General features: G+C 34.8%; 8 protein-coding genes across 12 annotated transcripts; 5 read left to right on the top strand and 3 right to left on the bottom strand.

The window, feature by feature from the left end:
- Nucleotides 1-13,527: 13,527 nt before the first annotated feature.
- LOC126718493 (probable nucleoredoxin 1) lies at nucleotides 13,528-17,360 on the top strand. The gene is made up of 4 exons (XM_050420718.1): nucleotides 13,528-13,756; nucleotides 15,135-15,614; nucleotides 15,707-16,186; nucleotides 16,405-17,360. The coding sequence occupies exons 1-4, from the start codon at nucleotides 13,637-13,639 to the stop codon at nucleotides 17,065-17,067; spliced, it is 1,743 nt and encodes a 580-aa protein (XP_050276675.1). The 5' UTR covers nucleotides 13,528-13,636; the 3' UTR covers nucleotides 17,068-17,360.
- Nucleotides 13,550-37,807, top strand: LOC126718494 (probable nucleoredoxin 1). The gene is made up of 5 exons (XM_050420719.1): nucleotides 13,550-13,649; nucleotides 32,669-32,769; nucleotides 35,615-36,094; nucleotides 36,187-36,666; nucleotides 36,885-37,807. The coding sequence occupies exons 1-5, from the start codon at nucleotides 13,637-13,639 to the stop codon at nucleotides 37,545-37,547; spliced, it is 1,737 nt and encodes a 578-aa protein (XP_050276676.1). The 5' UTR covers nucleotides 13,550-13,636; the 3' UTR covers nucleotides 37,548-37,807.
- A 4,747-nt stretch (nucleotides 37,808-42,554) lies between these two features.
- Nucleotides 42,555-44,206, bottom strand: LOC126719828 (uncharacterized). Its single transcript, XM_050422338.1, has 4 exons — nucleotides 43,631-44,206; nucleotides 43,156-43,517; nucleotides 42,845-43,041; nucleotides 42,555-42,787 (listed from the first exon to the last, which is right to left on the bottom strand). Exons 1-4 carry the CDS (start codon nucleotides 44,204-44,206, stop codon nucleotides 42,555-42,557), a joined length of 1,368 nt encoding a protein of 455 aa, XP_050278295.1.
- Nucleotides 44,207-65,014: 20,808 nt separating this feature from the next.
- On the top strand, nucleotides 65,015-94,290 carry LOC126718492 (probable nucleoredoxin 1). 2 transcript variants are annotated; one of them, XM_050420717.1, is made up of 4 exons: nucleotides 65,015-65,269; nucleotides 92,103-92,582; nucleotides 92,675-93,154; nucleotides 93,374-94,290. In XM_050420717.1, the coding sequence occupies exons 1-4, from the start codon at nucleotides 65,150-65,152 to the stop codon at nucleotides 94,034-94,036; spliced, it is 1,743 nt and encodes a 580-aa protein (XP_050276674.1). In that variant the 5' UTR covers nucleotides 65,015-65,149; the 3' UTR covers nucleotides 94,037-94,290. The 2 variants fall into 2 exon arrangements, with proteins under 2 accessions (XP_050276674.1, XP_050276673.1); XM_050420716.1 differs by lacking the exon at nucleotides 65,015-65,269 and adding an exon at nucleotides 90,703-90,936.
- A 9,225-nt stretch (nucleotides 94,291-103,515) lies between these two features.
- LOC126718490 (probable nucleoredoxin 1) lies at nucleotides 103,516-106,875 on the top strand. Its single transcript, XM_050420713.1, has 4 exons — nucleotides 103,516-103,709; nucleotides 104,960-105,439; nucleotides 105,540-106,013; nucleotides 106,161-106,875. The coding sequence occupies exons 1-4, from the start codon at nucleotides 103,614-103,616 to the stop codon at nucleotides 106,629-106,631; spliced, it is 1,521 nt and encodes a 506-aa protein (XP_050276670.1). The 5' UTR covers nucleotides 103,516-103,613; the 3' UTR covers nucleotides 106,632-106,875.
- Nucleotides 106,876-106,923: 48 nt separating this feature from the next.
- Nucleotides 106,924-109,184, bottom strand: LOC126718491 (uncharacterized). 2 transcript variants are annotated; one of them, XR_007652937.1, is made up of 2 exons: nucleotides 107,920-109,184; nucleotides 106,924-107,591 (listed from the first exon to the last, which is right to left on the bottom strand). XR_007652937.1 is itself a non-coding variant. In XM_050420715.1 (2 exons), exons 1-2 carry the CDS (start codon nucleotides 108,928-108,930, stop codon nucleotides 107,066-107,068), a joined length of 603 nt encoding a protein of 200 aa, XP_050276672.1. In that variant the 5' UTR covers nucleotides 108,931-109,169; the 3' UTR covers nucleotides 106,924-107,065. The 2 variants fall into 2 exon arrangements, 1 of the variants encoding a protein (XP_050276672.1); XM_050420715.1 differs by having other exon boundaries at nucleotides 108,854-109,169.
- A 7,065-nt stretch (nucleotides 109,185-116,249) lies between these two features.
- On the top strand, nucleotides 116,250-119,426 carry LOC126718489 (uncharacterized). 2 transcript variants are annotated; one of them, XM_050420712.1, is made up of 6 exons: nucleotides 116,250-116,495; nucleotides 116,972-117,112; nucleotides 117,200-117,364; nucleotides 117,788-117,910; nucleotides 118,155-118,298; nucleotides 118,844-119,426. In XM_050420712.1, the coding sequence occupies exons 2-6, from the start codon at nucleotides 116,978-116,980 to the stop codon at nucleotides 119,294-119,296; spliced, it is 1,020 nt and encodes a 339-aa protein (XP_050276669.1). In that variant the 5' UTR covers nucleotides 116,250-116,495; nucleotides 116,972-116,977; the 3' UTR covers nucleotides 119,297-119,426. The 2 variants fall into 2 exon arrangements, with proteins under 2 accessions (XP_050276669.1, XP_050276668.1); XM_050420711.1 differs by having other exon boundaries at nucleotides 116,252-116,452.
- An 894-nt stretch (nucleotides 119,427-120,320) lies between these two features.
- Nucleotides 120,321-139,738, bottom strand: LOC126718488 (pantothenate kinase 1). Of its 2 annotated transcripts, none has more exons than XM_050420710.1 (10): nucleotides 139,514-139,738; nucleotides 125,940-126,146; nucleotides 125,112-125,158; nucleotides 124,736-124,852; nucleotides 124,241-124,360; nucleotides 123,895-123,989; nucleotides 123,625-123,718; nucleotides 122,737-122,868; nucleotides 121,132-121,244; nucleotides 120,321-120,867 (listed from the first exon to the last, which is right to left on the bottom strand). In XM_050420710.1, the coding sequence occupies exons 1-10, from the start codon at nucleotides 139,590-139,592 to the stop codon at nucleotides 120,645-120,647; spliced, it is 1,227 nt and encodes a 408-aa protein (XP_050276667.1). In that variant the 5' UTR covers nucleotides 139,593-139,738; the 3' UTR covers nucleotides 120,321-120,644. The 2 variants fall into 2 exon arrangements, with proteins under 2 accessions (XP_050276667.1, XP_050276666.1); XM_050420709.1 differs by lacking the exon at nucleotides 139,514-139,738 and adding an exon at nucleotides 126,546-126,824.
- Between the last annotated feature and the right edge of the window lie 4,441 nt (nucleotides 139,739-144,179).

Genomic DNA, 144,179 nt, shown 5'->3' with positions numbered 1-144,179 from the left:
CCTGGCCCACGAATTACTGGGCCCCACAATAACCCCTCAAAACCCTGCTGTCCAACCTCTTGGTTGGAGAGGAGAGTTTTGGTAATACCAAGCTTTTATTATAGCTCGTTTAACTCAGCCCTTTATTAATGTTGGCGTCTCTTCGTCTGCCTAGGAAATGTACCGGTCTACGAGACATTCCTCTGAATTCACTCACAACGCGTTCATGCCGTTTGGCTATCCAAAACGTGCCTTTAATAGTTTCCGTTTACGAGATCATTCGAATTTAATGGTTATTGATGGTGTGGGGAAGTGGAGCGGGCATATTCTCGTTTACAGATTTTCTTGGAGATCTGAACATATTAAATACCTTCCGTTTCGCCCCTCATATAAAAAAGAAAAAGCAAGAGGTTATTTTCTCCTGTACAAGAACCCTTTTAATCCCCCTGAAATCTGAAACCCTTAGACTCCTCCAGAGTCTACTTTTACCCGCTGGTTATACTTTAATTTGTAATTCGTTCAAAATAGAAGCAAGTAATGAAGGACCCATTCCCTTCTCAGAAATTCCATGTTCTTATGAAGCTAAAGATGGCTCGGTCGGGGCAGGGATGGTAGAGACTCAAGATACTTCTCACCCTCCTTTCAGCCAAAATCCGAAGCAGGGGCTCGTCGCGTCAGGCTTTTGGCGCGACTGAGCTGGGGTCACCCATTATCAGTACCAGCCGCTCTCTTACGAGTATAGCTAACATGGCACCAGCGTGTTAGGAGCCAGGACTGATGCAGGGATAAAGCGTCCCTGCTTCTTCCTCTCTTCCTCCACTGATACCTCCTTTTGCCTCTCTTTCTTCTTCTTTCCACCGCCAGATCCATCCTGGCGCTTTTCCTTCTTCCTCTTCTTCTCCTCCTTCTTTCTCTTCATCTCCTCCATCTTCTTCTGAAGAAGGTCCTCCTCTCAATATGGGCGCTACTGGGGCAGAGTTTGAAAGGACTTCAGAGACGAGTTTAAGAAGACATTTGACCGTTTATTTGTTATATTGTTGTTGTTTTCCTTTTATTATTTTTGTAATCCACTTTCTGTATAGGCTTGTTTAAGCCCCTCTTTGTATGTTGTAATACCTCTTTATATTAATAAAAGTTGTTATTGCTTCATTTCATATATTCTATCTCTTTATTTCTGAAATGGTTACGCCGTGAATAGACATACTATCTTGTGAATTCTTTTTATTTTTACACTTTGACTGATGTCTAAGACCGAAATCCTAGTTAATAAAAAGATCTTACTCTGTGTTTATAGACACTATCCGACTTAATACTACTGAATCGAATTAGTGATACTTAGGGTTGAAACCCCTATTAAGAAGAAAAAGAAAGGAACATTATGGTGAGCTTATTGAGGCGGCCTAGCACAATACTGCCGACCTTAGAGCACAACACTTAGGGCCAAAATCCCTTATCAAAGAAAAAGGCGCTATTATGAACTTACGAGTGCTGTTCGGCACAATAATACAGACTTGAACTAATGACACTTAGGGTCAAAATTCTTGCTAAGGAAAAGATATTATCACGACTTTAATAGAATTTTTTGGCACAACAATGCCGACCTGCGAAAACAACACTTACCCCAAAATAGCCGAGATGACAACTGAATGCTCGGTGCGGTGTAGGAAGTAATCATCCGAAGACATACAACCCACACAATGAACAGCCTCTCCAGGTTGCTGAGTAGTAGGGCGTTTCACCATCTTCTTACAACTTTAATGGTTTTAACCTTTTATGGTATTTGAGCCGAGGATTGAGTAACTTAGAATTTTTATTAAGTAGCCAACCTTAAGAAACTCAGTTTCTCATCTAAGTAGTTGGTTTCCCCATAGGTTTGAGTCTGAGAACCACACAATACCTTGGTTCTGTCCAAAACTCAGTTTTCTCATCTAAGTAGTTGGTTTCCCCATAGGTTTGAGTCCGAGGACCATACAATACCTTGGTTCTGTCCAAAACTCAGTTTTCTCATCTAAGTAGTTGGTTTCCCCATAGGTTTGAGTCCGAGGACCATACAATACCTTGGTTAGGTTCTGTCCAAAACTCAGTTTTCTCATCTAAGTAGTTGGTTTCCCCATAGGTTTGAGTCCGAGGACTATACAATACCTTGGTTCTGTCCAAAACTCAGTTTTCTCATCTAAGTAGTTGGTTTCCCCATAGGTTTGAGTCCGAGGACCATACAATACCTTGGTTCTGTCCAAAACTCAGTTTTCTCATCTAAGTAGTTGGTTTCCCCACAGGTTTGAGTCCGAGGACCATACAATACCTTGGTTCTGTCCAAAACTCAGTTTTTTCATCTAAGTAGTTGGTTTCCCCATAGGTTTGAGTCCAAGGACCATACAATACCTTGGTTCTGTCCAAAACTCAGTTTTTGGCGTGGGACCTTGGTTTTAGGGGAATTAGCCCCTCGGCCAAGCCCCTAGAACCATCCATGCGATTGACGCTACCAAGCGTAGCCCCTAGTCAAGAATCATAGCCCCTAGCGGAACTTTACACTAGAACTCTATAACCAGCTGTTAGAAATGACAAGGGAACTCTCTCGACTTACCGCTTATGCCAACACACAAGCCTTCCCCACAAACGGCGCCAATTGTAAGGGCACGATTCGTAACGAACCGTAACAATGTTGGGCTCGCGCGTAAAAAGGCCCAAACAATATCATTTGTAGAGCGTGGGTTTGAAAGGCTAGGCCTTGGTCACCAGGCAGTGGGTTTCTCGTAGTGTTCATACACGATTAAGTCGTTTTCGCCCTAGGAGTATTTCTCCTAGAGGCGGGCTGGGAGGCTCTGGTTTTTGGCCATTTATGAATTGCTTACTTTTCCTTTTATACTAGCCTGTGTTTTTTATCCTTCGTCCACGTGTAGGATCGACATTCCAAAACTGATACTTGTTCCATTAGCCCATACCCAGAGTGGTTGGGGGTGGTTGTAAAAGTTGGAGAGTATGGCTCTGTCAGGTGCAGAGTATTGAATGGCAGTAAGGGCGGTTTTCCCTGGTCGTTACACTTTCCAGCATACCCCTTTCTATTGGCACAGATATTTTAGATTTTTTCCCAAGTTGTTTCTATACCATTTTTGCCCTTTCTTCTTGTGAGATCTCAGACATGCCGAGGATTGAATCGTCCTCGGCTGTGTCCCAAGGCTATTTCGTACTTGTATTGCCGAGCCTGGGCCATCACCTTCCTCAGCTTGGGCCTTTGGACCCCAACGAATAAATGGGCCTGGCCCACGAATTACTGGGCCCCACAGTTAAATATTACTAGTTGCAGATCCGTGCGTAGTAGGTAATAATATTTTTAAGATGGTCTCATTAAATTTATTTTTTGCAATTTGGACTAATTTAATAAATAATAATGTATTTTATAATCATAATTTCATTTGTTTTAAGGACAATCACAATTCACAAATGTAATATATATAATTTCTATTGTACCAAAAAGTAATAAAATTTTTCTCAAGAATTCAAAAGATAAGTAAGTGAAAATATAAATTTTTTATTAAAAGTTATTTATAACATTTTATGTATCATTAAAAGTATATAAAATTTGGAAAACTGATGAGCATATACTAGAAGTTGAAACACAAACTGAGGAAATGGCAATTGACTGGCCTAGGAAGGTGAAGCATGCTCTCCATGTGAATTATGATAAATGAAAGCATTACCAATGACACTAATAAAAAAATTGATGAATAGAAAATTTAATAAGAAATAGACCAAATGAAATGGTATTGGTCACCAGCCACACAACTCTTTTTGACTCTTGAAACACAGTGCTGCAGTATAAAAAATATAAATATAAATAAATAAATAAATAAAAGTCTAGACACAATGTGGCTCACAAAGTAAAAAATTTGATGCGGAACACTTCTCAACCACGTCGCCGCTACAGTCCGAGAGTTTCTTTAAAAGATCAGCCGTATAGACGAGAGTAAGAGATGTTAGAGATTTTGAAGAACATGTGCAGCCTAAAATGTTGATCGACGGTGGATATGGGGCCAAGTATTCAGATTTTTTTTTTCTTTCTAGTTTCTAGGCTGATTTGTGTTGTTGTTTGGGCGTTGGGCTTATCTGTATTTGTTTGAGCAATTTTTTGTCCAACCTTAAGCGGGCCAAGATTTTGGAGGCTCAAATTTTATTTTTAATAGGCTTAATTTGTGTTGTTGTTTGGGCTTTGGGCTTATCTGCATTTGTTTGAGCAATTTTTTTGTCCAACCTTAAGCGGGCCAAGGTTTTGGAGGCTCAAATTTTATTTTTAATGGGCTTAAATTTTTATTTAACGTGTTCATGTATTTTTTTTTAGAGTGCTCAAAGCCTCAAACAACCCACGATGATAATAATAATAATAATAATAATAATATTATTATTATTATTATTATTATTATTATTATTATCTTGTAGGTCATGCACACTCTGACTAACACGAAGTGTTGCCCTTGGTTGCCACATTTATATTGAGCCAGTATTTCGACCCATTCTAATCTATTTAGTTCAGGTCAATTCATTTTGTTTCATTTGGTCCATTTCGATCTATTTCCGTGTATTCGATCCATTTTATCCAGTTCAATCCATTTTGGTCCATTTCATTCCATTCTATCCACTTCTGTCAATTTTGAAGTTATATAATTTTGAGATTGGTCATGTTAAGGGGTGCCTTAAGGTAATTGTTAATAAATCATTTTAAGAAATTTTTGTCATCACTTTTATGAGAAATATAAAAAGTTGTAAAAAAATTATTTCTTTTTCATTTTTCCATAAAAAGTTTCTAAAATTATATCCTAAATCAATATCCTTAGGACATCTATTAACTTTTTTTCCTTTTAAAACTACCATTTAACTAAAAGGGTAAATTACAACTTACTTACTTGTGATTTGGTTAAAATTTAAGTTACTTATCTGTAGATTGAAATTTAAGACTTTACCCACATAAGATTTAACCAAAATTTAAGTTGCATACATGTGGTTTGAAATCCCATGATGCAAGTGTTCCATTGGATTCTTTTTTACTTTTTTTTTTTTTTGAGATTTTCAACTTATGGCGTCTGCTCCGATGATATTCTTTATTATCAAACTAAGACACCAATTAGTTTTTGATGTAAGTGGGAATTGAACCACAGATATCTTATTCAATTATCAAAGACATTGCTAGTTGAGCTAATTGGAGTCTACTTTTTAATTTTATTTGATTTTATATTTTTATGTTTTTTGTGTTTTAAAAAAAAAAGAGACATAAAAGTGGAACAAAATTATATATTTAACCATGTTTTTAATAGAGATAAGTTATGAAAATTTAATTGAGCTAACCTAGGTAGGTAAAATATCAATTTCAAATTATAAGTAAACAACTTAAATTTCAGTCAAATCATTGAATAAGTTATAATTTGCCTTAGAGCACGCTAGTCGTACAGATCCATGTGTAATAACCAATGAAATAAAATCTGTCATCCTCATCCCACTATCAATGACATCAATAATTCCCACGTTTTTCCTACGCAACTACAAACCCATGTGTAATAACCAAGGAAATAAAATCTGTGTCATCCTCATCCCACTATCAATGACATCAATAATTCCCACGTTTTTCCTGCACACAACTAGTACGAAAATGAAATGAAATATAGGCCTATGTTAATGCAATTTGAAAGCTTTAATGTACCCCCACCCCAGATATGGTTGCTTTTGTAGACAACAATGTGAATGGTTTGTAGTTTGTACTTAAGGCCCAATACTCTGCCTATGTTGGTTGGTTAGTTTATGAATGAATGACCTTTTAACCAAAAAAAAAAAAAGAAAGAAATGAAATATAGGCTTCTTTTCCTTATTGACTAAGAAAATTCCAAAAAGTCTTTGCCTTTTCTTTTTCTTTTTCTTTTTTTCACAAACCAAAATTTTTTGCTTCTGGAACTTACTTGAGGCAAAAAGTTAAAGATGCAGGCGTTTCGGTCAATATTGGCTTGTACGACTTTGTACTAATATTATAACGAATTGAAAAAAAAAAAAAAAAAACCCAAGTAGTGTCGTGTGAGAGAGGAAAATTATGGAAACTGACGGCGAAGATGGATTGTGTGACCTTGGGCAAAGGCTTCTTTTTTATTAGATTCAGTAGCAGTGATGATTTTGATGCAGTACTTCAGGGAGGCCCATGGTTTTTAGGAGAGCATTTTCTTGCAATCAAGCCTTGGGAACCTTACCTCATTGCGTCAGAGGCTAAGCTTACATCGGTGGCTATGTGGGTAAGGTTTCCTGAATTACCAATTGAATTCTATGATGCTGCTGTATTGAGAGAAATTGAGAGTGTCATTGGTCCTGTTTTACGGATTGATTCTTACACAGCTTCGGAAACTAGAGGAGGCTACGCAAGGCTTTGTGTTCAGATTGACTTGGACAAGTCACTCATTAGCTCTATTCGAGTGGGAAGATTAGTCCAAAGGGTGTTGTACGAAGGTATATCATCCTTGTGTTTCTGTTGCAGCAAGCTTGGGCATAAACAGGAAAATTGCGGTCTGAAAGTGAAGGAACCAAGCAGAGATAACGAGGCTAGACCTCATCGAAAGCTAACGAAATAAGTGAGGTGGTTCAGTCTGAGCCCAACTATGGGCCTTGGATGGTTGTCATGAGAAAAAAAGGGGTTGGCTAGGATGGGAAAGGCTAGTGGGCCAGCTAAATTAAACACCTCATCCCAGGACAGATTCAAGGGCAATCCGGACCTTTCACAAACTTCAGGCCATGTGGAAGCAAGTGAAAATCTTGGTAAGTCAGATCACAGTGATTCGCTTGACTCAGGAAGTGAGACAACACGTGAAGAGGCAGCCTAAATCCCGCAGAGTAATCTTGAGATGAGAAAAGACTGTGTTATGGAAGATTACATTGAAAACTCAAGAGCTGAATATCAGCAGGATCCGAGGCACATCTCAGGGAACAAGAGGAAAGCTCTAGCCAAAAATAAAAGCAAAGGGAGTGAAGGTTTGGGGATTAGGAACTCAAAAGGCTCAAAAAGTCTTAAGAGGCTTTATCACAGTGCTGAAGGGAAGAGGGGGCTGATTTTGATTTCAAAAGATTTGGAGAGTGAGAAGCTCGTGGAGAATGGAGAGGATGTTCATAGGGTTGCCCTCACTTCCAAGGACCGGATGGGCCATCTGGTACAAGAACCAAGTGGTGGCAATACTAGACGAGATAATAGCTCAGATAAGAGTGGTACCGACAGAAACTCCGGGATGGTTCGAGGAGGAGCTGGGTCAGGCTTGGAAACATATATTTCCCATAACTCCAGAGAGTATTAGACTGGGGAATCTTCCTTTGGAACACAAGGCATGGACTCTCACGCCCAATCCGTGGTGGAAATTTCTCACGGATGTTCCAGGAATCTCGTGGGAAGTGGCGGAGGATTTGAGCAGGCAATGGAGGCCATCCGTAGTGCCCCATTGGGACGAATCCGGGTGGATCATTCAAGAGAGGAAGTTGGTGGATTTCAGAGGGATGGCCACAACTCATATGGGGAACCACCCAACTCTGAAACTGATCCAAATAATGGCTCCGGTGCAGGAATGCGACGTGCTTCTGAGTTGCAGAGAGGACATCCTAGGCATACTGAAACACATGTTAATTTGGAAGCCAGATTGGGGGGCGTCCAAAGACCTGTTGAGGAGAATGGGGTGGAGTATGGTGGAAGCGGAGAAAATGAATACTAATCCACCAGAGATCGAAGTGCCCTTAAGTCAATTTGTTAAAATGAATGTGTTACTCTGGAATTGCAGAAGAGCTTTGAATCCAGATTTCAAGAGGCGAATTTTTGAAATGGCAATCAACCATAGACCTTCCATTTTTGTAGTGACAGAAACGAGAGTGGGAGGAGACAGAGCAGCTAAAATTATTGAAGGGCTGCCTTTTGATGGGTTTATTACCACAGACACAATTGGCTATGCTGGGGGATTGTGGATTCTCTAGAAATCAGAAGAGGTGAAGATTCTTCCTTTATCCTCCACAGAACAGGAGATACACGCTACAGTTAAGGTGTGTTCCTCCAATTTTACCTGGCTTATGTTTGCTATTTATGCTAGTCCTAGGTTGGCTGAAAGAAGAATTCTTTGGAATAATTTAATTATAGTTGCTCATCTCCATAATTTACCTTGGCTCATGTTGGGAGATTTTAACGACGTGCTGTGTGGGGATGATAAGTTTGGTGGTAACCATGTTAATTTGAACAGAGCCTTAGAGTTGAAAAATTGCTTAGATGAGTGTGCTGGATTTGGGCTTTACGGGTCTAAAGTACACGTGGACCAACCATAGACCCATTTCTAATATGATATAAGAAAAAATAGATCGATGTTTTGCTAATCCAATGTGGTGCACGATTTTTCCCAAAGCCTTAGTGACTCACCTCCCAAGGACATTCTCGGATCACTGTCCTGTGCTAATTGAGCTTTGTAGAGCTAGTGTTAACCAGCAAAATAAACCTTTTTGATTTCAAACCATGTGGCTATTACACCAAGATTTTCCAAGAGTTGTTCAGCAAGCTTGGTCCGAAGATAGAGCTTTGCAGGATGCAACTGTAGATTTTGTGGCCAGAGCTAAAAAATGGAATTGTGATGTGTTTGGGAATCTATTCGCTAAGAAGAAGAGAGTCTTAGCTAGGCTTCATAGTGCCCAAAAATCTCTAGCTAACAATCCCAACGAGTTTCTTTTGAAGTTGGAGCAATGGTTGATTTCAGAATACTCTTTAATCCTTATGTAAGAGGAAGAGTATTGGGCACTCAAATCCAGGTTAAATTCTGCCACTTTTGGAGACCGCAACACGTCATTTTTTCATGTCTCTACGTTGGTTAGGAGACATAGAAACAAAATTAGATGCATTATGGACAGAGAGGGAAATTAGCTGATTGATGAAAGTGATATAAAGAATCACATTCAAGAGGGCTTCAAGAAGCTGTATATGACTGATCTGGAAGCGATCCCCATAAACTCGGATGTTTCAGGATTTTCTTGTTGTTTTTTGAATGAGGAGAATAGAACTAGAATTGATGGGGATGTGATTGAGGGGGAGATCCAAGCCGGTCTTTGGGCTCTTAAGCCATTTAATGCTCCAGGGCCGGATGATTTGCATGCGGGCTTCGATTAACATTTTTGGATGGAGGTTAAAAATTCGGTGTATAAAGAGGTTAAAGAAATTTTTTATAAGGGCTGTGTGCGGAATTATCTTAATGAGACTTTGATTTCCTTGATTCCTAAGTGCCAAAATCCTGAGTCTTTAAGTAACTATAGGCCTATAAGCTTATGCAACTTGGTCTATAAAGTTGTTTCAAAGATCTTAGTGGCTCGGATTAGGCCGTTACTTGGAAATTTAATCTCGCCTGTATTGACAGCCTTTGTTCCTGGTAGAAGAGGCACAGACAATGTGATGATTGCTCAAGAATTGTTTCATACTTTGGACAAGCTTTATGGCTATTAAGTTGGACTTGGAAAAGGCTTATGACAGATTAGAGTGGAGTTTCATTTATAGAATTCTCCAAGCCTTTCATTTTCCCCCAAAAATTTCTAAACTCATCATGAGTTGTGTCACATCCACAAGTACCTCTATTCTATTCAATAGGGGTGCTTTAGAGGGTTTTGAACCATCTAGGGGTATTAGACAGGGGGATCCTTTATCCCCATACCTTTTTATTCTATGTATGGAGTATTTGGGGTATCTTATTGAACAGAAGTGTGTGAATGGAGGTTGGACTCCCTTAAAAGCTTCAAAAGGCAACTTAGGTCTTACCCATCCTCTATTTGCGGATGACATTATCCTTTTGAGCAAAGCTGATGTGAGTGGATGTGAAGCTATATTAGAAGTACTTGACAAGTTTTGAAGAGAATCTGGCCAAAAGATTATTCATGACAAATCTAGAATTTATAGGAACATTAGTAAATTAATGACTTTTATTTTTAGAAACAGGACAATATTTTGGAACATCTCAAAATGGAATAGAGGACAAAAAAAGTGGGACGAAGGGAGTATTATTATTTTTTTTATAAAGTTTATTCAGCATAGGGACATCTATTTATCTTAACTTTACTAGTTGGAGTAATTTAAAAAACTGCAACTTGAGACCAAAATTTAATTGTCAATATGCCAAAGTTGAAAGTGAAGAACCAACAAGGAGTTACCTAATCACTTCATCTTCTTATTGTACAACTTGTGTGGTGACTAACACCTGCTATAACTTGAGTTAGCAAGAACTCTATGTGAGCTTTCAAATAGCCATCCTTATGACAAACAGGAAAAGTGAATTTCATAATCATAATACAGATCCAAAAGCCAAACAAGCAGATGATAAGAAAAAATTATCAAAGCATTCGTTTTGAAGTGCTTTGTTGCAATTTCTATCCAGTACAATGTAAGTTATAAGGTATGTTGTGTTACAGCTCTGTTAATTTGCATATGTATGTTGTACTGTGTGATGTCAATATTATATAAAAGATTATATTGTTTGTGGAAAATTTTGTTATTTTAGAACTTAATAATGCAAAGCATAAGTTTTAAGTTTTTGAGGTGTTTTGCTCTCCAATTAAGCTATTATATTAGGATTTGTGCACTGGCCATTTTTTTTTTTTTTTTTTATTAACAGTTATAGGTTCTTAAATCTAATTCTCTATATTAATTTGTCGGACTATTCATTGATGTTATTGCTTAATTCTAGCTCACCATAAGTAGGAGTCAACCTCATGACAATTTGTCATGTAAGCATTTATCCTTCTAGCTCTCTCTTGCATTCAATGCTTTTTTTGGGATATAAGCATCCAACCTAAACCCAAAGCTGTTTTATCCTTGTTATTGAAAAATTATCAATTATCTAATTATAGTTGATAATTAGAATGACATCCATGTAAAAAGACAACATTTGGAATGCATATACACATACAATTGAAGTCCATGTAACAAGACCAAGCTCTAAAACAGAGTTGAAACATTGATATGCACCCACAACCATTTACATTATTACTCAACTTTCAGATAATAAGAAACCTCTCAAAGGTTCATTATATGATTATATCCTTTTTTTTAGCATGTTGCTGTCTACTAGATTTTTTATTTTTATTTTTATTTTTATTTAATAAACTCATTATATATGATTTGGAATTTGCTAATATTGTTAGGTTGAACTAGATGAGCCAAAGTTCTTGAATATTAATAGTTATATAAATAAATATCTAAGGCTCTATGCTAAGAGATTTTCTCTTATGAACATCTCCTTTTTTTTCAAGCTCTAATAGTTATATCATATAAATGCAGATATTTTTGTTGCCAATGGAGTTGCAAAAGGGATAATGAGAAATTCCTACAAGTTAGAAGTTGCCCTGTTGAGAACTTAAGAATGAATAATCCAGAAATGCATATGCTTATGATTGTCTCTTTTTCAATTGTTGCCATGATGATATTCAAATATAGATGTGAACAAGACACATTGTAGTGGATTTCTTTTTAAATAAATTTTGGTAAAAATACTATCGTATGTAATGTTGGTATTACTTAATGTGATAATGGAATCATCAAATGTGAGAAAAAAAAAAAAAAGAACTATTGAATGTGACAAAAGTACGGTCACATGTAATGTTGGTACTGTCCAATGTGACAATGGAACTGTTAAATGTGAGTAAAAATTAAAGTACTACCGAATATGAGAAAAGTACGGTCAAATAAGATGTTAGTACTGCCCAATGTGACAATGGAACTATTAAATGTAAAAAATAAAAAATAAAGGAACCACCAAATATTGTGATGGTGTTGGTAGTCTTTTTTCTCTCTTCTAGATCTAGTTTTTTGGGGTGGTTTAATGTTTTACGCTCTGTTTGTTTCATTGGAAAATCTTCTGTAAAGATAGTTTTCCACATTTTTCAGTGTTTGGTAGCACACAAAAAACTGGTCAATGGAAAATTATCTTTAGTCAACGGAAAATCTTAATAAAAATAAGACTTATTTTCTATAGGTTGTTTTCCAAATATTTTTTTTTGGAAAACAAGCTCTCTCTCATGGTAAGCTCTCTCACTTTTTCTTTCTTCCCTTTACTTTTTCTCTCCTCACATCTTCCCTGTCATTAATTTCGGTCTCTCCTCTTCCATAGATCTCTCTCTCTCTCTCTCTCTCTCTCTCTCTCTTCCCCTTTATAACACAGTTCTTTGATTTTTTTTTTCCACTCACTGATTTGTCAATAGCTCCGACTTGCAAAGGAGAACAAATTTGCAGTGGTAATTATTTCATTCATCTCTACCAAAATCTCAATTCTTTGCTTTGAATTTCAAGCTTGATTTTCTTTTTTCTCTAAGAAATTTTCAGTTTGATGGATTCCAGGCAGAAGTTTCTTATTTTTCGCACATAAAAGTGCAAAAGAAAATTAATAATAATAATAATAATAATAATAATAATAAATAAGAAGAAGAAAGAATGAATGAAGTAAAATACGAAAATTTTAAACATGGTGCCTATATGGCTCTAAATTGCTTTTACATAAGACAATCTTTACTGTAAATTAATAATATTTTTATATAATGAATGATAATTGTTTAGTAAAATTGATTTTGTTAGTAGATATATTATGCAGATATTATGTAGTGATGATATATTATGCAGATACATTATGTAAATACACAATTTAGAGTAATATTGAAGACTTGTGGTTGACCATAGTAGACAATTAGTGTACTAGCAAAAAGAGTAGAAAATTAAAAGTTATTGTTATTTGTACTTATTAAAGATGTATTTCCCTATCAATTATATATATATATATATATATAGACAAATGGTTGATGTATATATATGTGTGTGTGTGTGTACGTACATACGTTATTGTTCATATATATGAGCAAGATGAGTGGTAGAGATCATGAAAATTTGACAACTAATTTTAATTGTATCTATTATCAAAATTTTAGTATGAAAACCAAATTCATTCTTGGTTTTTTATTTATTTATATTGATTATATTAGTTGGTTTACATAATACACATGTTTTAAATTATATAATAAATATATAAAAAAATTTATACTAAACACTAGAAAACATTCTTAAGCTCATTTTCAAGGTCGTTACCAAACACCGAAAAATGAGATAATTTTCTAAAAAATACTCTTTAGAAAATGAACTATTTTCCAGAAAACGTTAATACTGAAACAAACAAAGCATTATGCTCATTTAGGCTTCTTTGCCTTGGTGACTAAGAAAGTTCCATAGGTCTTTGCCTTATCTTTATCTTCTTTTTATTTTTTTCATAAACCAAAGAGAAATGCTATGTCTATAACATTTCTACAACATTTTTACAACAAATCCTAAGTGGCAAGTTGTTACTGGTTGTTTTTGTTGGGGCAAAAAAGTAATCTTAGTGTTAGTTTTAAATTTGAACCAATAATAACTAACCACCCATGATTTGTTGTAAAAATGTTGTAGACGTAGCATCTCTCTAAACCAAAATACATTTTTGCTTCTGGAACTGACCTGAGCGTTCTATAAAAACGAATATTCTTACATATAGTCCCTCACGCAAAGAATTCGAATAAGCAAAGCATAAGACAAATACCATAGTTTATATAGCTCTCTGCATCTTTCACTTCAGTTTCACGCACTTTCCACAAGAACTGATCAGTGAGAGAGAAAATGGCAGGTGGTGGTGAAGAAAACGTTACCGAGATTGTGATCAACGACGAAGCTCACGACTTTCGCTCGATACTCTCTTCTTCTGAGAGAGACTTTCTTGTCCGCAACAATGGCGATCAGGTACTTTTTGATTCTGTCAACTTTTTTTTTTTTCATTAAATGATTATTGATGGGTGTCTTTTTTTTTTTTTTTTTTAACACCTCTCTGATTTTCTAAGCAAATTGGTTGATGGTGGCATGTGATGTGGCATCTTGGGTTTATTTATCCAACAATGAAAACTGGTTGATGGGACTTTTCTTGTGATTTTCTCGGGAAAATATGATCTGTGAGAGAGGAAGAGAGAAGAGTTTATGTTGGCTTTGATTGCTGGTTTTATTTCCTATGTAATAAGTAATTTAGCTTATAATCAGTTCATGATTTTGATGCGATTCCCTGGTACTTGTCATTTATAATTTAGCGAGCATTGATTTCATACTCTCTTTTTTTCACTTCAAAAAAAAAAAAAAAAAAAAAAAATTGGAATAGTCATTACTATTCCAATTTTTTTTTTTTTTTTTTTTTTGTTAAGAAAAAAATGGGTAGAGGGGGGCGATCAGTGTGGCTTCCCTACTTGGACGTAACCATAGTAGCAACCTATCCGCTCCTGGGTGAGACCTCATACTCCCGGTCCGTGAAAAACTCAATTATTATTCTTTTGGACCGTTTGGGATGGAGATGGGATATAAGGAGCACCAACACACAGCTAGTTACTTAGTTCTTTTATATGCCCTGCAGTGTTTTTAATTAAAAATAGAGTTTATGAGCAAGAACATAACCATGGCTGATTCATGAAATTCTTTTGTGAAGATCTTGGGCTGTATAGTAGACCCCTGTATTTTATAATACTTGCTAAGTTTATTTTTTTGTTCTTTTTACTTGCAAGTAACTTGTATATTTTGGATAAACTAAGGCTGCTAAATAAAATTAAGATTGTGTTTAGGTGAATTTTTTTCCATTAGTAAAGCAATTCAGCTAACAAGTGGAATTGTTTCAGAAAAAATTGTGGTGTTTTTATTTCTTTGGTATATGTCAGTACATCCACATCATATTTCTCAGTTTAGTAGTTCCTGTAGGTCTCTGGTCCCATTGATACATAACTTCATAAAACAATGATGTCTGAAAAAACCTATTAAAAGTTCGATAAGTTTCTATGGAAAGCAAATTTAACAAATGATGAAGCTTTTTAATTGCCAATAGTTTAATTGGGGAGGGGGGTGGGGGAGTTTAAGAAGAAGAGTTGTTAGCTTATTTATCAAAACCAATGATGAACTCAATGGAGCGTAAGTGCTGGATGAACGGTGTTAGAATGATTAATTTGTTAAAATTAATTTAAATATTATGAAACTTGCCTTTTTGATTGTATGTAGTGTTCCATGGACCGTAGTCTAGTATTGTACTAGTACGAATGTTATGGAACGAGTTAAGAGTGAATCATTTCTTGAATTGTGAATTTTGCAGGTTAAAATTGAGAGCTTGAACAGGAAGAAGTTGGCATTGTATTTTTCAGCATCATGGTGTGGCCCCTGTCGCCGATTTACCCCAATTTTAATTGAGGTGTACAATGAACTCTCTTCAAAAGGTGATTTTGAGGTCATTTTTGTCTCGGGTGATGAAGATGAGGAGTCCTTCAAAGGGTACTTCTCCAAGATGCCATGGCTTGCAATCCCATTTTCAGATTCAGAGACACGTGATCGCTTGGATGAATTGTTTCAGGTTAGAGGCATACCTCACTGTGTAATCCTTGATGAAGATGGGAAAGTTTTGAGTGACAATGGAGTTGAGATCATTCAGGAGTATGGAATTGAAGTGTATCCTTTCACACAACAAAAGATCAAAGATTTGAAAGATCAAGAGGAAGCAGCCAGGAAGAATCAGTCCTTGAGATCTATCTTGGTATCCCGCTCACGTGACTTTGTCATTTCATCTGATGGAAAGAAGGTAAATTTTCATGATGTTGCTCATTATTTTGTTCTTTAACATGAAATATAGTAATCCTCTCCCCTAATCTGTATTTATTCTTGATGTACAAGGTGCCTGTCTCTGAACTTGAAGGAAAGACAGTAGGTCTGTATTTCTCATTGTTCTCGTACAAGGCTTGTGATGATTTTACTCCAAAACTTGATGAGGTTTATGAAAAATTGAAAGCAAAGGGAGAGAACTTTGAGATTGTGTTGATACCACTTGAAGAGGATGAGGAATCATTCAATCAAGGCTTCAAAAGCTTGCATTGGTTTGCACTACCTGTCAAGGACAAGAGCTGTCAAAAGCTGGCTCGGTACTTTGAGCTCGCAACCCTCCCCACTTTGGTTATTATAGGGCCAGATGGGAAGACTCTTCAATCCAATGTTGCTGAAGCAATTGACGAACATGGGGTTCTGGCATACCCGTTCACGCCAGAAAGGTTCACAGAGCTTGCTGAGGTGGAGAAGGCAAAACAGGAAGCTCAAACCCTGGAGTCAATTTTGGTTTCAGGAGATCAAGATTTTGTCATTGGAAAAGATGGAGTCAAGGTAACCTAAGATTTATTCAATGTTGCAAACTTTATAATAGCTTATGGATTATGTCAGATAATTTGGTCCAACTGTTGTGATGACAAATGAATTCGTACCTCCCACTAACAGTGGACATATTTGTATTTAGTTCTTGGTTTATATGCAATATTCTATGTGCTATGTAGAGAAGTTTGCATCCTGTTAAAATGAATTTGATCACTTGTTTACCTTTCCAGATTCCAGTAACAGATTTAGTGGGAAAAAACATCCTACTTTACTTCTCAGCACATTGGTGCCCTCCATGTCGCGCCTTTCTACCAAAACTTATGGATGCATACCACAAGATCAAGGCAAAGGATGATGCCTTTGAAGTGATTTTCATCTCTAGTGACAGGGACCAAGCCTCTTTTGATGAATTCTTTTCAGGAATGCCTTGGCTAGCGCTTCCCTTTGGTGATCCTAGGAAGGCATCCTTGAGTCGTACTTTCAAGGTCCATGGCATTCCCCTGCTTGTAGCCGTTGGACCAAGTGGCAAGACTGTCACGAAAGAAGCTCGAGATATTATAATGATTCATGGGGCTGATGCTTATCCTTTTACTGATGAGCGGTTGAAGGAGATTGAGGCACAAATTGAGGAGTTGGCAAAGGGGTGGCCTGAGAAGTTGAAACACAAACTTCATGAGGAGCACGAGCTTGTGCTTGCTCGTCGTAGGATTTATACATGTGATGGGTGTGGTGAGGAGGGAAATGTCTGGTCATATTACTGTGATGAGTGTGACTTTGATCTTCATCCAAAGTGTGCCTTGAAAGAAGAAAAAGGAGCCAATGATGATTCCAAGGAGGAAGAAAATCCCCACGAAGGATGGAACTGCGATGGAGAAACCTGCTTCAAAGTTTAATAATACCGTATCTTAAATTTGAGATCATTTGATCTTTAGTGTCCTTTCCTTTTCCTGAGTTATTTGCTTGTGAATTGTGGTGTAAGTCTTAAGTCTTAAGTTTTTAAGTGTGCTATGTGGTTATAATGGCCTCTCATGTTGAATATAGGGCCAGCCTAAAAGTTATTATGCATACTGATGCAAGTGCTAATGGTTTAAGTTATTAGACTATTCGCAAATCCACGTGTTGCTTGGAAATAAATGAATGTGTAATTATTTTGTAATGTAATATAATGTATCATTTATTTTCTAAAGTTTCTTGAAGATTTTTTTTTTCTCCTTAAAAATTGAACTATTTCTTAAACTATTTTCTATCTCTATCTCTAGTCTCTACTAATATATCATTCTACTATTTTTAGTTTTTTTTTTCGGTTTTTTTGTTTTGGTTTTTTTTTTCTTATAGAAATTTGGGTGTGTATGATTGATATAATTCTTTTTTGAAGTGGTCTATATTCTTCAATCTTTTGTTATAGTGTGTTATGTTTTCCTCTCTTTTTTCTTATTTTTTTTTGGATACAACTAAACTTTTTTTTTTTTAGTTTCAAATTAATTAATGAAATTTCTCATTATTTTAAGGAGATTATCATGATAATCAAACTTCATCATTCCCTTTGACATGAAATATTCAACTGCTACAATTGTATAATTGTAGCTATGCAGCCTAAGAAAAAGAATCCTAAATGTGTGCATTTATATTTTTCAATCAAGTCATTTTAGACATTCAATCAAATCAATTACTTCAAAAAAATGGGGAGTATAATTGTAGCTATGTAGCCTAAGAAAAAGATTCCTAAATGTGTGCATTTTAATTGGCTAATCTTTTGACAAAATGCACTTTATTTGTAATTAGATAGATCTAAAATGGTGTAGTACTTCAAGAAACAAGAGTTCAAGTCAAGTGTTAAAGTCATAAAGATTTGACCAAGAAACAAGTAAAGAAGAGTTGTTCATTAAAGTTCGATAGCAATCTCGACAGAAAAACTTCTATCAAGATTTATTGTTGAAGCTTGACAGAAGCTCAACAGAAGCTGTTTTTGTTGAGATTTACGAAATCAAAATTTCCAAATCTGATTTTCGGCCCATGCTGAAATATTTGTGTAGGGTTTTTTTTCTCACAATCCTAGACATATATAAGGCTTATTTTAAAGGCCGTTGCGCATGCAGAAAGTGGCCTAATTCATTATTCTCTCTGAAGAAGCTACTGTGTCTTTACGCCAAGGGTTTTATGACCAAGGAGCTTCCTAATCTTCATTGTTGATGAATTGAAGAACTTTGCAGCCAACAACCTCTTCAACTTGCTGAAGTTAGTCATCTATTGGGATCTGTGCATCATTAGTTAGTCACGTACTGGGATTCGTGCATTGAACAGAAAGATTGCCGCTACAATACAAGTCCAATTGGGTATTGAGGTAAGGGTTCAACTGTAGGTTGGTATTTCGGGATAGTCCAAAGGGTTTGGTAAGATTCCTTATACTTGTAACCACTTGTGGTTGATAATAGTGGATTTTTTGGAGTGGTGACCTTAAAATCATCCGGTGGGGTTTTGCCTAGGTGGTTTTCCTCATTCGTAAACAAATCACCTGTGTCAATTTTATTTTCCGCTGCATTTAGATAATTTGGTGATTTGTTTGAGCTGCCATGCTATTGCATGAAATTTGATCTAATTAATTAACTTGGGTAATTAATTAATTAATTAATTGCTAGGGGTCAATTCATTTTAACCCAACAAGTGGTATCAGAGCAAGCACACTCTAATTAGGTCTTAATCTTTGTTGTGTGATCCATTAACCCCTGTTTGTCATGGATAGAGGATAGTCTCTTATTATACCTCATTTATTTAATGGCACAAACGATGTATACTGGAAAGTACGCATGAGAGCTTTCTTGCAGTCTTTAGAGAAGAAGGTCTGGCAAGTTGTGGAGATTGGCTGGGTGAAGCCAAAGGAAGCGTCGACTGATTGGATGAGGCCAAGATCAAAGCGGCAAACTTTAACAGCAGAGCATTAAATGCCTTTCAGTGCAGTGACCAATGAGAAGTTTAAGAAAATATCTTCAACTGAAACTGCAAACGATGCATGGACCATCCTCTAGACAACCTATGAAGGGACTAAGGCTATCAAGGATTCAAAACTCCAAAGGCTTATGACTATCTTTGAGGAGATAAAGACGAAGGAGGATGAGATGTTCGATGAGTTCTATGCTAAGCTGAAGCACATAGTAAACTCAGCATTCAATCGTGGTGATCATATTCCTGAGCCCAAAATTGTGAGAAAGGTGCTCAGATCTCTCCCTGAGAGATTTCATGGCAAGATAACAGCTATTGAAGAATTAAAGGACATTGACACCATTCTTTTGATGGAGTTGATTGGTAACTTGCAAACCTATGAATTGGGCTTGACTAGACTTGGGAAAGGAACCAAAAGTAAGAGTATGGCACTGAAGGCCAAAAGTAATGAGACTGATGAGTCTTCAGATGATGAAGATTCCAAGATGAAGTCCTACATCACTAGGCAATTCAAGAAGTTCATGAAGAATGCCAATGTGAAAGGTTTTCATAAGGACCGTAAGCAATCCAGTTCTTCACAATTCAAAAGTCAAGACAGAGGGAAGAAGGATACTAAGGATGGCGGTCAGTATACTGTTCCCTCCGGACCAAAATGCTTCGGATGTCACGATTTTGGACACATGAAACAAGAATGTCCAACATATCTCAAGTCGATTGGGAAAAGCAAGGCTCTTATTGCTACTTTGACTAATACTGAGCTTGAGACTGAGTCAGATGACAATGATAACAAGGGAATCTTGAGTGCTTTCATTGCCACAGTGAATCCTATTAAGCGGATCATAAAAGCCATGGATGAAGAAGAGGACTTGGTGGAATCTAAGTTTAGGAAAATGGATGAACAAGATGATATCCATACAGCCTATGCAAAATTGTACTAGGTTTTTGAAAAGCATAATAAATTGTATAGGCTGGCCACCAAGGTTGATGAAGCCAATCAAACCATTAGAGCACTGAGTTCAAGAACAACTTCTTGGCTGAATGAACCAAGAAGCTTCAAGCATAATTATTCCAAGTTCAAGCTCAATTGGAGAGGACTTCCAGTGCAAAGCTGGAAGAAATGCTAAACCTCCAGAGATCAATTTTTGACAGAATCGACTTAGGGTATGAACTCTCTAACTCTTCTCATATTCCCTCTTCTAGTAGGACTGTTTTTGTCTCACCTGCTAATAATGAAAATCTTTAGAAAATGAAACTGAAACTGAGATAGCTAGTGAGAACAATCTAGACAAAGGCAAATATATTCTAGGAGCACCCCCTAAGATAGAGAAGAAAGAAACTAGAAACACTAAGAGCAATAAGGTTAAAAATAAGAAGTCCCAATGAAAGAAGCCTCATTTCTGTCATCATTGTGGAGCTTTAGGACACACTCGTCCAAATTGCTATAAGTGGTTAGCCACTCAATAGAGCAATAATGTGTTATCATCTGGTGGTCAAGGTCAAATTCCACCATTTTTGGGTCTTCTTGGAGATCTTCTCAAGGCCCTCATGTTCCTTTCGAACTTGAACTATTTCAATTCTTTCCCTTCACCTCCGGATCAGAGGTTCAACTAATGGAAAGGATCTTCCTCAAATTCCAAAGTGTGGAAAGAAAAAGGCTCAAAGTGATTCAGTCACTTTTTTTTTCTCTCTCTCTCTCCCTTTATGTTTTTGCATTACTTAATTGTTTTGCTTTCTTGTTTTTGAGTCAGTCTAGTTCTATGCTTTGTGTGTTTCTACATGTTTTTGTTTGTTTGTTTTTAGTTTTTTTATTTTGTTTTTCATAAAAATAAAAAAAAATTGAAAAAATCAGAAAAATACAAAAATAATGTGTGTTTGTGTATATTGGTACTTGTGTACACTAGATGGATATTGAAGCAAAGTTTTCTAAACTTTGTATCTCTTGTAGTTTAGATAAACATCTCAATGCACAACTAAGCAAGTGAGCATTTTTTGCTCATGTTTGTGATGAGTACAATTAAGATTGTCTCTTATATCTCATACTTATATTACTCTTTTTGACGGGAAGGACTAGAAAATTCTAAGAGAAAGACATAAATAACCATCTCACCACTAAAACCCACCAATCATTTATAACATCTGTGTGCTTTGGCACAGCAAAATTGGGATGTTAAACATACATAATTGGGTATTTTATTTTCTCTCTCTTATATGCCCATGCATGCTATGCTCAAAAAGAAAAATAAGGAAAGAATAAAAGCAAAAAGACCAAAATGCTTTTAATATGGTTGCAAGCGTGTTTCTAGGAGATGTGGGAGTTATAGGATGTACCTCGAAGGTGATAGTCCTCATCAAGCAGTTATGATTGTGTGTGAGTGTATTTGATTTTCTCATATCTCAAATCTTCATAATATGAGACACTTATGCACTCTTGCTATGTTTCACACACAACACAAACTCTTTGCTACTTTTGATACATGTGTAGGTTAATGTGATTTGGTCATCACAAGGAATACATGTGTTAATATATGCTCACTAAATTGTCTTAACTTATTTTTGAAATATAAAATTGGTTAGACTTGTTTAGTGTGTGTGTTTTTGGACCTATGGATGCTATGCTTATATGTTGAGAGATGTTTTGAGAGCTTAATATGTGACTTGGATGTTTGTTTGAGTAGCTTGTATGTTGCATTGATCTCTATGTGTTTTTCCCTTCTTGAAAAACCTTATTTCTTCAAGTTCGACAGCTTCTCAACAGATTCCTTTCTATCGAGCTTTCTTCTTCAGGCCTCGACAGTTTCTCGACAGATTCTCGGTCCATCGAGATTTTTGGGTTTCTTCTTGATAGCTTCTCGACAGCTTCTTCGATCCATCGAGTCAAATTTCTTGTGCTCTTTGTCTGCTTGATAGATTCTCGACAAATCCTCGATCCATCGAGACCATCCTTTAGCCGTTGACAGATTCTCAATAGATCCTCGATAGATTCTCTTCTGTCGAGATTTAGTGCCTGACAAATTCTTGATAGAAATCTTGATCCATCAAGCTGCGTTTTCTATTTAAGGATGAGACGCGGTTTCAGATTTCATTCTCTCCTTTCTTTCTCGATAGATCTCTTTCTTTCTCAACCCAAACTTCTTTCACTCAAATCACTTTACCCACTCAAGATTCGGCTTTGTTCAAGCCTCAATCTCTTGATATGTGTTCTCACTCACTTCTTTTCATGCATTTAATGCATTTTTGACCTAAGTTTTTGGGGGGTTTTTGAAAATTTATGGGTTTGTGAGATTTTTGTGAAATATATAGGTTGGGTTTTGTGAATTTGATCTTATATGACCATGCATTGCATCCTCATTGCATTATAACTATATTCCATGCATTTTAGATGTGTGTGATTGTTTATTGTTGTTGAGTGTTGTTAGGTTTGGATTGGGTTTTACCCATGATGCTTTTAATTTATGCACGTCACATGTTCATGCATTCTTCATGCATACATTCTTTATTTTATTTCCTATTCTAAGCATGTGTTGTGTTTCCTTTTGCTCTCTCTCTCTCTCTCTCTCTCGGATAGACTGCGTTATGGCACCCAAACAACGCAAATCTACTCTGGCTCGGAACCCCCTTCAAGGTTCCAAGTCATCATCTTCTGTTCCATCTCACATCTAGTTTCGTGATGAGAAGGCCAAGAAGGACTTCTCTAAGAACTTCTAGGCCCGTGGCGTTCATCCGAAATGCCAGGTCATTCTGTCGAATTTTGTCGACACTTCTCTCCCCGAAGTCGTTCGGACTCGGGATTGGGCTTCTCTACTTGAGAAACCCTCGAGATGTCCCGTCATGTTTATACAAGAGTTTTACTCCAACATACATGGCATCGATACCTCTATGCCTCTGTTTGTTATTACATTCAGAGGTACACGTATTGTAGTTACTCTGAATCTTATATTCGAGGTACTACATGTCCCTAGGGTAATGCATCTTGACTACCTAACTATGATCGTCTTTGGACTGTGTCCAAAGACTAAAGGAGAGGGAAGGAGAGAGAAGATTTTGTGTTGACCCTATTTGCTGGTTTTATTTTCCTATGTAATAAGTAAATTTAGCTTATAATCAGTTCATGATTTTGATGCAATTCCTTGGTACTTATCATTTATAATTTAACGAGCACTAATTTCATACTCTCTATTTTTTTTTTTTCACTTTTATTTCAAAAAAAAATTATTGGAATAGTATTGGAGAAATTTGGATATTTTATTATTTACTTATTTCTTTTATATACCCTACAGAGCTTAATTATTATTATTATTTTTTTTTTAAGTTTGTGAGCAAGAACTTAACCATGGTTGATCCATGAAATTCTTTTGTGAAGATCTTGGGCTGCATAGTAGACCCCTGTATTTTATAATACTTACTAAGTTTTTTTTTTTTTTTTTTTTTTTTTTTTTTTTTTGAGATAGAAAATGGCAGGTGGTGGCGAAGAAAACGTTATCGAGATTGTGATCAACGACGAAGCTCACGACTTTAGCTCATTACTCTCTCCTTCTGAGAGAGACTTTCTTGTCTACAACAATGGCGATCAGGTACTATTTTATTCTGTCAACTTTTTTTCATTGAGTGATTATTGATGGGTGTCCTTTAAAAAAAAAAAAAAATTTTATTTTTACACCTCTCTGTTTGGCTAAGCAAACTTGTTAGGTTCTAAGGATTTAGGATCTAAATGTTTTAAAACTTCAATATGTAATGTTGGCAAACCATGATCAAAACCTAGAATCTATATTTACGCTGCTCAAAGTATGTTTATTGTGAAGTTGGAATCGAGTAATTGCAAAAAATTACTATTCACTTTCTGCAAGGTTCGATCGATCGAAAATTAGACTTGATCTATCGAAGCTTGTGCAGTTTGTTTTTTCTGTAGAATTTCCAACTCAGCCCAAGCCCATATGACGTGTAGGGTTTTATGTTTTGCCTTAAGTATAAAAGAAAAAACCCTAACCACATTTTTAGGTGGTTGTTTTATACTATGTGTGTGAATCTCTTGTGAGATCTAGATGTGTATGCCTTCATACACACTTAGGGCTATCAAGATCAAGATTGATGTCGAAAGCTTGGTGATCGCTTCAATTGCTGCATAATGAGCTTAAAGAAATACACAAGTAGGAGTACTTCTGGTTGCTGTGAATCCAAGAAAGAAGTAGTTTGTGAACTTGAAGCTATCACATGGTCGTGGTAATAAGTTTTCTACTCAAGGTAGCAATAGGATGTTAGTGGTCTAAGTCGCTATTGTAAAATTTCAATTCTTTCATAGTGGATTTGTTTTACCTTAAGGATAGGTAGGTTAAATCTTTTCTAGGTTTTTTACCAGTTTGGTTTTCCTGGGTTATCATATCGTTGTGTTCTTTATTTTCCGTATTGTTTACATTATATGATTTACTTGTGTTAACATAGATTTGAATAATTTACCTAAGTAATCACTTGGCTAAATAACTAGGTTAATCAACTTGTGTTTTAACGGGTCTAAAAACGTACAAGTGGTATCAGAGCGGGTTAGCTCTAGTATTAAGATCCTTTGATCTAAGAGTTGATTCTTGACCCATGTTGTTATGGAACACGGTCACTCTCTTGTGATCCCACCTCATTTTGATGGGAACAAATATGCCTACTGGAAAGTAAGGATGAAAACATTCTTGAAATCTATTGATGAGAGAGTTTGGAATGTTAAGCACGGATGAGAGAAGCCCATTACTCCAGTTAGTGAGTGGCAAACTTTTGAGAAAGAAGCAGCCGCTTTAAATAGCAAAGCTATGAATGCTGTTTATAATGCTGTTTCTATGGAGGAATTCAAGAGAATCTCTAATGTTGAGGTTGTTCATACTGCTTGGAATATTCTCTAGACTCTGTATGAAGGCACAAAGGCAGTTAAGATTAACAAACTGCAGCAGTTAACTATTAGGTTTGAAAGTATTAGAATGTTTGATGATGAATATTTTAATAAATTCTATGCTAAACTGAATGATATTATTAACTCTGCTTATAATTTGGATGAAATCTATGATCAACCTAAGGTTGTTAGGAAGATACTTAGATCTTTGATTAAGGACTTCAGACCCAAAGTGACTGTCATAACTGAAAGCAAGGATGTGGACTCTATCCCCGTTGATGAACTTGTTGGATCTCTCCAGACCTATGAGTTAGACCTACCCAAGACAAACAAATCCAAATCAATAGCTCTTAAATCAGTTGATGATGTTGATGGGAATGGATTTGATGGGAATTGATTTGATGATGAACTCTCTGCTACGAAGATTGCATATCTTGCCAAGAACTTTAGAAATTTTCTTAGGAAAAACAACAAAAGGGCAAGAGGGAAAAACAATGCTGAACCTAGAAATTTTAGGAGGAATGATCCCACTAAATTAAACAATATTGAAAAACTTAAAGAGAAAGTAGGTTAAACCTCTAATAATTCTATGGGTCAACAATGTTTTAGTTGTCAAGGGTATGGTCATGTGAAATCAGAATGTCCTACATTCTTGAGACTAAAGGGTAAAACTATGGCTGTAACCCTTAGTGATGATGAAGTTTCTGATTATGAGTCTGGTAGTGATGAGGATGGAAAGTTCATTGCTTTCACAGCTACTGCTATAGTTGATGAAAGTGTTGTGGTTGATGAGAACCCTTCTGATGGGGAACTTTCTGAGAATGCTAATTCGCAAGAAGCCTATAATAAGCTTTGCAAGGTTGCTGCAAAGGATGCTATGGATGTTGATTTAGGTTTACAGAAAATTGCTTCTCTTGAACTTGATAAGAAAATTTTGTTCTTGAAATTGTTTGATGCTAATGAATTGCTTGATAAGGTGAAGACTGAAAACATGTTGTTGCTTGATAAAGTTAAGAATTTGGAACTTGAACTATCTGTTGTGAGAGAACAAATAAATAGGATTGTTAGTTCTAAACTTGAACACATGTTGAGTATTCAGAAGTCTCCCTTAGGCAAAACTAGTCTAGGTTTTGAAGATAACATCTACGTTCCTAAGACTTATTCCATAAATTTTGTTTCTTCTTCTGAGCCCCCTGTGAGTGAGATTGTCAAACCAGTAGAAGTTACACCTCCTAGGAAGAGGGTTGATCTTAAAGAGTCTAAGTCTAAGAATTTCACCCTTCCTAAGGATAAGTTTCATGATAGACCTACATGAGTTTATCATTTTTGTGGAAAGTCTGGGCACATTCGTCCAAACTGTTTCAAGTTGCAAGCTGCTAAGCGAGCAAATAAGCCAAAAGTACCTGTGCCTCAAGCACAAGATCCCATGGTACTTATTGGTGAGTTGGTAAAGGTTTTAAACCTTTATTCCAATCTTGAAGTTGCTCATCATTCCAATATGAATAATAACTCCAATGCAAATGTTGCATCTAAAAAGTTTTGGATGCAAAAGGCTCGATCTAATTGAGTCTTTCTGACATGGTCCTTGTACTTCATCTCTCTATTCTTTGTGACCATTCTTCTTTGTTGTTTTTGTTTTTCTTGTTTCTAGGATTTGCATTGCATAACATTGATGCATTTCATGCTAGGTTGTTTTTGTTATTATTTTCAAAAATAAAAAATAAAAAATAAAAAAAAGGAAAAGGAAAGAAAAATGTGTTTTGAATTATTTTTCTTGGATTTGAAATCAAGGTTGGCCATATTATCTTTACATAACATGCTTATGTACCTTGTTTAGCTTGGATAAGCTTATTTTATTGCACTTTACTAGTTTGAGTTTTGTAATGCATGTTGTATGGGAGTCGTTTATAGTTTTTGATCACATGATCTTGATCTTGATCTTGAAGTCACATGCTTTTGATTATAAGAACTAAAAAATCCTAAGAGAAATGCATAAATAACCATCTCACCATTGTTTACTAGCCAATCATGAACACCTTAGTACATATCATATGATTTTGTTCTCGAGAAAGTGTAGCACATGCATAAAAAAGAACATAAGGTGTAGCCTCGTCTTATATTAAAATTCAAATCAAATAAAATTGGTGTGTCTATCTTAATAAGTTTCAAATCAAATAAAATTGGTGTGTACATTATGAGGCAAATCAAAAAACTTACATGATTGCAAGCTTGTTTTCTAGGAGATGTGAGAGTTATATGATGTAACTCTTTAGGTGATAGTCATTTTCAAACTTATGTGATGAATTTTGTAGAAATTGTGATTGATCACTATTTACTTATCACCTCACATGTATCACAAGTTACTCTAGTTGCACACACTACACAGGTTATTCTTCGCTAAACTTAGTACATGATATTGTGTGTGATTTTGTTATGGTCATCCAAGATTAAAAGTTCCTTGATTTTAATACAAAATGTGTTAAAGTTTGAGATTTTAGGACAAATTGATTGAAAATCTTATTTTTGGAAGGTCTGGGTTAAATTCAAGGGTTTTTGAAAAACTTTTCATCTCGTACTCATGCATTATATTCATAAAATATTGTTCTTTGAGAAGTTTCTGCATTAAAATGCTATGTTTTTCAAAAAATTGTTTTTTCTAGATTTTCGATCAATCGAACCTGTTGCTTGACCGATCGAAATTGCAATAAAAAACTTGGTTTAAATCTGCCTGGCTCGATCGCTTCTCGATTGATGTTGGATCGATCAAATGTGATTTTCAATCGATCGAATCTAATTTTCGACCAATTGAAAATCATTCAGAGAGTTTTTAAAAATAAGCTTTCTCACGTGTTCTTCACTATTTCAAACTTTTCAAAAAGCTATTCTCTCTCTCTCTCTCTCTCAGATCGATCCAGATTCAAGTCCACTTTTTGTCATTTTCCTCCCAAATTTTTCTCAAGGTTTTTGTCCTATAGTGCCGGTAAGACCTTTATACCCTTTCCTTTTTAGTTTATTCACTCTTTTCATGCATTTTTAGGGAAATTTTCGGACCTATAGGAATTTGGGTTTTTGATTTTTGAGTTGGTTTCTGTCCAAATTAATTCATGGGTTTTTGTCTCTAGATGCTATTAACTTGATTCTCATGCTTTAATTTGATTAAAATTGTGTTTTGGGACAAATTTGAAATTCTAGGGCTTGAAAATATACAAATTTGGGGATTCTATCCAATTGAACTTAATTTGGTAAAATTAACTTATAAAATTGATTGATTATGTCATTATATGATGATTTTTATCTCATGTAATGATTAATTACTCAATTTGGTTAAATTTGTGAAAGTGGGTTTTCAAAATTTGGGGTTATTGTTATAAACTCTATGTTCAAGTCAATTCTTGGTTTTTAATGTATAATTGGACTATTCTCACTACATTAGAGCATGCATCATGTGTTTATTATGTTCATGCATCATATAGAGTGATATTTTCAATTGTTGTTTTTCTCTCTAACCTTGTTTGATGCAGTTTACCTTTGGGTTTTCTTTGTTTTTTTTTTTTCTTTCGTCTCTTTTCTGTCTATCCTTTCCAACCTTAGCATCATGGTTAGGAAGACTAGAGCCCATAGGACATCCTCCTCCTTTTCTACTCCAGCCTTTAACAGTGATAGGTTTCGAACTAAGAAAAACCAAGAAACTTATGAGAAGCTGAACATCTTTAGATCTGTTTGGGCTAAGAGGAAGGTAGTGTTAGATGAGCTTGATCCGGAAATTAGGAGAAACTTTGAGCGTAGGGGTTGGCTTACTTTGTTAGATATTTCTCATCCTCCTCTGGCTACCTTGATTAGAGAGTTCTACTCGAACCTCTCTGTCCACTTCAATGATTCCAACACTCAATTTATGAAGAGTTGGATACGGGGTGAGGAGTACATCATTACTCCTTTGGTAGTGGCCTCTGCTCTTAGGGTGCCTAAGGTACAACATCCTGTGTACCCTTATGATAAGACCCTTTGTCTTGATGACATTATGTCATATCTTACCGGTACTTCCATTCAGTGGGGTACTGATCCTCAGATTACCTTTCATGAGTTGACCAAGATTCATTACTTGTTTTTTTGGATTTCTTGTCATTCCATCTGACCCATCTCTCACTTGCACACCATTCCTATTGAGAGATGTGCATTTTTGTATGCCCTTGTCACTGATGCTTCTATTTCTTTTCCCTCTCTATTTATTAGCTCTTTAGTTGAGGTTTATAGGAGTAGCTCGAGAGCTCATGGTCTTTTCTTCCTTGTTTTCATACATCAAATTTTGTTACATCTAGGTTTAGACGAGTTTCTTGCATCTAAGCTTGTACACATTATCTCCCATAGGTGCCACCTTCCTTTGGTAGAGAGCTGCTCGGATGAGAGCTAGCTCTAAACGCCCACGTGTAGAGTCTTCTTTGGGTGTTGCACCTCCTCCTCCTCCTTTTTCAAGTGATCTCACAGCTGAGGAGTATGTTAATCCGACGGCCGCTATTAATCCTCCACCTTCGACTTCGGGTGAGTCTAGCATTCGGAGTATGTTAGACACTGTCATGACCGTTCAGGCGACTCATGGTCAGCTTTTGGTGAATGTACTCACGGAGCTTCAGGCCCTATGTGCGGATTTGGCGAGCATTAGACGGTCACCTTCACCACCTCCTTTTGATGATGAGTCTTGATTGCCCTTTGGCAATTTGTCACAAAAAGGGGGAGTACATATGGATGGAGATAGGGGGAGATTTTGAGATTTTGGAGCTTTGAAGCTTTAGATTGTATCTATGTGCTTCATCTTGTATTTATTTTTTGGCTCATGATGTATTTATCTTGATGTATTTATTTTTATGTGATGTATATGTTAGGGGGAGAAATTATGCCTTTATTTCTGTTTCTTATTTCACATTGTGCTACATTGACTATTGATTTATATTATGAGGTTATTCAAGATATATGTTTTTTATTTTATGTTTGAAAATTCAAATAGTGTGTAAAATACCAATGAACGTTTAGACCCCCAAATATAAAATTACCAACACAAGCTTATAATCAAACAATATATGTGCGAAAAATGAACTATAAGCTATAACTAAATTGGTAACACACTCTAAACCATAATTAATAACCAACACAGCAGTAATTAAAAGGTAAAGAGAGAGGGAAGAAAGATGCAAATACAAAGATAACACGGCGATGTGTTATCGAAGAGGAAACTGAAGTACTTGGCGTAAAACCTCTCCATCATCTTCCAAGCGATCAATAATCCACTAGAGAATGAAGTTGGGATACATGAATAGCAGAAGACCCTACAAACCTAATCTACCCGGTGCACCTAAGCCCCCCAAGCTTCTTGCTCCAACAGGGTTACACCGCCGAACCTTGTCTTCTCTAGCTTATCGGATCCTGCAATCGCCCATTGCATCAACCAAAATGAATTGGTCCCTTCTGAACTGCTTCAAAAGCACCAAAATGCCTCCTCACAGATATAGGTATGGTGAGATAAGGATTTGGCTAAATGTACCTCTCAAGGATATGTCAATGGAGAGGGTGAGAGTAGAGGAATTTGGAGAATCAAAGGATGAAGATTGTGGATAAGTCAATCTTGTTTTTCTCTAGGGTTTCTCTCTCAAAATTCTCTCTGAAAACTCTCTACATTTCGTGGGTATAAGGGTATTTATAGTAGGGTGTATGAGGAATGCAAAAAGTCAGGTTTCTAACAAACAGGCATTCTAGCAACTTGACCTCGTGGCTAGAACGAGTCACGAGTTTGAGTTGCGAGCTAACTGCCTAGCCAAACTGGAAGTTTTGTCTTATAATGCTCTAGTTGTCGTGACCCTTCAGCTCCTCCTGCATACTCTACACGTGTGCCATTCTAGCGAGACTCCCTTGAATTGCACACTTCTGAGATTTCTTCACACTCTCTCACACACTACCCTTATATAATTCCTACCTAAATACAAGGTATCTAATTGCTAAATTACAAGCAAATTTGGTATGGAATAAAGCCAATACATGATTAAATAAATTCAACCTTACAATGTTGTGTGAAATCAAGAATTTATTTTGTTTTACTTGTATTTTCCACACATACATTTATGTGTTTGTTTAGTGTTTCAAGAATATACAAGTTGATTCAATCGTGCTGCTGTCTATACTTGCAACTGATAGATAGTAGTTAGGTTGAATTGTTTTTGGTTGGGCAATTTTATTGTAATGGGCTATTTTGGTAACTTTGAGCATTTTGTTTTATTATGTGTTTTGTCACAGATTGCCAAAGGGAGAGTTTGTTAGGTTCTAAGGATATAGGATCTAAATGTTTTAGAACTTCAATATGTAATATTGGCAAACCATGATCAAAACCTAGAGTTTAGATTTAGGCTGCTCAAAGTATGTTTATTATGAACTTGGAATCGAGTTGGTGCAAAAAATTACTATTCACTTACTGCAAGGTTTGATCGATCGAAAATTTGACTCGATCGATCGAAGCTCGTGCAGATTGTTTTTTCTGTAGAATTTCCAACTTAGCCCAAGACCATATGACGTGTAGAGTTTTATGTTTTGCCTTAAGTATAAAAGGAAAAACCCTAGCCACGTTTTTAGGTGGTTGTTTTATGCTGTGTATGTGAATCTCTTGTGAGATCTAGAGGTGTTTGCCTTCATACATACTTAGGGTTATCAAGATTAAGATTGATGTCGAGAGCTTGGTGATCGCTTTAGTTGCTACATAATGAGCTTAAAGAAATTCACAAGTGGGAGTATTTGTGGTTGCTGTGAATCCAAGAAAGAAGTAGTCTGTGGACTCAGAACTGTCACGTGGTCGTGATAATAAGTTTTCTACACGAGGTAGCAATAGGATATTAGTGGTCTAAGTCGCTATTGTAAAAATTCAATTCTTTCATAGTGAATCTGTTTTATCTTGAGGATGGGTAGGCTAAATCATCCCCAGATTTTTTACCAGTTTGGTTTTCCTAGGTTATCATATCGTTGTATTCTTTATTTTCTGCATTGTGTACATGATATGATTTACTTGTGTTAACCTAGATTTGAATAATTTACCTAAGCAATCACTTGACTAAATAACTAGGTTAATCAACTTGTGTTTTAAGGGGTCTAAAAACATACAAAACTGTTTGATTCGCTTGTGATGTGGACATTTGGGTTCATTCATCCAACAAAGAGAATTGGTTGATGGGACTTTTCTTGTGATTTTCTGGGGAAAATATGATCAGTGAGAGAGGGAAGGAGAGAGAAGAGTTTATGTTGACCCTATTTGCTGGTTTTATTTTCCTATGCAATAAGTAAATTTAGCTTATAATCAGTTCATGATTTTGATGCAATTCCTTGTTATTTATCATTTATAATTTAATGAGCACTGATTTCATACTCTCTATTTTTTTGTTCACTTTAATTTCAAAAAAAAAAAAAAATATTGGAATAGTATTGGAGAAATTTGGATATTTTTTTATTTACTTAGTTCTTTTATATACCCTGTAGAGCTTAAATTATTATTATTTTTTTTTAAATTTTGTGAGCAAGAGCTTAACCATGGCTGATCCATGAAATTCTTTTATGAAGATCTTGGGCTGCATAGTAGACCCCTATATTTTATAATACTTACTAAGTTTTTTTTTTTTTTTTTTTTTTTTTGAGATAGAAAATCGCAGGTGGTGGTGAAGAAAACGTTACCGAGATTGTGATCGACGACGAAGCTCACGACTTTAGCTCGCTACTCTCTTCTTCTGAGAGAGACTTTCTTGTCTGCAACAATGGCGATCAGGTACTATTTTATTCTGTCAACTTTTTTTTCATTGAGTGATTATTGATGGGTGTCCTTTAAAAAAAAAAAAAAAAGTATTTTTACACCTCTCTGTTTGGCTAAGCAAACTATTTGATGGGCATGTGATGTTGACATTTGGGTTTATTCATCCAACAAAGAGAATTGGTTAATGAGACTTTTCTTGTGATTTTCTCGGGAAAATATGATCTGTGAGAGAGGGAAGGAGAGAGAAGAGTTTATGTTGACCCTATTTGTTGGTCTTATTTTCCTATGTAATAAGTAAATTTAGCTTATAATCACACTACAAAAAAAGAGGGCCATAGCCGCATTTGAAAAACGCAGCTATAGCCCATAAAAACGCAACTATAGGCTATAGCTGCGTTTTTATAGCCGCGTTTCCAAACACGGCTTATGCGGTGAGGCTATAGACCCCTGCGGGGACCTAAAAACGCTGCTCTAGATGGTTCTATAGCCGCGTTTATTTTGCCCTATAGCTGCGTTTTATAGAAAACGCGACTATAGGACCGGTTTGGGCTGCATTTCAAACGCGGCTATAGCCTATACCTATAGCTGCATTTTTAAAACGCGGCTGTAAGCTTAGACCTGTAGCTGTGTTTTTTAAAACACGGCTATAGACCATCTTTGGGCTGCATTTAGAAACGCGGCTAATAGGTCCTTTTTTTTTTTTTTTTTTCCTACTAAATACAATTCTTGCCCAAATAATTTACAATTTTGTAAGCACTCAACAATTGCCAAAACCCAACAAGTTCCCAACCAATTACTAGCAAACAAAACAAAACAAGTTCAACAATTACATTTTTTGCAAATGTGATGGAGAATCACTGTCCATGGCATTCCACAAAATACGCAGAACAAAACAATGAAATATCATTTCAAGATACATGCTGAAATGAGTAGCATCCTATGGAGATAGAATATCTACAGTAAACTACCTTGCAGAAATTCAGTAACTCACAAATATCCAATCTTCAGCTCATGGATTTCTAAGAGCTACCAACCGCTTCTCAAGCTCATCAACTCCCGAAGTGCATGGGCCAAAATTCCATGGTTGATAAAAACAGGAAAGAGTAGAGAATTTTATTTTATTTTTTGAATAGCAAGGAAAGAGTAGAGAAAATGAACACAGTTCTGGATTTGCAAATGAAATTCCCCGTCCGCCCACCTAGGGGGTGGGGGGTTGGTAAAATAAAGATACAATTTATTGCATAAAACTAATAGACAATTATTTTGGTAGACATGCAATGCACCTCGCCCAACAATCAAAAATATATAGTCTATAAGAAAACGAACAAACAAGTGCTTTAGAACAACACATTAACATCAATTAATTTAGTAATAAACCTAAACAGCATATCATCCCAAGACATACACATTTTTCAATAGAAAATTGCTAAATCAGGTAAGTAATTGAATCACAAAATCCAGCTAGTGATTCTCCAGTCAATTGACTCTGACAGTGATAATTAAAACACATAAATGTTGCCATGTCATGAAATAAGTGCTGTAGAGAAAATAAATTAAATAAATAAAAGTTGTTGTAAAAGTGACACAATATTGAAGCACCCCAACCCGGACTACCTGTCTCTTCACTATTAGTCATCCTAAAGATTTCTCTCCACCTACAAACACAATAATCCAAGTCTGAGACACAAAATCACTAGCTAGATTACTTATTTAAAATAAAAAATAAAAATAAAAAAAATCACTAGCTAAATGAAAAAGTAAATATTTGCAAAAATACAAAGCTTGCCTTGATATTCAAGATATTAATCTGACCCCCAGAACTAGAAGCCACTAGCTAAATCGTTTGCCTAGCAACAAACAACAGTGGTAACAACTCTGAGAAGAGATTTTCGCGAGCACTGATTTTGATGCAATTCCTTGGTACTTATCATTTATAATTTAACGAGCACTGATTTCGTACTCTATTTTTTTTTTTTCACTTTTATTTCAAAAAATATATATTGGAATAGTATTGGAGAAATATGGATTTTATTTATTTATTTACTTAGTTCTTTTATATACCCTGCAGAGCTTAAATTTTTTTTTTTTTTTTTTTTTTTTTTTTTTTTTTTTTTTTTTTTTTTTTTAAGTTTGTGAGTAAGAACTTAACCATGGCTGATCCATGAAATTCTTTTGTGAAGATCTTGGGCTGCATAGTAGACCCCTGTATTTTATAGTACTTACTAAGGTTTTTTTTTTTTTTTTTTTTTTTTTTTTTTTTTTTTTTTCCTTTTTAATTGCAAGTAATTTGAATATTTTGGATAAACTAAGGCTGCTCAATAAAATTAAGACTGTATTTAGGTGAAAAATTTTCCATTAGTAAAGCTATTAAGCTAACAAGTGGCAATTTTCAGAAAAAAAATTGTGGCGTTTTTATTTATTTGGTATATGTCGGTACATCCACATCACATTTTTCAGTTTAGTACTTACTGTATGTCTCTGGTGCCATTGATAAATAACTTTATAAAACAATGATGTCTGAAAAAACATATTAAAAGTTCGATAAGTTTCTATGGCAAGCAAATTTAACAAATGATGAAGCTTTTTAATTGCCAATAGGTAAACTGGGGAGGGGGGTGGGGGAGTTTAAGAAGAAGAGTTGTTAGCTTATTTATCAAAACTAATGATGAACTCAGTGGAGTGTAAGTGGCTGGATGTATGGTGTTAGAATGATTAATTTGTTAAAATTAATTAAAATATCATTTAAACTTGCCTTTTTGATTGTATGAAGTGTTCCATGGACCGTAGTCAAGTATTGTACTAGTATGAATATTAGGGAACGAGTTAAGAGAAAATCATTTCTTGAATTGTGAATTTGCAGGTTAAAATTGAGACCCTGAAGGGGAAGAAGTTGGCATTGTATTTTTCAGCATCATGGTGTGGCCCCTGTCGCCGATTCACCCCAACGTTAATTGAGGTGTACAATGAACTCTCTTCAAAAGGTGATTTTGAGGTCATTTTTGTCTCGGGTTATGAAGATGAGGAGTCCTTCAAAGGGTACTTCTCCAAGATGCCATGGCTTGCAATCCCATTTTCAGATTCAGAGACACGTGATCGCTTGGATGAATTGTTTCAGGTTAGAGGCATACCTCACTGTGTAATCCTTGATGAAGATGGGAAAGTTGTGAGTGACAATGGAGTTGAGATCATTCAGGAGTATGGAATTGAAGTGTATCCTTTCACACAACAAAAGATCAAAGATTTGAAAGATCAAGAGGAAGCAGCCAGGAAGAATCAGTCCTTGAGATCTATCTTGGTATCCCGCTCACGTGACTTTGTCATTTCATCTGATGGAAAGAAGGTAAATTTTCATGATGTTGCTCGTTATTTTGTTCGTTAACATGAAATATAGTATTCCTCTCCCCTAATCTGTATTTATTCTTGATGTACAAGGTGCCTGTCTCTGAACTTGAAGGAAAGACAGTAGGTCTGTATTTCTCATTGTTCTCGTACCAGGCTTGTGATGATTTTACTCCAAAACTTGATGAGGTTTATGAAAAATTGAAAGCAAAGGGAGAGAACTTTGAGATTGTGTTGATACCACTTGAAGAAGATGAGGAATCATTCAATCAAGGCTTCAAAAGCTTGCATTGGTTTGCACTACCTGTCAAGGACAAGAGCTGTCAAAAGCTGGCTCGGTACTTTGAGCTCGCAACCCTCCCCACTTTGGTTATTATAGGGCCAGATGGGAAGACTCTTCAATCCAATGTTGCTGAAGCAATTGACGAACATGGGGTTCTGGCATACCCGTTCACGCCAGAAAGGTTCACAGAGCTTGCTGAGGTGGAGAAGGCAAAACAGGAAGCTCAAACCCTGGAGTCAATTTTGGTTTCAGGAGATCAAGATTTTGTCATTGGAAAAGATGGAGTCAAGGTAACCTAAGATTTATTCAATGCTGCAAACTTTATAGTAGCTTATGGATTATGTCAGATAATTTGGTCCAACTGTTGTGATGACGAATGAATTCGTACCTCCCACTAACAGTGGAAATATTTGTATTTAGTTCTTGGTTTATATGCGATATTCTATGTGCTATGTAGAGAAGTTTGCATCCTGTTAAAATGAATTTGATCACTTGTTTTCCTTTCCAGATTCCAGTAACAGATTTAGTGGGAAAGAACATCCTACTTTACTTCTCAGCACATTGGTGCCCTCCATGTCGCGCCTTTCTACCAAAACTTATGGATGCATACCACAAGATCAAAGCAAAGGATGACGCCTTTGAAGTGATTTTCATCTCTTATGACTGGGACCAAGCCTCTTTTGATGAATTCTTTTCAGGAATGCCATGGCTAGCGCTTCCCTTTGGTGATCCTAGGAAGGCATCCTTGAGTCGCACTTTCAAGGTCTGTGGCATTCCCCTGCTTGTAGCCATTGGACCAAGTGGCAAGACTGTCACAAAAGAAGCTCGAGATATTATAATGATTCATGGGGCTGATGCTTATCCTTTTACTGATGAGCGGTTGAAGGAGATTGAGGCAGAAATTGAGGAGTTGGCAAAGGGGTGGCCTGAGAAGTTGAAACACAAACTCCATGAGGAGCATGAGCTTGTGCTTGCTCGTCGTAGGGTTTATAATTGTGATGGGTGTGATGAGGAGGGACATGTCTGGTCATATTACTGTGATAAGTGTGACTTTGATCTTCATCCAAAGTGTGCCTTGAAAGAAGACAAAGGAGCCAATGATGATTCCAAGGAGGAAGAAAATCCCCACGAAGGATGGAACTGCGATGGAGAAACCTGCGTCAAAGTTTAATAATACCGTATCTTAAATTTGAAATCATTTGATCTTTATTGTCCTTTCCTTTTCTTGTGTCATTTGTTTGTGAATTGCGATGCAAGTCTTAAGTCTTTAGTTTTTAAGTGTGCTGTTGTGGTTATAATGGCCTCTCATGTTGAATATGGTGCCAGCCTAAAAGTTATTATGCATACTGAAGCTAGTGCTAATGGTTTAAGTTATTAGACTATTCGCAAATCCACATGTTGCTTGGAAATAAATGAATATATAATTATTTTGTAATGTGATATAATGTATTATTTATTTTCTAAAATTTCTTAAAGAATTCTTTGTTCTCCTTAAAAATTGAACTATTTCTTAAACTATACAAACAAAAACCTTTAAAGAATGAGAGATTATTACCCGAAGCAAATACGTGTTGGCCCAATTTCTAAAATGGGATGCTCAATTTATTCGTAATCTTCATCTCAATTGAACATAGATCATAATTTTCTCAAACACCTGAAAAATGTATTGATTTGTAAACACAAATTGACTAATTGAATTGTAATGATTCATTTCTAATTATTTTCAGCCTCCTTGAAGCTTCCAATATGCATAATACATCCTCTATGGAAAAATGCACTTACTATTATATCCTTATTAATCTGTCAATATGATTATCTTCTCAAAAATTTAAAATATACACCCAAAGAAGTCATACCTCGAAAATGTACTTTTCTGAACCTTCAATCCAAGTGACACAAATGCATCAACAATTATTTAAGATTTAATCCTATAATTAGCATGCATTCATATATATGAAAGCTATGAATCAGTGCTTTACTAAAATAGCAAACTATCAATATCATATCCAGTATTGTTTATTTGTAAGAAAGACAAACAATTTAATAAATAAATAAATAAATAAACAGTAAAATTGGAATATGGGATGGGAGAGTAAGAATTTCTATTAGACTCAGAATGTGCAATAGTGTAAGTGTCCAATCGTATTATACTCAAATGTAAAAATTGCCTACTCACTATCCATTTATATGAGGAGGAAGAGCCCATTGTCAGAAGAGTGGAAAGTACTGAAGAAGTAGACATCTATCTCAATTTGATAGGAAAACACAAACTTGAGATTCACCTTTCAATCAAAAATATGAATATAAACGAAATATATAAATATATGTATACTGGAGTTCATCTAACCACTAGTTGACATGGTCATACTATCTATTTCCCTGTATATATTTTTTTCCCTGGAACCTAAGCCACTCCGTTGGCTTGGATCATTCCCATGTTATACTTTTCAAACTTTCTTTTTGATAGTAATACAATTTCTACCTTTTCAATCAAATAAATAATAATAATAATAATAAATCTAAACTGAATTTAACTCCCAACCATTAAAACAAATTAAAATAGAGACTCACTTAAATAGCAAGTTCCATACAATTACACACCATATGAATTTATTTCTATTTTTTTCAAAGAGAATCCACATTGGTTCTTCCATTGACATTATTTAGAAACACCCTACCCTGTGGTCAAGTTTGAGACTTCCCCTAAAGTATTTCAAATTATTACCATTCTTCTACATCTTAGCAAATAATTTTTTGTATCAAATTATAAGTTAGTGTTTTTTTTTAAGTAAATAATTTTATTAGAAAAGGAAAAGAGAGGAAAAATTAAAAGATGTATACACTCCCATTTCAAAGAATACAAATCAAAGGGAAATAGAGTTTTTTTTTTTTTGATAATTCAAAGGGAAATAGAGTTGGCTCACTACACCTTGGCTACTCTATGGTGATGAAAACATCGTAAAACTACATACCTCGATCTTGAGCTCTGACATTAAAAAACTTGAGCATTCTGGCACAACTTCTACTTCTAAAAACTTAAATACTATTGGTGGTAGACTAAAATAAAAATTTCACTTACAAAGATTTACAAACAATGTGAACTTTACATTAGAATCTCTGTTTTCCCCAAAAGAATATACATATTTTCTAAGCACAACTCATTTTGGCATAAAAGTAAACCACAATCAAGTGAACAAATCAGAAGTTCTCAAAGCTTTAAATCAAGGTAGTTAAAAACTAAAAACAGAGTTTAGAAAATATCATGTCCCAAATCATTTCATTAAGCAAAACATTGAAGCCAAGCACACAAACACAGAAACCTAGTCACAGAATACAAAACCGACAGAACAATATGAAACCATAGCACTAATTTCAGCGAAGCTTAAATACATACATAGTATGTACACGCATACACACAAGCAGAACATAAATATACATACAGATCAAACGGACTCAAAAGCAAAATCAACTCAACAGATCAAATGAGTAGTGAAGACCAAACGTTTCATCGAAAAAAAATCCAACAAAAAAAAAATGATCAAATCAGAATGAAGTAGATCAGTAACCGAACAAAATTTACAAAACCCTAGTTAAATTTCTAGTCCACTGAAAATCCATAAAGATTTTACTCAAATCAACAAATAGTTTTACAAATCCGAACACACACACACACACACACACACACACACAAATCGAAGTACTCAACATTAATTGATTGCTAATTAATCGAATTGAACCCTAGGTTTTAATGTGAAATCGTATAGATTACCTGAAAATACGCTGAAATCAGCAAAGAGCGAGCGAAGCAAGAGCGAATGAGTGAATGGGGATGGCTTGTAAGGGAGAGGTTTGAGGAATAAAGAGAGAAAGGGGAAACGACAGGACCCAAGACAAAGCGAAGAGAGAGAGAGCTCAAAGGTTAGGGTTTTGGGTTTTAAGAATGCGTATAGGTTAGAGAGAGTCAGTCGCATAAAAGACTAGGGAAAAAATCGAAAGTTAAAAAATAGAAAAAATAAATAAATTTAATATTAACGTTTAAAACTGTGGGAGATTCAAAAGCTTCGGTTTTATATATATATAAGGGTTTTGGGTTTTAAGAATGCCTATAGGTTAGAGAGAGTCAATCGCATAAAAGACTGGGGAAAAAATCGAAATTTAAAAAATAGAAAAAAAAATAAATTTAATACTGATATGTAAAACTGTGGGAGATTCAAAAACTTCGGTTTTATATATATATATTGTGGGGCCAGGGAACTTATGGTCCAACCCACGCCCTATTAGGGCTCGGGGCCCGTGCCGAAGAGGGTATGTGCCGAGGACGAATGGGGAAAGTCCGAAGTGTCGAGGGGAATAACCGAGGACGACCCTGTCCTCAGCACTCCAGGACCTCAAGGGGGAGAGCAACGTCTTGATGAAGGATGCCCCCAAAAAGCCCCCTGAAAGAGATGCGAGTAGAATGGGACCCACATGGGGGTACGGTGCAAAACTGGTTCAGGGTAAACACATCCCCTCCGCATTAAATGCACCAGCCAGCGTCCTGACCATGTTAATGAGAAAAGACGCCTGGGCAGGGCGACTTCGATCATCGCAACTAACAGAAAGCAAGGATGGACAGCTGATGGGACGGGTACAGAAGTAAGCACCTGCCTGACCAACAAGTGGAGGGCTAAGATCAACCAAGAAGGGCTATATAATGTAAAGGTTACTGCACTAAGAGGGAGACTGGGACAAATGGCCAAAAACCAGAGCCTCCCAGCCCGCCTCCAGGAGAAAGACTCCTATGGCGATCACGATTTAATTGTACGAACACCACGGAAAACCACCGTCTTGTGACTGAGGCCTAGCCTTTCAAACCCACGCTCTATAAATGATATTGTTTGGGCCTTTTTACGTACGAACCCAATACTATTACGGGTCGTTACGAATCGAGTCCTTACAATTGGCGCCGTCTGTGGGGAAGGCTTGTGTGTTGGCATAGGCGGTAGGTCGAGACAGTTCCCTTGTCATTTCTAACAGCCGGTTGCAGTGTTCTAGCGTAAAGTTCCACTAGGGGCTATGTTTCTTTACTAGGGGCTGCGCTTCGTAGCGTCAGCAGCACGGATGGTTCTAGGGGCTTGGCCGAGGAGCTAATTCCCCGTAAACCAAGGTCCCATGCCATAGCCGAGGGGTTAATTCCCCCAACTACTTATCAAAATCAAGTTTTGGACAGAACTAAGGTATTGCATGGTCCTCGGACTCAAACCTATGGGGAAACCAACTACTTATCAAAATCAAGTTTTGGACAGAACCAAGGTATTGCATGGTCCTCGGACTCAAACCTATGGGGAAACCAACTACTTATCAAAATCAAGTTTTGGACAGAACCAAGGTATTGCATGGTCCTCGGACTCAAACCTATGGGGAAACCAACTACTTATAAAAATCAAGTTTTTGACAGAACCAAGGTATTGCATGGTCCTCGGACTCAAACCTATGGGGAAACCAACTGCTTATCAAAATCAAGTTTTGGACAGAACCAAGGTATGGTATTGCATGGTCCTCGGACTCAAACCTATGGGGAAACCAACTGCTTATCAAAATCAAGTTTTGGACAGAACCAAGGTATTGCATGGTCCTCGGACTCAGACCTACGGGGAAACCAACTACTTATCAAATCAAGTTTTGGACAGAACCAAGGTATTGCATGGTCCTCGGACTCACACCTATGGGGAAACTAGCTACTTATAAAAATCAAGTTTTGGACAGAACCAAGGGATTGCATGGTCCTCGGACTCAAACCTATGGGGAAGCCAACTACTTTAAAGAAACCTAGATACTAAGCAGGACCTAGCAACTACACGTGACATCTCGGATGATGCCTATATCTTCATTGAATGGGGGATAGAAATGAGTTTAAGGCTCTACAGGTGCAGGTAAGCTAACATTCTAAAACATGATTCTAAATTTATCGCATGCACAACTATTCATACGTGTTCAGATAATTAGTTCAAAATTCATAAACAATATTAAGTATCGACAAGGGCAACTAACAAGTAACCAAAAGGAAAAAGGAAGAAAAGGATTTCATATATACATGTTCAACAGGTTCAAACTACTAGTAGATTACAAAGTTTTCAAAATGGAAAAGAAACAAGTTAATCGTTAAACTAAAAACAAATACGAAGCCTGGCCAGGGTTTCTATTTCTTTAATTTTGCGTCGGCCACGTCCTGGGAAGGCGGAACGGGATCAGCTTCAACGTCCTGGAGGATAGTCCCTTCTGAGGAAGGCTGAACAGGGTCAGTGTCGGTACTCTTAGGGACCACAGTAAGAGGAATTGCCTGTAGGGGCTGGGCAAGTATGGCTGGCTCCTCAGCATTAAGCATCTGAGTGCTAACCACAGGCTCAGCAACCTCTTTGGGTACCTCGAGATCTATATTCTGAGATGTTTCTATTACATCCTAAAGTTCTCTCTCTTTGAGCATCTTGCCAGGAGAGGCGCCGACCTGTACGGTTTCTGACTGAGTGAGCCCTTCCTCGGGTTGGTCGTTCACAACCACGGAGCTCGTGGAGGTGGCCTCACGGATGGCTGTCGGGTAGAATATGTTATCCGCCTTCCACAAATCGGATGAAGCATTCACCCCAGCTCGCTTCAAGGCCTCTTCCCAAACCTGGGAGCAGTAAAGCCTGCAAACTCCAGGAATCTGGGCTTTAAGGATGGCTTGGGTTTCAGCTACCCCCGCATTATAACCATCATCCTTGGCCGTTTCCTTGGCAGCCTAAGCCTTGTTTCTGGCAAACTCGGCCTCCCGCTTGGCCCTTATGGCTTCGTCACAAGCATACTCCGCCACACCTTTGTCATGCTCTGCCGTGACCAGTCTTTTATTTAAGTCATCGATCAGCTCCTTGGCTATTCGCAACTGATCCTCGGCTTCTAGCAGATGTTTTGTTTGATCATCGGCCTGTTTTTGAGCGCTAGTCAAACCCGCGGAGGCATTGTCCCTTTCTCGGATAGCGTCTGTTAGGGCAGCCTTGGCCTTGGCGAGGTCCTCCTCAGAAGCTTGGAGAGTCCGCGCGGCCACTAAGCGCTTAGAGCGTTCATTCTCGGCTGCCTTACTCTTATTGTTCACCTCTTCCTTCATCCTATAGGTGGCCTGGAGAGCCTGTCAAGGGAGATAAATACATTGTGAATGCCAAACCGGGAGTGAGAGTTAATAAAGTTTTAGGTTTTAAGAGCCTTACCATGCCCAGGCTACCTCTTCGTACTGAGGAAGACCTTCTGCATCCTCATTTTCTTCAACCCATCCATGTCGGTGGGAAGTAGCATGGTTCTCCCTAGTGCGTCTACCACGTAACCACCCTCGCCATCTCCAAGGTCCCTCATGGACGCGGTCTCCAGCAGTGGACCCCTGTGGAGCATTCGGGCGGGAAGCCAAGCGCTTGGCGAGGATTGGGCCTCGATCCCCTTTCCCTTGCCTTGGGAAGGTTGGACTTCGGTCTCCTTACCCTTGCTTTGGTGCCCAACCTTTAATTGCTTCGCACGCGGGGCTTCCTCCCTCTCCTTAGAAGGTTGGGACTTTCCCCCATCCACGGTTTCCTTACCCTTGGGACTCCTCTTCCTCTTTGAATCAGTGCTCTCCGGCCGAGGAGGCAGAGCTGGTGGGGGAGAGGCAGGAAGTTTGGGGCGAGGGGATTGTGGCTGTGACTTTGAGGAGGATGACCTAGTCTGGATAGCCTGGGGCGAAGGTGGTGGGGAAGGAGCATTGGATTGTGGCGTTCCCTGCGTACCCTTCCCTGGTTGACCCTCGAGGAGTTCAAGTAGGGTGGTCGGGGGCTTCCTCTTGAGTCCCATCTAGGCTTGAGAAGATGTGCCTACTGATGACAATTCCGCCTCGGACAAGGCTGGGTCACCTATATCACCAGGAGGATCCTCAGATTGGTTGGCTAGGTCAAACACCCTAAACCCTTCCTCGGGCTGATCTAACTCGCCTTCGTCCTCCGTTATTTGATGAGACGAGGAGGGGCCCACCAGTGGGATGCTCTCTGGGACAGATGGTACTTCGGAGATTAGAAATCCTGTCTCGACCACGGTAATTTTTGGAAGCCGAGGGCGGCTCTCGCTGATCACGTGCCTAGGGTCGGCGAATGACTTTTGAACGGGAGCGTACCCTAGTATTTTGTGAGCGGCTCGAACTTGACCATCTCCGTCATTTACGAAAACTACTGCTTGTAGAACGGTCTCCAAGTCCACCCGGTTGACTAAGTGAAAATGTCGTTGATAAGCATGTGGATCTACAAAAGAAAAACACATATGCATGGTTAGTTACTGAACCCCATCAGATTAGAATGGCGCAAAGGGTCAGCGCCCCTCCATTCCCTATACCCCACCTGGTTTTCCTTCTACTATGGGGCACGGATTGCCATCATGCCATTCACCGGAGACGATAAGGAAATCCTTGTTTAACCCCTTGTTGGAATCAGGGAGGCATTGAATTAGTCGAACCCTTTCGTCTCTTGTCTTCATGTAGTAGGATTTCTCCTTCAAATTTTGGAGATTATAACACCAATTCACGTCATGGTGAGTCAGTCTTAACCCTATCTTTTCGTTTAAAGCATCCACGCAACCCAGAATCCTAAACATGTTGCCGGTGCACTGGGTGGGGGCTAATCGAAAGTGCTTGAGGTAACCCCTCGTTACCGGCCCCATAGGGATTCTCATACCCCCCTCTACAAAGGTGAGGACGGGAATTACTACCTCGCCCGTTTCCCTCTTATAGTGCCACTCCCCCATCTTACAATGCCTCAGACTCACGTTGGGAGGAATCTTGTAATCGGCGATGAACTTATTCATCGCCTCTTTAGCATCGACTAATTTCCTCAGTCTCGATTTGGCCATCTCTATGATTTACGAAACAGACTTAACCAGCGACGGGAGAAGAAAGGGAACCAGAGAAAAATAAACCCAGAAAAGAAAAAGTACGAGTTAATGGAGGCAGAGAACTTACATAAAAGAGGAAAGACGCTTCGGACAGGCTTTTTGTGCTGGAGATAGACTTGAGTTTGGACGAAAGTTCAGATGAACCCAGGGTATACGCACTAGAACTCTTAAGTGCAAAACTGAAGAGGCAGATCCATTCCAAAAAGTCTTTTATACTTTCTAGGGTAACTGCACAAATTTTCCCGCCCATAAAGACCAAGGAATCACCACCGTTTGATTTTCATCATGCCGTAGAACGTGGGAAACACAGAGCCACCCGTATTTAATGAGACCACGTTTCACCTTCCAAGGGCTCCAGGAACATGCCTCGGGCAGACGAAAAGTCTCAGGAACCGATAAGTGACAAGGATTGATAGGCATTGACAGATATCTGATGTCATCAAAACCCTCCTATCCGCCCGAGAAGTCGGATAGCAGGATTTTGAGGGGCTATTGTGGGGCCAGGGAACTTATGGTCCGACCCACGCCCTATTAGGGCTCGGGGCCCGTGCCGAAAAGGGTATGTGCCGAGGACGAATGGGGAAAGTCCGAATTGTCGAGGGGAATAGCCGAGGACAACCCTGTCCTCGGCACTCCAGGACCTCAAGGGGGAGAGCAACGTCTTGATGAAGGATGCCCCCAAAAAGCCCCCTGAAAGAGATGTGAGTAGAATGGGACCCACATGGGGGTACGGTGCAAAACTGGTTCAGGGTAAACACGTCCCCTCCGCATTAAATGCAACAGCCAGCATCCTGACCATGTTAATGAGAAAAGACGCCTGGGCAAGGCGACTTCGATCATCGCAACTAACAGAAAGCAAGGATGGACAGCTGATGGGACGGGTATAGAAGTAAGCACCTGCCTGACCAACAAGTGGAGGGATAAGATCAACCAAGAAGGGCTATATAATATAAAGGTTACTGCACCAAGAGGGAGGCTGGGACAAATGGCCAAAAACCAGAGCCTCCCAGCCCGCCTCCAGAAGAAAAACTCTTATGGCGATCACGATTTAATTATGTGCGAACACCACGGAAAACCACCGTCTTGTGACTGAGGCCTAGCCTTTCAAACCCACGCTCTATTAATGATATTGTTTGAGCTTTTTTACGTACGAACCCAACACTATTACGGGTCGTTACAAATCGAGTCCTTACATATATATATAGATAAATAATGCACATAATTAATATCAGAGATTCATGAGAGAGATACTAATAGTAAGTGTGTAAAAATATTTTTTTTTTTTGAGAGAAAGTGTGTAAAAATATTTTAAATGTAAGTTAAACTAATAAAAAAAATATTTTATATATAAATTTTTTTTTATTAAGTTAGGAGGTTGCTCCTGAAGAACTGTAACGCCGCCCCCGAGTGACGGTGTTTTGCTCTTTTCTTTTGTCCACTAGAGTTTAGCTTTATTAGCTTTTCTGTCCTCTTTTATATTTATTTCAAGTTTCTTTTTTTTTTTTTTGGTAAACTATTTATTTCAAGTTTCAATATTTCATTTTGCTTCCCCTAGTGTGAGCTCACGTGATTAGCTTTCGGAAATGACAGAGAAAAGTTTTAAAAAAGTACAAGTGAGTATCAGACTTATTAACTTTTTTTTTTTTTTTGGCGAGAATCAGACTTATTAACTTTTTTTCTTCTTAATAAGTTTTTATTTTTATTTTCCCCATTATCTAGGTACAATGGTACATGTTAATGTTTATTTATTCTTTTAAAAAAAAATTTATTATTATTATTTGGGCTTGAAATCCATATATTAAATTATTATTTTATATAATAGTAACACTCCTTTGAATTGATAATTTATGTTGAGAGAGAGAGAGAGAGAGAGAGGTTCAAATTACACATTTTTTAAACCATTAGATTTAAGTAGATCCAACGGTAAAAAAAAAAAATCCTCATTAATGTTAATATTCTAATTGATTTCATTTATTATCCCTTATTTAATATATTCCATACTTACTTTTAAACCCAGAAAAATTTATACGACTAACTCTTTCTCTCTCCACTTCACGTCTCTTTCTCTTTCTCTTTGCACATTTCTCTCTCTCTATCTCCTCCATGACTCTTCCACCTCCACAGCCTGGTTGCCAGCAACAACCAAAAAAAAAAAAAAAACCCACAATCTACCATACTTTGTTGAATAACACAACGTTTCTAGACTTTGTTGTAGGTATGAACTTTTTTTTTTTGAGTCGATGAACTATTTTATTCTAATGCATGTGAGTGTAGTTGGTTAGTAGACTATTTTATTCTATTTTGTTCTCTATCTCCAAGTTTCTAGACTTTGGCTAGGATTTCGGAAAAAATTGCTTGTAGGACTAGGAGTTGATTACTATATTATTACTATAATTTTTGAGAGGATCACAAAGATCATCCGCTTTACTCTTTCTTGTCGCTATTGTAGATATAGATGTGTGATTGTAGTTGGTTTATGCTAAAGGCACTTATGTATTATTTTTTACCTTGTAACAACACTTATTTTTTCTTGAGCACCTCCGATATATCTTACTGTTAATTATGATTATCCATCTGATAGTGAGTAAAGACTAAATAAGAAATGTTTAATTGAAGGAGGGTTGAATTATGTGGCAGCATAAATTGTGAAATTTGTTTAATTTATTTTCTCACATGAATCACTGATATTATATTAGACTTTGCTTTTATCATTCTCTATCACTAATATTTTGTTCTATTGCATCTATATTTAAACCTTGATGGAGTTTGATTTGCAACTAATCCTATAATCTTGACCGTGGTTACTTATTTGTTTGAGTAATAGAAGTTGAAAAAGAATAAAGAAAAAAAAGTTTGATTACTTAAAGGAGTTGTCCACCACAATTTTTTTTTTGTCTTCTACCCACTATGCTACTTTGAGCCTCTTTTACAATTTACTCATATAGAATAATAGAAACAAAAGAAGAACTTCTTAACTTGTTAGTGGTTGGCAAAATAAATATTATATATTTTTTGGAATAAACCCCACCTCAGCTTTATAGTTATGCATCACAATAGTAAGGATGTTTAATTTTCTTTCTTATTCAAGAATAAACCATCACGTATTCATCAATCCTTTAGTGAGGGTTGTATCATCATGTCCTTTTACGACAATAGTTGTGTTAGCCACACCATTTAAAGATGAGCATGAAAAGTAAGGATTTATGACTCATCACTCACTCCATTTAATTTTTTGCAACATTGCATTGTTGTTTGCTAGTTGTAATAAGAAGCTCAGAAGGCAGATTTTACTTCAATCATAGCTTTGAAAGGGTGATTATTCTTATTCTTTTGATTCTTATCAAGTTGATTATTCTTTCCCCCATTTTGTAGCTACTATTGGTAATATGTTTGCATATTTTTTTATTTGTGTTCATTATTTATATTGGTTCTTCTAGTTATATGATGCCTCGAACAATTCAGGACTATCAGAGCAAGAGTTACCATTTGAAGATTTTGGTGATTGTGAGTTAAAATCTCAGCCATATATCAGAATGAAGTTTGACTCCCTTGATGGAGTTGAAACTTTTTACAAAGAATTTGCCAAAAAAGAAGGTTTTGGAATCCGTATACGTACGGGTAAAAAAGCACCCAAAAGTGATAATGTAACAAGCGTATTTATGTATGTTGTAGTGAAGGGCAACGCAAAACAAAAAATGCATTTGATAATGGAGAGAGAAGAGATGATGAAAAAAAGGACCATAGAAGTTGCTTAAGTCTTAGAACTGGATGCAAGGCAATGCTTAGGGTCATGAAGAATAAGAAGTTGCAGAAATGGGTTGTGAAGGGATTTGAAAACAACCACAATCATGGTATAATTAGTCCAAAAAGCATGTCATACCTCCAATGCCACAAAAAATGTCTACTACTACTGAGAGTCTTATTGAAAAATTTGGTGAAGAAGGTCTTCCAACAAAAAAAGTTGCCATGATGTTCAATGTAGGTGACTAGACATTTACAAGTAGAGATTGTTGGAATCACTTAAGAGATGTTAGGGGAAAAAATCTAGATGCTAGGGATGCCTCAACTATCCTTAATTATTGCCAAAAAACAACAAGCTCAAAACTCCAATTTCTTTTATGCAATTCAATGTGATGATGTTGGTCATATGGTTAATTTTTTTTTTGGGTGGATGCATGATCATGAATGGCTTATCAATACTTTGGGGATGTAGTGACATTTGACACAACTTACAAAACAAACAAGTATGATATGCCATTTGGAGGAGAGAGAGAGAGAGAAAAGTAGACTTTTTTTTTTTTTTTTGGTTTAGAGATAGGTATAGAAATGTATTAAATATGGAATAATAAATGAGATCAATTAGAATATTCGCATTAATGTGGGTCTTTTTTTGACCGTTGGATCTACTTAAATCCAATGGTTTAAAAAAGATGTAACTTGAACTCATCTCATATATATATATACCATAAAGGGGAAAAGAGACGCACAGCTGATGGGAAGAGACAGAAGCACAGCAATATTGTAAAGAAAGTAATGTACGTAACTTGAAAATAACTTGAAAGTAAGAACAATTATAAGGCGGTAGAACCAGCCAAGTATGTATGAAAATAATTCAAAGTAAATGAAAGCAATTTAGAACCGTCCGTTATGGCGGTAATCCGTCCAAGGTGGCGGTAGCAACAAATAGAACAATGATCATAAAACTGAAAATACTTGTTATCGAAAGTAGGATAAACACTTACAGTAGTAGTGAATACAAGATCTCAACAGTACAAGTTAACAGTTACAAAGCTTGAACTAGTTCTAGTTACAAGGTTTGTAGTGAACAAGGTAGTAGTAGTAGAAGTATGGTGAATTCTCTCTCGAAGAAGGCTTCCTAAGGGAAGGAGTTCTAAGGGAAGAGAAATCTGAACTAAAACCTTAGTAAAACTTGTTTCAAATATAAGGGACAACCCCCCTTAAATAGACCAAATTCGGAGTGAACAGTGTCATGAATAGTAACGGATGAATAGTAACGGATGAATAGTAACGGATGAATAGTAATCGTGAATAGTGACAGATGAATAGTGATAGGTGAATAGTGACTAAATAGTAATTTTTTTACTCCAAATCTTGGGGAATCATCCGTAGAGTTGGAATATCTGAAAATTTGAGAACCTAGGCCATCTAATGAGTGTCTTTAGATTCTAGGCCATCTCATCCTTTAGGCCATATTATTGGTGCCCAAAAGAACCAATCACAAGAGAAAGAAACAAACTTTGTCATCTTGTGCCCATTGAGAGTAATTATTAGGAATCTTTAGAAGCATCATATTGGTGGGAAACAGGCTTCTAGCAGTAGTAAATATTGAAGCATTTGGCCATTGTGCAGGCCAGACAAATAGGAGAATCAAAATCTTCCGCAGAATCCAGAGTATCATGAAACAGTTTCGAATTTTCAGCAACATATACGTCAAGGACATTGAAATATTTTGGCTTTTGTGCAAGCCAGGCAAATAAAGTAGCATCAATCTTGTAACAGTAGTAACCTCAGGAATAAACTCATCAATCAGTAGAGGGAGCATCGGATGGATAACCATCAAAAGGATCAAAAGGACCTTGTGGAGAATCACATTCATGCTCATGGTAAACAGCATACTGGTTACAGAATCCACAATATAAAATTGGCTCAAACGTTGGAGTTTTCTCCGGGATGAGAAGACTTCTTGGATTACAATGATCAGCAATCCGCAAATGAGCAATGGCATCATAATATGGTTTGGGACCAAAGACAGAAATCCTATCTGTGCTTCCCATGAAATGATATTTTTTCCATAAATTTTGAGCAACATTAATAATTTGGTTATTAAAACAATTTCTCCAACATTCTGCAAGAGTAAAAGGATCATTAAAGGACAAATGAGAATTTCCTTCAAACCATGGCCCTTGGTGAGTGTGACCATTTATGAGAATGAGATGCTTTGAAGGCTGGACATTCATCCAGTTGTCTCTTTCCCATTTTGGCAACGTACTCCAGCATCTGATGGAAACAAAAGGACTGTTAAATCCTTTAATAACATCCTGAATAATTTGTGGGAGTTGGCTAGCTTGATAATGGCTTGTTAATTTTATAAACTTGATAAAGCCATATTCAAATATTTGGGAAAGCCAGTGAGGGTCCCTGTCATCATCATCATCTAAATCATTAGCAACAATTGAACCATCATCATAATTTATCAAGAGGCCAGGAAATGGGTGTTTCTTTTCATACACTCTGAGGGTACTCCCAAAGTGTTCTTCCCAGTCAAGCTGAATAAAGACATTATCACCTTCGTCTAATTCATCAGGATCAGGAATAGTGGCTGTAACAAGTTTTTTGAAATACCTAAACCATAGGTCAACAGACCGGAACATAGCCTTGCTGTTCAGAATACGAGATTGTATATCTGTTGGCAAGTTGGTAACAGCACTTCTTAACATAGATTGGGTCTTAAGGCTCAATCTTGCATAATCAGTGCCCATTATAGTCATTTTATCCTTTGAATGGATATCCTTTTTGCCAAAGAGTTGACTGATGTAACAATCATTTGTAATATTTGGATGGTCAACAAGATGGCTTCTAAAAGCCTCATTTTCTGAAATAAGAATATTTTCTGGAACGAGGTTTGAAACAAGGTCATTTTCTGAAGCAAGGATTTTTTCTGAAATAAGATTAGCATAGTGGCTTATATAAGCTTCATTCTAAGCAGTAAGATTAACAAGGTGGATTTCAAGAGCTTGGAGGGTTTTTTTAAACAGTGAACAATGGTTTCTAGTAAAAGCAGCATAGAGATTATCAAGAATATATTTTATGGAATCTGGTAATTCACTATAGACTCCATTATGAAATTGTAAGGATCTGGATAAGACTTCCTGTAAAGCAATTATCATATCACCACTGGAATATGTCATTTTAGCTGGGACATATCTCTGAAGGGATGTTGATCCCCTGGGTTTTACCCCAGAAGATGCGCGCCTTCATGCATTGCAAAAGGTCCCGCTAGGAGTCTTTTGTTTTGAGAATAGTCCTGTGTAGGAGCTTTTCCCTTGTTTTTCTTTTCCATAATTATCCACTTACTAGTGGTATAAATATGAATATTATTATTATCCCACTTATTAGTGGTATTTATCCACGCATCAGTGTCCGATTCCTGCAAAGAATCATTGATAATGTTAGGATGATTGATAGTATTTAACATTTTGTCACTATGAAAATTACCTTTAAAATCATCAGTGAAATATTGGCAAGAACTCAACACTAGTTCTTGAATAAGTTCATTCAAGGGAGAATTTTTCTTATAAGACAGATTATCAACATCAATTTCAAATTTTGAAGTAAATTTGAATTTTACTTTCTGTCCAAAAGGATCAGTAGTAATTCCATCATGTTCAACAAGAAAAGGATATAAAGCATTTATAAATGGTAGACCAAGAATCACTTTATCAGTCATATTTTTAACAAGAACAGAAGGAATCTTGAAATAGACATTATCATGGCACACATGAGCATTATTCAATTCATACTTAATTTTCATCTAAGAACCATTAGCAGAAACCAATCGTTCAATAGATTTTTCAAAATATTTTGAAGGAATCAATCCTTCTTGGATACAGTTCATATCCGCACCAGAATCAATCATAGCAATAACAGTGAAATTATAATCAGGAAAAACAACAGTTTTAACTTTTGTAAACCATTTTGGAGGAAGAATTTTATTAACAAAAGCAAGTTGAGGATTAGTGAAAGTATCAGGAATACCTTTATTAGAAAGAAGAGCTTGTTGACTAGATTCACCTCCATCTTGGTGCTCATCATGTTCACTATCAGATTTATCAGATTGTTGTTTATCAAGGTTTTTATCAACTTTTAACATTATCAACTCTTGTTTAAGATTATTGTTATCATTTTTAATATATTTAAAATCATGTTTTAATTCGTTTATTTCTTGTTTAACAATATTAATTTCATGTTGCAAATCATTAACAGTTAATTCTTTGGATTTCTTTTTATCAAATCTTTCCAAAGTTTCTTCAAAGCTTATAGTTGATTTTAGTTTTTTATCAGTTTCATCTTTTACCAAATTTTTCTTGAACTTATCTAAATATTCTTTTTGTAATTCAGGATTTTGAATTTGATTTATCAGTTGAATTATTAATTTTTCATTTTCTTCACTTTTAGTGAGGGTTTTAACGGATTTAATAACATTGCAACAAGAATCTCTACAACCAAGTTTAATATTAGGAGAATCAGAAGAATCATCAACAGATTGATAACAAGAATCAGAAGAAGAAAAATCATCTTCCAAAGAATTAGACAAGTTGTTTGATTCAAGGATTCTGAATAATTCTTCTTGCACATTATCATCAATATTTAACATGTTGAACTTGTTTTTTAACTTGCCTAGTTTTTCTTTACAGTCTTTACTAAAGTGTCTAGGTTTACCACAGTTAAAGCATTTCCCTTTACCTGATCTTTGTTTAATATATTTTTAGAAACATTTTTCTTCTTAGCATAAAAATCATTAGGTTTAACAAAGTTGGTTCTGTATCTTTTATGTTTTTTATGGCTGTAATTTTTGTGACTTTTATCATGTTTTTTCCCTTTTTGCCCGGAAGGAGCAATAGGAGGTAAACCATATTGTTCACAGAAATTACCCATTTTATATTTAGCTTTTCTTTTATTTTTTAATTGGTGTTTTAACAGTTTTTCATCATTACACATATTGATACCAAGTTTTTTAATAGTACTGAAAAAATCACCATAGGTTAAATTATCATAATCAATAGAATTATTTTTACCCATTAACTCTTGTTTTACCTTATGAGCAAAGATAGGAGGCAGACCGTCAATAAACTTTTCTTTCCAATAAGGCTTATGACAATCTTTCCGGAGCATCACTCTGGAAGTAAAAACATCTTAATACCATCTGTAATCAGACATAGTAGGACAACTCAAATTATTTAAATAGTCAGAAACACGAGATGAAATATTGGATGGAGTACCAACAAAATGTTTGAAAATAGTATAGATCAACGTATTAACACCATCAGGAATACCATAAAGAGTGGCTCTGATACCATAAATAGTATTAACACTATCTTGGGGTTCCTCTTTCAAGTAACAACACTATGGTATCAGAGCCACTCTTTTCTGGCCGGTGATAGTGTTGTTGTGTCTTTGTTTCTTATTCGTGTCTACCCGAAACTTTGATATTCTATTGTTGTGTTCCCTTCTTACCGCCGTTGGCGCCACCCTAGTTGTAAAGTGAATTCCTAGAACCGAACTGTAAGGCCCGTTTGAGCCAAGTGGGCGTGTAAGGCATGAGAGGTATAAGGTTGGTTAGGGTATGTGTAACGAAATGCAACGGTTGTGAGAAAAACATGATAACTAAGTGTTGAACCTAGGATAGTATGGATAGGTTGTGGAGATCCAACTCCTCTATCAACTCCAGGACTAGTTGTCCTCCTGATATTGTAAATGAAGAAGATCACACTATTGATGATAATGAGTTGATCACTGATTTTTGTAATTGGAATGTTCCTAAAGTTGATACTAAAACTATTTATAAAACTAGTTTTGTTGAAAGTGCTTTTCATTCTGCTTACAAAGCCAGAACAGTTGAACAAATTTTCTCTATTTCAAAAGTTCATGAAAAATGTTGTTTGTTCACTAAAAGAAATGTTAGTGAATTTCTTGCTGCTAAAAAATTCAGTTATTTGCATATTGGTATGGTTCAAGTTGCTATTAAACCACTTACCCGAAAGGGTATTAATGCTTTTGTTCTCATGTGTTTAAGAGATGCTAGATTTAAGATTTTTAAAGATAGCATTCTTGGTATGATTACTGCTTCTATGTATGATGGTCCTATTTATTTTAACTATTATCCTGATCTTACTCTTGCTTTGGATGATCCTAATATTATTAAAGCTTTGACATTGAATATTGCTTCATCTGGTTATCACATGGAAGAAGGTAGTAAGCCTTTTGCTTTGATTTACCGCATTTATTATAAATTATTGGGTACTCAAATGAACCCATGCGCTAAAATCCCTAGAGAACCTTTTGGTAAAACCATGTTAATTCAATGTTCAACCCTTGATGCTAAAATTCAAGTTCCAAAAAAGATCCAATGGCAAGATGTTAAGCTTCCTAAGGATTGGTTGTTGGAATAAGAATCCCCTCCTGCTAAACCTGTTTTTGATGAACTTGATCTTACTCATATTCAACAATATCTTGATGGTACTGTTAAAATAAGTTTTCAAAACAATCCACCTTTGAGGATCAACGAAGGAAGACATTCCTTTGCTGGATCTGATAGTATTTCAAAAAGAGATCAAGAGATCAATGATTTTTTGAAAAAGAATTTGGAAAAATCCTCTGATTTAAAGCTAAAAGGAGTTTCCAGTAGTAATTCACAAGTTAGCACTCCCTTCTATTCTGCTAAAGCTGAATCTTCCTCTCCTTATGGTAATGTTGCCGTTGATGATAAAGAAGACTTTGTTTCTGTCACTCCTTTAGACTTTGATTCTCCTCCTATTGAAAATCCTCCTGTTTACCAAAATCAATTAAGAGTTTTGACTGTTTTAAATGATGATTTTGAAATTGATTGGTTTGCTTTGTACAATGAGTTTATGCTTTCAAAAAACAGACCTAAAAGAAAATATTTCCAAAATAATTTTCCTCAGTCTGAAAAAGACCGTGTTAAGAGAAAATGGTTGGAAAAGATGAATCAATGGAAAAAACATATTTTGTTTTTTGATTTTCTTGAAAACCATTATGTTTCAAAAGATGAGGTTTCAAAACAACATTTAAATGTGATAAAAAAATCAAATTTTGTTAAAATAGATAAAACCGTTGAACAAATTTTCTCTACTTTGATAACTACTAAGAAGGATGAAGTGACAAAAGAGGAAGTGAAAGCCTCTCCTTTCAAAATTGCTGATGACCAAACTCCCATTATTAGTCTTATTGAACAAAACAATTTTACTAATCAATCTTTGCATATTATTGGTCAACAGCTAGACCGTATTGAAGAAAAAATTGTTGAAAAACCTATTTTTGAAAAATTTGTTTCTGTTAAAACTGAGAAACCTTTGATTGATTTACCCAATCAAAGAGAAAAAGTTATGTTTAAAACTTCTCAGTCCAAGACTCTTGAAATTGTTGAAAAAATGCTTTCTGATTTAAAAGTTAAAACTGAAGGTACTTCTACAAGTACTCCAGCTACTCGAACTATTTCCAAAAACGAAATTGTTTCTAAAGAAAATACAGATTCTGATACTGTTTCTTCTGTTTCTACAAAAAGAATCTTTGATGATGATTTACCAGAAATTAAAAGATTTGTTGGAAACTCCAAACCCATGTCTTTTACTAAAAACTAGTATTCAAAACCCACTCCTCCTAATATGCAGTTTGAAGAAAGATCTTTTCAAACACAGTTTTCTGTCTCTGCTAATAAGCTTTATGAATGGAATATTGATGATTTTTCTGAACAGGAAATCATTAATAAAATAAGTCATATGTCTATGGTTGATATTGCTTATCAAAATAACCATGATCTTGATCAACCTGAAATTGTTAATTTACTTGTTACTGGTTTTTCTGGTACTCTTCATGGATGGTGGGATTCATACATCACTGAAGAATCCAAAGAGTCTATTAAACATGCTGTTAAAAAGAATGATGAAGGTTTGCCTATTTTTGATGAAAGTATTGGTTGTGGTATTCCTGATGGTGTTAATACGTTGATCTATACTATTCTCAAACATTTTGTTGGTACTCCATCCAATATTTCATCTCGTTTTTCTAACTATTTAAATAATTTGAGTTGTCCTACTATGTCTAATTACAAATGGTATCAAGATGTTTTTACTTCCAGAGTGATGCTCCGGAAAGATTGTCATAAGCCTTATTGAAAAGAAAAGTTTATTGACAGTCTGCCTCCCATCTTTGCTCAAAAGGTAAAACAAGAGTTAATAGGTAAAAATGATTCTATTGATTATGATAATTTAACTTATGGTGATATTTTCAATACTATTAAAAAACTTGGTATCAATATGTGTAATGATGAAAAACTGTTAAAACACCAATTAAAAAATAAAAGAAAAGCTAAATATGAAAGGGGTAATTTCTGTGAACAATATGGTTTACCTCCTATTGCTCCTTCCAGGCAAAAAGGGAAAAAATATGATAAAAGTCACAAAAATTACAACCATAAAAAACATAAAAGATATAGAACCAACTTTGTTAAACCTAATGGTTTTTATGCTAAAAAGAAATATGTTAAACAAAGATCAGGTAAAGGCAAATGTTTTAACTGTGGAAAACCTAGACACTTTAGTAAAGACTGTAAAGAAAAACCGGGTAAGTTAAAAAACAAGTTCAACATGTTAAATATTGATGATAATGTGCAAGAAGAATTATTCAGAATCCTTGAATCAAACAACTCATCTGATTCTTTGGAAGATGATTTTTCTTCTTCTGATTCTTGTTATCAATCTATTGATGATTCTTCTAATTCTCCTAATATTAAACTAGGTTGTAGAGATTCTTGTTGCAATGATATTAAATCTGTTAAAACCCTCACTAAAAGTGAAGAAAATGAAAAATTAATAATTCAACTGATAAATCAAATTCAAAATCCTGAATTACAAAAAGAATATTTGGATAAGTTCAAGAAAAATTTGGTAAAACATGAACCTGATAAAAAACTAAAATCAACTATAAGCTTTGAAGAAACTTTGGAAAGATTTAATAAAAAGAAATCCAAAGATTTAACTGTTAACGATTTACAACATGAAATTAATATTGTTAAACATGAGATAAGTGAATTAAAAAATGATTTTAAAAATATTAAAAGTGACAACAATAATCTTACACAAGAACTAATAATGTTAAAAGTTGATAAAAACCTTGATAAACAACAATCTGATAAATCTGATAGTGAACATGATGAGCACAAAGATGGAGCTGAATCTAGTCAACAGGCTCTCCTTTCTGATAAAAGTATTGCTGATGTTTTTACTAATCCTCAACTTGCTCTTGTTAATAAAATACTTCCTCCAAAATGGTTTACAAAAGTCAAAATTGTTGTTTCTCCTGATTATCATTTCACTGTTATTGCTATGATTGATTCTTGTGCGGATATGAACTGTATCCAAGAAGGGTTGATTCCTTAAAAATATTTTGAAAAATCTACTAAAAGATTGGTTTCTGCTAATGGTTCTCAGATGAAAATTAAGTATGAATTGAATAATGCTCATGTGTGCCATGATAATGTCTGTTTCAAGATTCCTTCTGTTCTTGTTAAAACATGACTGATAAAGTGATTCTTGGTTTGCCTTTTATAAATGTTTTGTATCATTTTCTTGTTGAACATGATGGAATTACTACTGACACTTTTGGGCAGAAAGTAAAATTCAAATTTGCTTCAAAATTTGAAATTGACACTAATGCTGCTTCAAACATGATTCATGCTAAAATTAAACATCTTAAATTCCTTCAGCAAGAGGTTAGATACAAGAAAATTGCTGACCAAATTTCTGATAAATTGTTGCAATCCAAAATTGATAGTTTTTAGAAAATGTTAATCGATGATGTTTGCTCTGATGTTCCTAATGCTTTCTGGCACATGAAGAAACATATTGTTGACTTGCCATATGTTAAAGATTTTGATGAGAAAAATATTCCCACTAAAGCTCGTCCTATTCAAATGAATGTTGAAATTGTTGAATTTTGCAAAAAGAAATCCATGATTTGTTGCAGAAAAAATTGATTAGGAATAGCAAGTCCCCCTGGTCTTGTTCAGCTTTTTATGTCCAGAAAAATGCTGAGATTGAAAGAGGAACCCCAAGATTAATCATTAACTACAAACTCTTGAATAAGGTTTTAGAGTGGATTCAGTATCCTATTCCCAATAAGAATGACCTGGTCCATAGGCTAAGTGAAGCAGTAGTGTTCTCCAAGTTTGACATGAAATCTGGGTTCTGGCAAATCCAGATTAGTGAGAATGATAGGTACAAAACTGCTTTTACCACTCCTTTTGGACACTATGAGTGGAATGTTATGCCATTTGGTCTTAGAATGCCCCGAGTGAGTTCCAAAACATCATGAATGATATTTTTAATTCCTTCAGTCATTTCACCATTGTTTATAGTGATGATGTTCTTATTTACTCTAGCTCTATTGATGAACACTGGAAACATTTGTATTCGTTTCTGGATACTATTAAAAGACATGGTCTTGTTGTCTCTGCTAAGAAAATGAAATTGTTTCAGACCAAAGTTTGTTTCCTTGGCTATGACATCTCTGAAGGACAGATTCGTCCTATAGATAGAGCCTTCCAACTTGCTAATAAGTTTCCTGATGTTATCATTGATAAAACACGGCTCCAAAGATTTCTGGGGTCATTAAACTATGTTGCTGATTTTTACAAAGACATGAGGAAACAATGTAAACCCTTGTTTGACCGGTTAAGAAGTAATCCCTCTCCTTGGTCTGATGTTCATACTTCTCTTGTTAAACAAATCAAATCTCATGTTAAGACATTGCCTTGTCTTGGTATTCCCACTGTTGGTGCTTTCAAAATTGTTGAGACCGATGCCTCTGACATTGGTTATAGTGGCATTCTGAAACAAAGAGTTTCTCTTGGGCCATCGGAACAAATTGTTCGTTTCTATTCTGGTATTTGGAACAATGCACAGTTAAATTATAGTACTATTAAAAAAGAGATTTTATCCATAGTACTAAGTATTTCAAAATTTCAAAGTGATTTATTAAATCAAAAGTTTTTGTTACGTATTGATTGTAAAAGTGCTAAATATGTTATTGAAAAAGATGTTGAAAATATTGCTTCAAAACATATTTTTTCTAGATGGCAAGCTATTTTGAGTGTTTTTTATTTTGATATTGAATATATTAAAGGATCTCAAAATGCTATCCCTGATTTCCTTACTAGTGAATTTCTGCAGTGTCCCAATGGCAAGTAGACGGTCGAAAGACAAGACACCTGCCATTGCTGATCTAATTGTTAAAAATGAACTTGTTTCCTCTTTGGACATTGTTAACCGTTTTACTCCCCTAGGTACTATTCCTAAGCCTAATTATTCCTCTGTTTTAGCCTCACCATATGATCCTTATGCTTTAGCCACTGTTCACCAACCTATTAAAATTGTTTACCCTAATGCTTCCAATGCTTCCCAGTATGTTAGAAAACAATATATCCAAAACCTGTTCTCCGTAGAGCCAAATAGGGCCTCCATTACTAACCCTTTTAGGCTTACTACTAGTTATTTTCCTCCACAATTTCACTGGATTCCTGAGCACTGCCAAAAGACTATGCAATACTATTCTGAAATTCTACGTCATGAGAATTCAATTACTATCAAAGCCATAACTAACAAGGCTAATAGTGATAAGATTATTTATCACAGTGTTTACTTAAACCACATTTTTTCTGAAGAAATGTGGGGCTCCAACCCTGCCGCCACAAGAAGATTACCAAAATTTCCTATTCCCTATTCATATCATGATTATGTTACTGCCTGGTTCAGATTCATGCTCCACCAAAATGAAAACATGTCTCATTCATGGTTTGTTAATTTTGATAAAGATTTTGACTCTGAATTCCCTCTCTGGTTCATCCACTGGTGGTCCCAGTTTGGTTCAACTGTTGAAATATTCCCTGTGCCATTGAAGGATTCTTTCCAAAATTTTACATTAAGGTTCCACACTGATGATCATGGAGCTAAGTTCACTCCCGTGGTTCATTTTGCTAAGAAATATAAGGTTCCTTGGATTCTAAAATGGCAATATGTTAAAGAAGGTGATGTTCTCGCTCGCTGTTGCTATGCTAAATGGTGGGATAAGTTTGCTCACACCCAATCCATTATTAACAATGTTGCCAGAGATTTCCCTTCCCCAAGTGCTTCCTCATTAAGAATCACTACCCCTATGCAAAAAGCTGTGGCTGATGCACCTGCTTCCTCATCTGCTAAAAATGTTAAACCACCTGTTAAGACCAAGAAGAAGAGTTCTCCTTTGGATGCAATCCGCAAGGACCCTGATGCTTTATATGCCCTGCTCACTAAAATGGTTAAGGAAGATGAAGCTGCTGATTCAAAAGATGAACGATCCTCTCAAGCCTCTGTTTCAAAAGACCCTTACTAGCCCTACAATCAGGAGTGATTTGGTCATGATGACGAAGATGCTGATGACTTAGCAAAAGATTGATTGAAAGTTTGATTCCCCTATTTGTCTGGCCTGCATAACGGCCAAAAATGTTGCAATGTTTACTTTCTGGTCAAATTCTACTGTTGATTTCCACCTCTGATGATGATGTTCTGGAAGAAAGATTCCCCATGTTTCTTGCTAAAAAGAAGATTCTCCCTGATTCAAAGGCTTTTGGTCACACCAAAATCACTTTGGCAAGCTTTTTCTATTCACTACACTAATTCACTATTTACTTTTACTATTTGTTGAACTATTCACTTAGACATTTTGCCTATTTAAGGGGGGTTGTCCCTTGAAGTTTTACTAAGGTTTTAGTTCAGATTTCTCTTCCCTTAGAACTCCTTCCCTTAGGAAGCCTTCTTAGAGAGAGAATTCACCATACTTTTACTACTACTACCTTGTTCACTACAAACCTTGTAATCCTACAAACCTTGTAACTAGAACTAGTTCAAACTTTGTAACTGTTAACTTGTACTGTTGAGATCTTGTATTCACTACTACTGTAAGTGTTTATCCTACTTTCAATAATAAGTATTTTCAGTTTTATGATCATTGTTCTATTTGTTGCTACCGCCACCTTGGACGGATTACCGCCATAACGGACGGTTCTAAATTGCTTTCATTTACTTTGAATTATTTTCATATATACTTGGCTGGTTCTACCGCCTTATAATTGTTCTTACTTTCAAGTTATTTTCAAGTTACATACATTACTTTCTTTACAATATTGCTGTGCTTCTGTCTCTTCCCATCAATTGTGTGTCCCTTTTCCCCTTTATATATATATATATATATATATATATATATATATATATATATATATATATATATTAGGGCCATCCAAGCAAACCAGCCACCCGACAAAACTGACCGCCAGTGGCTTGATCTGATCCTTTCGTCAGTTGGCTACTGGTCCAGTCTTTTAGAAACTGACTCCAACAAGTTGAGTGGCAGGTTTCCTCCACCGAAACACAAGCTACCCGACCCGATCGGAAAATGAACCCTTGAATCTACTGGATTCTACCCAGATCTAGCAACTTTTAGACCTTTCACCTCTCAAATTCAGCCATATTTATCCTTTCTCTGCTTAGATCCGCTGAGATCCGACGATGTTTGATTAGATTTTCTCAAATCTGGTGATATTTTGCATAGATTTGCTCAGATCCGACAATGTTTGGTGTGGATCCAGTGACATTTGGCTTAGATCCGACAAGGTTTAGCTTAGATCTACTCAAAATTTGACCGAACTTTTCTCTCCTTTGCTCAGATCCGGCGAAGATCTACCACCACCACCGCTCCATCGGTTCAACCGAATTGACCGATCATCTGCCAAAGCCTAATCCAACTTAACCCGCGGTGGTTGTCGGTCAGTTGCGGGTCATCACTTCTTCCACCCGATTTGAGCAGGTCGAGTAGTAAGTTGATCTCAAACCTAATCCGACTGACCCGTGGACAGCCCTAATACACACACACACACACACACACACTAATGTATGCCCTTAGGACATGCATTAATAAACTATTTTTAAAAATATTTTATTATAAAATAAAAAAGTGACTAACTTTTTTAACAATTTTTTCAGTTATATATATATATATATATATATATATATATATATATATATATATATATAGGAATCTAAAACATTTTGAAACAATATACCAAAATAGGCTATTATAAAATATTCTGTTCTACTAAATGAACCAAAACAGGTTCCTAAACGGAATTAATAACATTGGTTGACTTCAATTAATTTTGAAGTTATATAATTTTGAAATTACCATTTAACTGAAATGTAAACACGAAAATTTTAAATGTAAATTAAACTAATAAAAAAATATTTTATATATAAAAATATTTTTCTTTTGTTAAGTTAGGAGATTGCGCCTGAAGAACAAGTATTGCCTCCCCTGGGTGACTGGTGATTTTTTACTCTTTTCTTTTGTCCGCTAGAGTTTAGTTTTATTAGCTTTTCTGTCCTCTTTTTTATTTATTTCAAGTTTCAAATTTTTCATTTTGCTTCCCCTAGGTGTGAGCTCACGTGATTAGCTTCCGGAAATGACAAAAAGTAAAGTTAAAAAAAAAAAAAAAAAGTACAAGTGAATATCAGACTTATTAACTTTATTTCTTCTTAATAATTTTTTTTTCCCCATTATCTAGGTATAATGGACCAAGGGTACATGTTAATGTTTATTTATTCTTTAAAAAAAAGTATTATTATTATTAATTTATTATTACTATTATGTGGGTTTGAAATCCATATATTAAATCATTATTTTATATATAATAGTAACACTCCTTCAAATTGATAATTTTATGGTGTGTGTATATATATATATAATCTGTTCAAACAAACTGGCCACCCGACGAAACTGATGGAACCAACCGCCGGTGGCCTGATTCGATCCCTTTGTCAGTCGGCTATGGGTCTAGTCTCTTAGAAACCGACTTTGATGGGTTGAGTGGCCGATGTCCTCCACCAAAACCCGAGTAACCCGACACGATTGGAAAACGAACCCTTGAATCTATCAGATTCTACTCAGATCTAGCGATTTTAAGACCCTTCACCACTCAAATCCGACCATGTTTGGCCTTTCTTCACTTAGATATGCTCAAATCCGACAATGTTTGATTAGATTTGCTCAAATCTTACGATGTTTGGTGTAGATCTGCTCAGATTCAGCAATGTTGGGTGTGAATCCGGCAACATTTGGCTTAGATCCGGCAAGGTTTAGCTTAGATCCACTCAAAATTCGGTCGAATCTTTCTCTCCTTTGCTCAGATCCAACGAAGATCTACCACCACCACCGCTCCATTGATTCAATCAAATCGACTGATCATCTGCCAAAGCCCAATTCGACTCAACCCACGGTGGTTGTTGGTCGGTTGCGGGTCGTCACTTCTTCCACCCGATCTAAGCGAGTCAAATAGCAAGTTGATCTCAAACTCGATCCACCCGACCCGTAGACAACCCTAATACACAAAATTTTTAGAACAACCCACGGTGGTTATTCGAAAAATTTTATTAGAAAATAAAAAAGTGACTAACTTTTTTTATAATTTTTTCAATTATATATATGAATCTGAAACATTTTAAAACGGTATACCAAAATAGGTTGATATAAAATATTTTGTTCCATTGAATAAACCAAAACGAGTTCCTATGGAATTAATAACTTTGGTTCACTTTGGTTAATTTTGAAGTTATATAATTTTGAAATTCTCATTTAAAACTAAGAAGAAAACATGAATTTTATCTTATTATCGCGCACGCTTCGTACACACGGATAAGTGAAATAAAATTTGTGATCCTCGTCGAACCGTACAATAACATCACCGTTCCCACGTTGTTCTTACGCACTTCTTTGCTTGCCGACTAAGAAAGTTCCAGAAGTCTTTGCCTTATCTTTTTCTATTTTTTTCATAAACAAAATTTTTTTTTTGCTTCTGGAACTTACCTGAGGCCCTATAAATACGAATATTCTTACATATTCTCTCGCAAAGAGTCGAAATAAGCAAGCTTAGGACAATACCATAGCTCATAGCTCTCTGCATTTTTCACTTTACTTTCACACACTTTCCACTAGAACTGTTCAGTGAGATAAAAAATGGCAGATGGTGGTGAAGAAAACGTTACCGAGACTGTGATCAACGACGAAGCTCACGACTTTAGCTCGCTACTCTCTTCTTCTGAGAGAGACTTTCTTGTCCGCAACACTGGCGATCAGGTACTATTTTATTCTGTCAATTTTTTTTTCATTTAGTGATTATTGATGGGTGTCCTTTTTAAAAAAAAAATATATATATATTATTTTTACATCTCTTTGTTTGGCTAAGCAAACTGTTTGATGGGCATGTGATGTATTCATCCAACAAAGAAAATTGGTTGATGGGACTTTTCTTGTGATTTTCTCGGGAAAATATGATCTGTGAGAGAGGGAGGGAGAAAGAAGAGTTTATGATGACTTTAATCGCTGGTTTCATTTTCCTATGTAATAAGTAAATATAGCTTATAATCAGTTCATGATTTTGATGCAATTCCTTGGTACTTGTCATTTATAATTTAACGAGCACTGATTTCATACTCTTTTTCTTTTTTATTTCAAAAAAAATATTGGAATAGTATTGGAGAAATTTGGATATTTTTTTTATTTACTTAGTTCATATATGCCCTGCAGAGCTTTAAATTTTTTTTACAAAAAATTTTATGAGCAAGAACTTAACCATGGCTGATCCATGAAATTCTTTTGTGAAGATCTTGGGCTGCATAGTAGACCCCTGTATTTTATAATACTTACTAAGGCTTTTTTTTTTTTAATTGCAAGTAATTTGAATATTTTGGATAAACTAAGGCTGCTCAATAAAATTAAGATTGTATTTAGGTGAAAATCTTTCCATTAGTAAAGCTATTCAGAAAAAATTGTGGCGTTTTTATTTATTTGGTATATGTCAGTACATCCGCATCACATTTTTCAGTTTAGAAGTTACTGTATGTCTCTGGTCCAATTGATAAATAACTTTATAAAACAATGATGTCTGAAAAAACCTATAATAAGTTCGATAAGTTTCTATGGAAAGCAAATTTAACAAATGATGAAGCTTTTTAATTGCCAATGGGTAAACTGGTGAGGGGGTTGGGGGAGTTTAAGAAGAAGAGTTGTCAGCTTATTTATCAAAACTTATGGTGAACTCAGTGGAGTGTAAGTGGCTGGATGTATGGTGTTAGAATGATTAGTTTGTTAAAATTAATTAAAATATCATTTAAACTTGCCTTTTTGATTGTATGATGTGTTCCATGGACCGTAGTCAAGTATTGTACTAGTATGAATATTGGGGAACGAGTTAAGAGGGAATCGTTTCTTGAATTGTGAATTTGCACGTTAAAATTGAGACCCTGAAGGGGAAGAAGTTGGCATTGTATTTTTCAGCATCATGGTGTGGCCCCTGTCGCCGATTCACCCCAACGTTAATTGAGGTGTACAATGAACTCTCTTCAAAAGGTGATTTTGAGGTCATTTTTGTCTCGGGTGATGAAGATGAGGAGTCCTTCAAAGGTTACTTCTCCAAGATGCCATGGCTTGCGATCCCATTTTCAGATTCAGAGACACGTGATCGCTTGGATGAATTGTTTAAGGTTAGAGGCATACCCCACTGTGTAATCCTTGATGAAGAGGGGAAAGTTGTGAGTGACAATGGAGTTGGGATCATTCGGGAGTATGGAATTGAAGCGTACCCTTTCACACAACAAAAGATCAAAGATTTGAAAGATCAAGAGGAAGCAGCCAGGAAGAATCAGTCCTTGAGATCTATCTTGGTATCCCACTCACGTGACTTTGTCATTTCATCTGATGGAAAGAAGGTAAAATTTCATGATGTTGCTTGTTATTTTGTTCATTAACATGAAATATAGTATTCCTCTCCCCTAATCTGTATTTATTCTTGATGTACAAGGTGCCTGTCTCTGAACTTGAAGGAAAGACAGTAGGTCTGTATTTCTCATTATTCGCGTACAAGGCTTGTGATGTTTTTACTCCAAAACTTGATGAGGTTTATGAAAAATTGAAAGCAAAGGGAGAGAACTTTGAGATTGTGTTGATACCACTTGAAGAGGATGAGGAATCATTCAATCAAGGCTTCAAAAGCTTGCATTGGTTTGCACTACCTGTCAAGGACAAGAGCTGTCAAAAGCTGGCTCAGTACTTTGAGCTCGCAGCCCTCCCCACTTTGGTTATTATAGGGCCAGATGGGAAGACTCTTCAATCCAATGTTGCTGAAGCAATTGACGAACATGGGGTTCTGGCATACCCGTTCACGCCAGAAAGGTTCACAGAGCTTGCTGAGGTGGAGAAGGCAAAACAGGAAGCTCAAACCCTGGAGTCAATTTTGGTTTCAGGAGATCAAGATTTTGTCATTGGAAAAGATGGAGTCAAGGTAACCTAAGATTTATTCAATGCTGCAAACTTTATAGTATCTTATGGATTATGTCAGATAATTTGGTCCAAACTGTTGTGATGACGAATGAATTCGTTCCTCCCACTAACAGTGGAAATACTTGTATTTAGTTCTTGGTTTATATGCGATATTCTATGTGGTATGTAGAGAAGTTTGCATCCTGTTAAAATGAATTTGATCACTTGTTTTCCTTTCCAGATTCCAGTAAAAGATTTAGTGGGAAAGAACATCCTACTTTACTTCTCAGCACATTGGTGCCCTCCATGTCGCGCCTTTCTACCAAAACTAATGGATGCATACCACAAGATCAAGGCAAAGGATGATGCCTTTGAAGTGATTTTCATCTCTAGTGACAGGGACCAAGCCTCTTTTGATGAATTCTTTTCAGGAATGCCATGGCTAGCGCTTCCCTTTGGTGATCCTAGGAAGGGATCCTTGAGTCGCACTTTCAAGGTCCGTGGCATTCCCCTGCTTGTAGCCATTGGACCAAGTGGCAAGACTGTCACAAAAGAAGCTCGAGATATTATAATGATTCATGGGGCTGATGCTTATCCTTTTACTGATGAGCGGTTGAAGGAGATTGAGGCAGAAATTGAGGAGTTGGCAAAGGGGTGGCCTGAGAAGTTGAAACACAAACTCCATGAGGAGCATGAGCTTGTGCTTGCTCGTCGTAGGGTTTATAATTGTGATGGGTGTGATGAGGAGGGACTTGTCTGGTCATATTACTGTGATAAGTGTGACTTTGATCTTCATCCAAAGTGTGCCTTGAATGAAGACAAAGGAGCCAATGATGATTCCAAGGGGGAAGAAAATCCCCACGAAGGATGGAACTGCGATGGAGAAACCTGCGTCAAAGTTTAATAATACCGTATCTTAAATTTGAAATCATTTGATCTTTATTGTCCTTTCCTTTTCTTGTGTCATTTGTTTGTGAATTGTGATGCAAGTCTTAAGTCTTTAGTTTTTTTTTTTTTTTTTTGATTCGATTAAGTCTTTAGTTTTTAAGTGTGCTGTTGTGGTTATAATGGCCTCTCATGTTGAATATGGTGCCAGCCTAAAAGTTATTATGCATACTGAAGCAAGTGCTAATTGTTTAAGTTATTAGACTATTCGCAAATCCACGTGTTGCTTGGAAATAAATGAATATATAATTATTTTGTAATGTGATATAATGTATCATTTATTTTCTAAAATTTCTTAAAGATTTTTTTCTTCTCCTTAAAAATTGAACTATTTCTTAAACTATACAAAAAAAAACCTTTAAAGAATGAGAGATTATTACCCGAAGCAAATACGTGTTGGCCCAATTTCTAAAATGGGATGCTCAATTTATTCGTAATCTTCATCTCAATTGAACATAGATCATAATTTTCTCAAACACCTGAAAAATGTATTGATTTGTAAACACAAATTGACTAATGGAATTGTAATGATTCATTTATAATTATTTTCAGCCTCCTTGAAGCTTCCAATATGCATAATACATCCTCTATGGAAAAATGCACTTACTATTATATCCTTATTAATCTGTCAATATGATTATCTTCTCAAAAATTTAAAATATACACCCAAAGAAGTCATACCTCGAAAATGTACTTTTCTGAACCTTCAATCCAAGTGACACAAATGCATCAACAATTATTTAAGATTTAATCCTATAATTAGCATGCATTCATATATATGAAAGCTATGAATCAGTGCTTTACTGAAATAGCAAACTATCAATATCATATCCAGTATTGTTTATTTGTAAGAAAGACAAAAAATTTAATAAATAAATAAATAAACAGTAAAATTGGAATATGGGATGGGAGAGTAAGAATTTCTATTAGACTCAGAATGTGCAATAGTGTAAGTGTCCAATCGTATTATACTCAAAAGTAAAAATTGCCTACTCACTATCCATTTATATGAGGAGGAAGAGCCCATTGTCAGAAGAGTGGAAAGTACTGAAGAAGTAGACATCTATCTCAATTTGATAGGAAAACACAAACTTGAGATTCACCTTTCAATCAAAAATATGAATATAAACGAAATATATAAATATATGTATACTGGAGTTCATCTAACCACTAGTTGACATGGTCATACTATCTATTTCCCTATATATATTTTTTTCCTGGAACCTAAGCCACTGAGTTGGCTTGGATCATTCCCATGTTATACTTTTCAAACTTTCTTTTTGATAGTAATAGAATTTCTACCTTTTCAATCAAATAAATAATAATAATAATAAATCGAAACTGAATTTAACTCCCAACCATTAAAACAAATTAAAATAGAGACTCACTTAAATAGCAAGTTCCATACAATTACACACCATATGAATTTATTTCTATTTTTTTCAAAGAGAATCCACATTGGTTTTTCCATTGACATTATTTAGAAACACCCTACCCTGTGGTCAAGTTTGAGACTTCCCCTAAAGTATTTCAAATTATTACCATTCTTCTACATCTTAGCAAATAATTTTTTGTATCAAATTATAAGTTAGTGTTTTTTTAAGTAAATAATTTTATTAGAAAAGGAAAAGAGAGGAAAAATTAAAAGATGTATACACTCCCATTTCAAAGAATACAAATCAAAGGGAAATAAAGTTTTTTTTTTTTTTTTTTTTTGATAATTCAAAGGGAAATAGAGTTGGCTCACTACACCTTGGCTACTCTATGGTGATGAAAACATCGTAAAATTACATACCTGGAGCTTGAGCTCTGACATTAAAAAACTTGAGCATTTTGGCACAACTTCTACTTCTAAAAACTTAAATACTATTGGTGGTAGACTAAAAAAAAAATTTCACTTACAAAGATTTACAAACAATGTGAACTTTACATTAGAATCTCTATTTTCCCCAAAAGAATATACATCTTTTCTAAGCACAACTCATTTTGGCATAAAAGTAAACCACAATCAAGTGAACAAATCAGAAGTTCTCAAAGCTTTAAATCAAGGCAGTTAAAAACTAAAAACAGAGTTTTGAAAATATCGTGTCCCAAATCATTTCATTAAGCAAAACATTGAAGCCAATCACACAAACACAGAAACCTAATCACAGAATACAAAACCGACAGAACAATATGAAACCATAGCATTAATTTTAGCGAAGCTTAAATACATAGCATGTACACATATACACACAAATAGAACATAAATATATATACAGATCAAACGGACTCAAAAGCAAAATCAACTCAACAGATCAAATGAGTAGTGAAGACCAAACATTTCATCGAAAAAAATCCAACAAAAAAAAAATGATCAAATCAGAATCAAGCAGATCAGTAACCGAACAAAATTTACAAAACCCTAGTTAAATTTCTAGTCCATTGAAAATCCATAGAGATTTTACTCAAATCAACAAATAGTTTTACAAATCCGAACACACACACACACAAATCGAAGTACTCAGCATTAATTGATTGCTAATTAATCGAATTGAACCCTAGGTTTTAATGTGAAATCGTATAGATTAACTGAAAATATGCTAAAATCAACGAAGAGCGAGCGAAGCAAGAGCGAATGAGTGAATGGGGATGGCTTGTAAGGGAGAGGTTTGACGAATAAAGAGAGAAAGGGGAAACGACAGGACCCAAGACAAAGCGAAGAGAGAGAGAGCTCAAAGGTTAGGGTTTTGGGTTTTAAGAATGCGTATAGGTTAGAGAGAGTCAGTCGCATAAAAGACTGGGGAAAAATCGAAATTTAAAAAATAGAAAAAATAAATAAATTTAATACTGACGTGTAAAACTATGGGAGATTCAAAAGCTTCAGTTTTATATATATAAGGGTTTTGGGTTTTAAGAATGCCTATAGGTTAGAGAGAGTCAGTCGCATAAAAGACTAGGGAAAAAAATCGAAATTTAAAAAATAGAAAAAATAAATAAATTTAATATTGATGTGTAAAACTGTGGGAGATTCAAAAGCTTCGGTTATATATATATATATATATATAGATAAATAATGCACATATATATATATATATATAATACACATAATTAATATCAGAGATTCATGAGAGAAAGAGAGAGATACTAATAGTAAGTGTGTAATTTTTTTTTTTTTTTTTTTTGAGAGAAAGTGTGTAAAAATATTTTAAATGTAAGTTAAACTAATAAAAAAATATTTTATATATAATTTTTTTTTTATTAAGTTAGGAGGTTGCTCCTGAAGAACTGTAACGCCGCCCCCGAGTGACGGTGTTTTGCTCTATTCTTTTGTCCACTAGAGTTTAGCTTTATTAGCTTTTCTGTCTTTTTTATTTATTTCAAGTTTCTTTTTTTTTTTTTTTTGGTAAACTATTTATTTCAAGTTTCAATATTTCATTTTGCTTCCACCTCCACAGCCTGGTTGCCAGCAACAACCAAAAAAAAAAAAAACCACAATCTACCATACTTTGTTGAATAACACAACGTTTCTAGACTTTGTTGTAGGTATGAACTTTTTTTTTTAGTCGATGAACTATTTTATTCGATTGCATGTGAGTGTAGTTGGTTAGTAGACTATTTTATTCTATTTTGTTCTCTATCTCCAAGTTTCTAGACTTTGGCTAGGATTTCGGAAAAAATTGCTTGTAGGACTAGGAGTTGATTACTATATTATTACTATAATTTTTGAGAGGATCACAAAGATCATCCGCTTTACTCTTTCTTGTCGCGATTGTAGATATAGATGTGTGATTGTAGTTGGTTTATGCTAAAGGCACTTATGTATTATTTTTTACCTTGTAACAACACTTATTTTTTCTTGAGCACCTCCGATATATCTTACTGTTAATTATGATTATCCATCTGATAGTGAGTAAAGACTAAATAAGAAATGTTTAATTGAAGGAGGGTTGAATTATGTGGCAGCATAAATTGTGAAATTTGTTTAATTTATTTTCTCACATGAATCACTGATATTATATTAGACTTTGCTTTTATCATTCTCTATTACTAATATTTTGTTCTATTGCATCTATATTTAAACCTTGATGGAGTTTGATTTGCAACTAATCCTATAATCTTGACCGTGGTTACTTATTTGTTTGAGTAATAGAAGTTGAAAAAGAAAAAAGAAAAAAAGTTTGATTACTTAAAGGAGTTGTCCACCACAATTTTTTTTTTTTTTTTTGTCTTCTACCCACTATGCTACTTTGAGCCTCTTTTACAATTTACTCATATAGAATAATAGAAACAAAAGAAGAACTTCTTAACTTGTTAGTGGTTGGCAAAATAAATATTATATATTTTTTGGAATAAACCCCACCTCAGCTTTATAGTTATGCATCACAATAGTAAGGATGTTTAATTTTCTTTCTTATTCAAGAATAAACCATCACGTATTCATCAATCCTTTAGTGAGGGTTGTATCATCATGTCCTTTTATGACAATAGTTGTGTTAGCCACACCATTTAAAGATGAGCATGAAAAGTAAGGATTTATGACTCATCACTCACTCCATTTAATTTTTTGCAACATTGCATTGTTGTTTGCTAGTTGTAATAAGAATCTCAGAAGGCAGATTTTACTTCAATCATAGCTCTGAAAGGGTGATTATTCTTATTCTTTTGATTCTTATCAAGTTGATTATTCTTTCCCCCATTTTGTAGCTACTATTGGTAATATGTTTGCATATTTTTTTTATTTGTGTTCATTATTTATATGGGTTCTTCTAGTTACTAAATAGCAGATGAAACAAGAAGAGTTATATGATGCCCCGAACAATTCAGGACTATTAGAGCAAGAGTTACCATTTGAAGATTTTGGTGATTGTGAGTTAAAATCTTAGCCATATATCCATATATCTGAATGAAGTTTGACTCCCTTGATGGAGTTGAAACTTTTTACAAAGAATTTGCCAAAAAAGAAGGTTTTGGAATCCGTATACATACAGGTAAAAAAGCACCCAAAAGTGATAATGTAACAAGCGTATTTATGTATGTTGTAGTGAAGGGTAACGCAAAACAAAAAATACATTTGATAGTGGAGAGAGCAGAAATGATGAAAAAAAGGACCATAGAAGTTGCTTAAGTCTTAGAACTGGATGCAAAGCAATGCTTAGGGTCATGAAGAATAAGAAGTTGCAGAAATGGGTTGTGAAGGGATTTGAAAACAACCACAATCATGGTATAATTAGTCCAAAAAGCATGTCATACCTCCAATGCGACAAAAAAATGTCTACTGCTACTGAGAGTCTTATTGAAAAATTTGGAGAAGGTCTTCCAACAAAAAAAGTTGCCATGATGTTCAATGTAGGCGACTAGACATTTACAAGTAGAGATTGTTGGAATCACTTGAGAGATGTTAGGGGAAAAAATCTAGATGCTAGGGATGCCTCAACTATCCTTAATTATTGCCAAAAAACAACAAGCTCAAAACTCCAATTTCTTTTATGCAATTCAATGTGATGATGTTGGCCATATGGTTAATTTTTTTTTGGGTGGATGCATGATCAAGAATGGCTTATCAATACTTTGGGGATGTAGTGACATTTGACACAACTTACAAAACAAACAAGTATGATATGCCATTTGGAGGAGAGAGAGAGAGAGAAAAGTAGAATTTTTTTTTTTTTTTTTGGTTTAGAGATAGGTATAGAATGTACTAAATATGGGATAATAAATGAGATCAATTAGAATATTCGCATTAATGTGGGTCTTTTTTTGACCGTTGGATCTACTTAAATCCAATGGTTTAAAAAAGATGTAACTTGAACTCATCTCATATATATATATATATATATATATATATACCATAAAGGGGAAAAGGGACGCACAGCTGATGAGAAGAGACAGAAGCACAGCAATATTGTAAAGAAAGTAATGTACATAACTTGAAAATAACTTGAAAGTAAGAACAATTATAAGACGGTAGAACCAGCCAAGTATATATGAAAATAATTCAAAGTAAATGAAAGCAATTTAGAACCGTTCGTTATGGCGGTAATCCGTCCAAGGTGGCGGTAGCAACAAATAGAATAATGATCATAAAAATGAAAATACTTGTTATTGAAAGTAGGATAAACACTTACAGTAGTAGTGAATACAAGATCTCAACAGTACAAGTTAACAGTTACAAAGCTTGAACTAGTTCTAGTTACAAGGTTTGTAGGATTACAAAGTTTGTAGTGAATAAGGTAGTAGTAGTAGAAGTATGGTGAATTCTCTCTCTAAGAAGGCTTCCTAAGGGAAGGAGTTCTAAGGGAAGAGAAATCTGAACTAAAACCTTAGTAAAACTTGTTTCAAACATAAGGGACAACCTCCCTTAAATAGGCCAAATTCGGAGTGAACAGTGTCATGAATAGTAACGGATGAATAGTGACAGTGAATAGTGACAGATGAATAGTGACAGGTGAATAGTGACAAGTGAATAGTGACTGAATAGTAATTTTTTTTTTTTTACTCCAAATCTTGGGGAATCATCCGTAGAGTTGGAATATCTGAAAATTTGAGAACCTAGGCCATCTAATGAGTGTCTTTAGATTCTAGGCCATCTCATCCTTTAGGCCATATTATTGGTGCCCAAAAGAACCAATCACAAGAGAAAGAAACAAACTTTATCATCTTGTGCCCATTGAGAGTAATTATTAGGAATCTTTAGAAGCATCATATTGGTGGGAAACAGGCTTCTAGCAGTAGTAAATATTGAAGCATTTGGCCATTGTGCAAGCCAGACAAATAGAAGAATCAAAATCTTCCGCAGAATCCGGAGTATCATGAAACAGTTCCGAATTTTCAGCAACATATACGTCAAGGACATTGAAATATTTTGGCTTTTGTGCAAGCCAGGCAAATAAAGTAGCATCAGTCTTGTAACAATAGTAACCTCAGGAATAAACTCATCAATTAGTAGAGGGAGCATCGGATGGATAACCATCAAAAGGATCAAAAGGACCTTGTGGAGAATCACATTCATGCTCATGGTAAACAGCATACTAGTTACAGAATCCACAATATAAAATTGGCTCAAATGTTGGAGTTTTCTCCGGGATGAGAAGACTTCTTGGATTACAATGATCAGCAATCCGCAAATAAGCAATGGCATCAGAATATGGTCTGGGACCAAAGACAGAAATCCTATCTGTGCTTCCCATGAAATGATATTTTTTCCATAAATTCTGAGCAACATTAATAATTTGGTTATTAAAACAATTTCTCCAACATTCTGCAAGAGTAAAAGGATCATTAAAGGAAAAATGAGAATTTCCTTCAAACCATGGCCCTTGGTGAGTGTGACCATTTATGAGAATGAGATGCTTTGAGGGCTGGACATTCATCCAGTTGTCTATTTCCCATTTTGGCAACGTACCCCAGCATATGATGGAAACAAAAGGACTGTTAAATCCTTTAATAACATCCTGAATAATTTGTGGGAGTTGGCTGGCTTGATAATGGCTTGTTAATTTTATAAACCTGATAAAGCCATATTCAAACATTTGGGAAAGCCAGTGAGGGTCCCTGTCATCATCATCATCTAAATCATTACCAACAATTGAACCATCATCATAATTTATCAAAAGGCCAGGAAATGGGTGTTTCTTTTCATACACTCTGAGGGTACTCCCAAAGTGTTCTTCCCAGTCAAGCTAAATAAAGACATTATCACCTTCGTCTAATTCATCAGGATCAGGAATAGTGGCTGTAACAAGTTTCTTGAAATACCTGAACCATAGGTCAACAGACCGGAACATAGCCTTGCTGTTCAGAATACGAGATTGTATATCTGTTGGCAAGTTGGCAACAACACTTCTTAACATAGATTGGGTCTTAAGGCTCAATCTTGCATAATCAGTGCCCATTATAGTCATTTTATCCTTTGAATGGATATCCTCTTTGCCAAAGAGTTGACTGACGTAAGAATCATTTGTAATATTTGGATGGTCAACAAGATGGCTTCTAAAAGCCTCATTTTCTGAAATAAGAATATTTTCTGGAACGAGGTTTGAAACAAGGTCATTTTCCGAAGCAAGGATTTTTTCTGAAATAAGATTAGCATAGTGGCTTATATAAGCTTCATTCTGAGCAGTAAGATTAACAAGGTGGATTTCAAGAGCTTGGAGGGTTTTTTTAAACAGTGAACAATGGTTTCTAGTAAAAGCAGCATAGAGATTATCAAGAATATATTTTATGGAATCTGGTAATTCACTATAGACTCCATTATGAAATTGTAAGGATCTGGATAAGACTTCCTGTAAAGCAATTATCATATCACCACTGGAATATGTCATTTTAGCTGGGACATATCTCTGAAGGGATGTTGATCCGCTGGGTTTTACCCCAAAAGATGTGCCTTCATGCATTGCAAAAGGTCCCGCTGGGAGTCTTTTGTTTTGAGAATAGTCCTGTGTAGGAGCTTTTTCCTTGTTTTTCTTTTCCATAATTATCCACTAACTAGTGGTATAAATATGAATATTATTATTATCCCACTTTTAGTGGTATTTATCCACGCATCAGTGTCCGATTCCTGCAAAGAATCATTGATAATGTCAGGATGATTGATAGTATTTAACATTTTGTCACTATGAAAATTACCTTTAAAATCATCAGTGAAATATTGGCAAGAACTCAACACTAGTTCTTGAATAAGTTCATTCAAGGGAGAATTTTTCTTATAAGACAGATTATCAACGTCAATTTCGAATTTTTAAGCAAATTTGAACTTTACTTTCTGTCCAAAAGGATCAGTAGTAATTCCATAATGTTCAACAAGAAAAAGATATAAAGCAGTTATAAATGGCAGACCAAAAATCACTTTATCAGTCATATTTTTAACAAGAACAGAAGGAATCTTAAAATAGACATTATCATGGCACACATGAGCATTATTCAATTCATACTTAATTTTCATTTGAGAACCATTAGCAGAAACCAATCGTTCAGTAGATTTTTCAAAATATTTTGAAGGAATCAGTCCTTCTTGGATACAGTTCATATCCGCACCAGAATCAATCATAGCAATAACAGTGAAATGATAATCAGGAAAAACAATAATTTTAACTTTTGTAAACCATTTGGGAGGAAGAATTTTATTAACAAAAGCAAGTTGAGGATTAGTGAAAGTATCAGGAATACCTTTATCAGAAAGAAGAGCTTGTTGACTGGATTCACCTCCATCTTGGTACTCATCATGTTTACTATCAAATTTATCAGAATGTTGTTTATCAAGGTTTTTATCAACTTTTAACATTATCAGCTCTTGTTTAAGATTATTGTTATCATTTTTAATATATTTAAAATCATGTTTTAATTCGTTTATTTCTTGTTTAACAATATTAATTTCATGTTGCAAATCATTAACAGTTAATTCTTTGGATTTCTTTTTATTAAATCTTTCCAAAGTTTCTTCAAAGCTTATAGTTGATTTTAGTTTTTTATCAGTTTCATCTTTTACCAAATTTTTCTTGAACTTATCTAAATATTCTTTTTGTAATTCAGGATTTTGAATTTGATTTATCAGTTGAATTATTAATTTTTCATTTTCTTCACTTTTAGTGAGGGTTTTAACGGATTTAATAACATTGCAACAAGAATCTCTACAACCAAGTTTAATATTAGGAGAATCAAAAGAATCATCAACGGATTGATAACAAGAATCAGAAGAAGAAAAATCATCTTCCAAAGAATCAGACAAGTTGTTTGATTCAAGGATTCTGAATAATTCTTCTTGCACATTATCATCAATATTTAACATGTTGAACTTGTTTTTTAACTTGCCTGGTTTTTCTTTACAGTCTTTACTAAAGTGTCCAGGTTTACCACAGTTAAAGCATTTACCTTTACCTGATCTTTGTTTAACATATTTTTTAGAAACATTTTTCTTCTTAGCATAAAAATCATTAGGTTTAACAAAGTTGGTTCTGTATCTTTTATGTTTTTTATGGCTATAATTTTTGTGACTTTTATCATGTTTTTTCCCCTTTTGCCTGGAAGGAGCAATAGAGGGTAAACCATATTGTTCACAGAAATTACCCATTTTATATTTAGCTTTTCTTTTATTTTTTAATTGGTGTTTTAACAATTTTTCATCATTACACATATTGATACCAAGTTTTTTAATAGTACTGAAAATATCACCATAGGTTAAATTATCATAATCAATAGAATCATTTTTACCCATTAACTCTTGTTTTACCTTATGGGCAAAGATAGGAGGTAGACTGTCAATAAACTTTTCTTTCCAATAAGGCTTATGACAATCTTTCCGGAGCATCACTCTGGAAGTAAAAACATCTTGATACCATCTGTAATCAGACATAGTAGGACAGCTCAAATTATTTAAATAGTCAGAAACAAGAGATGAAATATTGGATGGAGTACCAACAAAATGTTTGAGAATAGTATAGATCAACGTATTAACACCATCAGGAATACCATAAAGAGTGGCTCTGATACCATAAACAGTATTAACACTATCTTGGGGTTCCTCTTTCAAGTAACAACACTATGGTATCAGAGCCACTCTTTTCTAGCCGGTGATAGTTGATGACTTGCATAATTGAGTGTAATTTATCACTCCTCAACTTTAAACTTTAGTCTAATTTTATTTATTTTTTTTTTTTATTTTAGACTTCATTATTGTTATTTAAATTTTATTTCAGATTTGAAGAAAATGAAGATTTACTCAAATAAAGAGACATGAAGCAGCTGAAAAAGGTTTTGAGCTGAACACTTGGACTGAAAAAAGGGCAATACGAAGTGGCTAAAGGCAGAAAAGAAAGGCAGGAAGAAAAGAAACAAAAAGAAGGAGGCGTTGAAGTTGAATAGAGATTTTTGGGTTGAACTGAAAAAGTATTATGGGTTGAAGAAAAAAACGTTTTGGGCTGAATGTAATAATTTTGGGCTGAACCAGAAAAGAATAAAGCAGAAAAAAGAAGAAGAAAGAGTGGTTGAACTGAAGCAAAAACGTTTGGGCTGAAAAACTGAAAAACGTTTGGGCTTTTTGGGCTGTGTTAGGCTGCAAAAAGTAAAGGGTTGGACTTTAAAAACATAGGGCAAAAAGAAAAAGCAAGGAGGAACGCTGAAGCAAAAAGAGGACAGCCGCTGCAGCAAAAAGAGGAAAAAGGTGCTGAAGCAGAAAGAAAGAGAGGGCTGGAACAGAGAATTTTTCAGCATTTAATTTCTTTCCAATCTTCTCAGAAAAAATTATGGTAAACTCGTTTGTGTTGGATTTAATTTTTAGCATGAACTAAACTTTCTTTATTCTAGGAAAACGATGTAATCTAGTTTCGAACTATGCTTGCTTTTCTATGTTAATTTGAACAAATTCTCTTTATGTTTGTTTGATTTATTCTAAGCTTATTGCTTCTAATTAACTGGCCATTAATTAAATGATTTTAATCTTGTGATTTGCTGTCGAAAGAGGGGATTACAAGATAGATCTTGAATATTTCAGCATAGGTAAATATAGAGATCGAAAGACTTGTATGAACCTATGTAGTATTAAAATCATTGGTCTTAATGCTTTCTTGCTTTATTAAATTTCATACTCTTATGTAAAATAATGAACAAGAATGTTTCCAATTGACTATTGAAAGAGGCTGTTGGATGAGTTTGGAGATTGCTAACAAACAAAGAAAATTAAATTAAATTAGCTAGATAAGTAAAGCATAGTGAGAGATTAGGTGAAATCGATTTCCTAGAAGTTTCTTTCTCATTAAGTTGATTTTCAAGCAACATCTTTCTTTTCCTCTGCGTATCTTTTATTTAAATTGATTTTATTTTGAATTCCAATTACTAAAACCTTAGTGACTTCTCTAGATAAAATCAAGATTAGAATAATTTTGGTATTTGTCAAAAGTAAGTTACCAATCCCTGAGGACGATACTCTTCTCATCACTTTACTATAAAACTACGATATTGTGCACTTGCAGTTTTGCATCATACAATAGTGTTGTTGTGTCTTTGTTTCTTGTCCATGTCTACCTGAGACTTTAATATTCTGTTGTTGTGTTCCCTTCTTACTGTCGTTGGCGCCACCCTAGTTGTAAAGTGAATTCCTAGAACCGAACTATAAGGCCCGTTTAAGCCAAGAGGGCATGTAAGGCATGAGAAGTATAAGGTTGGTTAGGGTATGTGTTACAAAATGCAACGATTGTGAGAAAAACATGATAGAGTGTTGAACCTAGGATAGTATGGATAGGTTGTGGAGATCCAACTCCTCTATCAACTCCAGGACTAGTTGTCCTCCTGATATTGTAAATGAAGAAGATCACACTATTGATGATAATGAATTGATCACTGATTTTTGTAATTGGAATGTTCCTAAAGTTGATACTAAAACTGTTTATAAAACTAGTTTTGTTGAAAGTGCTTTTCATTCTGCTTACAAAGCCAGAACTGTTGAACAAATTTTCTTTATTTCAAAAGTTCATGAAAAATGTTGTTTGTTCACTAAAAGAAATGTTAGTGAATTCCTTGCTGCTAAAAAATTCAGTTATTTGCATATTGGTATGGTTCAAGTTGCTATTAAACCACTTACCCAAAAGGGTATTAATGCTTCTGTTCTCATGTGTTTAAGAGATGCTAGATTTAAGATTTTTAATGATAGCATTCTTGGTATGATTACTGCTTCTATGTATGATGGTCTTGTTTATTTTAATTGTTACCCTGATCTTACTCTTGCTTTGGATGATCCTAATATTATTAAAGCTTTGACATTGAATATTGCTTCATCTGGTTATCACATGGAAGAAGATAGTAAGCCTTTTGCTTTGATTTACCGCATTTATTATAAATTATTGGGTACTCAAATGAACCCATGCGCTAAAATCCCTAGAGAACCTTCTGGTAAAACCATGTTAATTCAATCTTCAACCCTTAATGCTAAAATTCAAGTTCCAAAAATGATCCAATGGCAAGATGTTAAGCTTCCTAAGGATTGGTTGTTGGAAGAAGAATCCCCTACTGCTAAACCTGTTTTTGATGAACTTGACCTTACTCATATTCAACAATATCTTGATGGTACTGTTAAAATAAGTTTTCAAAACAATCCACCTTTGAGAATCAACGAAGGAAGACATTCCTTTGCTGGATCTGATAGTATTTCAAAAAGAGATCAAAAGATCAATGATTTTTTGAAAAAGAATTTGGAAAAATCCTCTGATTTAAAGCTAAAAGGAGTAATTCACAAGTTAGCACTCCCTTCTATTCTGCTAAAGCTGAATCTTCCTCTCCTTATGGCAATGTTGCCGTTGATGATGAAGAAGACTCTGTTTCTGTTACTCCTTCAGACTTTGATTCTCCTCCGATTGAAAATCCTCCTGTTTACCAAAATCAATTAAGAGTTTTGACTGTTTTAAATGATGATTTTGAAATTGATTGGTTTGCTTTGTACAATGAGTTTATGCTTTCAAAAAACAGACCTAAAAGAAAATATTTCCAAAATAATTTTCCTCAATCTGAAAAAGACCGTGTTAAGAGAAAATGGTTGGAAAAGATGAATCAATTGAAAAAACATATTTTGTTTTTTGATTTTCTTGAAAACCATTTTGTTTCAAAAGATGGGGTTTCAAAACAACATTTAAATGTGATAAAAAAAAAATCAAATTTTGTTAAAATAGATAAAACCGTTGAACAAATTTTCTCTATTTTGATAACTACTAAGAAGGATGAAGTGACAAAAGAGGAAGTGAAAGCCTCTCCTTTCAAAATTGCTGATGACCAAACTCCCATTGTTATTCTTATTGAACAAAACAATTTTACTAATCAATCTTTGCATATTATTGGTCAACAGCTTGACCGTATTGAAGAAAAAATTGTTGAAAAACCTGTTTCTGAAAAATCTGTTTCTGTTAAAACTGAGAAACCTTTGATTGATTTACCCAGTCAAAGAGAAAAAGTTATGTTTAAAACTTCTTAGTCCAAGACTCTTGAAATTGTTGAAAAAATGCTTTCTGATTTAAAAGTTAAAACTGAAGGTACTTCTACAAGTACTCTAGTTACTCGAACTATTTCCAAAAACGAAATTGTTTCCATAGAAAATACAGATTCTAATACTGTTTCTTCTGTTTCTACAAAAAGAATCTTTGATGATGATTTACCAGAAATTAAAAGATTTGTTGGAAACTCCAAACCCATGTCTTTTACTAAAAACTAGTATTCAAAACCCACTCCTCCTAATATGCAGTTTGAAGAGAGATCTTTTCAAACACAGTTTTCTATCTCTGCTGATAAGCTTTACGAATGGAATATTGATGGTTTGTCTGAATAGGAAATCATTAATAAAATGAGTCATATGTCTATGGTTGGTATTGCTTATCAAAATAACCATGATCTTGATCAACATGAAATTGTTAATTTACTTGTTACTAGTTTTTCTGGTACTCTTCATGGATGGTGGGATTCATACATCACTGAAGAATCCAAAGAGTCTATTAAACATGCTGTTAAAAAGAATGATGAAGGTTTGCCTATTTTTGATGAAAGTATTGGTCGTGGTATTCCTGATGGTGTTAATACGTTGATCTATACTATTCTCAAACATTTTGTTAGTACTCCATCCAATATTTCATCTCGTGTTTCTAACTATTTAAATAATTTGAGTTCTCCTACTATGTCTGATTACAGATGGTATCAAGATGTTTTTACTTCCAGAGTGATGCTCTGGAAAGATTGTCATAACCCTTATTGGAAAGAAAAGTTTATTGGCGGTCTGCCTCCCATCTTTGCTCAAAAGGTAAAACAAGAGTTAACGGGTAAAAATGATTCTATTGATTATGATAATTTAACCTATGGTGATATTTTCAGTACTATTAAAAAACTTGGTATCAATATGTGTAATGATGAAAAACTATTAAAACACCAATTAAAAAATAAAAGAAAAGCTAAATATGAAAGGGGTAATTTCTGTGAACAATATGGTTTACCCCCTATTGCTCCTTCTAGGCAAAAAGGGAAAAAACATGATAAAAGTCACAAAAATTACAGCCATAAAAAACATAAAAGATACAGAACCAACTTTGTTAAACCTAATGGTTTTTATGCTAAAAAGAAATATGTTAAACAAAGATCAGGTAAAGGCAAATGTTTTAACTGTGGAAAACCTAGACACTTTAGTAAAGACTGTAAAGAAAAACCGGGTAAGTTAAAAAACAAGTTCAACATGTTAAATATTGATGATAATGTGCAAGAAGAATTATTCAGAATCCTTGAATCAAACAACTCGTCTGATTCTTTGGAAGATGATTTTTCTTCTTTTGATTCTTGTTATCAATCTGTTGATGATTCTTCTGATTCTCCTAATATTAAACTAGGTTGTAGAGATTGTTGTTGCAATGATATTAAATCTGTTAAAACCCTCACTAAAAGTGAAGAAAATGAAAAATTAATAATTCAACTAATAAATCAAATTCAAAATCCTGAATTACAAAAAGAATATTTGGATAAGTTCAAGAAAAATTTGGTAAAACATGAACTTGATAAAAAACTAAAATCAACTATAAGCTTTGAAGAAACTTTGGAAAGATTTAACTGTTAACGATTTACAACATGAAATTAATATTGTTAAACATGAGATAAGTGAATTAAAACATGATTTTAAAAATATTAAAAGTGACAACAATAATCTTACACAAGAACTAATAATGTTAAAAGTTGATAAAAACCTTAATAAACAACAATCTGATAAATCTGATAGTGAACATGATGAGCACAAAGATGGAGCTGAATCTAGTCAACAGGCTCTCCTTTCTGATAAAGGTATTGTTGATGTTTTCACTAATCCTCAACTTGCTCTTGTTAATAAAATACTTCCTCCAAAATGGTTTACAAAAGTCAAAATTGTTGTTTCTCCTGATTATCATTTCACTATTATTGCTATGATTGATTCTGATGCAGATATGAACTGTATCCAATAAGGGTTGATTCCTTCAAAATATTTTGAAAAATCTACTGAAAGATTGGTTTCTGCTAATAGTTCTCAGATGAAAATTAAGTATGAATTGAATAATGCTCATGTGTGCCATGATAATGTTTGTTTCAAGATTCCTTATGTTCTTGTTAAAAACATGACTGATAAAGTGATTCTTGGTTTGCCTTTTATAAATGCTTTGTATCCTTTTCTTGTTGAACATGATGGAATTACTACTGACCCTTTTGGGCAGAAAGTAAAATTCAAATTTGCTTCAAAATTTGAAATTGACACTAATGCTGCTTCAAACATGATTCATGCTAAAATTAAACATCTTAAATTCCTTCAGCAAGAGGTTAGATACAAGAAAATTGCTGACCAAATTTCTGATAAATTGTTGCAATTCAAAATTGATAGTTTTAAGAAAATGTTGATCGATGATGTTTGCTCTGATGTTCCTAATGCTTTCTGGCACAAGAAGAAACATATTGTTGACTTGCCATATGTTAAAGATTTTGATGAGAAAAATATTCCCACTAAAGCTCGTCCTATTCAAATGAATGTTGAAACTGTTGAATTTTGCAAAAAAGAAATCCATGATTTGTTGTAGAAAAAATTGATTAGGAATAGCAAGTCCCCCTGGTCTTGTTCAGCTTTTTATGTCCAAAAAAATGCTGAGATTGAAAGAGGAACCCCAAGATTAGTCATTAACTACAAACCCTTGAATAAGGTTTTAGAGTGGATTCGGTATCCTATTCCCAATAAGAATGACCTGGTCCATAGGCTAAGTGAAGCAATAGTGTTCTCCAAGTTTGACATGAAATCTGGGTTCTGGCAAATCCAGATTAGTGAGAATGATAGGTACAAAATTGCTTTTACCACTCCTTTTGGACACTATGAGTGGAATGTTATGCCATTTGGTCTTAAGAATGCCCCGAATGAGTTCCAAAACATCATGAATGATATTTTTAATTCCTTCAGTCATTTCACCATTGTTTATATTGATGATGTTCTTATTTACTCTAGCTCTATTGATGAACACTGGAAACATTTGTATTCGTTTCTGGATACTATTAAAAGACATGGTCTTGTTGTCTTTGCTAAGAAAATCAAATTGTTTCAGACCAAATTTTGTTTCCTTGGCTATGACATCTCTGAAGGACAGATTTGTCCTATAGATAGAGCCATCCAATTTGCTGATAAGTTTCCTAATGTTATCATTGATAAAACACAGCTCCAAAGATTTCTGGGGTCATTAAACTATGTTGCTGATTTTTACAAAGACATGAGGAAACAATGTAAACCCTTGTTTGACCGGTTAAGAAGTAATCCCTCTCCTTGGTTTGATGTTCATACTTCTCTTGTTAAACAAATCAAATCTCATGTTAAGACATTGCCTTGTCTTGGTATTCCCACTATTGGTGCTTTCAAAATTGTTGAAACCGATGCCTCTGACATTGGTTATGGTGGCATTCTGAAACAAAGAGTTTCTCCTGGGTCATCGGAACAAATTGTTCGTTTCTATTCTGTTATTTGGAACAATGCACAGTTAAATTATAGTACTATTAAAAAAGAGATTCTATCCATAGTACTATGTATTTCAAAATTTCAAAGTGATTTATTAAATCAAAAGTTTTTGTTACGCATTGATTGCAAAAGTGCTAAATATGTTATTGAAAAAAAATGTTGAAAATATTGCTTCAAAACATATTTTTCTAGATGGCAAGCTATTTTGAGTGTTTTTGATTTTGATATTGAATATATTAAAGGATCTCAAAATGCTATCCCTGATTTCCTTACTAGTGAATTTCTGCAGTGTCCTAATGGCAAGTAGACGGTCGAAAGACAAGACACCTGCCACTGCTGATCTAATTGTTAAAAATGAACCTGTTTCCTCTTTGGACATTGTTAACCATTTTAATCCCCTAGGTACTATTCCTAAGCCTAATTATTCCTCTATTTTAGCCTCACCATATGATCCTTATGCTTTAGCCACTGTTCACCAACCTGTTAAAACTATTTACCCTAATTCTTCCAATGCTTCCCAGTATGTTAGAAAACAATATATCCAAAACCTGTTCTCCGTAGAGCCAAATAGGGCCTCCATTACTAACCCTTTTAGGCTTGCTACTAGTTATTTTCCTCCACAATTTCACTGGATTCTTGAGCATTGCCAAAAGACTGTGCAATACTATTCTGAAATTCTACGTCATGAGAATTCAATTACTATCAAAGCCATAACTGACAAGGCTAATAGTGATAATATTATTTATCACAGTGTTTACTTAAACCACATTATTTCCGAAGAAATGTGGGGCTCCAACCCTGCCGCCACAAGAAGATTACCAAAATTTCCTATTCCCTATTCATATCATGATTATGTTATTGCCTGGTTCAGATTCATTCTCCACCAAAATGAAAACATGTCTCATTCATGGTTTGTTAATTTTGATAAAGATTTTGACTCTGAATTCCCTCTCTAGTTCATCCGCTGGTGGTCCCAATTTGGTTCAATTGTTGAAATATTCCCTGTGCCATTGAAGGATTCTTTCCAAAATTTTGCATTAAGGTTCCACACTGATGATCATGGAGCTAAGTTCACTCCCCTGCTTCATTTTGCTAAGAAATATAAGGTTCCTTGGATTCTAAAATGGCAGTATGTTAAAGAAGGTGATGTTCTCACTCGCTGTTGCTATGTTAAATGTTGGGATAAGTTTGCTCACACCCAATCCATTATTAACAATGTTGCCAGAGATTTCCCTTCCCCAATTGCTTCCCCATTAAGAATCACTACCCCTATGCAAAAAGCTGTGGCTGATGCACCTACTTCCTCATCTGCTAAAAATGTTAAACCACCTGTTAAGACCAAGAAGAAGAGTTCTCCTTTGGATGCAATCCGCAAGGACCCTGATGCTTTATATGCCCTGCTCATTAAAATGGTTAAGGAAGATGAAGCTGCTAATTCAAAAGATGAACGATGCTCTCAAGCCTCTGTTTCAAAAGACCCTTACTACCCTTACAATCAGGAGTGATTTGGTCATGATGATGAAGATGCTGATGACTTAGCAAAAGATTGATTGGAAGTTTGATTCCCCTATTTGTCTGGCCTGCATAACGGCCAAAAATGTTGCAATGTTTACTTTCTGGTCAAATTCTACTGTTTATTTCCACCTTTGATGATGATGTTCTGGAAGAAAGATTCCCCATGTTTCTTGCTGAAAAGAAGATTCTCCCTGATTCAAAGGCTTTTGGTCACACCAAAATCACTTTGGCAAGCTTTTTCTGTTCACTGCACTAATTCACTATTTACTTTTACTATTTGTTGAACTATTCACTCAGACATTTTGCCTATTTAAAGGGGGTTGTCCCTTGAAGTTTTACTAAGGTTTTAGTTCAGATTTCTCTTCCCTTAGAACTCCTTCCCTTAGGAAGCCTTCTTAGAGAGAGAATTCACCATACTTTTACTTCTACTATCTTGTTCACTACAAACCTTGTAATCCTACAAACCTTGTAATTAGAACTAGTTCAAGCTTTGTAACTGTTAACTTGTACTGTTGAGATCTTGTATTCACTACTACTGCAAGTGTTTATCCTACTTTCAATAATAAGTATTTTCAGTTTTATGATCATTGTTCTATTTGTTGCTACCACCACCTTGGACAGATTACCGCCATAACGGACGATTCTATATTGCTTTCATTTACTTTGAATTATTTTCATATATACTTGGCTGGTTTTACCGCCTTATAATTGTTCTTACTTTCAAGTTATTTTCAAGTTACGTACATTACTTTCTTTACAATATTGTTGTGCTTCTGTCTCTTCCCATCAACTGTGCGTCCCTTTTCCCCTTTATATATATATATATATATTAAGGCCATCCAAGTAAACCAACCACCCAACAAAATCGACCGCCAGTGGCTTGATCTAATCCTTTCGTTAGTTGGCTACCGGTCCAGTCTTTTAGAAACTGACTCCAACAGGTCAAGTGGTAGGTGTCCACCGAAACCCAAGCTACCCGACCCAATCGAAAAATGAACCCTTGAATCTACCGGATTCTACCCAGATCTAGCGACTTTTAGACCTTTCACCTCTCAAATTCGGCCATGTTTATCCTTTCTTTGCTTAGATCCGCTGAGATCCGACGATGTTTGATTAGATTTTCTCAAATCTAGCGATATTTTGCATAGATTTGCTTAGATCCGACAATGTTTGGTGTGGATCCAGCGGCATTTGGCTTCGATCTGGCAAGGTTTAGCTTAGATCTACTCAAAATTTGACCGAATTTTTCTCTCCTTTGCTCAGATCCGGCGAAGATCTACCACCACCACCGCTCCATCGGTTCAACCGAATCGACCGGTCATCTGCCAAAGCCTAATCCAACTTAACCCATGGTGGTTGTCGGTTAGTTGCGGGTCGTCACTTCTTCCACCCGATTTGAGCAGGTCGAGTAGTAGGTTGATCTCAAACCTAATCCGACTGACCCATAGACAGCCCTAATTCACACACACACACACTAATGTATGCCCTTAGGACATGCATTAATAAACTATTTTTAAAAATATTTTATTATAAAATAAAAAAGTGACTAACTTTTTTAACAATTTTTTCAATTTTATATATATATATATATATATATATATATATATAGGAATCTAAAACATTTTGAAACAATATACCAAAATAGGCTATTATAAAATATTATGTTCTACTAAATGAACCAAAACAAGTTCCTAAACGGAATTAATAACATTGGTTGACTTCAATTAATTTTGAAGTTATATAATTTTGAAATTAACATTTAACTGAAATGTAAACACGAAAATTTTAAATGTAAATTAAACTAATAAAAAAATATTTTATATATAAAAATATTTTTCTTTTGTTAAGTTAGGAGATTGCGCCTGAAGAACAAGTATTGCCTCCCCTGGGTGACTGGTGATTTTTTAGTCTTTTCTTTTGTCCACTAGAGTTTAGTTTTATTAGCTTTTCTGTCCTCTTTTTTATTTATTTCAAAGTTTCAAAATTTTCATTTTGCTTCCCTAGGTGTGAGCTCATGTGATTAGCTTTCGGAAATGACAAAAAGTAAAGTAAAAAAAAAAAAAAAAAAGTACAAGTGAATATCAGACTTATTAACTTTATTTCTTCTTAAATTTTTTTTTTTTGCCCATTATCTAGGTATAATGGACCAATGGTACATGTTAATGTTTATTTATTCTTTAAAAAAAAGTATTATTATTATGGTGTGTGTATATATATATAATCTGTTCAAACAAACCGGCCACCCGACGAAACTAATGGAACCAACTGCCGGTGGCTTGATTCAATCCCTTTGTCGGTCGGCTATGGGTCTAGTCTCTTAGAAACCGACTTTGATGGGTTGAGTGGCCGATGTCTTCCACCAAAACCCGAGCAACCCGACACGATTGGAAAACAAACCCTTGAATCTATCAGATTCTACTCAGATCTAGCGATTTTAAGACCCTTCACCACTCAAATCCGACCATGTTTGGTATTTCTTCACTTAGATCCGCTCAAATCTGGCGATGTTTGATTAGATTTGCTCAAATCTTACGATGTTTGGCGTAGATTTGCTCAGATTCAGCAATGTCGGGTGTGAATCCGGCGACATTTGGCTTAGATCCGGCAAGGTTTAGCTTAGATCCACTCAAAATTCGGCCGAATCTTTCTCTCCTCTGCTCAGATCCAGTGAAGATCTACCACCACCACCGCTCTATTGATTCAATCAAATCGACTGATCATTTGCCAAAGCCCAATTCGACTCAACCCACGGTGGTTGTTGGTCGGTTGCGGGTCGTCACTTCTTCCACCCGATCTAAGCGAGTCAAATGGCGAGTGGATCTCAAACTCGATCCACCCAACCCATAGACAACCCTAATACACAAAATTTTTAGAACAACCCACAGTTGTTGTTCGAAAAATTTTATTAGAAAATAAAAAAGTGACTAACTTTTTTAATAATTTTTTCAATTATATATATATGAATCTGAAACATTTTGAAATGATATACCAAAATAGGTTGATATAAAATATTTTGTTCCATTGAATAAACCAAAATGAGTTCCTAAACGGAATTAATAACTTTGGTTCACTTTGGTTAATTTTGAAGTTATATAATTTTGAAATTCTCATTTAAAACTAAAAAGAAAACACGAATTTTATCTTATTATCGCGCACGCTTCGCACACACGGATAAGTGAAATAAAATTTGTGATCCTCGTCGAACCGTATAATGACATCACCGTTCCCACGTTGTCCAAGAAGTCTTTGCCTTATCTTTTTCTATTTTTTTCATAAACCAAAATTTTTTTTTGCTTCTGGAACTTTCCTGAGGCCCTATAAATACGAATATTCTTACATATTCTCTCGCAAAGAGTCCAAATAAGCAAGCTTAGGACAATACCATAGCTCATAGCACTCTGCATTTTTCAGTTTACTTTCACACACTTTCCACTAAAACTGTTCAGTGAGATAAAAAATGGCAGATGGTGGTAAAGAAAACGTTACCGAGACTGTGATCAACGACGAAGCTCACGACTTTAGCTCGCTACTCTCTTCTTCTGAGAGAGACTTTCTTGTCCGCAACACTGGCGATCAGGTACTATTTTATTCTGTCAACTTTTTTTTTCATTTAGTGATTATTGATGGGTGTCCTTTTAAAAAAAAAAAAATTTATTTTTACACCTCTCTGTTTGGCTAAGCAAACTGTTTGATGGGCATGTGATGTATTCATCCAACAAAGAAAATTGGTTGATGGGACTTTTCTTGTGATTTTCTCGGGAAAATATGATCTGTGAGAGAGGGAGGGAGAGAGAAGAGTTTATGATGACTTTAATCGCTGGTTTTATTTTCCTATGTAATAAGTAAATATAGCTTATAATCAGTTCATGATTTTGATGCAATACCTTGGTACTTGTCATTTATAATTTAACGAGCACTGATTTCATACTCTTTTTCACTTTTATTTCAAAAAAAATATTGGAATAGTATTGGAGAAATCTGGATTTTTTTTTATTTACTTAGTTCATATATGCCTTGCAGAGCTTTAATTTTTTTTTTACAAAAAAGTTTATGAGCAAGAACTTAACCATGTCTGATCCATGAAATTCTTTTGTGAAGATCTTGGGCTGCATAGTAGACCCCTGTATTTTATAATACTTACTAAGGTTTTTTTTTTTTTTTTTTTTTTCGGGGTTCTTTTTAATTGCAAGTAATTTGAATATTTTGGATAAACTAAGGCTGCTCAATAAAATTAAGATTGTATTTAGGTGAAAATTTTTCCATTAGTAAAGCTATACAGAAAAAATTGTGGCGTTTTTATTTATTTGGTATATGTCAGTACATCCGCATCACATTTTTCAGTTTAGAAGTTACTGTATGTCTCTGGTCCAATTGATAAATAACTTTATAAAACAATGATGTCTGAAAAAACCTATTATAAGTTCGATAAGTTTCTATGGAAAGCAAATTTAACAATGATGAAGCTTTTTAATTGCCAATAGGTAAACTGGGGAGGGGGTTGGGGGAGTTTAAGAAGAAGAGTTGTCAGCTTATTTATCAAAACCTATGGTGAACTCAATGGAGTGTAAGTGGCTGGATGGATGGTGTTAGAATGATTAATTTGTTAAAATTAATTAAAATATCATTTAAACTTGCCTTTTTGATTGTATGAAGTGTTCCATGGACCGTAGTCAAGTATTGTACTAGTATGAATATTAGGGAACGAGTTAAGAGGAAATCATTTCTTGAATTGTGAATTTGCAGGTTAAAATTGAGACCCTGAAGGGGAAGAAGTTGGCATTGTATTTTTCAGCATCATGGTGTGGCCCCTGTCGCCGATTCACCCCAACGTTAATTGAGGTGTACAATGAACTCTCTTCAAAAGGTGATTTTGAGGTCATTTTTGTCTCGGGTGATGAAGATGAGGAGTCCTTCAAAGGGTACTTCTCCAAGATGCCATGGCTTGCAATCCCATTTTCAGATTCAGAGACACGTGATCGCTTGGATGAATTGTTTAAGGTTAGAGGCATACCCCACTGTGTAATCCTTGATGAAGAGGGGAAAGTTGTGAGTGACAATGGAGTTGAGATCATTCGGGAGTATGGAATTGAAGCGTACCCTTTCACACAACAAAAGATCAAAGATTTGAAAGATCAAGAGGAAGCAGACAGGAAGAATCAGTCCTTGAGATCTATCTTGGTATCCCACTCACGTGACTTTGTCATTTCATCTGATGGAAAGAAGGTAAAATTTCATGATGTTGCTTGTTATTTTGTTCATTAACATGAAATATAGTATTCCTCTCCCCTAATCTGTATTTATTCTTGATGTACAAGGTGCCTGTCTCTGAACTTGAAGGAAAGACAGTAGGTCTGTATTTCTCATTATTCGCGTACAAGGCTTGTGATGTTTTTACTCCAAAACTTGATGAGGTTTATGAAAAATTGAAAGCAAAGGGAGAGAACTTTGAGATTGTGTTGATACCACTTGAAGAGGATGAGGAATCATTCAATCAAGGCTTCAAAAGCTTGCATTGGTTTGCACTACCTGTCAAGGACAAGAGCTGTCAAAAGCTGGCTCGGTACTTTGAGCTCGCAGCCCTCCCCACTTTGGTTATTATAGGGCCAGATGGGAAGACTCTTCAATCCAATGTTGCTGAAGCAATTGACGAACATGGGGTTCTGGCATACCCGTTCACGCCAGAAAGGTTCACAGAGCTTGCTGAGGTGGAGAAGGCAAAACAGGAAGCTCAAACCCTGGAGTCAATTTTGGTTTCCGGAGATCAAGATTTTGTGATTGGAAAAGATGGAGTCAAGGTAACCTAAGATTTATTCAATGCTGCAAACTTTATAGTATCTTATGGATTATGTCAGATAATTTGGTCCAAACTGTTGTGATGACGAATGAATTCGTTCCTCCCACTAACAGTGGAAATACTTGTATTTAGTTCTTGGTTTATATGCGATATTCTATGTGGTATGTAGAGAAGTTTGCATCCTGTTAAAATGAATTTGATCACTTGTTTTCCTTTCCAGATTCCAGTAAAAGATTTAGTGGGAAAGAACATCCTACTTTACTTCTCAGCACATTGGTGCCCTCCATGTCGCGCCTTTCTACCAAAACTAATGGATGCATACCACAAGATCAAGGCAAAGGATGATGCCTTTGAAGTGATTTTCATCTCTAGTGACAGGGACCAAGCCTCTTTTGATGAATTCTTTTCAGGAATGCCATGGCTAGCGCTTCCCTTTGGTGATCCTAGGAAGGGATCCTTGAGTCGCACTTTCAAGGTCCGTGGCATTCCCCTGCTTGTAGCCATTGGACCAAGTGGCAAGACTGTCACAAAAGAAGCTCGAGATATTATAATGATTCATGGGGCTGATGCTTATCCTTTTACTGATGAGCGGTTGAAGGAGATTGAGGCAGAAATTGAGGAGTTGGCAAAGGGGTGGCCTGAGAAGTTGAAACACAAACTCCATGAGGAGCATGAGCTTGTGCTTGCTCGTCGTAGGGTTTATAATTGTGATGGGTGTGATGAGAAGGGACAGGTCTGGTCATATTACTGTGATAAGTGTGACTTTGATCTTCATCCAAAGTGTGCCTTGAAAGAAGACAAAGGAGCCAATGATGATTCCAAGGGGGAAGAAAATCCCCACGAAGGATGGAACTGCGATGGAGAAACCTGCGTCAAAGTCTAATAATACCGTATCTTAAATTTGAAATCATTTGATCTTTATTGTCCTTTCCTTTTCCTGAGTCATTTGTTTGTGAGTTGTGATGTAAGTCTTAAGTCTTTAGTTTTTAAGTGTGCTGTTGTGGTAATAATGGGCCTCTCATGTGAATATGGTGCCAGCCTAAAAGTTATTATGCATACTGATGCAAGTGCTAATGGTTTAAGTGAGTTGCCTTTTTGGATACTTTGAAATTTATTTGAATTAATTTTTTGTTTTTTAAGACTTATTTATAATACTCATTTTGTTGTATAATATTTTTATGTTTTACTACAATATTGTTGAATGCTTTGAAAATTAATTTTTTTAAATCATATTTTATATAATAAAAAAAAATTCTCATAGAATTGTTTTCCAAATATTAAGTGAAATTGCTCTATTAATCTAAATATATGAGGTTGGAGCAGTCAAGATTTTCTTGACATTTCTAGGAAACTAATATATTATATTACAGGTAGATTTTATTTTTTAAATTGATTAAATAATTTTGAAATTTATAAATTTAAATTCAAAGTATAAAATATTGTCATATCTTAAAATTTCAAAAATTCAAGTTATTTGGTTCTAAATATTTAGTCATAAATGTTTAGGTAATTATGTTGTATGTTGGCAAATCTTTTTTAGGATTAGATCTTGGGGTCTATGAAGTTCTTTAGACATTGTTTAAGTTGATGCAAGTCAAGATTTAAGAACATACAAGCTGCAAAAATTAAGAGGATGTTTGGTACATGTACTTAAAAACTAAAAATATGTGTTTGAGTGAGTGTACCAAACGGAGCCTAGAATTTAAAATCTGTCAAGCTCAACCGTTTGAGAGAAGCCTTCGATCAATCGAACTGCGAATTTGCAGAATTTTGAGTAAGGTACAATAGCTTGCAAAATGTTTTGGGTTTGAGTCCAACACTACTAGGTATAAAAGAAAAACTCTAATATACGTTTTTCAAGTCTTAAGAGTTACTTTTATGAAATCTGTGAGGTTTTGTATCTTCTGACTTTATCAAGCACCTATCGAAAATTAAATTCATATTGCTACTACCGGTGAAGTAAAGTTGCAGCCAAGTCTTCAACCATCAAGTGTACTAAAGATCAAAACATGAATAGGTGGTTCATGTGAAAACATATCTATATCAAAGAAGTTTGAGGAATTCAAAGCCTAGTTTGGTAACTGTGTTAAATTTACTATGTTATATGTGATGAATGTTTAACCTAAACCTGAATAATTAACCTAAGTAAACTACTTGGCTAATAAATTAGGTTAAACATATTGTGTTTACTAGGAGGTCTAAAACTTGACAGAAACAATCTCCCAAACACTTCAGCAACTACTCAATTTTCACAACCAAATACTGACCCACAAATTTCAGACACCCATTTCATTATCTCAATGAAAGGAAATCATTTGTTAGTAACGACATATAGAGAATGTGATAAAATAAAGAAAAAATGGTTAAAAACATTTCCATTTATAAAGATTTAATGGCCTTTAGCTAGGTGTGAGAGACCGCAAATGGGGTGCTCTCAAAAAAAGAGCTTTGGGTACTTTAAGACACCTCTTTTTTTGGGTAAGTAGTATAGGGTCGTCATTTATTTTTTATAAAAAAATAAGAAAAAAATAAATTCAATTACATGTTCAAAATACTTCAAATGTCATTGATTGAATAAAAAGGTACAATTTTGGTAAATTAACCTTACAATGCTTTGGTCCTAGTTACAATATGTGCAAAAAAATACAAAACTTTGGTCCTAATTACAATCTACCAAAATTAAAAGACAAAACACTAATCTACCTATCCAAAAATCTTAGGCTTTAGGGCTAGGTTATAGAATGGAAAGGTGTTAGGCACCCATTACGTCCAGACAGAGTCTAGTCTTCTAGACTCTAATGACCATTATATACCCTTTTTTATATGATGTTGAATGATATGTTATAACACACATGACAAACACTTGAGAAAATTAATTTAAATAAATTTGCCTTATGGATAATATCATCTTTTAAAGGAAAAATCAAATTTGTTTTTGTAAGAAAAAAAAAAAAATATATATATATATATATATATATATATATATATATATTTATGAGATTTGGTTTGTAAAAATCATATCTATTTCTGTAAGTTAAAAAAAGGGGATTTGATTGGTAAAAATCAGATCTGTTTTTGTAATTTTTTTTTTTTTTTAAAAAAAAGGGGGATTTGATTGGTATAAACCAGATCTGTTTTTGTAAGTTAAAAATAATGGGATTTAATTGGTAAAAATTAGATCTGTTTTTGTAAGTTAAAAAAAAAAAAAAAAAAAAAAGGATTTGATTGTAAAAATCAAATCTGTTTTTATAAGGGGTAAAAAGAAAGAATTTGTTGAGAAAAATTAGATTTGTTTTTGTAAAGGGTAAAAAGAAAAAATTTGTTGAGAAAAACCAAATCTTTTTTTTTGCAAAGTAAATAAAAAAAATAAAAATAAAAAACTTTTAAAAGAGGATTCTCATTCATGAGACAAATTTACTATGCATGCATCACATATTAAAAAGAAAGACTTCAACCTAACGCTTAATTTCTTCTTTGAAATTTCAAAATTTGCAATTTTATCAAGAAGAAAACCTTTTCAAAACAAAAAATTCAGATCTATATTTAATGAAAATACATATTAGTTTTTGTGTTTGAAAAAAAAAATCAAATTTGCATCTAAAGAAGATACAGATCAGTTTTGTGTTTTGAAACAAATTTAGATCTACATCTAAGGAAAATACAGATCTATTTTGTGCTTGAAAAAAAATCATCTAAGGAAGATACAAACCTGTTTTGTGTTTGAAAAAAAATTCAAATTTGCATCTAAGATACAAATTTGTTTTATTTTTAAAAAAAAAAGGTTTTGATGATCATTAACAGATTTTGAAATCAAAAAGAAAAAATTAAAACAAATAATCAATTAAGGAACTTGTCAAAGAAAATTCCAACAAAGTATCTAAGCATAGCAATTATGTATTAAGAACAAGGCACAATAAAACATATGAATCACATTCATGCAACGAACAACAACATACTAATTAATGGAAAGAAGAGAAAAACATAAGACATAATTAAACACCTCTTGCATGAGTGTGCTCTTCAGTAGAAGAATATTTTAGAAATCAAAGAAGTTTTTACCTCTTTGATGGCTAAAATACTTACAAAAAAGAAGTTTTTAATGCAAAAACCTCTAGAACATCTTTAACGTAAGGAGGGCAAAAAAGTTAGAAAAGAAGGGTGCCTAATTCTGATTTTTTTTTCCTCTATTTTATACAGGTTGGGATGCTTAAAAAATAAGCTGAATGAGATCTGATACGAATTGAAACGCGTTCTTATCTCTAAAAATCAAAAAAAGATAAGCTTTATCTCAATCAGGAAGCACCCAGACCGGGCTGAGTGTTTGGGCTAATCGGCACTCCAAGAGTGCCGACAGGCCCTCTTAGGTGCCAAACCCGTGTTTGAGTTTGAGTTTTAGTCCAATCTGGACTCCTTTCTTGAGAATTTTTTAGCCAAAAATTGCACATAGATGCGTTTTTAATCCGTATTCTAAAAATTAATCAATTTTCTTGATATTCAGGTCTTTGAAGTGATAATTATCTTGTAGATAAATATTCTAAAAAGACTTGATTATCCACAACTTCTTTGTTATCTAATTATCCACTTTATTCCCATGCAAGTAAGCATATTTTTGACACTAACCAACAACCAATCACAAAATTATTTAATTAATTTTTATTATTTAACCAATCAAAATTAATTTAAATTAATTATGCATGATTGGCTCCACTCAAACAAAATGCATGCAGACCGTGAAAACTTGATCTTGTGATATCTTTCAATCCGATGGTCCGATTTGGGAATCAGGCATACCATCGTGATCGTTAGAATCTCAAGATCATTTTTATGATATGCAATGAATGAATTAATGCGTGTAATGCAATCTTAAATGTTGGGTATATGAATGGTCATCTAGCCATTTTCTAAGATTAAATTATGGGTGCAAAATCGAGTGTCTACACTAGGCTTTCATATAAAAAAAAAAAAAATAACATGAAAAACACTTTTAAATCATCATTGACTTTAACTAAAATAACATGAAAAACACTTTTAAATCATCATTGACTTTAACTTTTATCATCATAGCACATACAGTGACGGCTCTAGAAATTTTTTTTAGGGTGGTCACTAAGAAATTTAAATTGCCACAATATTTTTATTGCTACAATTTTTTAAAGAAAAATGAAATTAGAAATTATTTTTATTGAATAGGTTGAACGAGTTACAAATTTTATCTTTTTGTTTTATAATAGGCTTTTTGTTGAATAATTTTTTCATTTGTTGTTATTTGGTCTTGTCTTGTTCTTGTTTGGTTTATGTTTGTTGTTATTTGAATTAATATTTATTGTTGTTATTTAAGCTTAAAAAAAAAAAAGGATTAAGAATTATGTTTGGAGGTAGAATTAATTTTGGAATAATGCTACGTCCACAACATTTTTACAATAAATTTTATGCAAAAAGCTGTTATTAGTGGGTAAAAAAATAATATTAGTATTTGGCCCAAATAAGAATCAGTAACAGCTTGCTACATTAGATTTGCGGTAAAATTATTGTAAAAATGTTGTGAATATAGTAGCACTACTCTTATTTTTGTTAAACTCAAATTTTTGTAATTCTCAAGTCAAGGTGTTCAAAATTTTTATTAGGATAGTTACAATAGGTTAGTTTAGCATATAACATTTTTTTAGCAAGTATATATATACATTTTTTTGCAAGTCAGGGTAATCCGGTGACCACCCTAGCTTGCAAGTAGAGCCGCCACTGAGCTCATATCGATATTGCACTAAATAGTAGTAAAAAATTACAAAGAAAACTAAAAATTATGAGTTCTAAAACATAATAATAAAAAATAAAAATAAAAAAAAACTAACCTCATCAATATTAATTAGAATGTTTCTTTCAATTTCTCTTTTTTTTTTCTAAAAAAAAATACAACTATTGTTTTTCCACGCCAAACACCTAAAGACCCAAAGACAATCACATCCTGTACATAACACCACTAAGGCATGGGAGACTGTATAAGTAGTTGAATTTAGACCTTACATGTGGAACGGCTGTGAGCAAAGGAAGAGGAAGCGTTGGCTAAGGGATTTTGTCTTGGTCCATGCTAAAGGAGTGACTGCATTGGGAAAAAAGTAAGATTTGCACCTGACATCTCAAACACTCATAAAAAGGGAGATAGTGACTTTTTAAGATCAGAAGCTGTGAGAATAGCCCTTATTGGTTGAATGCATGTTGGACCACATCAGAGACATGTGTATCAATCATGGTACTCCTAATGTCCCTCTCAATGTCCAAGACTTGTTTCCCAAGCAATGGCAAGGTCACCTACCCATGAGTCCCAGTGTCACATTGGCACAATTCCTATCCTCTAGTCAGCAGATAACATCACAGCTGTGAAAAGGTCCGAAATAGAGAAATGATGACTTGACACCTGTCTTTGTACTCAGCCATATTCCTCAGAGTATAAGAGGAACATGCAGCTGTATTGTAAGGCAAAAATCCAAGTAGATATTGTTAGAAGAGAGTAGAGAGTTAGTAGGAGGGAGGAACAACCTTGTTGTAAGAAATTGATCTCTTTTCATACATAATACACTCTGAACAGAGCAAGAACATTACATTCTTGCTCAAACCGTGGTTTTTCATCCCTTCTCTAGGGTTTTCCACATACACCTTGTGTTTCTTTCATCATCGGTTCCTTTTTCTTGTTTAAATGTGTGTCTTTTTTCATGTCCTACCATCACTTTCTTCTTCTTGTTTGAGTGTCATGTCAAAGCTAGCATCTTGTCAAGCTTTCTCATGTAGATGTACTGTTAGATAATTTATTTTAGTTTCCTATATAAGCTTAAATCTAACTTGTACATACACATCCTTTGTAGAACCCACACCTCAACATCAAAACAATAAAGCAAAGTCGTCACTCAATAAAAAAAAGTAGGCCTTCTTCCTTGGTTATAGCCAACTCATACAAGTTACGATAAGATGAGACAATGAAGTTGGAGCTAAATAGGTGTCACTGAAAGGTGAAAGATATATGACATCATTCTTGGTTGGGATATATTTGAGATGGGATGGCATGAAGGGTTGTGAGAATGTATATATAAAGGAGTATAAGTGTAAGAGGTTTTTAGCTTGAAACATTGAACCAAAGAAAACAAAGAGTCTTATAAAGAATCCTTATTCTTTAATAGGAAAAGTCTTGAATTATTGAACCAAAGAAACCAAAAAGTCTTTATTTATTTTTATTCTTATCTTGTGGCTTTAAAGATTATTTCAATTTTTTTTTTCAAATAGTGTCATATGGTAGAACCTCATACTCTCTCACATGAGATCTCTGTTTATATATAAACATATATATATATATATATATATATATATATATATACACACATGTATATCAATGATTGATTGATTATTACTATATATTTTAAACCCTGGCTAGTGCCTAAAGGGAGATTATTCGAGAGGGGGAGAATAAAGGAAAAAAAAAAAGAGTTTTTGAGTTGTAAGGGGGAGAGGAAAGTTATGGGAAAGGTGGTTGGAAGTATAGTTTTGTACATTCTAGTCATTTTCTATTCTTCGCTCCTCTACTCTTTCTTTACTCATTCCATCCAAACATGAAAAATTATTAGATAGTCCAGGAGCAATGCTCCCTCATCTCATGTGAGAGGAGGAAGTATTGCTCCTAGAGTATTTACGTATTACCCTCCAAACATAGGGTAAAATATGCTACAAAGTATGAGCCTTTATCTACTATGGAAGTTTAAAATGTAAACCTTGGGCTAAGGCCTATTTGAGAATTAACTAAACAAAATCCATAGCATGCTATGAAACAAACTCATGAAACCTTTCTCTTGCAACATATGTAAGTTCCATGTGTAGGTTTTACATGCTGTGAGGAAAATGATATGGCAATTTGTACATCTTTATATTTATAATAATAAATCTAAATCATAAAACCAATCAAGTTCAAATTGAGATGATCCTTTTTTAGTTGAAAGAGGGTGATCTCATGAGACCATTTCATGAAACCCTCTCCTTGTGTAGCAATATTTAAAAGTCATTGGCTTTAAAGGGTTTTTATTTATTATATTTTTAATCTTACAAAGAATTTTGGAACCAAAAAAAAAAAAAAAATTCATCCAATTTTCTGTGTTGTCAAGAGCAAGGGCAGAGCTATAGCAATGCTTGGGGAGGCCATGCCCCCCCCCCCCCCCCCCAAAAAAAATTTTTTTTTTTTAAAAATACTTTTATATTATGTGTATGTACTAAAACTTTAAATATTTGTATGTACTAAAAACTTTAAATATTTAGCTACATGAATAGAATTTGGCCCCCCTAAATGTTTGAGTTAGTCCAATAATACTCATAAAAACCAATAGAATTTGTCAATCAATCTAGTAATTATAGAAACAAGGTAGTTTTTGTTTTCACAAATTTGTTTTTTTACATTTTTAATATCAAACTAGACAGCTTTTGTATTCTCATTGGAGCTTAAAAGATGATAAGTTCCCTTAAAAATTATCTTGCAAAGATACATATGCGAAAGTTGTTAATTTTATATATACTATATTTTATAAAGTATGACCAACTCTAGTATCAAAATATAATTATTTATATATGTGAATGTGCACATGTATGTGATAATTTATCTTGTCTTGTGACTATTATATTAATACCAAAATTTAGCCTCCCAAACAAAAAATCCTAGCTATGCCTCTAGTCAAGAGTCACACATTCTACAACCAATAAAACAAAGAATATATGAAATGAAATTCAATAAGGACTTAGTGCAAAAGCTCATTTTTATACCCTTCAATATCAATGCACCACATCAAATTTTTGTAAATTAATAAATAGAAGCTTATACACACAATCATACTTTTATTAATACCCTTCTCAACGTTCAACTGAAGAGCCACCTTTGCGAGGAGTTATCGGCTATGTTACCAACACCGTTGAATTACATATATATTATAAAAAAAAAAAAAAAAAAAAAATTGTTTTTATCATGTATACCAAAATTTTGTGATATTCGAGACGAGTTATATGTAAGAATGATACAAAGCAATGTTTCAACATCTCGAATATATACAGTACCCCTATTCCAAACAAAAAATTATCATACAGAGAAATTTTTTAGAGCAACCACTGGAAATTGCCAAAGGCCGCCTAGAGTATTACTAGACTATGAGGTATATAGGACTAACGGGCTGGCTGGTGGCCTATTTTGAAAATTAAGCAGTGAAGGTCCACCGCCCTTTATTTGTTTTTTTGGAAAATCGTGTACCTGTCATTTTGCGTAGGCATGGGACTAAAAAACCAAAGTCTTCAGCGTTATCCGAAGTGTTATTTTCCACAAGAAAATGAATTGTCAATTACTTAGTTGTACGAGTCTTCCTCCTTAGTCGCTAAGGCTCCCTTTGCCGTGGGGTCAGGGTTCACTTTCCAACTCATTTCTCATTCGATCAAATAAAATAATAATAATAAAAAAGGCTTTACCTATTGGATTAACTAATCTCTATATAAAAATTTAAAAAAAAAAAAAGTAAAAATGCTAAAATTATTACAAGTTTTCTTATATAAAGCTTACAAAATAATTTGGTAATAAATAATTAAATAGTATTGGTAACATATCAGTTTATAATTTAAATATAATAAAATGTATAGGAACAGTAATATTCAAATAGAATTGTAATTGGAAATATGATGCTCAGCCTGGAATTGGAATGATTAGCTAGGACATATTCAGGTGGAGCTGTAATAGAAATATGGTGCTCATTTGGAATATGGTGCTCAGCCTTAGTTCTCATGATTAGGGAGAGTAATGTTAGTAATATAAAAAAATTGAACAAATAAAAAAAAAAATTCACAACAATTTTCGCAATGATTAAATTTACAAGTTTTTACTAATTCTTATCTTAATCACAAAACCTTTTTACTTATTACTATCACATATAAGATGCATTTGGATAAACTATTGCAAAACGATGTTTTGAGCTTAAAATGAGCATTTATAAAAAAAAAAGTTATAAAAAGTTATTGTTTTGAAATAGAATTTTAAGTTTTAAAAATGCACTTTTAAGTTCTTAAAATGCATAACCAAAAGGACCCATAAATTATTGCGAAATTTTTTTGTCTATAAAATTTTTTATATAATATATATATGAACAATGCTAAACACACATAAAATTTGCTATTAATATCACCTATGCACCAATCATATTATACCACATCAAGCAATGTACACACAGAATTTGCCATTAATTCCACATATGCACCAATCGCATCATACCGCATCAACAACTTTGACGTCACAAGGCTTAGCGAATGAGAGTATTTTTCCAACCCTCGTGACTCACGAGTAAAATAAAAAGACCAAAAATTTAAGCAGAAGTGCAGAGACAAGCAGAAAAACACAGGCACAGCCAATAGTTGCAGACATATAAAGACAGTGAGTGAGCTCAGAAAAACACAAAGACATGGCAAACGGCGACGTTGACAACGTTTCTCATGATCTAATTTCGCTTCTCTCGTCTGAGGAGAGGGACTATCTAGTCCGCAACAACGGCGATCAGGTATTATTTACTATATATATATATATATATATATAGTAGTAACAACACAGTCTTTCCTGTGTGAAACAACAAAATGACGTTTTTTTTTACTATAGAATTTTATCTTATGGTCCGTTTCATGATGATTACTCTTTGTTATCAAAAAAATCGATCCGTTTTTAGTGTAACAGCACAATATTTTCTGAAAACAACAAAATAATGTTTTTAAAAAATATGACAGAATTTCATCTTTTGCGCTGCATGATGATTTATCTTTATCATAAAAAAAACCAATTAGTTTTAAGTGGAAGTGGGTTTAAAACTAAATCTTTTATTTTGACTATAAGAGACTTTTAACTGAGTTAATTGAAAACCCGCAAACAAGACAAAAAATTACTCAGTATACTATGCTCATATATTTGATCATTTAGTTCTTTGAAGATTTTGTGACTACGTATTTTATAAATTTGAAACGTTTTTAGATGATTGTTAGAAAGAACGTGGGAAATAAATTAAAAGGGAAAGAGATATTTTAAAATTAGACCATTATTCGGTTAATATAGGATCATCATTTTTTTTTTCTTGAAATAAAACACATAATTAGAGAAATAGAATCCTAATTTTAAACCTTTTTTTTAGGGATGGTCTTTTCAAAATCAACAATTTTAAGGACTAATTTCTTACCTAGGTTGTCAACTTATGATGGGAACAACATTATTTTCACATGAATTTCACTACTTATATTATGAAAAATACTATGACCACATCATTTTCACGACAAATTTTAAGTGACAGGTTACTGGTTGTTATTGTTGAGGCAAAAAAGTAATATCAGTGTAACTATTTATATTATGTATCGATCACAATTTGACATATTGGTTGTGTGTTTGTAGACTTATTGTTTCAAACTAGATATTTAGTCGGCTCGTATTATCTTAAGAAACTTAGTCCATTAAATATTTATGGAAGTACCTACTTCAATTAATTATCTGACTTTTTAAGATTTGCAAGAAGATTTGACATTGATCTTATATATGCTGAGCTAGATCAAAATGAATTTTGCTTTTCTTAATCATATATTGACCATTGAAAAGGGCTTGGATTTTAGATCTCCTGTGTTAAAATGTTAAATAATTAAATTTATCATTTCCTGTCCGTTTAAACTTGTAAGGATAAGTAGTAATTTATCATTGCGTGCATGACTCCTTTAACTTACTAATTTTGGGGGAAAAAAGAGAAGAATCATATATATCTTTTATGTTTTTTCATAGGTTAAAATCAGTAATTTGATAGGAAAGACAGTGGGGTTGTATTTCTCTGGCTCATGGTGCGGTCCATGTTGCCATTTCACTCCAAACTTGGTGGAAGTTTATGAAGAGCTCTTGCCTAAAGGTGACTTTGAAGTGGTCTTCATCTCTTCTGATAGGAATGATGAGTCATTCAATGGCTACTTGGCCAAGATGCCTTGGCTTGCTATTCCATTTTCAGATTCAGAGACCCGGAAACGCCTCAAGGAATTGTTCAAAGTGAGGGGCATCCCTAACCTTATCTTTCTTGATGCCAATGGGAAGGTTGTGACTAATCAAGGGGTCAGAATCATTGGGGAATACGGAGTGGATGGTTATCCATTTACTTCAGAAAGAATCAATTTCTTGAAAGAGGAAGAAGAGAATGCCAAGAAGAATCAGTCTTTGAGTACTATTTTGGTTCATGGCTCCCGCAGTCATTTAGTTTCCAATGATGGAAATGAGGTATACTTTTGGCTAAGTACATTGATAGCTCTGCTCTGGTCCTGTTCTTCTAAATATGTGAATGACATAATTACTAGTTGTTAATGTTATTTGTTGGCAGGTTCCTATACCTGAGCTTGAAGGCAAAACAGTTGGCTTGTATTTTTCAATGAAAAGGCTATGCCTTGATTTTACTCCGAAACTTGTGGAGGTTTATAAGAAACTCAAGGAGAGAGGAGAAAGTTTTGAGATTGTGTTGATATCTCTGGACGATGAAGAAAATGATTTCAAAGAAGGGTTCAATACAATGCCGTGGTTGGCGGTGCCATTTAAGGACAAGTGCTGCGAAAAGCTTGCTCGTTACTTTGACCTTGAAAGTCTTCCTACTCTAGTTGTAATTGGGCCAGATGGGAAGACATTAAACCCAAATGTGGCTGAACTCATTGAGGAGCATGGTACTGAAGCTTACCCTTTTACTCCAGAGAAGCTTGCTGAGCTTGCTGAGATTGAGAAGGCTAGACTTGAAGCACAGACACTAGAAACAATTTTAGTTTCTGAGGAAAGTGATTTTGTGATAGACAAAAGTGGTTCCAAGGTACAATTCTTGTTGATTGGTAAAAAATTTTAATCCTTGTTGCTATCAATTGAAATTCAAATCCTAGAAGTTTGATGAACATTGATATTTGAATAGTACCAATAAGTGAATTATCATAAATTAATTTTGAATTATGTATCTTGTTAGGTCCTGGTATCTGAACTAGTTGGAAAGAACATTCTGCTCTATTTTTCAGCTCACTGGTGCCCCCCATGTCGCGCATTCCTGCCTAAGCTTGTAAAAGCATACAATGAGATCAAAGAAAAGGACAATGCATTTGAAATCATATTCATCTCAAGTGACCGTGATCAATCCTCGTTTGATGAATTCTTTGCAGGCATGCCTTGGTTAGCCCTCCCATTTGGTGATAAGAGGAAGTCATTTTTGGCACGCAAGTTCAAAATTCAAGGCATTCCTGCAGCTGTAGCTATCGGCCCCAATGGCAGGACAGTCACTAAGGAAGCCCGGCAGCTCATAACAGCTCATGGTGCAGATGCTTATCCATTCACCGAAGATCATCTGAAGCGTTTGGTGGAAAAGACTGAGGAAGTGGCAAAGGAAGATGAGAAGAAAGCAGAGGGATCTGCTTGCGATGGAGGTCACTGCCGTAAAGCTTGAGAGCATTCAATGATAAAATATGTGTATGGGTTACATACTGTTGGTGATTACTTAGGTACTACGTTATTGTAAATTTTTGTTCTTTGTTAGTGTGTCTTGTGTGTAATTAAGTGTGGCTAAGTGAAATATGAGTGTCATGACTTCAAAGTACTAGTATAAATATGGTGTGACAAGACTGAAGCTGCAATGTTAGTGTTCTTGTTCTATGTGATAAATAAAAACCACTGGTGTTAAGTTTTTGTGACTTTGAACCTTGAAGTTTTGTTTCCTGAGATAAATATCCCTCAAAGAATTAGACTGTATTTCTTACTGTCACTATATGATTCATTTGTTACATTGAACCTAATTCTAACATTTGGGGAAGATAAAGCTGAGGAGGAAGTTGCAACATTTTTTCCATACCATTCAAGGGAGAAAAACATATACAGTACAGGTTACATCATACCAGCAGCAATTGGAGAAACCCAACAAAAATGAATTGGCTCACGCGTTGCCAATTTAGCTACAGTCCAAGACTCTTTAACAACCACATGGGGAACACAAAGCATATCACAATGAAAACCAGAAGCAGACAAAAAACTCAGATCGGCTAGTCTAGTACTATCAAGCCAATCCGAAGCTGTTTTCATCTTGAAGGTCTGCAAAAGTTTCCTGCTGTCAGTGAGATACAAAACATGGTGAAAACCTTGGTCCTTAGCTGCCATACCAGCTTCAACCACAGCCTCCAACAGTGCCCCAATTGATGTTCTAGCATTGCTACTGTTCACTCCAAAAAACACCCTTTCTCCCTGAATTGTTAGAGCTTCATAAGCAGTGCCATTTCTATATGGTCTCCTGCTTCTAACTCCTGCAATCTTGATAATTAGCTGCCAGTCCCCTGCCGCAGATTGCCCCTCTGATCTGGTGCATCTGCCTTCTCTGTCTGCTGAGGTGCTGCTTCTTGAGAGAGAGTCCCTGTACCTGTAAGAGAAATTTTGAGCTATTAAAATAACTTCCACTGGATTTGGGCTCAGTCATTGATGAACCACCCTGTTTCTGTAAGTCCAGATTGTCCAAAGAATGACAAAAACATCCTGCAAATAATTCATAGTATCTGAACCATTCTGAATATCTCTTGAAAGTAAATGCTTCAACCATTGTTGCACAGATAAATTGATGAATTCAGATGTGTGTAAAGCCAAAGTAGACCCATGCCAACGAGCTCTTGCAAAAGGGCAATGAAGAAAAAGGTGAGTATGACTCTCTTCCTCCTCATTGCACAGTGGACACAATTTTATAGAAGATATACCTCTGGCATGAAGATGAAGAAAAGTAGGAAGACAATTGTGGAGTAGTTTCCAGATGAAAGTACTAATTTTCAGAGGCACTTTGATCTTCCAAAAAGTTCTCCACCATCCCATATTAGCTTGAAAATACCGAGGGTGACTTGCATCATCTCTAGTTAAAAGCTCATAAGCTTTCTTTACTTGGTACTCCCCATTCTTAGAGGACCTCCAAAGAAGGTTATCCTACATAGAATTAGTCTTAGAAATTGGAATTTGAAAATTTTCAAGGCTTGGGAAAACAGATACAGCCTTCTAACCAAGTCCATTTTCCAACTTCTAGTATTGTGGTCAATCAAATCCCCCACAGTACCTGTAGGTAGATGATGCTGTGATAAATTCAGAGTTGAATGAGGAAACTAGTACCTATGAGTGAGAGGAATATTGTACCCATCTCCAACTCTCCACTTTCCTTCTCTTAAAACATGGTTTTCCTATTTCATGATATTTCTCCAAACCCAAGAGTGATGAGGCTTAGACCTATAGTCATGATAGAACAGGTAGGAAAATACCTGGCCTTAAAGGTTTTAGCTAGAAGGGATTGGGGATTATGACAAATTCTCCCGTATTGTTTATTCAGAATAGCTTGGTTCATGTACTTGAATTTCTTAATGCCCAACCCACCTCTCCCCTTAGGTTGACTGATCCTATCCCAATTAAGTAAATGAAGCTTCTTCTCCCCATATTCATGACCCCACCAAAAAGCGCGAACAATAGAATCAATTTTGTTGCAAACATGGTCAGGAACTTTAAAGCATGAAAAGGAATATAAAGGAAGGGATTGCAAAACAGAGGCTATTAATGTTGTTCTACCAGCTTGAGAAAAGAGTTCCATCTTCCATCCTTGAAGTTTTGCTTTAAGTTTATCAATAAGAAACTGAAAGTCAGCAACTCTATTACCTCTCAACTTGAATTGAACACCAAGGTACTTGCTGGGATGTTGAACTAGATTGACCTGAAGGGTTCTGGCTAGGCATATTTGCTCCTCCTTAGGCATGTTTGGTGAGCAAAACACATCTAATTTGGCCAGGTTGATGGATTGACCCGAAATGGAGCAATACCATTTCAAAATGCGTTGAAGATTTTGAACAGAATTGTTATCCTTTCTAAAAAACAACAAAGAATCATCAGCAAACAGTAACTGCAACATAAAACAATTGGATTGGTGGAAGATATTAAGGGTGTTTTAATACAATTTATGTAAATTTATATTATTAGTACACTTTTAGTGGTTAAAATTTGAGGTTTTTTTTTTTTTTTTTTTTTTATTTTGGCCTTTTTCCTTTCACAATTTTTATTTTATCTTGTTATGTTTGATTTTGATTTTATATTAGTTCTGTCATCCATTTCTATTAGTAATTTAATTGTACATATTATGTTTGTTTGTTTGTTTTTTTTTTTTTTTTTTTTTCCTTCCTATAATTATGAAATTCTTGTATTCTATAACATTTTAGAGATAGTATTCTATGAAATAGTTGTCAAGGGCAAAAAAGTTTCCCTTTCGATAAATGAGATTTATGTTGAGTTGGTGGCCTAAACCGAAACTCGACGTTGGGCTTGATGCATGGCCCAAAGGCTATCGGTGAAGATCCAAAGAATTCATTATATTTTATGCCTTGGGCTTAGGTTGAGACTGACAAGAATGGCCCATAAACAATCCCTACAACAGACACATTAGCATGATTAAAAAGCATACTGTAAGAAGTAGCCCAACAGTAAAATGTTTTTGCAGAAAATAGCCCAACAGTAAAATGTTTCTGCAGTAAATTAGCCCAGCGGTAAAATGTCACAGTGGTAAAGTAAGACAAAATAGAATAAATCTCTAGTTGTTAGCTATTTCACAAATTAAGGAAAACATCTACATTTTCAAACTCGTCATCCGTTAGCTCTGAAAAAGAGTCTTCTAATATAATAATATGAGGGAAAAATTCTATAGTAACAGTTACATCATAACCTTTAATAATAAATGAATAAGTAAATATCATGGGTTCCATTATAACAAATAATGAGGAAAACTTAGTGTGATATGAAGGGAGAGAGAGAGACCCCAGCTAGCACAGTAAGATCATTATGGTACTAAGACATACTCATGAATATAGTGAGTAATGAGGGACATTTCAGGTAGTATGGGTAGTGAGAGAGAATGTGTATAGTAAAGCTGCTGAGGCTTTTTACTAGGGGTAGATAAGTGTTTATGAGTAAAACTATGAGGAGCGTTTGTGAGCTAAGAACTGGGGAACTTAGTTTCTAAGCTTGAAACTAAGAACTCAGTGACTTTTTTCAGAGCTTAGAGAAGGCTTAAACGGAGAGGTTAAGGAAGAGTTCTTTTTTCTTGGTGTATAACTTAGTGTGTTAGTGAAGCATTAATGGAGAGTTCCATTTATATTTTTGGGTTTTAGGGGGGAGTTAGCAAATAATCTCTGTTAAATCTTTCTCAATCTTCAGAAAATCCTTAGAGAGTCGTTCCTAGGATTTTAGCTAAGAGTGATAAGCTCAACTTTTAGAAGGTTCTTGCCGTTTTGGGTAATAACAGCTGGAATTCTGACTTAGCATTGAATGTTGATTGGCCTTGGCTGATGGGATTAAAGTATGCTTTAGGCTAATGATCATGGTCATGCTGGTGCTAGAATCAAAGCTCCCTAGGGTAGATTGTATCACCCCAAGCCAGGTATCAATCTTGGAGCCCTTACTAGGAACTCTGCTGGGATCCCCTCGGTACCCTCCAAACCACATTTCCCTAAGTTTCCCCATTTGAGATTCATGTGCTTGGTCCATGAACCAAAGAATACATGTTTTTAGTATGAAAATGAATTGATTTCAAGTTGTTTCAGGAGCTTTAATGGTCTGGTCATGGCTGCTCTTGATTCTTGACCGGATGGGTTGGAGAAGGAAGAAGGGACAACCAGCTGAAGCTTCCCAGCTTTCTGTCATGTCACTTTCAGCTTTATGTCACATGAGAAAATATGGAATTTCAGCTTATTAAGGAAGGGTTTAACCCCTGATGGACACATGTCCTCTTCTGATCTAATTGGACAAGTTGGGACTTGATGGCAATGGGCTCCAACTGTTAAGTTGTGCTGAAATTTGGCTGGTCAGCTTATGTGAGCTCCAACTGCTGGGATTTGTGTGTGGGCTGGGCTGGCTCAGCTGAGTTTTGTAGTTAAGCTCCTTTGGGCTTGGTTATCCCTACAAAATAAAGAGTTTTGCCATGGATGATATACATGGGCTTTTGTAGTTAGTTGATTATGGAAAAATAAGCATAGTTCCCATAAATTTTGTTGAGAGAAATATTCTTGAGAGTTGAGTCATTTATATTTCCCATGAGTTAGGGACTTTAGTATATATTTTGCCAAAAAATAGTTTTAGGCTTCAAGCATAATGTAATTGTTTTTGCCAAAATAGTATTTTGGGCTTTTATAAATAGTTGCCAAAATAATATTTGGGGGCTTTTAAGAAGTGTCGTGTAGCAACAGGCTTTTAGAGGTGCCGTATTCTAACGGGCTTTAGAGGTGCCATATCGTAAGTGGCTTTTAGAGATGTCATATCGTAACGGGCTTTTAGAGTGTCGTATCATAATAAGCTTTAGAGATGCCATATCGTAACGGACTTTTAGAGTGCCGTATCGTAACGGGCTTTTAGAGTGCCGTATCGTAACGGGCTTTTAAAAATGTCGTATCATAACGGACTTTAGAGGGGGGTTTTGTTAGGCTTTTTTGGGGAGATAGCATAATTTTGTGGCCCAATTTTGGTAGCAATATGGTGAGTATTTTTGTGAAAACCCAAGTTGGATAATATGTGGGATATAATGGGTAATATTTGTGAGAAGGTCCAAGGCAATTTATGGGGCTTATATATGGAATGTTTATGGGAGCCCAATAACATGGAAAATATTTAGGTAATATATATGGGGAATATTTATGTGGGCTCAAAATAATTTATAGGCTTGTGTGAGTGTTTTTGTGAGTAGGCTAATGAAATTAAGACCCGATAATTTGTACCTCAACAATAGTTAAACATAAAGGGTATTTAATGGTAAGATTACTAACAAATTGAATATAAAAACAAAATCAAACATGAATGATTAAAATTAAAATTATGAAATGTAAAAGGTCAAAATGAAAACAACTTCAAATTTTTAAGGCAAAAAGTATATTTCATTATGTTATTATTAACTCATATCAAACATGAGTAAAGTAATGAGTTTTAGAAAAAAAAAAATCATATAAATAATAATACAAAGGCTTTTGATAACAGGTATGATTGGACTTTTGTTAATGATGAATTTATTAGGTAACACTACATTGAGAAGCAACATAAGCAAATAAACAAACATTTCTTTAACTGATTTTTCTTTTCTCAAAAAAAAAAAAAACATTTCTTTAACTGATTGAAGTGCCATTGCACCAAAAAAGTTGATTGAAGGCACACCGCACTCATTAATTGGACCTTAATATAAAGAATAAATAATAGAAAGTGGGAGAGATTGTCGTTGTTGTTATTATAATTTATAATTAAGTACCAATCATCTTGTTTTCTCAAAAAAAAAAAAAGAAAAAAAAAGTACCAATCATCAGGGTATATAATGAATCCATATTTATTTGTTCAGGACTATTAAATGACCTTACTTTTAAGTGGTGATGCCTTTGATAAATTGAGTTTTATTATTCTAAAATTTAAAAATTTACTGCAATAAATGAAATATAAAAAAAAATATTTAGATAAAACTCTTATAAATATAGAAAAGTGTAAAAAAAATTAACAATAAACAAATTAGTAATATCTATATATAATATGAATAATGCTAATTATACAAATATTTTTACAAAAAATTTTACAAACTGCCGATGTGGTGAGTAGTTATTGGTAAATGAAAAAGTAATATCAATGGATGATTTTTGGCCCCCTTCAGGTCCCTTAAGGAAGCAAATTGAGGGACCCCTTGCCGAGGGAGAAAACAATATGTCAATGAAGATGTTCCTAAATAACCCCAATGGGCTTTCCTTCAACTTTCCAACAATCATTATGAATGACATACAAGGTATACCGTTAGCATCGTGTCCAGATCAGAAAGATAGGCTTATTTGGGCTTTCTCAAAGGATGGTTCCTTCTCCCTAAAGTCTGCATATCTCCTTGCAAAAGGTTTAAATCCTTTGAACCTTGCTACTCATCCTTGCAGGTGGGTCTGGGATGCTAACACCACACCAAGGATCAAATTTTTTTTTGTGGCTCACATCTCATAATAGCATTCCTACCCGTGTGGTGCTTGGTTCAAGGGATTTCAACCTATGTATGTCTTGTGAAGTGTGTGGCAATACCGCTGAATCTACCATCCATGCTTTATGTGACTGCCTTGGGGCTAAAAGAGTGTGGACCAAGTTGGACATCGAGTACAAATCAAGCTTTCTATGATCTTCCCCTTCTGGAATGGCTAAAGAGCAATTACAGCTCTTCTGAATTTTATTCCCAGCCTTGTATTCCCTAGAAAATGCTCTTCCCACAGGCACTTTGGCTAATATGGCTCCAAAGAAACAAGGTTATATTCCGCAATGGTAATATTGATCCTAATGTCGTTGCCCACTGAGTTAAAAAAGGTGCCAAGTTCTTTACGATTGAATGTTTAATTAGTGTGTAAAACACTATGAATGTTTAGACCCCTAAATTACAAATTACCAATTCAAGCTTATTATCAAATAATGTATGTACGGAATATGAACATAAGCTTAGAACAGAATTGATAAACAATCTAAACCAAATAAAATCACATCCACTGCAGAAATTAAATGACAAAGATTACGGGAAGAGAGATGCAAACACAAGGACAACACAGCGATGTGTTATCGAAGAGAAAATCGAAACTCTTGGCCGCCCTCCAAGCGGTCAATAATTCACTAGAGAATCAAGTTGGGATACATGAACAACAAAAAACCCTCCAAGCCAAATCTACCCGGTATACCTAAACCCTCCAAGCTCCTACTCCAACAAGGTTACGCCGAACATTTGTCTTCTCTAGCTTACTGGATTCCGCTATAGCCCATAGCATCAACCAATATCAATTGGTCCCTTCCTAACTGCTTCCCAAGCACCAAACAGCCTCTTAACAGATATTGGTATGGTGAGAAAAAGATTTGGCTAATGAACCTCTCAAGGATGTAACAATGGAGAGGGTGAGAGTTGAGAAATTTGGAGAATCAATATGTAAAAATTGTGGATAAGTCAATCTTGTTTTTCTCTAGGGTTTCTTTCTCAAAATTCTCTTTGGAAACTCTTTACATTTTGTAGGTATAAGGGGTATTTATACTGGTGTATGTTTGGAATGCGAAGAGTCAGTTTTTTCCAAACAGAGTGGACTGGCGACTTGGCCTCGCGACTTGATTGAGTTGCGAGTCCAAGCTGTGAGCTAACTGAATGGCCAAATTGGACTTTTTGTCCTGTAGTGCTCCAACTGGCGTGACTGTTCAGCTCCTCTGCATGCTTCACTCGTGTGCATCCATTGGCGACTTGTAAGCCGCGATCAAGGCGCGAGATCCAATTGCGAGTCCATTGCTGAGTGCACAATCTTGAGCTTTTCTTCACACTCTTTCACACACTACCCTTACATGATTCCCACCTAAATACAGGGTTTCTAAATGTTGAATTACAAGCAAATTTGGCACGGAATAAAGCCAACGGGATGGTTGATTAAATTCAACCTTACAGTGATTGTTCCTAAAAATCCTAAAAAGCCAAGAAGAGTTCTAGCCCAGGTGACTTGGATGGGTGAAGTTGAACTCGGATGGCTCGTTTTTGGGAAAGCCGAAGAAGGCTGGAGGAGGGGCTGTGCTCAAGTGCAGCAATGGGGATTGGATTGCAGGTTACCTGAGGAAGCAGGGGAACACTTCAAGTATCCTGGCTGAGCTATGGGCTCTTAGAGATGGGCTTCTTTTTGCCAAACAGCTTCACTTAGAAAATATTTGTGTGGATATGGATGTTGAATTCCTTATTTATTTGCTGTCTAATTCTTTTATGGTTAACCTTAGCCTTGAACCTTTGTTATCTGACTGCAGGAACCTGATGAAGACGTTCCTTTAACTGCATTGTGGCGCATGTTTATAGGGAGGTGAATAGGTGTGCTGATAGATTAGCTAGGTTGAGGGCTGATCTTCATTCAGACCACCTTATTTTGTATAACCCACCGCCTGTGGTGGAAGATCTCCTGGCTAGTGATAAAGCTGGCCATGTTTGTAACAGACTTATGGTGCCTTAGTTGTTTTAATAATATGTGCATGTTAAAAAAAAAAAAAAAAAAATGTCAATGGTAGGCTTAAATGAAAACTAATAAGAAACTAGTCACATCAACCATTTGTAAAAATATTGTAAAATAGTTTGTGACTGTAATATTACTCATATAATATTTAAAAGCTTATTGTAATATTTATTATTACTACACTCTTGTTAAACCATATCAGTGTAGCATTTCAGACCACTTCGATCCATTTTGGTCTACTTCAGTTCATTTTCGTCCACTTTGGTCCATTTCAGTTCATTTTAGTCTATTTGGTCTATTTCGGTCCATTTTGATATATTTTCATCCAATCGGTCCACCTCATTCATGGTTTGTCAGGTTTGGGAGGAAAGGTTTGTCTAGAAAGAGGAGCTGCTTCTTTAACAATTATGTCACATTTTCAGCATAATGTTAATGGTTCTTGATAAAATTACAATTTTCTAATATTATTAAAGTCTTGTATTTTTTTTCTAATATAAGTGATGGAATTACTTAATTCCACTTCCTCTTTAAGTCATTCAATACATGTAGAAGATGAACCGTTTGTAAGGGTATTAAAAACAAATTCCAACCAATATATTACAGTATTTATAAAATATCTTGCCTTATATAATAATTGAGTGTAAAATTCATTATATTTCCTTGAAATAAAAACTTACAAAATTTAAAACACTTTCAAAACAAAAATAAATAGCTTAATTTATAAAATCTATATTCCTCAAAAAAAATTATAAAATCTAATATATTTTATCAACTATACTTTATTACAAAATAACCACATCATTTTAAAAAATGATTTTAAAGTAATACTTACCAGTCTCATATATTATTTTTATTTTTAACTTAATAAAAAAAAAACAAATTTTCAAAATTTTCGTGCTGACTAATTGCATTTATTTTATAAAGCTGTTGACATTTAAAACTACTTTAAATTGTAATAAATTACTCCATATAAGCTTGTTGGCATTTGGGAGACCCTAGGATCCTCAATATGTAGTGGAGACCATTGGTGATTAACACCGTTGGATTATTGCAGAGAAGTAGATGAGAAACAGACAACCAAGCTCTTTCAAGACAATTGCTGGTGTGCTGGTACTCACTTTTTGTAAAATGTGTGCATCACGTGGCCAACAGTTGTTTAAGATTTCGTATCATATCCAACTGCAAATCTGGGATCAGCTTCAAAAGAGTCTACAGTGGACTGGACTTGGGATATTCTTCTAACAAAATTCCCTTTGTAAGTGAATCTATTCACTTTGATTCCTTGCTAAAAATTACTAGTAAGTACTAACATTCTTTGATTATGAGTTTCTTTTTCTTTTCTTGGTCCTCTCAATTTTTAAAGAGCTATGGGGTTTCTGAACTGCTTTTTATCTCTTGGGTTTTGGCTCTCATTCATTGTTATTTGGATGTTTCATGCTCGATGTTGATTATAACTGAACTAATTTTCTTGAATTTGGAATTGGTGGTGCACAAACCTTGGTGGGTGTGCTTATTGCAAGTTATGTGACTCATTTACTCATATATGGTGATTTGGTAGCTATCTTATAATTACACACTGTTGTTGGTTGCTCTGTAGATAGACATTATGTAGAAAATGACTCCCAAGTTTCAAAGAATTAATTTTTAATCAGAACAAGGTCTTAACTAGCTTTACTTGTATTCTTTCATTAGTTAAATTAAGTTTTCTATCGTTTAGCTCCAAAAAAAAAGTATAAAACACAGAAATTGAACTAACTTTTCCAAACTACTTCAGGGTTTAATGGGTGAGACAGAGATGTCAAAAACAAACATAGATATCCACATGAACAAGGAAAATGGAAAACGCAGGGCGTTTGATTCGGCATTTTCTACATTTTTTGTGCAGCTTCCTCACAAGCTTCACAATTGTCTTAAGGTTAGCCTTCTCATTTGAAGCCTATAGTGGATTAGTGGCAGTTAATCTTTGTTGATAGTTGAAGAGATTCTCCCTTTTTTGACACAGTCTCGGCTTCAAAGATTAGCTAAAGATATTGAAGGAGTAAACTCAGTGAACCCTGTCCTAAGAAAGGAGAAAGGATCATCTACAGCGTGGGAGGTTGATTTGGAAAAGCAAATGCAAGCATGGACAGAAAATCCATCATGGGTTGATCAATCTCCAGAAATAAAGGTGAGAGTTAAGCAACAAAAACGTTCTTCTTGGTTTTCTAACGAGTTGTGACAAATTGGCTCAAGTCAAGATTTGAGTAGAAGATTTTGCAACAGTCAAGTCCTGACATGATTAATCCTGGTAGCTACACTTGTACATTCTGTTATGCCAGTACATAAATCCAGTTCCACATGAAAATTTTCGTGTGGGATGAAAATATGATATAAACTTAGATTGGTATTAGTTGCCCCAAAAGCAACACTGGCGGTGTAGAAAAGAATACTGGAGTTATTTTGCTGATGGTAAATGTCCAACCTATTGCATATGTTGCTAGGATAATCTTGCAGAGTTGATAGCTTCTCTGGGTGACTGGATGTCCATACTGATTTCCATCAAAGCCACAACTTATATGGAATTATGGGTTCTAATATCTCTCTCTGGCAGGTCAGCGTACCAAAAGGTTCTCTTTGCAACCTTAATGTCAAAGTTAATGTTGGGCTGCCTCCAGATGCAGTATATAATATTGTGATCGATCCTGATAACAAGAGGGTTTTCAAAAATATTAAGGTAGGTAGTATCTGTTCATCTACTATTTCTTTCAGATTTTAGTAGCAAGCGTCATCTCTTAGGGAAGTAATGAAACATTGCAGTTAAACATGCTATTCACTTATTAAAACTTGTATTCGATATATAGTAGACTTTTTATCTTATGGTACTCTCACTTATGATATGATAGTTCTCCTAGTTTTAAAGCTGTATCATCTTATTGAGATTCTAATTTTTGTATGACAAGTTAAATGTCTTGCTTCAGGAAGTAATATCCAGAGAAGTTTTGGTCGATGAAGGTTCGAGGCAGGTGGTTGAATTGGAGCAGGCAGCCATATGGAGATTTCTTTGGTGGTCAGGAACCATCTCGGTTCATGTTTTAGTAGATCAAAACAGAGAAGATCACTCGGTAAGATATCAGTTTTCATTGTTGGTGTGTGTGTGTTTTGCTAGGGAAAATGGAGGGGGTGGGGGAACTGTTCATGTTGCAACTTACAAACCTGATTTTCATCAGGCATGAGGATCTAAAGAATTTTTTGTTGTGGTTGCATTTAGTTGTTAGGAAACTCATGGAAAAGGAATTTTACAATTCTCTGGTATGAAAAAAACATACTATTGCTGGATTTTCTTTTAATCGAACACCAATTGTAGAGCTCCCCAACACAAGGTTTTGGAAGGAAACTTACTGAAATTATATGCATTTGTCTTCCATTTTGTTATTTTCTGACAAATAGGCTTGCTATATTATTTGATGCCTCATTTCGTATTAGTAAGTACCATCATTACCATCACATGACGTTCATAAGCAATACCTCATATATCAACCTTGAGACAATACCACATTTGGGGCAAGTTCATCCCTTTATTACATTATTGTGCTTTAGGACATGGAGATTGGATTATGTGATGAGAACAAGCCATTTTTTATCTCTCTAATATATGACTGTTTGTCAGATGAAGTTCAAGCAAGTGAAAACGGGATTTATGAAAAAATTTGAAGGGTGCTGGAAAGTAGATCCTGTGTTTATTGATGAGAAAATCTGCTCTCCCTTTAAGCCTAAGACATGGGAACAGTATTGTGCATGTACCAAAGGCAAAGGAAGGGTAGGGTCAATAGTGAGCTTGGACCAACTTATTCAACCAGCCATTGTTCCACCTCCACCTATTTCCTGGTATCTTAGGGGAATAACAACCAAGACATCAGAGATGCTGATAAACGACATGCTTGCTGAAACTGCCAGAATTAGGGAAAGTTTAAACCCTGAAAAATCTCGCAAGGCGCTAGAGATATCTGTGGGAATGTCTGATGAAGGCCTAGTTGATAACATATGGGATATTAAAGAAAGATGGACCCTGCGTAGGAGAAGTGCAAAGCAATGTCATAGAAGGCTGCTGACTCCCAAATGATCTACTTGTGAATAATTTCTGTTTAACTTGTGAGCTTCTTATACGTATCCACTGTACCTGTAATTGATATCTGAACCTCTAGCAATATTTTGTAATAATATATTAATCAAAATCATTGGATTGTTAGTTATATTGGTTCATTTACCTTAATGTCTTGAGTTCAGTGTCTGAAAACACGATCAATTATTAGAACAATGAAGCTGCTAACTTTCAGCCAGATGTTTTGCATCTGGATTGTTGAGTAGTTTTCTTCAAATTTAGCGCCTTTGTTATTGCTAAGAGACTGGATGTGTTCTTGGCAGAGTAGAGCATAGCAAATGGAACCCAAATTAACACTAAGATGATATTACATATTTTGATTGCTTTTGATGATTGCCTTTTACCATCAAGCTAAGATATATTTCTTTTTGGCATAGATGAGCTTTGAACACAAGTATCGCATTCGATAATAAGAAAATTTACTAATTAAGCCAATTAGAACCCATAAGGTACTCTATTGTTGGATTAATCCTAAACCCCATTTTTGGTGATTTACACATTTCCATTAGAAGTTTCAAATAATTATTGCTACTTTGTTAGTTTTTTTAATATTTTAAATCATGTTTTGCTTTGTTTCCTCTTGAAAACCAATTCCCGAATATTTGATGAATATTCTAAAAAATTTTAACAAATTTGATTATCATTTTTGGCCCCTTATTTTAAAAAATTATTTTCCTAAACTTTAAAAGTGTGATGTTAGGGATAACTCTTGCGTATTAGCCACTTGTTTTAAATTAATAGAAGAAAGGACAATCTTCTAAACTCATATCCACCCATGAATATTTTGACACACAGTGCCAACTGGTTACCCACTAATTGATACAATAGGTTACCAATCTCATATCAAGTATTTTTGTTAGAATGCTAGCATGATCACATGATCCATTGTGTTAGAGAACTCACTTGTAGGAATAAATCGGATCGGAGTTCTGCAATTTGGGCATCACAGTCAAAGTAGAAGAGAACAGAAACTAAAGTTCAAAGGTGAAACAACTCAAAAGTGATAGTAAGATATTGATTAAACAATAAGAGTTACAGTATGCTGAATTACAGAATACTAGTCAAAATTGATACAAAGACAATTAGGGAAAGTAACATTGTTTATTTTCATGTTGTATTGTTGTTACTCTCTCAGTATCTCTCCCCTTAATTTTCTTTTTCAGATACTTTTCCTACAACCCTGTTACTATGTTACAAATATTACATAGAATTTCAACTCTTTGACTTGCTCGGAATGAACACAGGCAACCAAGCATTGCCTTGTACAGCATCCTGTATCCAAGGCCAAGAGAAGAAATCACTTCAGATTCTAAGATGCATAGACACTGCATTCTATACTTTCATTGTCATTCAATTCCCCATTTAGTGGACTACAAATCTTATCTCCTACAAGGGAAGACATTGGGAATTTCTGTGTTAGATGATGGATCATCGAGTCATCAAGACCATGTTTTTCATAGCTCATGAAGGCACCCAATGCTCCAAGAAATCCTTCATGCCGCAAAAACATTGCCTTAGCCTCACCTTTAGACCTAATAACAGAAAAAAAAAAAATGATGTTTTTTTAAATTGAAAGCCTTTGTCAAAGAATGGAATAATAGATCAAAACCAAAATCAGGCATGGAACACTATAACATTCCTAGAGATTGATCCTAAAACCAAGAATGAAAAGAAGGTTGGGAAGAACAGGATGATCCCCCACCCAAAAACATGGAAAAGCATGACACCAGATGAAAAATTCTTCAAAAAATATCCATGTGTGCTGTGACCAAGAAAACAAATGTTATCATAATTACCAGAAGTCAACTGCAACTGCAATTGTATCCATGGTATAAGCATGACCCCGGATGAAAAATCCTCCAAAAAATATCCGCTTGAGCCCAAATCGGAGTGCATTCAAGTAAGCAATCTAATCATAAGAAGTAAAACAAAATATTATCAAACACTAACTGTTGATTATAATTTAGGGAATTTTACATTGATTTCAGATAGAATTAAATAATAAAAAATTTTGCACAACGGAAATTCTAAGACAAAAAAGGAAATGAGTTGTCAATTTGTTTTTAAACAACAAAGAATCATGGATTACAGACTGCATTTCAAGGAATGCCTAGCAAATGGCAGCATCTCCAGGCATGGCAAAGGAAATCAACTAACTTAAGGGAGTATACTTCCAACCCTCAATTACAATATGATACTTTAATGAAAGTGCATTCAACACCATGATCAAGACCAGGAAATAAAAAATAAAAATAAAACCAAGGACACCACCCTACTTCTATAAAATTGCAGACAGACTGCTACTTATGCATGCATAAGCATACATAATTTGCATTGAAGAATCTAAGTTAACCCCAGAATGTGCTAAACAAATGAAAAGTAGAATAACTAATGTGGTCAAGCACGCCAAGTATGCCTGATCAGTAAACACAATTTTAAGATTTATGATACCATTCTTATGATTTTATGATACTATTAACTAGCTTAATGTTTTAAGTTCGTCTATGTACTACCTGAATCCAAGGCTTGAACCTTGCCATTAAGAAAGAACAATCTAGAAAAGTTTGAAAGTTCTGAAAGTACTAGGGGTTACTAAAAGAACATGAAAGTAGGAGATGAAAGAAGAACTGAAGCCTCAACATATAACCCAATATACCCATGCAGCCCACTCAAGGGTAGAAGATATTTTTTGATAACGACAATATGCTCTTGTTTTTTTTGTTACATGTTACATGATAGGTTGAAACATATTGTTCTGCTGTACGTACATGAAATCATTAAAATTGACAAGCATACAGAAAATAAAATCAAATGGAGAAAACCAGGAAAGTAATAAGAAGGAATTGGGAAGACATGGAACAAAATGCTCATAATATATGAAGAGAGTACTACAGAGGAAAAAGTAAGATGATTACAGGGTTTGCAAAGGAATTCTAAAATCCAAATTGCACTACCTCACTAGGCATAGTATCAATTTTGAGGAGCTCATTTGACTGCATTTTCCTTTACTGCATAAGTGACTTCAAGATTACAACTTGTCATATTCACTTAAAGTTTGACATAAGACTTAAGGAGATGGGAATTACTTGTAGCAAAATAAATTATCTACACATCACAACATGTGTTATGAAAACAGATATGACTGACAAATCTTGGCTGGTTTAGTATTGTAGTTGGCTACCAAAGCTTCTGTAATAGATGTGCAAAAACCAATTTCTAGAATTGGAACATCTAAACAAAAAATAAACTATATTCTAGGATTCGGCCAAAATTTTCTCTAAACTCTTGACAGGACAAAACATCAACTAGTAATCTGTCTTCTCCAGTAAAGGCAGACACATCACCACATCACAAAATATTCAATTTAAGGCAAATAAGAAATCTGCCCCACTGCAACTGACCTGTCCAATGTTGTTTGAAATCATTCTTAAGAGTGACCGGGCAATATCTTCAGGTCGGTAATCTTGAAGCTCTTTTTTATCAGAAATTGTCTTGCCAAAGCTAGAAGCAATAGTTGTTGATGAAAGACCAACCTGTTAGCATCAAGATGGGGGGGGGGGGGGGGGGGGGGGGGGTTGGGGGGGGTTAACTTAATTATAAGATGGAAAATTAACATGGAAACTAAAAGGCCTTCATCATCATCATCTGTTAAAATTAAGACCAACTAGGTGATGAGCTGTGCATCACACAGGAACGCTATATTTTCGCTTCAAAATAATTTAAATGAAGTTTTCTATGTAACCCACGTCACCTTTACAACAATACCACTACTGTGACAAAATCTTCAAGATAGCGAGGAGTCTAATCAATGAGAAATTTTTACAATTGAAGGAAACCACATGATCAAATAAATGCGCTAGAACTTAAATATGAAGAAAAGAGAAGATGAAAAGATAGAGAGACAAGTGAGATGAGTTGGAAAAAGAGTTTAGGAGTTCATGAGATAAGAGAATCAAATAGGCCCCATATCCAAACTATCCAAATGATGATGTCTCTATGGATTTAACATGGTAAACTGGTCTTTGCACATAACAAATGTGGTTACAAAATGGTATTAAGGAAAATGTTTTGAATGTTTGAAAATAAACTGCGATGTGGTGCATTGAGGGTCTGGCATTCTAAATCCCTTTTAACAAGAAACCACATTACAAAAGTTCAGGCTAACTACAGCCTGATTTCTGCAATATATATTCAAACTAAAACTTCAACAGGAAGTACACAGTACACATAACAGCAAATCTCTCAGCAAGCTAAATTAAAGCAAAGACCTGTCTATCAAGAATACTCACCTTTGAATAGTCTGTTCCACCATAGATGTCCCCAACAAGCATGTCTATCACTCTGTTATTTCCCTGGTGACTTATTTGCAGCAACTCATCAAAACTGAGACAGAAAATACATTGGTGGTCTGTAAATTAATGGCTATGTAATGAGAAGATAAATCATCGTACTGACATAATCAAAGATAGAAGCTCCCTCTTGCACTTTGTTCTATAAATCAAAAACAAAATAAGAACAAGGCCAATCATCACACTGAAATAAACAAATATCGAAATTACCTCTTGCACTTTGTTAAGAGCCTTCCCAACCCCCAAAAAGTGCCACCACCAACATTTGTTCCACTCACTCTCTCAAATTTCCCATCCCCTTCAACCTATACAAGCACAGGACAGAAATTAACAACGAATTTAGGAACATATCATTATGATCAAATACTAAAACAACAACAACAAAGCCTTAGTTCCAAAACTATGGGTTTGGCTATGCATCCTTAATAGACTAATTGGGTAGAAGGTGCCCTAGCTAACCCTTGCAAATCATTATGATTAAAAAAAAAAAAAAATTAAAGTTTTAAGAACATGAACCAAAACCAGTTACTGGAGCAAATAATAATGACTAGTATACCTTGATCATGCTGACACCAGACCCAATATTAACAAGGAGGTAGGGGTACAAATCATTATGGTCAATCTGCACAAATTCCTTCTTTCCGTCCAAGTATGTAAATGCTTCTTGATGAACTGCCTACTCAAAAAATGTATAAATGTCAATCGAAACTATCAGTCAAGACATTGGTATGTATGGCAAACAAGAAAGTATATGCAATGAAATAGTTGGTTTGAAACATGAATGAAATAATTTTAATATCAATAATAGTTATACACTTGTCACACAGACATTTGATAGAATACAAACATTTCTTGACCTCTCCTCTCCCCCAAACAAATACTATTTTGATTGACGCAAATGTGTGGGTATGTATGTGACGAAGAATCAGAACAGAATTCAAGATAAATAAAGGGCAAGATACTAAGTACAGCATGAAAGAATTTAACTTCATTATATGTAAAAGACAGATATTTAGTTCTGCATACCAATTTATGGTAAGTAGGGTCCCACCTTAAGTAAAAAATTAGCCCCAGCTACAAGACAGTCCATTTCATCTTCCTTGTCAAGACAAATGCCAAGCTTTTCTTTGAAGAGATCAGCATACTTGTATGCCCCTCCACCTGTGGCCTGCTCACATATGGTAAGTAGTTAATACCAAAAACCAAGTTTCTCATGACATAATCTCTCTCCATATCCACCCATTTCCTTTTTTTCTTCTGCACATGAATTACATGTGCTATTTTGCCAGTATATCATGAAAAGATATCCAGCTGCTATCAAACATTATTTAAAAAAAAAAAAAAAAAAAAAAAAAAAAAAAGACAAACCTAATATGACCAAACTACTTAAGAAGAATAGCATGGCAATGCTAAACAATAGCTTTTACCTTAATTATGGTCTTCTCAATGGGAAGAGCCCCAAGTCGCTGGCAACCTAATTCATTTCAATTATAAGCAGAAAGACAAGAATTAGCAAATACATCATGAAGATTTAAAGAGCATTTAAAAATAACTTTAAATGATTTTAAATTGCAGCTTTCTAATTAATATCACAAGGATTGAGGAAATATTTTTGCATTCAAGGAATGCCTACTTTATGGGATTTCTTTTGCTAAGAACATCACAGACTGTTAAAACATACTCCACCCTTCTTGTCAAAAGGCAGGTGCTACCTATGTCTTTTAAGAATTATGTTAAACCAATGCAAAGGCCATCCAGGACCATAAATCACATTGAAACCATGTGAACAAAGTGGGTTTGGCTCTTAAAGGAGCTTCTAACCAATCACAGTGAAGCTTGAGATCGATGCCAAAAGCTTGTTCTGCTAAGCTAGAGAAACACTCAGGTCAAGCAGATAGTGACATCTGCTTCATGAGGCATGCTCCCCAGCCAATTTTGCTATCCCTTGGGGTAATACAACGAAGAATTATTTAAGGTTTAAAGTATATTAAGATTACTAAGTTGTGTTCGTAAACTAGAATTGCGAGATTTTGACATGCATTTTAATGATGTATTAGGCTGACTCATCAGCTTGGTTATGCTGTGAAACAAGCTTGAGCTCAATCAAATCAAGCATAGACAAAACAAGCTACACCAAAGTGCATTAACAACACCTCTCTCCCTTCAACATGGTTCCAAACATTAGCACAAGTTCAATGACTTCTACAACAAGAATCAGTTTCTGAAGTAGCAATAACATGTAAGTCCACACATACCACCAATATGAAGCTGCTTGGTTTGTATGAAATCTAAGCAATCATTGATCTTGCACGTCTCGAACTTCGAAAAATGGAGCCTCCCTTTAAGAACCGGAAAACTCCTGTTACCATTAGAAACCCCAACACTTTCCTTTCCCGACCTCCCCAACTCATCATCATCATCACCATCATTGGTTGAGAAATACACCAACTTAATCAGTGACCCTGCCCAAAAAAACACACACACAACGCTACTTCAACACTGGCATAAATTGCATTTCTAACACTTCATTTTGCACCATTTGGGGAGCCTAAAAGAGCATTTTTAAATCCCAAAAATTCATTTCGCAACAACACAAAACACAGTTTACTGTAAAAATTTATTATCACAAATGGGTCATCAAAAAGGGACTCTCATTACAGCTCAGTAAATCAAAATTTTTTTTTTTTTTTAGATAAACAGTAAATCAAATTTGAATATGGGAAGGGAAGCTACTTTAATTCAATAGTACTGAATTTTTTTGGACACGTCCAAAGTGGCATGTAACAGATATAACTGATTTGAGGAAAATCAAATACATGGGCCAAAATGAAATAACGAAAAAAAAAAAAAAAACAGATTACCTCCGATATCGAGAGATAAATGAGAGGTTTTTTGATTTGGGTCGGAATTCCCCGGAATTTGAAATTCACCGAGATCCATTTTCTTCTTGATTTCTTCTCTCTCTGTATTTCTGGACTATGAAGTGGGTGTGATTGTTGGAAAGCTTTGGTAGACCAGAATAAATATAAGCAACTGGGCTGTGTACCAATTACCTAACCCATCGCTGCCTAGAAGAAAAAAAAAATGGCAGCATGAGAGAGTTGAAAACAATTTTTATTTTATTTTAGGACCTACTGGCTCTTATCTTAAATAAATAGACCCAGTTAAATGTAATTATTACGAGTTGGGACCCAAAACTCTAATCTAATCTAATGGTGGGCTGCTTAATTCTTTCATTCATAGAGTTTTTTTTTTTTTTTTTTTTTGTTCTCTTTCACTTTTCTTTTTTCACTCTAGACTTTCCGAGGTAGTTGACAGGGAATATGGAGCATAGGAGCCAAACAACTACCCAGCAAACGTGTTGCTGTGTGATAGACAGTTAGAACAATATAACAAAGTGAGTTTTAGTTAACTCAAACCAGTAAAACTGTCCTTTATTTTTTTTTTTTAGAATCAACCGGTAAAATAGATGAGATTTCGGGTTGAAATTACTAAAAATAAATTGACATATTGGCCAAATAATAAAGATGAATCATTATTGAAGAATGTTTTAAGTTGAAATTTTATGATATTTATTATAATAAAAAACAAATTAATTATAAAATTAATATTATTTCAAACTTTAAGAGTGTAATCAGTCGGTACTTACGTAACTTTAAGGATAAAGATTTAAAACAAAAATTATCATAAACTTTAATAGTGCAAATTGTAATTTAATCTTTTCCATAAATATACATGAATTTTTTTTTTTTTTTTTTGGTTCAAAGGATACATGATTTTTTAAAACCATAACAATTAAAATAATTGATAAGAGCATTCTGATATCGTGAATTTCAGTTAATTCAGTTGCATGGACTTGCTATGGAAAAGTTATGAAGCAACGGGCAAGCTATATAGGGTAAGGCAAGGTTGGGTTACACAAATGTTTTGGCAAGCTGGATATGTGAGAATACACGTGTTTTGGGATGTGACTTGCTTGCTCTAAGGGCAGTTTGGATGCATATGCTCAAGGGCGGAACTAGGAATTAATTTTCCTTTGGTGGCCTTGTTATAGTATTGATACATTACACACACACATACTGTTGAAGAGGACTTATCGTCTTTTATACTTTAGGGATTATATAAATGTTTAGTTTGATTAAAAAAAAAAACTTGGTATCTTTAAAATGTATAGAATAAAACTTGATGAGGATATTTAATACAATAAAATTCATCTATTATCATATTCATAGTAATATCTTAAAATTTTTATTTGTAATATAAAATTATAAATTACTAAGTTATCCACCAAAGTGAATAAAAAATTTCCAAAGGAACCAATGAAGTCCTCAAATTATGAACCAAAACTTTAAGCTTTAAGTGCATTGTTGATAGATGTCAACTCTGCGATAAGCTTCCTGAGTCATCCATTCATGCTATGTGGGAGTGTGAAACTATTCAAGCATTGTGGAACCTGTATTTTGGGTGGGTGGACAGAGCTCAAACTTCTGGATTTTCTTTTGACGAATTAATTAATTTTATTCGTGTGAAGCCTCAGCTCATGGAGTTATTTGCTACTACCGCTTGGTACATTTGGTGACGAAGAAATAAGGTGAGGTTGAAAGAACCTGTGTTGCCGCTGTGCAGTATTGCAGGGGATGCCTAGCAGTACCTGGCTACATATAAAAATGGATAGCCACAGCCAGACTTGCTAAGCAGAAAAACATCAAATGGAAACCACCTCAGTGGCAGAGCCAAGAATTTTGAGTTGGGGGCGAACTATTCTGTCAAGATAAACTCAAATAAAAAATAGACACTCCTCTAAAAAATCCATATAATATATGTGTGTATGAAAATATAAAATATATAAATTGTTTGCAAAACTTCATCCATGTTTGACAAATCAATATCACAATGTTATAATTGAAATATCATATGAGTTTTTTTTTCTTGAGAATAGGAAATTTCAACCAAATTGCATATATTATCAATGTTGAATAATTTGAACGCATTAATTGAATTTGAAATTGAGCTAAAAGTTAGGGGTTCTACACTTCCACTATTTACTCACAAAACTTACTACCTAATTATTTCATTCTATTGCAATTGTATATCAATTCTAAACTCTCTTTTTTGAGAAAAATTACTAAATTATTTGATCAATGCCTTCTTTTGGGGGGGACAACTCCTATTTTTTTCACATAACCTTTAAATATTTATAAAATATACCTAAATTGTAAAATTAAAATTAAAATTTTGGAGGGGCCAAGGCCCCCCCAAGCATACATGTGGCTCTGCCACTGAACCACCTTCGCCCGGAATGTATAAGACAAACTTTGACAGTGCGGTATTTGAAGATTCGGGTGAGGTAGGAATTGGGGTGATTATTCAAAATTCTAGAGGTGAGGTTATGACATCTCTAGCAGAAAAATTTTTGAATCCTACTTCAGTTGAGCTGGTGGAACTCTAGAAAGCATTGACGCGGCTATAGGGGTGTCGCATTGGCGCCCGAAGTGGCCCAACATAGGGTGCGGTGGGTGATGCCGCTACCCATGCATTAGAAAATTTTTTTTTTTCATTTTCGGATACATGCCAACTCACGCCAAATCGGGCTAATTCATGCCAATTCGGGTCTAATTAGACTGTATCGACCTGTCAAAACTGACCCGTTCAGGTAGTATCGGTCGATTCAGGGCGAAACTGGCTTTGAATCAGGTCGAAATTCAAGTAAATTTTTTTTTTTTAAAAAAAAGTGCAAAACACACTGTTTGAACTTGAACATCTTAAGGAAAAAAAAAAAAAAAAAACCCCTAAAATCACTCATTCTCTTCTCACTGCCTCCCTGCCTCTCTTTGCTCTCTGCTCTCTGCCTCCCTCCCTGTATTCTAATTTCCGAACATCATGGAATGTTTTAGTTTCAAATTTGTGGGTTGTATTTAATTTATGAAAATCATGTTTTAGTTATTATCTAATATTGGTCTTAAATTTGGTATATGTTTATATAATGTGAAAAAGTATGCTTAGCAATATATAGAAAACATAAATAAAAATATTTTTAATAATTTTTTTAATCGTCGTACCCGCACCTTACTTTTTCAAAAATTACTGAGTCCCGCACCCATACTCACACCCGAATCCAAAAACGCACCGGTGCTTCATAAGTGGAACTTCTTGCAATTAGGCAGGCTATTATATTGGTATAGGAGCTTGGGTTCGAAAACTCCATCTTTGAAGGCATTTCCGAAATAATCATAAACTCCCCCCAAAACGATGATCGGCTGAAGTTATCTATTGGTCATTTAGTACAAGACACTTTGTCCTTTGTAAACTCCTTTAGGAGTTGGTCATTCTCTCATATCAATAGACAAGGTAATGCTATTGCACATGTCTTCACTAGAAGAGTTAGACTTTCTTTTTCCTTTGATGTTTGGATGAAATCTATTCCTCTAGATATATTTAATGTTTTAAGTGTTTATTTAACAAATCCTTAATAAAAAGTTACATAGAAGGTTTCCTTAAAAAAAAAAAAAAAAGTGGATTTTTTGGGGGAGGGGGTTTCCTAATTATTCTATGAATCCTTTAAAAAAAAAACTCAACATATATATATATATATATATATATATATATATTAAAAAAATATTTTAAAATTTTGAAGGGGTCATGGCCCTCAAGGGCTAATGTAATTCCGCCCCTGGTATGGGTTGTGATTTTGACATTTGTGTTATGTGGGTTGTGTGATTAGACTTGGAGGTGGCATTAGCACGGTTCAAGTCCTCCAAATTGTAGTACATGGACCACAACTGCACGTCAAGTAGCGTGCTTAAATGTTACGTTGATGGCCGAGGCATAGAGTGGATGGGAACATGTGCAGACTATGAACATATCTTTATTGAGAAACACGTGTTTAATCTATATATATATACATAAAACCGAAGCCTCTGAACCTTCTACAATTTTTCACATCATCATTTTAATTTATAAAAAATTTTAATTTTTTAAACTAAATAGAGAGAGAGTCCTAATAGGAGTCTTTCTCTTTTTCTTTTTTTTTTCCTTAATCCTAAAGTTAAAAAATAAAAAATAAAAACCGAAGCCTCTGAAACTCCCACAATTTTCCACATCATCATTTTAATTTATAAAAAATTTTAATTTTTTAAACTAAATAGTGAGAGAGTCCTAATAGGAGTCTTTCTCTCCTTTTTTTTTTTTTTTTCCTTAATCCTAAAGTTAAAAAAAAAAAAAAATTAAATCTAATTTAAAAATATAAAGTTTCATCTGACTGAAACTGTACGGCCGCAAAACCTAGCTACTCCTCTCACGCTTTTATACTTTTTTGTTGAGAATTACAGTCAGAAAACATAAAACCCAACAAAAACTTTGGTACTCTCTCTTCTCTGTTTGCAATCTCTACTACTTTTTATTTTTAACTTTTGCATTGTTACAAGTGTTGTAGAGGATCCAAAAGAAGTATATGTGGAGCCCTAGAAAGCCTTGACATCTAATTATGTATTATGCAGTTTGCTACAAGTGTTGTAGAGGATCCAAAAGAAGTATATGTGAAGCCCTAGAAAGCCTTGACATCTAATTATGTATTATGCAGTTATGATTACGATGCGATTCAAATCTTAGGGCTAAAGACCAGCAACAGAGCCTATTGATTGTCTGTGCATGGTTTGTATCAGTTTTATATAATTATTATTTGCAGTTGTGATATAGGAATTTGAGTTAGAGAACATGCAACCCTTTAATTTGAAGTTAGGAATTTGCTTTTGATAATCAAGTGTGCTATTCATAAATCACGGTTGAATTTCCAATAAATCTCTACAAATTCTGAAGCACAATTATTTCTTATGATAATCCCCCTTTGGTTCTTAAATCTTTTGGTATGTGGCTATAAATTTTCCACAGATTAAATTCATAGACAAACTAAGGCACATTTATTTCTTATGATAATCCCCTTTTGGTTCTTAAATTTTTGGTATGTGGTATATATCTTGACAAGTTCTAAAATTATCTTGAGCTTCTTCAGTTTATGAATCTTTGTTTTCATGGTTGATTGATTTTTTTTTTTTTTTTTTTTTTTGCCCCCTTCACAAGAAGGATTTTGCCTTGAATGTTGTTGGTGTAATGCCAGATGAACTACTTTGAATTTCTTCTTCAATAGGTATGATTTTATGTTTTACGGTTACAATGACTATAGACATGGGATGAGTACCAGTAGTAAAGACGAGATAACTATAGATTTATCTCAAGATAACAATTGAGTTAAAGCAAAATTTTACATAGAAGTTAAAAGTAGTAAATAATATGCAAAAAGAGAATGAAGATCAAAACTGACATGATATCTTTCTGGTGTAATGCCAGATGAACTACTTTGAATTTCTTCTTCAATAGGTATGATTTTATGTTTTACGGTTACAATGACTATAGACATGGGATGAGTACCAGTAGTAAAGATGAGATAACTATAGATTTATCTCAAGATAACAATTGAGTTAAAGCAAAATTTTACATAGAAGTTAAAAGCAGTAAATAATATGCAAAAAGAGAATGAAGATCAAAACTGACATGATATCTTTCTGGTAAATTACATATAGGATCTTAGTAATAACCAAATTCCACCTTGATGAGTTGTTTGGACATGAAATATTTCTTTATATCATTTTGATAGTAATTTTATTCTCAAATAACACTTTGCGATGAATATTGTATATTTCATGTTTATCTTGATATGTTATGATGTTTTTTCATTTTAAATTTTATTTTAAGCAAAGTGAAATATATTTTGTGCATCGCACGGGTTAGCGACTAGTAAGTAATAAATGAGATGAATATGATGTGTAGCCGGTAGTTACTGGCTGTTGTCAAGAATTGCATGTAATTAATCAAAAGCCGATGATGTGGCAGTTATTGTAATTACCAAGCAGTTGAATGGTAATTATTTTTATTGATAATTCAATAGTTATAACAATAATAAAGAGAAGTTTTTATTTTTATTTTTATTTTTTTTATACTAATTATTGGTTAATGATGCAATGCCAATGATTTTATTAAGGACTAGCCTTTGAGCACACACTCACGCGCATGCTCAGAAGCTCTTCTATTTTTTGGGTAAGGGTTAATTTAGAGCATTCATTATAATTTCGGATTACTATATTTTCCAATAACAAAAAGAAACTTAGGTGTGTGATGAGTATTATGTGTAGTGAAATAATTTTTCATCACACACCTAGGTATTTTTGTAATTGGAAAATATAGTAATCCGAAATTATAATGGATGCTCTAAATTAACTCTTACAAAAAAAAATAGAAGAGCCATTAAGCACACGCATGCTCAGAAGCTCTTCTATTTTTTGGCTAAGGGTTAATTTATAGCATTCATTATAATTTCGGATTACTATATTTTCCAATAACAAAAAGAAACTTAGGTGTGTGATGAGTATTATGTGTGGTGAAATAATTTTTCATCACACACCTAGGTATTTTTGTAATTGAAAAATATAGTAATCCGAAATTATAATGGATGCTCTAAATTAACCCTTACCAAAAAAATAAATGTGTGATGAGTATTAGTGTGTGCTTAGAGGCTAGGTTTTTTTTTTTTTTTTTTTTTTTTAATGAGTAGGAGACATAAGAGGGAACAATAAGGATCCAACGTCCTTCCTTCTCCAGAAACATATCCGCGTGCACTCTAAGTTTCCTAATGAAAAACCAAAATTGAAAGGTTAATTAATCAGAAACATAATTATGTTCTACACAGATTTGCTTGAGACACATTTGGAAACTACAAATAAACTTACTACTACTAAGTGAGCCGATTAACCCCAACTATAATGATCAACCAAATGGCTTTCTGAATGTAACTCTAAAAATAAAGTGAAACCCAATCAAATGCAACTTAATCTTCTCTATTGTAGGAGATCGCACTGGTAGGGTTCTTCCAACTGTAAACTTGATCCATGAAATATAAAATTAAAGAGTAGAATATATAACATTCTTAAATAAGTTTTTTTTTTTTTTAGTAATTCCACCAAAGCTCATATAGGGCACACGCTAAGTACATCTCCCAATTTAATAAAAGAAAAAAAAATTCATTATATTAAAGTGGTCAAATACTTCAGATCCTCTTGTCAAAATTGTTAATACAACCATATTACAAAAGAAGTTGGTTTTATATAGGGATGTAAGGGCCGGGTTAGTGTTAATCTTTTAAACGATAATAATGCAGACTCCAAACTCAAATCAAGCTTTGTTTGAAGATAAATTCTCTCCTTATCAAAGACGGATCTTTAACTCAAGATACAACTCAATTTCACTTGCTGTATTTCAAATATTTAATTTCTGATTCTCCAGGGTAAATAGTAAGTACACAGTTTTTCTTTTCAACATATATGTATACCTATACATTAGATACAAAGAATGGAGATCTCAAAAAAAAAGAAAGTACAAAGAGATCTCAATTACCTGAACGTAGAGCAGATATTAAATATTCTATTGACATCAATTCCAACGGTCTCTCATTTACTTATGGATGTAATTCACATATCCATCGATGTGCCTGTGGATTCTGGTTAAAAAAAAGGGAAAAAAAACAATTGTAATTGTAATCTCTAACACGAAAAATAAATAAATAAAAAATTAATGCCAAATAATATACAATGATGGTAAAAAAAAAATTTCTTAAAAAGAAAGAAAAAATACAAAGAAAGAAAAAAAAAGTGAGGAAGGAGAAGGAAATAGTAATTGAATTAAATAAAAACAAACGAAAACCTTGGCATGCCGCTTCAAGTTGGCAAATGCATTCTAAAAAATAAAATAAAAAATTGGCAAATGGATATGAACGAATGGAAACTTGGAGTTGGGCAACTGATAAGGGAGTATTGGGATGTAAATTGTGGTAACTATTTTATTTTCAAATTCAAACGTGGGTGTGTGGATAACATTGAAATTACCAGTAAGTGTTAACTGCTAAGTGATGATACAGGCAAGGAGAAACTAATTGGAAATGTGAACGTGTTATAAGTTTAGCAAAAATTTAGGAGTTTTTAAATTAGCAATTAGTGGAAGTGTGTTCCTATTTTGTAGGCAATGTTTTAGTGCAAGTTAGACATGTATTTTTACAAGACTATCCCTTAGTTTTGTCTCTACTTAAACATAAGGGTGTGTGGATATTTCGGAACAAAAAAAAATCCAGTCCAAATAGGGGCAGCCCCTTAAATAGTAGTATAGATAATTTTAAAATTTTTATAAATAAATAAATAAATGTTACACAAGCTGTTATCGACAAATTTTGCACATTTAAATATCTTTTTTTTTTTTTTATGTATTAATAATTGTAGGTAAAGATATTTAAACCCGAGATGTTTTGGAACATGTCAACCAAATGAGCTAAAACCTAAAATCTCTTGGCAATTGGCACCTAAAGTTTGCTAAGTGAACCTTTGCTAAAGTTTTGAATTATTTCTTTTGATAAGTGTGCCAGCAATATATATTATTAAACAACTAAGAGATTAGAAAAACAAAAACAAAATAAGGAACATTTGTCCGACCACACATACCTGTTGAGTCTTTTCTTCCTTTGGATAATAACGTGTAGTAAAATGATTGAAAGCCAATTCTAATACCATGATTTTCTCCAGTAATCAAATGCCTTGATTTTTTCTTCACTAAGATTGAAAGTATATACTTTCCTACAACTATATTTCCTATTATATCATTTCTTATATTTTTCTTAAGTTCATCTCCCACATTGCATGAATGTTTTTTTCCCCTTCTTTTAAATACCTTTTAGGGTCCCAGTCCACTTCTAGGACACAAACGGAGAATACATCTCTTTCGAGAGTTAGGTGGCTCATTGAAGGTATGAAGCAATTTTTTTTCTTTTCCTTCTTTGGTGTTCTTTACTCTATTCTTTTCGTGGACTCGAAATGAGGTAAGAGATATTTCTTGGGATAGTAGGTCAATGGCAACCATCTCAATTAGCATTTTCAGTGCAATCCTTAAAAAACCATGATTTGTGGCTAAGGTTCTGATATGCTATGCCAAACATGGTCAGTATATGTCAACCTAACACACTGCATATCTGACTATGGTGAATCTTTTACCAACTACTTCTCCTAAGACCCCATTAAAGTGGGTGCTTTGTGGGTTGGATACAGTCTTTTTAGACTCTTTTAAAAAAAAAAAAATTATAACCTTTTTAGACATTAAAACAACTGATATTGACATCATCCAGTGTTTAGTGCAGATGTTACTTTAGGTCATACTTTGTCTCCTCTACTCCTTAAAAACAGGAGTTTTGTGCACTGGATACAACCATTTTAGACATTATAACAACTGATATTGACATCACCTTGTGTTTAATACAAACATTATTTTAGGTCATACTTTGTCATTCAACAATTAGTGTCTCAGGTCATCTTTTGACATTATCAAGGCTTCTTTTAAATTATATGAATATCTTTTCTTTTGACTTATATGAAGAAAGACAGTAAAATTCTTATTCGTATATTGGGTAACTTTTATTTTATTGGTTTAGCGTCTGTTGATAACTTTTCAGATAACTCATGTAATTACCCTTGGTTTTCTTTTGGATCTTGTATAACAGGAAGTACCATGGAAGTCATTTTTCCAAAGTCAAGCTGTATGGGCGATGATATATACTCATTTTTGTGGAAGCTAGGGTCACTATACTTGTCTGTCTTGGCTTCCTACATATTTTAGGTAAATTATGACTTTTTACTAGCTTATTGACCTTACTTTTGGCTATTTCTAGGAGTAGTGCCTTAAGACACTGTGCATCACCTTACCTATTTCTTTTGTTACCTTCATTGGACATTGTTTATCCATTCTCTGTTGTTAAATTTTTTTTTAAAGAAAATCTAATAGAAAAACATTCGCAAATAAGAACAATCATACAAATACTTTTTGCCCTATAGAAATCATTGACATCACCTCTATGTTACATGCATTTGGGTAGGTGTCCAAGTGTCTGATTCTTCTGTTTCTTAATGTTTTCTACCATTTTGGGGTGAACAAATGCCATACCCTTACACATGTCACATTGTGTCAACATGGGAAATGCAGGATGACGTGAAGGGTCATGATTCATCCTAATTTAAGCTTAATTTGAAATTAAGATGCTGAAGTTGTTAAACCAGTCAACAAGAAATGATAGATTTGTAATACACTTTTGTGTATACTCTTTTTTCCTTTTGATAAGTACACTTCTGTGTATAATATTCTTTCTTTCTTTTCCTCTTAATTATTTTCGAGGCTGGGGTAGTTGGGAGGGTTTAACATTTTAGACATTTGGGATGATATTATTGATATGATGTATTTAAATATGTTTAGTTTGTTGGTTTAATGTGGTATTGTATTTGCTATTGCAAAATATGAATTGTGGTTCATTATAGGTGCTATAAAATATGTATTGGAAAATATGTATTTTAGGTACATTAAAAAAAAAATTATAGGTGCTAAATTTTTTTTTTTTTTTAAAAGGACCTATTCCAGCGCTTTTGAAAGCGTTGGCATAGGCCTTTTAAATTATATTCATTCAAGACCTAAAACAACGCTTTTGGGAACGCTGGAATAGGTACTGCCTATGCCAGCGCTTTTAAAAGCGCTAGTATAGGTCTTTTAAATTATATTCATTCAAGACCTATACCAGCGCTTTTGAAAGCGCTGGAATAGGTACTATACCAGTGCTTTCAAAAGCGTTGGTATAGGGCATATGTCTTTCCTAGTGCTTTTGGAAAGTGCTGGTATAGGTCCGGCGACTCTATACCGACATTCACTGCACGACAATTTGAAGCACCGGGAAAAAAACGCTGGGATAGGAATTTTGAACCTATCCCAACGCTTTCTGGGGCTATCCTAGCAGTTTTGAAAACGCTGGGATAGCCCCCTTTTTTTGTAGTGAGACTATTGTCTATACCAACTCCCCTCCATCACATTGACTTGAGCAAAATCAAGACAACCGAGCAAATTAAGAAAACACGCTGATTCATGTGAACAGTGAACCCTTGCATCAAATCTTATTTTACCAACCAAAACCAAATCCAACTTCTTCTAACTCGGTCAATGACACTGGTTTCACATTTCAGGCAAGGCATGGCAACTCGGTCAATGGCATTGGTTTCACGTTTCAGGCAAGGCATGGGTGGTTATGTAGCGTGGGTTAATACTATAATGGAAAATTATTGTGTATTCTATATAAGTATGTTCATTTTCTTCTCATATCATGTAAGTCCCATAGTAAGCAGGACGTGACCTGTATGAATAGAAGAAAGAATATTCTCGAAGTACATAATAACAAGCCTACTATAATAGCAATAATAGCGAAAAGCTATATACAAAATTGAAAGATGGATTTCTATCCGTTAACTACTACTGATTCTCCTCCTAATTAATGTATATAAATTATTGTTGTATTATGCCTGAAATGGTTGACTTTCTTCAATGTAGTGTACTAGTGCCAGAACTCTTAGTTTGGCTTAGCATTTTTCTTTGATTTAAGTCCAACCGAATTGTTATTTTAGAATCTATTTGAATATCGTCTATTACTGAAAGTACTGTAGTAAAATAATTTTTAAACTATAAATAATGCGTGAGACCCAATTTTAAAGTTACTATGCTTTGATTTCCTTCTAATTTATGTGACAACATAGTATTCAAAACTATCTGTAAACATGGCACCCAAAAGAGAATCAACAACAACGCCACTTCTTTTTTTTTTTTTTTCTTTTTTTTTGAGAAACACAACAACGCCACTTTAGACATGGGTCTATCACATCATCAATGGGTTGATATTGGAATTGGAAATATGACCAAAGTCAGGGATTCCAATTTCCAATACTTCAAAGTACTCAGTTTCCTTTCAATGTCATTATGGACTTAATTATAGACTTATAGTCCACTTACTCATGATTCTTAAAAAAAAAATATTAATAATAATGAAAATAAATAGTCCACTTATTCTTTCATCTTCATGGAAAGCAAACCGTTGGCCCAACTAGTTTGACGTTTGACCTTGCCTTTGTTTAATGATGAGAAAATGGAACGTGAATTCGTTCATATGTGTATGGATTCGGGAGAGAGGCAAACAAAGGGAAACGGGTGCGGACTTTTGAGTTTTGACCAACCTATTAAATGGTGACAAGAGGAAACATTTATGTGTAGTTTTTGTAGCATGACTTTTTTAATTAGTCATTTGATTTTTTAAGAAAAGATAAATATTTTATTTGTTTAAATGTAATATACATAAATGATTTTATAAATTACCATGCCCCGTTTTCCCACACATTTTCACTTACACGCATTTTAAAAAATTACAAATAATATTAGTCAAACTTCTTTACTAAACAAGCCCATACATAGTAGGTAGGAGGAGATTTCTCAAACTGGTTAGGAGCTAATCCTTATCTATCCACCTTTCAAAACAAAGGAAAAAAAAAATCATTGTCCATCCAAAAATGACACTAGTGATTGGACAAAGTTTTCATTCAAATTAGTCTGGGGGATCTTCTTCAATTCACTACATGCCAATTTTTAAGACCAAGGTTGTCAAAATCGGGATCCAATGTAGGATTGTTGAAGGTAGGTGAGATCGTAGATCGTAGGATCGAATCGTGAATCGTAAGATTCTACATATTTTTAGATTTAAAGCAAAAAATACATTGATAATAGATTTATATGTTGAATAATTACGTAAATTATAAATTCATTCATAAAAAAACTTAGATTTGCATCATATGAATTTTTTTGGACACGTCCAAAGTGGCATGTAACATATATAACTGATTTGAGGAAAATCAAATACATGGGCCAAAAAAAAAAACCATATTACCTCCGATATCGAGAGATAAATGAGAGGTTTTTTGATTTGGGTCAGAATTCCCCGGAATTTGAAATTCACTAAGATCCATTTTCTCCTTGATTTCTTCTCTCTCTCTGTATTTCTGGACTATGAAGTGGGTGTGATTGTTGGAAAGCTTTGGTAGACCAGAATAAATATAAGCAACTGGGCTGTGTACCAATTACCTAACCCATCGCTGCCTAGAAGAAAAAAAATGGCAGCATTATGAGAGAGTTGAAAACAATTTTTTATTTTAGGACCTTCTGGCTCTTATCTTAAATAAATAACCCAGTCATATGTAATTATTGCGAGTTGGGACCAAAACTCTAATCTAATCTAGTGGTGGGCTGCTTTAATTCTATAATTCATAGAGATTTTTTTGCTGTTCTTTTTCACCTTTCTTCTTTCACTCTCGACTTTCCAAGGCAGTTGACAGGGAATATGGAGCATAGGAGCCTAACAACTACCCAGCAAACGTGTTGCTGTGTGATAGACAGCTAGAGTAATATAACAAAGTGGGTTTTAGTTAACTCCAACTAGTAAAATTGTTTTCTTCTTATTTTTCTTTTTTCTTTTTAAGGAATAAACCGGTAAAATTATTGAGATTTCAAGTTGGAATTACTAAAAATCAATTGACATATTGGTCAGATGATAAAAAACAATTATTCGGTAAAATCGTTGAGATTTCAAGTTGGAATTACTAAAAATCAATTGGCATATTGGCCAGATGATAAAAAACAATTATTATGAAAGGATGTTATAAGTTGAAATTTTATGGTATTTATTATTGTAAAAAACAAATTAATTATAAAATCAAAATTATTCCAAACTTTAAGAGTGTAATTAGTTGGTACTTATGTAACTTTAAGAGTAAAGACTCAAAACCAAATTTATCATAAACTTTAAGGGTGCAAATTACAATTTAATCTTTTTCATAAATATACATGATTTTTTAAAATTATGACAATTAAAATGATTAATAAGAGCATTCTAATATCTTTCAGTTAATTCAGTTGCATGGGCTTGTTATGGGAAAGTTATTAAGCAACGGGAAAGCATAGGGTAAGGGGTTGGGTTACATAAATGTTTTGGCATGCTGGATATGTCAGAATAATCGTGTTTTGGGATGTGACTTGCTTGCTCTAAGTGTCCTTGTTATAATATTGATACATTACACACACATACTGTTGAAGAGGACTTATCATCTTTTATACTTTAGTGATTATATAAATGTTTAGTTTGATAATAGATATATACCCAAAAAAAAAAAAAAAAACCTGGTATCTTTAAAATGTATAGAATAAAACTTGACGGGGATATTCCATACAATAAAATTCATCTATTATCATATTCATAGTTGTAGGGTCACAATTTTGGAGCCCAAGCCCAAATTGAATGGAGTCTTGGTCTAATGAGCCCAATACAATGAATTTGTAGATAATGGGTTAGAAACTTGGACCTTAGCGAATCAGACAATCGACCAACAGGTCTGGATGATAAAGAAAGAAAGATGACATAGATTTACTAGGAAGAGACGTTCTCGGATTTTATCTGAGGAGACTCCTTCTTCATCTATATTGTTCGTCCCCCTATTTTATACAATCTTCTTCCCATTTCCACCGTCCACGTGTAGATTTAGGTTGATAGTGATGATACTTGTCCCATCAGCCCCTCCCCAAAGTCATTGGGAGTGGTTGTAAAGGCTGAAAAGTAGGGTTCAATTTAGTTGCAAAGCACTTAATATAATAGTAGCAGCTTTCTCTTAGATATTTCCAGGCCTTCCTTTGTCCTTTTCTTTATTAATACTTATCCTCTTCCCTGGAATAGTCCAGAGTGTCACTCTCAATGACAGACCATCCCCTTTGTCCTTGACCTTGCTTGGCCGAGGAGGAGTTCTTCTTTGGGCTGGGCCTCTGACCCAACACATACATTGGTATAGGTTCCCTGGTTTGTCACCCCCACATTAGCCCCTTAGGATTCTTCTTTTCTTCTCCCTGGGAGGAAAGGAGGATCTCGATGTGATAAAAGCCCCTTCACGCCCATTTTACACCATTTCTGACTGCAAGATATTTTTTAGTTTACCCAAGTCACGTTCCTGACGTTTCGGTACACAAAGCGCGCCTTCATTAAGGTCTTTACGAAGTGACGCAGATCCAATGGTTAAAGACTTCTTTGGAAATTGAGTGGGATTTATTTCATTCGTAACTCTCTTTTTGAAACTCGGGCAAATTAATTTCCACCAGATTTCGCCTTCTATATAAGACACCTTTGGGGGAATCATTCTTCCTCATTTACAGATCCTTGAGTTCTGTAGGAACCTCAAGATCTTAATCCTTTAGGCATTCCCAAGGACCCCACCAAGATGGTGACCAAAGTCTAGGGAATGAGGTGGCTAAGGATAAAGGTGAGGGCAAGGAAACCGCCAAGATCCAGGATAACACAGTTAAGGCAAAGGAAGCAAAGGCCAAAGACGTTCCTTCCTCTCAACCAAGCAAGAAAGAAATCCCTCCTCCTTTAGTCAAGACTCGAAGCAGGTGTAGATCGCATCAGATTTTTGGTGCGACAAAGTTTAAGTCCCACCCATTTCTCAGCCTTGATAACAGAACATCCTGTAGCTAGAAGAAGAGGGGTCCATCAAGCGTTCCCACCTCTTCTTCTTTCTCATCGCCGGTACCATCCATGCTTCCTCTTCTTTCTTATTGCCGGTACCATCCATACTGGGTCGATTGCTGTTAGAACAAGATTGTGGATCTAGCGTCTCCGCTACTTCTTCTTTCTCATCGCTGGTACCATCCATACTGGCTCAGTTGCTGCTAGAACAAAATTGTGGACCTACCATTCCTATGAGCTTTCTTTTTTTTTTCTTTTTTTTTCTTTTTTATAGTTAGCTTTTGAAACAAGCTTGCCTAAGCCATTTTGTATATGATGTACTTTCCCTTTATCTAATAAAAAGAGAACTGCATTTTTACTTTATGAGTCTTTCCTTTTTTGCAATAATCGTTTCATGAATGTGTGTGTTGGTATTTTTCCTTCAAATAGGGCTTAGAATTGATGTTGTTGATGGTAATGACAAATTGTCACCCTGACTTTATCAAAACTGACAGTGGCACTCGACCGCTAACTTTAAATAAGTTAACTATGTAGGACTAATCAGGAAAATAACCGTGTGCTCTATACTGCGAACAGTGCAACCATTAAAGAATGTGGAATTTAAAGTAAGTGATCCGAGGGGACCATCGTGTACTAAGGTTCTATTCAACATTTATGATGATGTTATAGTGTTAATTTCCCCCAAGCATCTGGTCCAAGGACTCAGGCATGCCTTGGGTTCTGTTTAAGCACTTTACAGAAATGTCATAGTGTTAATTTTCCCCAAGCATCTGGTCCGAGGACTCAGGCATGCCTTGGGTTCTGTTTAAGCACTTTACAGAGATGTCATAGTGTTAATTTCCCCTAAGCATCTGGTCCGAGGACTCAAGCATGCGTTGGGTTTTGTTTAAGCACTTTACAGAGATGTCATAGTGCTAATTTCCCCTAAGCATCTGGTCCGAAGACTCAAGCATGCGTTGGGTTTTGTTTAAGCACTTTATAGAGATGTCATAGTGTTAATTTCCCCCAAGCATCTAGTCCGAGGACTTGAGCATGCCTTGGGTTCTGTTTAAGCACTTTACAGAGATGTCATAGTGTTAATTTCCCCCAAGCATCTAGTCCGAGGACTCAGGCATGCCTTGGGTTCTGTTTAAGAACTTTACAGAGATTTCATAGTGTTAATTTCCCCCAAGCATCTGGTCCGAGGATTCAGGCATGCCTTGGGTTCTGTTTAAGCACTTTACAGGGATGTCATAGCTAGCCCTACTTCGGATCATCTTTTGATTTGTAGTGCTATCAACATGCGCTGTTCTGGGCAAAGGATTCCATGCAGTGAGACCGTGCCAACTAATTTTCCATCTACGTGCTGTGCTTCTGTCATTTCAACTGGCGAAGGTTCAGCAATATCGGCCATCTGGTCTGTGAGAACCTACCCCATGACGGGGGCACGAAATATATATTTGATATTAAAAGCCCCCAATATAGTTTCGCACAGAGCAATCTTTTGCATGGCATGCGCCACAGACAAAAATGGTCTCCTCCACCAATGGTCGATATATCGCTGTATTGCCTCGGTAGGTTGAGTATTTAACTTGCTTAGAACCAGGTTCCCACAGATGGCACCAATTGTAGGGTCACAATTTTGGAGCCCAAGCCCAAATTGTATGGAGTCTTGGTCTAATGAGCCAATACAATGAATTTGTAAAGAATGAGTTGGAAACTTGGACCTTAGCGAATCAGACGATCGACCAACAGGTCTGGATGATAAAGAAAGAAAGATGACATAGATTTACTAGGAAGAGACATCCTCGGATAAAATCCGAGGAGACTCCTTCTTCATCTATATTGTTCGTCCCCCTATTTTATACTATCTTCTTCCCATTTCCACCGTCCACGTGTAGATTTAGGTTGATAGTGATGATACTTGTCCCATCAGCCCCTCCCCAAAGTTGTTGGGAGTGGTTGTAAAGGCTGAAAAGCAAGATTCAGTTTAGTTGCAGAGCACTTAATGCAATAGTAGCAGCTTTCTCTTAGATATTTCCAAGCCTTCCTTTGTCATTTTCTTTCT

This window comes from Quercus robur, chromosome 3 (genome assembly GCF_932294415.1).
Source record: "Quercus robur chromosome 3, dhQueRobu3.1, whole genome shotgun sequence".
Classification (NCBI taxonomy): domain Eukaryota; kingdom Viridiplantae; phylum Streptophyta; class Magnoliopsida; order Fagales; family Fagaceae; genus Quercus; species Quercus robur.
Note: the sequence above shows the minus strand (reverse complement) of the source record. Positions and strands in the feature narration are given on the sequence as shown.

Coding starts and splice junctions, on each gene's coding strand:
- LOC126718490 (XM_050420713.1), top strand. CDS start 103,614: ATGGCAAACGGCGACGTTGACAACGTTTCTCATGATCTAATTTCGCTT. Junction 105,440..105,539: donor TTTCCAATGATGGAAATGAG/GTATACTTTTGG, acceptor ATTTGTTGGCAG/GTTCCTATACCTGAGCTTGA. Junction 106,014..106,160: donor TAGACAAAAGTGGTTCCAAG/GTACAATTCTTG, acceptor GTATCTTGTTAG/GTCCTGGTATCTGAACTAGT.
- LOC126718494 (XM_050420719.1), top strand. Junction 32,770..35,614: donor TCTGCAACAATGGCGATCAG/GTACTATTTTAT, acceptor GTGAATTTGCAG/GTTAAAATTGAGACCCTGAA. Junction 36,667..36,884: donor TTGGAAAAGATGGAGTCAAG/GTAACCTAAGAT, acceptor TTTCCTTTCCAG/ATTCCAGTAACAGATTTAGT.
- LOC126718493 (XM_050420718.1), top strand. CDS start 13,637: ATGGCAGGTGGTGGTGAAGAAAACGTTACCGAGATTGTGATCAACGAC. Junction 13,757..15,134: donor TCCGCAACAATGGCGATCAG/GTACTTTTTGAT, acceptor TGAATTTTGCAG/GTTAAAATTGAGAGCTTGAA. Junction 15,615..15,706: donor TTTCATCTGATGGAAAGAAG/GTAAATTTTCAT, acceptor TTGATGTACAAG/GTGCCTGTCTCTGAACTTGA.
- LOC126718489 (XM_050420712.1), top strand. CDS start 116,978: ATGGGTGAGACAGAGATGTCAAAAACAAACATAGATATCCACATGAAC. Junction 117,113..117,199: donor AGCTTCACAATTGTCTTAAG/GTTAGCCTTCTC, acceptor TTTTTGACACAG/TCTCGGCTTCAAAGATTAGC. Junction 118,299..118,843: donor AAAACAGAGAAGATCACTCG/GTAAGATATCAG, acceptor ACTGTTTGTCAG/ATGAAGTTCAAGCAAGTGAA.
- LOC126718491 (XM_050420715.1), bottom strand. CDS start 108,930: ATGCCTAGCCAGAACCCTTCAGGTCAATCTAGTTCAACATCCCAGCAA. Junction 107,592..108,853: donor TGTTCAATTCAAGTTGAGAG/GTAATAGAGTTG, acceptor TTTCTCTTACAG/GTACAGGGACTCTCTCTCAA.
- LOC126719828 (XM_050422338.1), bottom strand. CDS start 44,206: ATGGGACTCAAGAGGAAGCCCCCGACCACCCTACTTGAACTCCTCGAG. Junction 43,042..43,155: donor AGGGCCAAGCGGGAGGCCGA/GTTTGCCAGAAA, acceptor TGGAGTTTGCAG/GCTTTACTGCTCCCAGGTTT. Junction 42,788..42,844: donor ACAGGTCGGCGCCTCTCCTG/GCAAGATGCTCA, acceptor CTCAGAATATAG/ATCTCGAGGTACCCAAAGAG.
- LOC126718492 (XM_050420717.1), top strand. CDS start 65,150: ATGGCAGATGGTGGTGAAGAAAACGTTACCGAGACTGTGATCAACGAC. Junction 65,270..92,102: donor TCCGCAACACTGGCGATCAG/GTACTATTTTAT, acceptor GTGAATTTGCAG/GTTAAAATTGAGACCCTGAA. Junction 92,583..92,674: donor TTTCATCTGATGGAAAGAAG/GTAAAATTTCAT, acceptor TTGATGTACAAG/GTGCCTGTCTCTGAACTTGA.
- LOC126718488 (XM_050420710.1), bottom strand. CDS start 139,592: ATGGATCTTAGTGAATTTCAAATTCCGGGGAATTCTGACCCAAATCAA. Junction 126,147..139,513: donor TTTATCTCTCGATATCGGAG/GTAATATGGTTT, acceptor TTTTTTGGGCAG/GGTCACTGATTAAGTTGGTG. Junction 120,868..121,131: donor GCAGTTGCAGTTGACTTCTG/GTAATTATGATA, acceptor TTCTGTTATTAG/GTCTAAAGGTGAGGCTAAGG.